The 144,179-nt window shown below is 38.9% G+C and overlaps 1 protein-coding gene and 1 long non-coding RNA gene across 3 annotated transcripts; one reads left to right on the forward strand and one right to left on the reverse strand.

The window, feature by feature from the left end:
• Positions 1–14,650: 14,650 nt before the first annotated feature.
• Positions 14,651–17,099, reverse strand: LOC146761727 (uncharacterized). The gene is made up of 2 exons (XR_014943693.1): positions 16,959–17,099; positions 14,651–16,704 (listed from the first exon to the last, which is right to left on the reverse strand). It is a non-coding gene; the product is annotated as an uncharacterized LOC146761727 (long non-coding RNA).
• A 16,968-nt stretch (positions 17,100–34,067) lies between these two features.
• TRIQK (triple QxxK/R motif containing) lies at positions 34,068–91,524 on the forward strand. Of its 2 annotated transcripts, none has more exons than XM_015855953.3 (4): positions 34,068–34,127; positions 48,136–48,216; positions 78,682–78,767; positions 88,537–91,524. In XM_015855953.3, the coding sequence occupies exons 2-4, from the start codon at positions 48,156–48,158 to the stop codon at positions 88,648–88,650; spliced, it is 261 nt and encodes an 86-aa protein (XP_015711439.1). In that variant the 5' UTR covers positions 34,068–34,127; positions 48,136–48,155; the 3' UTR covers positions 88,651–91,524. The 2 variants fall into 2 exon arrangements, with proteins under 2 accessions (XP_015711439.1, XP_015711440.1); XM_015855954.2 differs by lacking the exon at positions 34,068–34,127 and adding an exon at positions 34,397–34,707.
• The last annotated feature ends 52,655 nt before the right edge of the window (positions 91,525–144,179 follow it).

A 144,179-nucleotide genomic window follows, 5' to 3' on the forward strand; every position in this document is an offset into this window, starting at 1 on the left:
ATATGACACCCAGTGAGTGAATTTATTGTAGCAATAACTTTGAGCATATATCAAGGATTTCATCATGATATTTTGCTGCTTCCAATGCTAGAAAGAGAACAACAGTACGAAATAAAATCCACAGAACTTCACTTCCCATGAAAGAAAAATGGAAGAGCAGAAAACAGGCTGAATTTCTCCAGGGTAATTTTATGTAAAAGAAAGACCAGCAACATCCTTTAAGGCCTGAAATGTCAAGCTTGTAAAAATAGTATTCTTGGGAGTTGCATTTGATCATTTATTAAATACTGTGATATAAAATGTAGAAATCCATGTGTAATGCTTCAAATCCCTAATCTGGTTTAAAAGGTCAGTCGAAGCCTAAAAGGACTTGACATTTTCCCTTTAAAAATCTGACTTTTTGACTCAGAGCTAACAACATTTGAGCCTGAATGACCTGAAGGATAAATACAAAAGCTGATTTCAATTGAACTATTTAGAAAGCAGGGGATCTTCTAATTTGTAAGATAGCATTCAGGGAGGTTTTTCCATTAAGAACTCAATCGACTGAAAAATGATTTCCTTGGGTATTCCACAATCTTTCAATGCTTGTGTAAATTTTACACAGGAGGGGGCAGTGAGTGAGGCTGAAGATGTATAACCCAATGCCAGAAGAGTGGAAAGACCTTTCTGAAACAGAGGTAACTGTTATTTGCCTTTTAAAAGTGCATTCTTTCAACTTCCTCTTTCACCAACTTTGAAGACCTCTCAAAATCTTTAGTGTTCACTTCAATTGAGATTTGGTGGTCAGTGAAAATATCTGCGTAAGCACCATGATAGATTCTTCTAGCCCTGTCCCATGACTCAGGTATCATTTGCCTTGGAGTGTGTACAGCCTGTGAATTCACAGGCGTCATCCTGGAGGTGTGCCCTACTTACTGTCTTGGTAGTACGAGTGTGCTGTACGGGTGGGCTCCCTTGCAGAGTGGGCTCAGACACTCAGCCCATATGGCTGACAGATCTACTCCTGGTTACTTCTCAACATACCATTCATTTTTCCCAAAGCAATGGTGGTGAAACTGGGAAAAGCTCATGGTGGGTGAACCCCATCTCTCCAGCCTCTCACACTCATTGCTCTTGGCCCTAATATGTGCATTTCTGGAAGGGGCCTATGAGCCATAACCACACCTATTAGAACAAGCATTTGTATCTTTTTTCACCAGAATATAAATACCATCATTTTAAAATGGTTGCCCTGAGACTGATGTCTTTGAGTTTTCTTGGTGTATTTTTTTGTTAAATGCCTCAGCTTTAGCTCACATCCACCCTGCAGCTAGGGACTATTATACTGAGACAACCTTCTCTTAGGTAGACATTTCTGCTCTTTGGATGAAAATAAGTAGCATTTCTAGTCCTTATGTAGTTACTTCTTAATTTTAATGAATAGCTGTAGTGATAATTACCAGATTCCTATATTGATAAAAACTGGCACATTCTGTGTGTTAATAATAGCACAAATTTGATATTTATGAACTGCTGTTCTTTTGCAAATATAGACATTTGGTAATCATCATTATGATGATAAAATTCATTAAAATTTGAGAAACAACCTATTATCCCTTCTGCCTATTATCTTTTAATTAAGTAACACAGAGAGATTTTACAAGACCTTCCTAGTCATACTGCAGAGTATTGTTTCTGTAAGTGAGTCTTTATATATGAAAATACTTAAATTTCAGTTTCAATAGACAATGGAAAAGACTGATGTAAGACTGATACTAGATTAATTCTGAGATACTTCAGACTTCAAAATTTTTAGCCAAATTTGATTCAGCAAGCACTTGGTTCTTGTTTAGATGTAGACTGCAATTTGGGTATAGACTGGAAGTTATTGTTAGAGCCTATATTAGGATTTGATAGTTAGAAAGAGAAGAAAGTATGGGGATAGTTTAGACTTAAGCACACTCAAACAGTTCAGGCATTTGAAGAATCATTGAATCATAGAATGACAAGGTTGGAAGGGACCTACAAGATCATCTAGTCCAACCGTCCTCCCATTACCATAGCTACAGAAAAACCTCTAAACTATATCTCGTAGCTCCTCTTCCAGATGCCTCTTGAACACTGCCAGGGACGGCAACTCCATCACTTCCCTGGGCAGCCATTCCAGTGCCTGACCACTCTCTGAGAGAAAAAGAAGTTCAATCTGAGAGCTTTCAGTACTCATCTAATACCAGTCTGCATTGTAATTTTAAAATTTAAGATGTATTTTGGATTACATAAGAAGCTTTATAGTTAGTTTTTAACTTTGCATGTCTTAGATATTCATATTTGGACAGAAAGATTGCTTTAAATAATAGAAGTGCTTTGTTGATATGACTGTAACCTTCAGGACTCTATTCATGATAGGAACAGTTTATTTTATTTTATAATGCCTTAAATTTAAACCTTGTCCACAGACACCTGGTGTTTTTTCATTATTACAATATTTTTTGTTGTGGTTTTTTTTTTACCTGGCTTTGCCAAATATTTTTAATGATTTCCTCCAGTGCTACTTTGTACTCAGTAAAACAATCAAAAATATTTCTGGTAACTACTTTTAAATATTTTTATTTCTTTTATCTCTTATTCCTGATCACTTTGACGCTGGAGAATATTTGCTTGGCAGCACTTAGCACCAGCAAATGTTTCTGGGAAAGATGCAGCCCGTGCATTTCCTTTTCTTTGCCTTTCAGTCTTAACTAAGGTCTGATATACTAACAAATCTGAGCAGATTCTCATGTGTGCTGTGATATATCATCACTGTGTGCAGCCAAGAGTGAAGAAAGCAATTTTGTGAGGTCACAGGATGGTCAATGCTCTTCTATTTGAGTTTTTCCTAGGTTCATCCAGAAAATTTTCATCTCAAAAGGTTGTTCCCCTTCCTTACATAGATAATTCCTTTCTCTATAAATGTGACATAACTCATTTATGAAAAGCTGCCTAGGAGTTTCTTCTTCCAGACACAGTCCAGTGTCAGACATAACAAGGGCTGTGATAACATGATCACGGTAAAACTCATGAAAATAAAGCAGCATGAAACAGGGGAGTAAATTATTTCCTCACAGTTCTGAAACTTGCTCACTTCTTTATTTTGGAATTAGTGCAATGAGCAAATTCCCATGAAAATAACACTACCAAAAACAACAACAACAAAAAACCACAATTAGACATCTTTTAACAAAAAAGCAAAAACTCAGGACCCGAGATAATTTATTTCAAATGTGAAGTTTTACAGTTGAATATGATGGTGGGGTGCATTAAAAAGAGTGTGGCCAGGTCGAGGGAGGTTATGCTTCCCCTGTAACCTGCTCCACAGTTCAAAATAGACAGCGATCTCCTCAGAGTCCAGCAGTGCACATGGATGATAAAGGACCTGAAGCATCTCCTGTATGAGGAAAGGCCAAATGACCTGGATCTTCCTGGAGAAGAGAAGACTGAGAGGAGATCTGATAAATGTTTATAAATATCTAAAGGGAGGTGGGAGGCAAATGGATGAGACCCGGCTCTTCTCAGTGGTGTGTTCCAATAGGACAAGGAGTAATGGTCTAAAATTTGAACACGGGAAGTTCCATACTAACATGCAGAACTTCTTTGTGGTAAGCTTGATGGAGCACTGGAACAGGATGCCCAGAGCGGTTGTGAAGTCTCCTACTATGGGGATATACCCATGGGACCTATTGTAGGGTTCCTGTTTTAGCAGAGGGGCTGTTCCTGCTCTGAAACACTTGCTAAGTTAAGACCAAGCAAATGTGAGCAGTTTTCTCAGTCTTCATTTTAGAATCGTATAGAATCAACAATTTCAGATTAATTCTGTGATTATGAATTCAAGCCTGCTGGGGAGCAGAGAAGGGATAGAAATTATATCCCCTTCTTCCCCCTTTTAATTTTCACATTCTGTACTGATATATTGCCTGGAATTATGCTGAATTTCTTTGCAAATATTTTACAAAGCTACTGATGACTGTACCATTTCTTTGCTTTGAAATGACAGATGAAACAAGCTATTGTAGCACAGACAGTTTGAAGGTCCTCTGCTCAAGTGTCCTCTTTTGGTGAAAACACTAAAAAGAGATGGAAAAATGATTTGTGTCTCCCCAGATTTCCAAGGGACTGCCAAATGTCTCAAAGCACCCCACATTTAGGCAGCCACAACGTGAAAACATTCCCAACATCTTTCCAATGCAGTGTGCAGGAATACTCTTCCTCCAGATGCATTACATTGTTAAGCACTTAATCTCAAGGACCTTTTTGAAGTTCAGATAGTTCTACTTTATTCATCATCTAGTGTTTAGTTTAAAGTAACAAATGATTGAGCGGGAAGTCTTTCAGGAATAAAATTCCTTTTTTCCCCATACATAAACAGAGTTGCAGCCTTTGCATTTTTCGCCATCTGGCTCGCAGTGTGAAATGACATTAGTAGCATGTCAGGTTTATTCCCTTTTCCAAAGGAAAAAAAAAAAAAAAAAAAAGTAAAAAAAAAAATAAAGAAAGAGAGAAAAAGAAAGAAAAGACATAATCCTAATCTATAGTATGAAGAGTATTAAAATGAAACATCTGCCTCGCTGAAATGAGTGGATGAACTCTGAAGTCTACAAGCTGCTGGAGTTTGTCAAGTACATGTTTACATTGCTGACTCTTGTAAATTTGCAGGATGATGACAAGAAGTCTACAAACTGAAATATCTTATTCAAATGTTTTTAAACATCTGTTTCAAACAGAAAAGACCAGAACAATGAAGTGGCGTTGTGATCACAGGCAGAGCGAAGACGCCATAATATTATAACTTTGGTTACATAATAAAATACAGCGGCAATGGGACTTTGAGCTGTGGTTACAGGCTTGTTTTCTAAAGTCATTTGATGACAGTAGTAAGAAGTCTGTGCTTGCTGTGCACCTCTGTAACTCCATCCAGAGTTACAATATCCCCTCAAAACTTTGCTTTTTCTACAACACAGGATGGCGCAGCCACCACTGTGTGGAGTGGATGGGCAGTGGTGGTGGTGGGGAGTGGTGGGTCTGGCATGTGCACAGCAGCATCAGCACTATGAGGCCTGGGCAAAGAGGATGCTTTGATGCAGGATTTGGAGGTGCTGCTTGCTGTCGGAGGGTCCATTGCATTGTCATCAGACCCAAAGGAATTCTCTTACCCTTGAGGATGCTGACTGGTGTTGAATAGAGCTCGGCAGGCATAAACGGGTGAGGCTCCAGCACACTGCAGTGATCTGTGCCTCCTTGGGTTTGCCAGGGAGACAGCAGATATTTTTCAAATATTCCAGTAGCTTTTCAGGATTCTGCAGTTGTTCAGAGATGAAGTTCCAAGCCACTGGGGGTGCCCACTGCTCCAGGCACCTGGCCATACCATTCCACACTCCCTACCACTCAGAACTACCCTGACTCAGGACAGATTTCTGGGTGATGTTCTTAAATAATCATTTAATCTTAAGTGCAACCTGAAACATATTCACAACACATAGCAACAGGAACATGCTGGTTTGAACATCCGGTAGATATTCAAAATTCTCAAGAGCTGTTGTAACTGGCTCTCAAGCTCTAGGGAAAGAAAGAAAAGTGAGAAGGAAGATGAGGAACTGCTGGGAAGTTCCCTCCCCTGTCTCCTCCATAGCTGGGCTCTGAAGACAAAGCAAGGAGTGTAATTACTAATCATACCCACAATATGGCTTTCAAAGCCCAAAAATGACTGCAATACTGAATATACACAAAACATTCGTTTCTTGGTTGCCAAGTTTATCATGATATAAGCCAAGGCCACTCAGTGTAGTAAAATAAAAATCTTAATCCAGCCCCCTGAGATGAAAAACAATGCAGCAGGGAAAATAAACAGCAGGCAAGATTCTATACAATATTGTTTCATGAGAAGATTCTCAAAGAGCTCCATAAACAGAGAAAAAATCAACAAATCAACATAGTGACCGGCGATTATCAAACTACCAGAACACCCTGTGTTAACACCGTCTGGTCAGATCTGCTCTTATCTCAGTACTTTGGGCCCCACGTTGGGCTCTAAAATGACTGCTGAGGTTTAACTCAGCAGGTGGCTCAGCACTACACAGTTGGTGGTTCACCCCCCACTGCCCAGTGGGATGGGAGAGAATCGGGGAAAAAAACAACAAAATAGAACTTGTGGTTTGAGATAAGACTATTTACAGAGACTGAGAAAAGGAAAAGAATAATAGTTATGACTACATCTGTATATAGGTGAATGAATATAACAAGTGATGCTCAAGCAATTGCTCACCGCCCTCTGACCAATGCCCAGCTCACCCTCCAAGCAGTGGAAGAGAGCCTGATGTACTTCCATCTCCTTCAAAACTCCTTTCACATGATGTCATATAACACAGAATATCCCTTTGTCCAGTTTAAGTCAGCTGCTCTCATTCTGTTCCCTCCCAGCTCCTTGGGTCCTTCGCTGAGAATGGCCTTGGCTCTGTACAGCGCTGCTTAGCAGCAACTATAAACATCGGTGTGTTATCAGCATTGTTTTCCTCCTAAACGAAAACACAGCATAATTCCAGACACTCTGAAGAATTGAGTTCCCTCCCAGATGAAAATAAAACAAAAATCAAGTGAACTATCCTTCTGGAGATCAAAGATGGCACATTTCTCATTAGCTCAATAATCACTTGGCCAATAAGACCATATTGTTTTGCAAAAAAGATTTTCTTTGCTGTCAGAGGTTTTATTTGCTTCAAGGGACTTCTGAGTCAAGTCCTAAGACACAGTGCTCTTTTTAATCACAAGCTTCACTTGCCATTTACTGAATAGGAATCTTTATTCTCACCCTCCAAAAAATCCAGAGATGTTTAATAAAAAAGTGGTAGATTTTAAATTGGTTTGCCAAGGGATACCAAGCAGGACTTAGATTGTTCCCAGCAGAATTTATGTAGGACAAGACCATGTTTGTTTTCTTTTTGGGGAATAGGCAAAGATATGAATTAAGTTTAATCATATGGATATGAGATGTGCCAGTTGCTTTGAAAGCTAAAAAACAGTCCTTGACACATTTTCTTTCCTATTATCTATATGATAATTTATTTCAGAAAGCATAATCAAAAGCAACCTAATTTTTCTGTGTATTTGATTAATCTGAGTGATGCAATAATATATTTTTACCACTGCTTCACCATGTATCCTGTGAGAATTTATTCCATAACTTAAATTCATCTCCAGGTACCAGGGGAACCAGTGCTTGCTTGTGTCAGTAAATGAACAATGCTGCTACTTGCTGGATCAGAGTGGTGTAGGATGAACAATTCAGTGGTAAAGGAAACATAAATGCATTAATACAGCCCAAGGTGCCCTGCCAACAACGTTTGCTCTAGATGCTGATGCACTGACATGCACTGAGTTTCTCAGAATGGTCCCATAGCAGCAAACCTAAATTAATGTTGGACCTTTGAGGAGAGAAAGGCAGAGGAAAGCATGAGAGAAAAGAAGGGTGATTTATAAGCTAATGACAAAAGAAGGAACAAGGCCCCCTTAATTACTCACTGAAGAGAGTATGGTTTCCTGTTTTCCAGACATAACCCAAAATAAAGCTTAAACCAGAGAATGAAATTAAGCTGCACAGTTGTGCTCATGTTCATCTTTAAGACTGTTATGAGGTAGGTTTGAGATATCTTTACTCTCATCTCCTTAATATTAGTGTCTGATTTTAGTCTTATTTCCATTTTCCTTCAGCCTCGTTAAACTTGCAGTCAGTATTACTGCTGCTGTTGTTTTTTGTCCTTTACTTTCATGGTGGTTGCCCTAGAATTGCATTCACTGGGAGGGTCTCAGTAGCAAGTTTTTATTATATGTGCCAGTGTTAAAAATATGATTTCCTCAGAGACTTTGCATGGCTCAAGCTACAGGTTGACTATCCCTATGAAATATATCTTCAGTATGATGCATCTTCATAGGCAGATCCAGGACTGTATATTCAGCTTCTGTAGCATTTCAGTTAGTCTTTTAGTGTCCCAACACAAGCCTGACCTGTATCACACAAGAGGCCATATTCAAATAACAGAAAGAATATGAATCCCATCATGGTAGTTTAGACATGGTTTATTTAAAATAATTTATATGGAGAGGTTGTTTATGCAAATAATAATAATTGCATCTGTAAAACGCATTTTGCCCGGGAGGTTCTTCAAGTATTCATAGACATTGTACAATTACATGTTCTGGTAAATATCTTTTATTCTGGGGATGAACAGGGAGATGGTGGTTGTGCATTTTAACAGGGCATTTTGGTGGAAAGAAAGTTAGAATCTGACTGAGAAATTGGGAGAGGTTGTTCATAAAGGCGTCATGGTCCTGAAGAAAGCATTTCCAGCACTGCTGAGAAATGCTGGTTGGTATTTTCTGAAATAAAGGGGTGCCATTTTCAACACTTTCGTTTCAGTGTCTCAGGCTCTGGTCTGTTTCTGTTGTAACGTCTGGTGAGATCATAGCGCAGGGTCCCACGTTAATGTGTAAATAAATTTTCTCCATTGAGTAAAAAAAATTCTCCATCTCTTTTTTATTAATGTTTTTAATTTCGCTTCAGTGTAATATCCTCTTGTATCTAATTGTTCATTTATTAGGAAAAAGATTATTATCGCAAACACACGTACTGGATTTTCCAACTCCTTGGCTGTCAGTGAGTAGTGTTCCTAATTTAGCCTAGGGAACAGTTCAGCTAAAAGCACCATAGCAAAATCTTTCACTCTGAAAATTTAAGAGCTTAAGGGGTATGTGTAGTCCTCATTCACTCAGTAAATCTATTCCTACGGAAACCACAGAGCTTACACAATTACCAAATGTGCAGGCATGCCTGATGATAGAAGCATGTCTCTTAAACTCAGAAACAAATAATCACATTGTAGTCAGTTCTTTAAATTCCCATTTAGATGGGAAAGAGAAGCTAAATGCCCATAGACAAATTTCATTTTCTAATTGCTTCTAGAAGCTAATGCAGACATATAAAGATAAAGCAGCATTTACACATAGAGCACAACTTTCTTAACACATCCTTTGGGTTCTCAAGTCATCAAAGCAAAGTTCATGCAGAAAGACAAAACAATTCAGAAAATATAGAAAATGCACAATCACAGAATCTTTTCATTGTGGCCATAATTCCAGTCCAGTGTGATGTGTCATTCTATAAGAGGATACATATATATGGGTTGCTCCAAAAGTAATGCCTCCTGAACTGTGATGCTGACCCATGACATCAAATGCAGATGGTGGTGGCATGGAAGTAGCAGCTGAACCTTCCCACAAATATTCCACTACCTTTTGTTGCCATGAGACGGCAGCAGAGGAGCAGTCTGAGACAATGGCATCTGACATAGAAATGTGTATGGAGCAAAGGTGTGAAACTGAATTCATGCAGAAAAGATTGCACTCATTGACATTCACTGACACTTGCTGAATGTTTATGGAGACCAAACAGTGGATGTGAGCACAGTGAGGCAGTGGTTGCAGGGTTTCAGTGGTGGTGACAGCAACAGTGGTTCACCTCTGCTAGAACAGGTTTTTAAAAGCATGGCTTGCAGCCTCTTGTTCACTGCTGGGAAAAAGATGCATAGCTAATGGTGGTGGCTGTGTTGAAAAACAGTATTTTGTTGCTGAGGATTTGCTCTATTGATCAGTGTCATTGTGTTCTTTGTATCTGTTGTAGTTTCGATGGAAATAAATAGGAAGCATTACTTTCAGAGAGACCTACATCTATGGGAATATCTCTTATGGAGAGAGTTGAAAATGCTTTGCCTATGGTGAAGAAAAGGTCATTTATTGGATCCCCTGTTCAAAAATATTAAACTCTTGATCTTGATTTCTTTTGTAGACATAAATACTAAATGCAAATATTTCTTTTGCTGCAAGTGAAACAGAGAGAACATTTGTTCCTGGATAAATAGTGGAATAGTAAGAGCACCAAGGTGAATCAAGTGGTGAAATCCTTCTTGCCTATCTGTTGTTTTGGTTTGGAGCTTGGAAGGCTGAGTAAGGTGTCTTTGAAACTCAAATTCTCTACTGCCATTCAGCACCTACACGTTTCATTTCACCTACTGAATCTTGACTGAAGGTACAAAAGCTAATGATAAGGCAGCCTTTGAAAAGCATGAATATTTGCAAAGAATTGGAATAACACAGGGTTACTGGGGCTCTCATAAGTTACAGAGAGTTTTCTGAATGGAAAGAAATTATTTACAGTGGGAGAAAAAAAAAAAGGAAAAAATATATAGTAAAATAATAATAATGGATTTAAAACTAAATATTTTGGCAAATACTTCATTCCATACAAAAGTATGGCAAAAGTTGAATAATACAGTGTACCTCAGAACTGACTGTACTGTTGTTAAGCCAAGTATCTAGTTTCCCAAGCATCCTTTACTAGTCATGGAATCCTTCAGTTTTACTGTAACTTGATTAAACCCTCTGAGTTATCCTACTGAGCACTTAATAATTCCTCAGCGGCTTGCCGACATCTTCCCAGATGTAAAATATTTCATGAAGGTCGAAGCTTTTCTAATCAGGCTGCTTCTGCTTCCCGGTTTATCTAAGAGGCGTTATTGCAAACCTTTTTCTTTTACAAGAATTCTATCTATTGTTTATACAGGTATCGCGGAGAGAGACGTTTGATACAAATTGTTTCAGTTGGAAAGAGTTCTGCCAAAGAAAACAGACAGGCAGCTGTTTGCATTGCATATAAAAATTTTGTTAAATATGGCTGCACCTGTGTAAACACAAATTTATTTCCAAGAAGTACCCCTGCAGCTGCAAAAGCTTTCAGACACTGCCAGACGAGTTATTTTTATTAAACCATGTAACATACTAAATAGCTCTTTCGATGGTTGTCGTGCCTTAAAAAACATGCAATATAAAAAATCACGTCCATTTTTTAGGGGAGATTTTCGAAAGCACACGGAGCAATGGCCTGCTCTGTTTGAGTATTATGTTAGGTTATCTTGAAGATTTAAAGCCGTGCACAGGGGCGTGAACTGTGTGAACGCTGTGTGTGTGCACATGTGTAACTGGATTTTGATAGGTCTCAGTTTGTGCCTGATCTAGAGACTATCAGAGGTGATTGAGAGATTTTACTGCCTGTGGCACGTTATGAATCAGAGCCTGCATGTTAACTTGGAGTTCCTGGATCTGGTGTGGTACTGGGTTTCCTGTGTTTCGCCTCCACAAAGCACAAACAAACAAGGCTATCTAAAGACTGGGAGATGCTGGGAAAAATCTCTGCTTCTCTGCAGAGTGGTGGCTCTTTGTTTCCTCCTGCTGCGCAGACACACAGCTCACAGGGACATGGAGTGGAGGCTGCATGGCCGTCACCTTCCTATGACCAATGGGGACAGAAATGAAAGAAGGTTCAGAGTCCCTCTTTGGGAGAAATGGGGGCTTTCTGTAAGGAGAGCAGAAATTGCTCCCCAGTGCTGGTTGCCCCCAAGGACACAACCACACCTCGGCAATTCTGGCATGAACGGGTCTCTGCGGAGAGCCAAGGGATGCAGGCCGTGTTTATGAGCTTGCCTTCTCCAGCTTTAGCAGTCTCTGGAGGAGGATTAACCTGCATGGTGTGTCTGTGGTCTGGGTTCCCCTATGCAGATGCACATTACGTAATCTGTCCAGTGTATTTGCACTCGCTCTGAGGTCCAATTCTGCAGCTGTGCCAGACTTGGACTGAAAATACATGTATCGTTATTCAAATCTCTATGCGTGCACATTCAGTCTATGTGTAACACATCAAGAGGTCTCCCTCTTCTTAATAAGTTCGCAGATCTCCCACTGACATTTATTTTAGTTATTTATATTAAATCATTTTCAAGGAGAATAGAAGCTCTTTTATACACTGTGGGCTCTATGAATGGCTTCTCTAGAAAGCTGAAATCAATCGTGCTCAGTGATTCAATCAGCGCTAGGTGCAGCACCGTTCCAGGGGTTATATGGTGGCTAATATGGTGCCAATGAGCCTATCTAAGCTTAGCTCTCGTTCCTGTCTCACTGTGAGGATGCCAAGGGCAGGAGGCTAGTGGCACTGCATGAATTACAAGCTTGTGCTTTAATTCAGAAAGCAAGCTATCCATACATAATTCTTTTTAAAGGCGTACTTGTGAGGATGAATGTGTAAATGCAAACATGCACAGACATACATACATAAACATACTTTTTTAAGGCATTGGTTAGCCATGTCTCCCTTGTCCAGTGTCCCTTCTGCCAATTTGTGCACAGGGAAAAGGGTCTTCAGTGCATGCTCCAGTATGTTTTTCTCAGTCTCACTTTTACAAAAAAGCAACCTCAGTCAGTGGTACTATGCCTCATTTTTGCAAGAGGAACAAATTTCTCCCCTGAAACACTGTGAGAAGCAGTCTAGATGTAGCAGGCAAGCAGCCTTGCCAGATCTCACACGCTGCTCCAGCTCCAAGTCAGCTTGAACTCTAAAATTATGGGAAGGGTGGTAAGCCTACCTGGGAAAGGGAAAAAAATGAAGTCTATGTACGTAGAAAAGAGCAGAAAAGCAAAGTGAATGTGACGAAAGAAAAAAAAAGTGATCAGCAGTGTTTGCCTGAATTATAAAGGGCTGCTGTTGTTTTATTGTTCTTCATAGGCAAATTGGAGACTGATTTCTCTGAATGTGTCAGGAGAGAGACGCTTTTAAACTGTTATGCAAGAATAGACAATCGGTGGTACATGGCTAGCACCTAGATGCATTAGAAAAACGTATGCAGAGCTTACCAGAGGCAATGATTTGACCTTCAGTCAAGTTGCAAAGCAACGATTCCTATAAACTTTGTAGTGAGACCTGACTATGAAAGTATTATGTTTCTCAAGAATCTTGCTATTAGATGAAGTCACACAGATGCACACGTGAATAAGAACAAGTGGAATTTGTTGTTCAGCACTGAGGGACTATTTATTGCTGTATCATAATTTTATCAGTTGTTCAAGGAACAGAAACTGTATGAAACAAGTAATGAGACCAATTTGAAAACAAACAAATTGAACTGTGTTTGTGAATTGAGCCGCAAATGAGAAATGAATGTATAAAAATGTCAAATCACAAAAAAACAAAACAACCAACCAACCAACCAAACCAAACCAAACCACATAAAAGTAGGGCAGAGGGAAAAAGAGAAAGAAAACCTTATCCAAAGAAACACCCCCCCATGTTCACATTTCTGCTCATGGGAAAAAAGAAAATGTAAATCTCAGATTATACGTGCAGCTCTCCTAGCATGCAGTAGATGAGTTCATGAAGTAAAAATCCATCCCAGAATCAGAGTTTAAATTTTTAAGGAAACAAACACAAGTCTGAATCACATTGCATCCAGATCCTGAGACCCTGGTAAGTGAAGAATAAATGCTTTCTCTGCCATTTGTGTGTAAGCGCAACTTTGCCCAATGGTCTGGAAGTGGTTTACTCCACATCCATGATGATGGCTGCAATTTGTGATGTATAGACTGTGCTTTAGCGAACAGCCTATTTTTATTAGTTTATATGTGAGCTGGTTCACTTAAAAATAAAAATAACAATAATAAAAAAGGCTAGGTTTGTCTGTCTCCACCATCCTTCAGACATAATACTTTCACATCCACAAAGAGGGAGACTTGTCTCCACTCGATAGCAAAATATTTGCCTTCAGCATTAAGGATGCAGTCCCATGTCAGGAGGCAGCAGTAGGGCACAATGTGGAACACGCAGTTTCCGCAATGGGAGGCATGCTGGCATTTGCAATGGAAAAAACATGGTCATCAGTCTTCCTGCTGAAAGGGTAAGAAAACTGATGACAGCGATCAATTTGCGCTTTTTCTACCCAGACAAGAAGGACCATTTTCCAAACTGTCTGCTGCGTCCAGAATGTACAAGAGTCATCTTGGGTTCACTGTTCCTGGGAGAAAGTGCAGCATGACTGCACAGCCAGCACTGTGCAGAGCAAACATGAAATGCACTGTCCACGTGGTAGTCTATGTTTCATCGAAGAAAGCCCTAAAATATAAATTATTGGTTGATTATGAGTAACCAAATTATGTTTGTTGTCTATAAACAATTATTATAAAATATTAAAAGAGTTTTATAGACCAGCAGAAAAAAAAAAGAAAAAAAACCACATAAAAATATATAGCCACATACTTTTGATTTAGTTGCTTCGATTTCCCTTTTTGTACATTAAAAATGTATAGAGGAGCTGCCATCTCGGTTGCATAGGATATGAAGCCACTTCATTTTTTGAGAAATCAACTTAAGTACAGTTGAGTTGCCAAGTTGCAAAGATTCAGCCCCACTAAGCTGCACATAACTGCCACAATTATGATCCCTCCTTCAATAATACATTTAGAATCCTTATTAGAAAAAAATGATGTTGTCTAGCACTTGGAGATAAAGTATGCTGGAGAAGTCACTCGAAAAAAGATAGAAATAAGTCACTTAATAAAGTCTAAATCATTCCTTAGGTTAGCTAATAGAAGCACCCGTGGTTATAAAATTAATCAGTCTCTGGTATTACAGCAAATTGGTGAAGATTGTATTGACACATCTTCATCTGCATGTCTCATCAGAGGTGTCCGTGCCATTTAGCTACAAAACCCTGGAGGCTTTACTCTGCACAGAATCTTATAATACTTCAATTAAGGGACACCAAGCTGCCAGCCAGACAGCAGAGCATTTATTTCTTGATGACTCCTTAAGTTGTGCCACAGGCCTATCATTAAGAGAATATTTTTCACAGCATGTTGCAAAGATCCTCATGCCATTAAAAGGAATTGAAAAAGCATCAATTTGTTGTTTGCACCTAACACAGATATTTTTCATTGCTGGAACAGCCATTAAAAACAATCTGTTTTATTGCATTCTGAAAAGATCACAGGAAGTACACATTGTGATTTATTTTAAGTATGACATTAGTATTAAAAGCATAGTGAAGCTGAAGTACTTGAAATAAGTATTTAGGAAAACAGAGTATTAAATATACTTTCTTAAAAATTTTCTTGGAAAGTCCTTCACCCCATTTTTAAATGTGACCTTCAAACAGAGATTTTAAATGCTTTTCAGGGTAAATTTGCTTATTGCAAGATTTGCAAGACCCAGAGATTTGGTGGATGTTTCATACACCAGAGACATGTAAGGTCAGGCTGGATTGGGCTCTGAGCTCTTTATCTACCTACAGATCAAAGAACCATTTGAGTTGGAAGGAACCCTTAAAGGTCATCTGGTCCAACTCCCATGCAGGGAACAGGGACACCTACAGCTCCATCAGGTTGCTCAGAGCCCCGTCCAGAAATGAAAAGTTTTGTTGTGAACCAAGAGTTTGTTACCCAAATCTGATTCCTTGAATGACCGTTTCAGTATAAAATGTTTAACTAATATAGATCAAAATGTAATCAGTTACATTAATCACTGGTTCATCTGTCAAGTGATGTGATCCTGGCATCCTAACTTATGCGAGTTATCCCAGTGAGTGATATAAGATTTTTGGTGTGATTAAAAACTGCTTCCTTAAGTAAAAATTTCTAGGGTTAAGCCCTTTATTTGCAGTAAGTTGTTTGGGGATAAGTCATTAATAAAGGACATCTTCATTGTAAATCAGCACTAAACTATCATGTTAATATACTCCAGAGGGAGAGGGAGAGAGATTAAATTATTTGGCCTCCTACCCTTATTCATAAATTCATAAATTCTGAAAATATATTGGAAGGAGCAGCAATTGCAATTTCATCTTCTCTCCAATTAATTTATTTAAAACTAATGTGCACGGTGTCAATTTTGTGGAGAAAAAGTACATTGCAGAATGAGGGCCAGATTCTATAGCTCTAATTCATGTGAGTAGTCTTATTTGTGTGAATAGTCCCATTGGTTTCAGTGGATTATTCATGCTAGTTCAACGAAATTATTCACATACATAATACCCTATGGTATTTGGGATGAAAAGCACTACATAAATGTAAACTATTATAAAAATATTAATAATATGCATTTTTAGTTACAGCAAAATATGCGTTTACCCTGGTATTCATTGTAGCCAATAAGGTAAATCATGCTTGAGCTAAGAAACTCTTACTACAAATCCCAAACATTTATTTAACTGTGCTACTAATAAGTAGGTTTTTTGTAAAAAAATAAATACACATTTACAGGAACAGAAATACGACATGCATTTATGAAAAGCTTTTGAGAGCTTTCAGGTAAATACCAAGTATGTTTCCTTATTCCATGAAGGCAATTTATTTTCTTTTTTCTTTGTAAGAATAAACAAAATACAAGGGTCCAAATTCATCTCTGCAGTAGTTCTATTGACTTCAGTTGGGTTTTACTAAAACTAAGAAGGCAATTTCACACAAAGGGTACCACAAAAAAACTCTACTGCTAAACATTCAAAGAGCCAATTTATGTGTTGTATGCAAGCAGTCCCTGCAAACCAGCATGGAACCCTTCAGCAGCTTCAGAGGAGCTGAATTGCACATTAGGCAATGTTCACATTTCTAATGCCAAAGCCTAGAAATCCATAGTTATCACAGATCCACAGAAATTCATAGATATCATTCATAGATTGCAGTAATAATAATAATTAGAGAAAAATTGACAGACAAGTTACATCTGAAGAACCTTTTCCCAGTAAAATAGCGTATTAAAAAAACTCTGTGGGGGCACATCCACAGCCACTGTGACTCTGCAGTCTTCAATTCAAAGTCAGCCAGCTCCTGAAGAATAAAAAAGAGGGAGGGAGAGAATGTGAGCAATGTACAGTTTTGTGCCTCCCAAACCAATAGCGGCAGAGTGAATTAACAACCCATGGACTAGGAAATCAGTCGCTGTCAGGGAAATGTCTGCTAATTTATTAATTTGTTCTCACCTTATTTCACGATTTTTTTATTTACTTGTTTGTTTATTATTATTCTGAATGTTCTGCTATGCTGGAATAATGCAAATCTCAGCAATGTAATTTTGGACTTACAGGCATGGCTTTTTAGGGGACCAGCACGACAATCCAGTGTAATAAGACTCCACATGAGGCAACTCATCAGCCTTTCTCCCTCCCTCTTTCTGCTTGTTCTTCACTCTGTATAGGAGAAAAAACTGGACTGAGATGATGGGGATGGTGGCTGAATCTGAATCTGCCTTATACTCCTGGCAGAGAGCTGTGTGTTGGTACTTCCATCAGTGACTGCTTGGGCTCAGCCCTTCTATCATCGGTTTGTTTGTTTTTCTGTCCCTCTGTGCTATTTTTTCACAGATATAGAATAATACACACAAAAAGAGAGAACAGAATGTCTATGTTGACATTACCAACTGGTATAGCACAAAGAATGTGGGATTCTTTGGGATTCTTTGGGATTGATTTTCTGGACTTGTGTGACTCTGATACTACATGTCCATTGTGACTTCAGCTGAGGTTTGGTCAAGGTTCTGGTCCCATACACATACCTTCTTTGTGCAGAGAAGCAACTGGTGGAGGATCTTCCAGGTGGAAGGAGAGGAAAATAGAAGCTGAGGTTGTGTTTACTCTAATATTTTTGTTGAGAACTAAACCCTTTCTTCATTCTTGCTGCATGATAATGGCAAGGTAGTTAGGAATGCAGAACTGGAGTGATCTCAAGCAAGTGTCTGGATTAGTTCATGTTGAAGTGCTCATCATTTAGCTGCTGGTTATCCCTTCGTTGAAATGCTGTCCCTTATTTATGGGCCATTTTTACTCCATTGTGAATGAAGAAAACATGAGGTTGCTTAGCCCAGCAGTGGGTGTCCAGTCCCTCAGCAACTCTCTTCCATTGTTCAGTGGGCAAATGCCTTTGTCTCTAGAAAGTTTCAGTTTTGCTTTTCTGTACAATGCCTATTTTTGAGACAAAGGGATATCTGAACTTGGGAAAGGTGCAAAACCAACAGGAATGATCAGGAATGACCTCAAAGGTGATTGTGTAGAAGTTTTTGACACTGAGAAAAAAAAGCTATGAAGACTGGCACCGATCCTGCAGACACTGACATGAGTAACCTAGCTCATTCTTTCTTAAGAAGCTAACATAATTGAGTCATGAAAACTTTTTAATCTCTGCAAAATGTGCTTGTAAGTAGAGTAATGCCGTAAACATGGATGGATACTCATTCATGCTGGACCTTTAGTAATAGACTTGCAAGTCACTGTCAGATGATTTGTTTCCATAAAGTGCTTCATTTTTCTTACATAATTCAGACTTCTCAATGCATGAGCATTATCTTGACCTGAAAGAAAAAACAGCATCTCTATGTATAGAGTTTTGACATACTCCGGCAAAACTCGCCTATGAAAGAACTGATATGCTTCAAACACCCCACTAATGGTACAGTAAATTACATTTTCTCATTTGGAACATTGTAATAGATTTCTCTACAGAGTGATTTATCATGCAACAATTAGGAACCCCAGGGAATTAGATGACCATTTTAAATTTTATCAGCTTGTTTCAATAAACTGTTAATGTGACCCTAATGTTTGGGAAGCACTTTAATATAATCAGATTTCAGTTGTTCAATCTACTGACATTAATGGCTACCACATTAATCATAGGATTCTCACTGAGACCTCAGAGGCTGTGCTAAGTTCAGTGGACCCGTTCTTACAATAATAAAAACAATGGGCAATTTTCAACAGGGAAAATCTCTCACTTTAACTGCAAAACGTTGGTTTTGTCATCCTCCAGGAGTTGACAAGGTCATTTCATAATCCCCCAAAGCTTGGAAAAACAACATTTTTTTTGTGTGTAGTTCAGCTTTATTCTTAAATTGGCCAATTACAAATGATATAGTCAGAAGAATTGCAATCCTTTGCTGTAAACAAAGCAGTAGCAGCCTAAAATATAAAACCTGGGAGGAATACTTTGTAGAAATCTGTTTAGTAATGGGGGCTGTTGTTCAGAATATCTCTCCCATGTATCCAGGGACAGTAACACTTCCTTCCTAAAAGCACTATCATGTTCCCACCTTGATGAGTGCACCACTAATTACTAATAAAGATTATAAATCCACAAATCATTACAAGAACACTGCAGTATCTTCCCTGTTATTGCCAAAAAATTTGTTCCTTTCTTTCAAAATATCTTATTTCCTGAGTAAAGTTTTAGTAGTTCAATGGAAGATGTTATAAGCAATACAGATGGCTTTGTAGCCCATTGGCATTTCTTCTGCCACAAGTCCTTGTAGAGGGTTAGGAGATCAGGTATTAGAATTCACGTCTTAAGGTTTAGGAAAATCTTTACAACCTTATGTCTCTACTGAGTATGTGGTTGGAAATACAGTCTTATTTTAGTGTAAAGGTTTAGGAGGTCTAGGTATGATTTACATGATCCTTTGCTTGGAAAGTCATTGACTGTTTAAATATTTATTTTCTTATGCTTAGAAATCTGGTAAGAAGAAAGACGTGGGCAGGAAATGTGAGGAGATAGATAGATATAAAGACAATTTCTTAGAAATTAAGACAGCAGCAAAAATTACTGGTATCCTAAAAATCTGTGAACCATGGCTCATTCAGCTGAAGACCTGCTTATTGGGCCTTGATGGATAGCAGAATGGTGGAACCTTCAACGGCCTCCGACTGGAAGCACTTTTCCTAATAAAGTATCTTTTGGAAATGAAGGAACAAGTAATTTGTTGATTTAATGCATAGTCTGAGAATGTCAAACAGCACATAGCATTGAAATAGTTTAAGAGTTGAATTTAATAGGTCTTGGTTTCTTTATTGATAATGCAATCTAAGCTAGGTATATATAATTGATAAGTTATTCACCTGACAGTCAATACAGTTAATGTGTACTTAGTTTATTTGATGAGTTAATCTGTCCAAAACAGGAAAATGCTAGCAAGCCAAAGAGGATATGTATGGTATTGACATATTTATTCAATAGTTGCTGGGACTTCAATAAAATCAAGCTTACCAAGTTGAAGAGTGAGGCTTTCAGGACATTAGCAAGGAGCATACATTTTGTTTACTAATGCAGATAACAAAGACCACTAAATTTAAGTCTGTTTTTCTAATGCATGTGGAAATACAAACAAAGTGACTTTGATCTTATCAGACAGATGTGTTCAGACAAAGAAATGCTAACAGTATTTTGGGTAGACTGGAAATGATCAACAAAGCTACGCGGGATTGCTTATGTAGCACTTGAGGAAGGGATGTAGCATTCCCAGACATGTTTTCAAGTCAAGAGAAAAAAAAGCAACAGTAAGTACCCCTGAACCACACTGTCTAAGTCTTGGCAATCACAAGCACCACACCAAGCACACTCCTTCAAATAATTCACAGTGCCTGTCTTAAAAAGGATTTTATTTTATTTTATTTTATTTTATTTTATTTTATTTTATTTTATTTAATTTTATTTGTTTGGTGGGGTTTTTTTTGTTACAAATACTTCCACAAAAAATCTGTTTCAGTCTTTCTGTTCTTGAATGATTAGAAATCATCTAAATAATCAGAAAAAAGAAAAAAAATAAACATAGTGGACATTGGTTATTTTTGTTATTAGATTATTCTTTTGTAAATGTATTACCATACCATTTTGTTATTTGACCAACATTACTATTTTTAACTATTTATATATTTATATTTATTTTATATATACACACACACATATATATATTTATTTTATATATATATACACACATATGCACACACATATTATTGGCATATGTACAGACTGGAAGGAGTAGTCCTTGAGAACAGTCCTGCAGAGAAGGACCTTGGGGTCCTGGTGGATGAAAAACTTAACATGAGACAGTAGTGTGCTCCTGCAGCTCCGAAAGCAAATGGTATGCTAGGTTCCATCAGAATTGGGGTAGCCATCAGGGACTGGACGGTGACTGTCCCTCTCTACTCTGCTCTTGTGAGGCCCCATCTGGAGGTCCAGTTCTGGAGCCCCAGTACAAGAAAGACAGGGAGCTGTTAGAGAGGGTCCAGAGGAGGGCCACAAAGATGATCAGGGGGCTGGAGCACCTCCCCTACAGGAACAGGCTGAGGGAGCTGGGCTTGTTCAGCCTGGAGAAAAGAAGGCTGCTGGGTGACCTCATTGCAGCCTTCCAGTATCTAAAGGGAGCCTATAAACAGCAAGGGAGTCAACTCTTTGAAAGAGCAGATAATAGCAGAACAAGGGGAAATGGATTTAAGTTGAAGGAGGGAAGATTTAGGTTGGGTGTCAAGGGAAAGTTCTTTACTACGAGAGTCGTGAGATGCTGGAACAAGCTGCCCAGAGAGGCTGTAGATGCCCCATCCCTGGAGGTGTTCAAGGCCAGGTTGGATGGGGCCCTGGGCAGCCTGGTCTAGTATTAAATGTGGAGGTTAGTGGCCCTGCCTGGCAGGGGTGTTGAAGATTCACGATCCTTGAGGTCCCTTCTAAGACATTCTGTGATTTCTGTGATTTAGCTTAAATCACAGAGGCATTCTCATTCCCTTGGCGTAAATCCACCAAACTAACTCTAATTCACTTCCATAGGAAATATTTCTCATTCACTGGAGTATCCAAAGCTTTTCAATGTCTGTTTCAGACCATCTAATTCTTCTGGAATGTGGATGATGATCCTCGATCAGTCGGCTCATCAGTAGAGAAATGAATATCTGGGTGCACAGAATTATGACAAAGGCACAGTGGGGTGGTAGAGCTGTCATTAGTATAGAAAAGAGAAATCAGACACTAAAAGGCTGAGAGCTGCTGTTTGAAACTAGGCAGAAGTACAAACACATGGGATATAGGAGAAATTGCATAAAGATGTCAATTAGAGAAAGTAAACTCAAGATGAGCTATTGTATGCCAAGTTCTCAAATGCTTATTTTCTAGTTACTTATAGACTTCTTAGCTATCAGAAAAAAAATCCTATGGAAAAAAAAATATATATATATAATTTTGAAGAGAATATTTGAGGCTGTTAGGATTAGTAAAATAGCAGAGGTATTGTAGTGACAGCTATCACTAGAAGCTAACTTTCAGTCCACAGAAAAGCTTGAAAGGTTCTGTAACAAAGAAACTCTCTATAATGTGCAAGTGCAGGAACAAAAGCAAGGGAAAGAGTTTCATGGAGGTGGTCAAAGTGAGAAAAAAGAACTATCAGAGCATGTAGCACAACTGGAGGCAGCAGAGATCAGAATGAAGATACAGGAAAATGCACAGCACTGCAGGATCTGAGGAGATGAAGACATTTTAATTTTGGCTAAAATCCTTTTAAAAATAGAAATTCAAACCATAATCTGTTAATGATTAAATGTGTGGTCTTGGCTGACAGTCCACTGCAGAAGTTACCTGATATATGGTTTTAGTGTGAAAAGTGACGTTTTTAGTATATGTTATCGGCAGTGATCCATCATGGTGTAATATGCAAGATTATCCACTGGAACTCAGTCTTTTGCTTCAGGTGGTTTTATTTATAGTTTAAGCAGGTGCAGCTGAGGTAGTGAGTATAGGCTAGCATAGGAAGAGCTGGGCAAACAAAGCATCTTCCTTCTGGAAAAGCTATTGTGAGTTTTAAGGAGTCATTCAGCTCCAGGGCATGCATCTGGCTGTTTGCTCTGGTTTTGGAGAGGGGGTTTCAAGGCAGGGTCATACTGTTTGGACTGCACTGACTTTGCTCTTTCTGATTGTTGTAAGGGAAGGGATGGCTTTCAACTCTTAAATATATGCTTTGTTTTTATCAGTCCAGACCCCTCCTGTCCATTCTCACTCCCAATTTTTGTCCTGCAGTCACTGCTTTAATGCTTTCTTCCTTCTCGCTTTCCTTTCATCTTCTGTCTAGACAGTAAACAGTCTGGAGCTGAATCCAGAGAGCAGAAAAGCCTCTGATTCCATCCCCCATCAATCCCAATAAAACTTTAAAGCAGCATTCAGACCATAGCTGCATGGTAGAGGGTCTGTCACTGCAGGACAAAGGGTCTCAGCTGTTAGTCATGAAGCACTGTCCTCAAGCAATCTTCCACACTAAAGAAGGTGCTCTCATGCCAGCAGGAATGATTTTGTACAAAGACATGAGCAATAGGAATGGAAAAAAAAACAAACCTGTGAAGAGGTGGAGCCTGTGTAGTAAGGGTAATGAAGATGCTAAGGATGAAGAACACAGTACCTTGTTGTGTCTTGGTGCACCTGGTATTTATGTCAATAAATTCTCATAAGGTTAATGTGAATAACAGTCACAAATCCCCTGTGGGATGAGTAGAGCCCAGATTCGTTAATGTTTCCATGAGGAATACTTTGAAACCTTCATAAAACATTTATATTTGATGGAAAGGAAAACCTATTTTAATAAAACACGTACAGTTGTCATACAGTACAATTGGTACCATACAATTGGTATTTTATCTATTTGGGTATCATGCATAACATACTTGCATACATGAACTGCTATTATAAGGCCAAGATCACTTTGTTTTTTATTAGTAGTTTGTTTATCTAATATTAACAGTTTATTTTACTATAACTTTGAAATGAAGTGTATTAACTAAATAAGCCAGAATTAACCATGGTTTTACAGAACAGCATCATTTATTTATTTATTTATTTATTTTTCTTCAAGATTCCATTTCTGAACCTGAAAGGAAGATATCTGCCCCAGAAAACTGCAGAATTTGAGGTGTTTGATATTTAGGGCTTATTTTCCTGTATTAGCAGAAGGTTGAAGTGAAATTGGGGTCCACTGTACTGGTAAATGTAGCAGTAGACATGGCAGGCAACCAGAGAGGAGGTCAGCTGATGAAAAAGGGGTGTCAAGAGGCCCCTGCATGCCCTACAGTATCCCACCTGGCTGCTTCAGAATGGCCAAAACACCCTACAGGATACATGTATTGTGCACTGGCATAGGGGGAAGCCTTTAATAGACTACAACATGCAAAACGCTAAAGCAACTTAATTTCATCTTTAAAATGTCTGCTGCTTCCAAACTGCAACCAGGAACATTTTGCTCATTATGACACACCCTTAATGTCCTTTGACTACAGAATACTACAGGATGTCCATAAAACAAGGCACTACTGAAAACACTCAGGGTTGGACATACACAGGTACCACAATAAATATAAACAATTCAGAGGGGAGCAAGAAAAGAAAATTCTGATCCATAGAAGTCCTTATCGGTCCCAGTGCAATTATCTTCATTCAATAAGAATATTTCCCAGGCTGGATGGGATCCTGGGCAGTCTGATCTAGTGGGTGGCAATCCTGCTCATGGCAAGGAGGTTGGAAGTAGGTGATCTTTAAGGTCTTTTCCAATCTAAATGATTCTATGATTCTACAATTCCAAGCCAAGGTAAGGAGTATCTATATCTGATGAACTATTGCTTATCGTAGATTGTGCTTAATTTGTTTTTATACATTTTAGAAAAAATGATAAAATATGTGCAATATTGGGTTCAGCTGGGTAAGTATACATGTGTGATCCCTGGTGTTGTTTTATATATCTTTTATATCTGGCATTTAAAGCTTTGCAAAACTAAGAGTGGTGCACACTTAAAGCTCACATATCCTGAGTAAAATCTGCCACACTTCTTGAGGAAATGTTAAAATGTTCAACATCCGTGTTCTCAACAAGTAAATAACACATTACAGGGCTACATTACGACCAGATTATATCTATTAGTTACTGCTGTGCACCATGTAAATCTCCAGATTCCCCTGGGAAATGAGAAAATCATTTCAGACTTCAATAACTAACAATCAGTTATTGCTCTGGGCAATAATAAAGCTGAATGCAATTACCTAAAGTGAAGTTAGCAGTGTAACAAATGAAATACAGATTTCTTTCTCTCCTAAAATAAATGTAGCATCTCCTCATCACACACTACTGCATAGTATAATAGGGTCTTCTAAGAAGCGTATTGTCTGAACAGCCTATTTGAGATTTGAAATATATGTGATTAAAACTTATAAAAGTTTCTTTTTATGACATCACTTGCATGATTAGTGCTGGAAAAAGACTAACGGCTACAAAACTGCAAAAGTAAAACACTCATTACAGGAAAGCAGATTTCAAAACAAGATTCTCTGTTCCCAGTAGTGCTCCTCTCCATACAGTAAAGACAATTTCCCCAAAACAAGAAATGGAAAATTTCTGTTCAAGAAATGCCCTTGATCAGATTTTTTCACAAAATAAGTTTGGGTAGTAACTGCGGCATTTCAGCCATCGGACTCATTCCGCCTCCTTTAATTTGCCATTTGTTCTGCTAACGTGAAAACTTACAGTCTGTTAAGGAGGTGAATATATTTCATTTTAAGCTGATATTGAAAATGAAGTACTTGAAAACAAGTCTCTAGAAGCTAGAACTTTTCCTAACTTAGAATTGGACTGTAGAAAATCAAGCATGTACATAAATGCTTGTAGAACGAGGATTTTTGCATATAATTCAGGACTAAATATTATCAGGAAGAATGAATAGGCTAGATACTGGATGTTAAAAAAAAAACAAGTACAGAAATATTCATAACCAAGAATAATGTTTTTCAGCTACAATACCTTTTGCCTTGTTATGTAGGATATTAATTCTCCACGCTGAATTATTGCTAATTAATGATTCGCATGTACTTCCTCTTTGTCACTACAGAATTTGATTATCCTGAAACAGATTTCCCAGTAGAAGGTTAATCCCAATTCCTGATGAAACTGTGTTTTTTGTTGTTGTTGTTGTTTTAATGTATGAATACAGGTTGGGCTTGAACAAAGAAAAAAGAAAAAAAAGCAGTTATGAACAGTTTCTCAGGACATGTTTTACACATGACATTGAAGAAATAGATTCTCATAATGTTACTGGGCATTGTTTAAAAACAAATATTATCCTAAACTGATGATGGCATTTTCAATAGCTCCTTGGAAGCTAATGAACCCCTTCTCAAACCGTGACCATTATTTTGTTGTTGCAAAGCAGCTCATTAGTGTTAAAAAACATTTTCAGAAACTTTCAGGCAAAGAGTTGTGTATTTACATAGTGCACAGTTCAACATATCATTAGTAAAAGCAGTATTAGTAATAACACATCTACAGAATGTGGCAAAGCAGTTGTAGTCAGATGTGTGCCCTTCATTTGGGTGTTTTCTCTGAGTAAAGGTAGCAAGTCGGTGAATGTTCTGAACATGAACATGACAACATGGCTCACACTGAACATACTAACCATGGGAATATTCTTTGAGGTGATTTTAGCTTCTATTATGATACAAATTTCATTAAAAAAAACAGAATTTACACAGCCCTTAAAGCAGCGTCAAGAGGAGACAATATGCAGTAGCTGGGATAAAATGCTAACATTTTGGTTCAGTGTTTTCCCAGTTAAATGGATCACTTCTTAGCAATTGTTTGTGAGGTTTGAGGAATTGTTGCCACTCTCCTCTTATTCCCTTCGTGCAAGATGAGTGGGGATGTTCTTCATGAATGTTGCCTGTCATTAAGAGCTTAAGATTTAAGGGCGAGCATCTAAAATCTGGTTGTGATGACATTTAGGTACTGATTTTACTGGGGAGAATGAAACTCACATAGTTTTATCACAGTCAAGGGGAATTAAAGACCTAATTACCTTATGTATTTGGACTTGCTGCTAGCCAGGAAATATATCTGTACTTACTTCAGTAGTCTGAAGTGCCGACAGAGAAAGTGTCCACATTATTGTATTCAGGCTGGGTAAAAATCCAGCCTGTTTTCCCTAGCCAGGATCTTTCCAGGAAGGTTCTTTCTGCCTTGTGTCAACCACCTGCCATTTCTAGAGGATAAAGACACCAGGGAGGCATCCCCAGAGGATTCTGCTGCCCCTCCTGCAGCAACCATGGCCCAAGGATACCTGGGAGAATGCTCCTCCAGCCAGGAGGCAGCCATCTGTTGGGCTGTCCAGCTGAAAGATCTGCTTCCTACCTGCAGATTTGTTACTCAGCTAATGAGGAAGTGCTGGCATTCCCCTTGTGTTTGTGGGAAGAAGCGGTAGAGCACATTGGAGCTTGCATTAGAGATACTAAGAAAATAAGTGGTGAACCAAAAAAGTAGTAGTTATTGAAGACAGATTTCTGCCAAAGTTCTGCAGGGAGGGATAGAAGACTACTCATGAGTTAAAACTTTTGCCAGTGCTCCAGCTGGTATAATAACAGAATAAATTCACTCTGATAAAAAATGAGGAGGTCAAAAAAGTTGGTAGGTAGTAAATAACATTGAGGGTGGAATTAATATACAGACTGACAAGAATCTGTTGCTAATCTGGGGCTACTAAACAATTTTTTTCTTGAAGTCAAACAGACAATTACAAATGATACCTGCAAAAGTGGTCTTATCCTGGAAAACAGTATTTGAAACTATTATGAATGCTAATTTCAAACGATTCAATGTAGTTTGCCAAAACAAAGTCTTGATGAAGCACATAACATAAAATGGTGTAATGGTCAGGGTTAATTACATGCCTGAACTCTGAACTCGCTGAGTTTACTGCTATCATATGCATTTTAGAAAGGACTTTGCAAAATATAAAAATTACTTTCAGAAATGTTGAAAGAAACTCATAGCAGAAGGAGATCTCAGTAAAACCTCCCAAATATCAGCAAATATCATTTATTAAAAAGAGGGTTAGACTGTGCTCTGATAGCAGTGTATAACCACCTTCATAGCAAGAAGATGCTGACAGCTTTACCGGTAGATAAGGACACAGAGAGAGCCAGTGGCTGAAGGAGGAAATTGAACACATTCAAATGTGAAATTAGAATTAGCTGGAGACAAGTCTACAACATGGGTCTATAGATATGCAGAAGACTGGGCTGAACATGGAGGTACCCCATACATCCCTGGCAAGATGTGAGGGATGGGATCTGTATGAAGGCTGCTCAGGACCTGTTACATGCCTATCCTGAGGGTCAGTTCAGGTATTCCTTCAAAAAAATGGTGCTTCCAGTCAGGAACCTTTGGTCTGCTCAGTGGTTCTGCTGAAGCTGAATGGAGGTTTCATGAATGCAAGCACTACCCACGATGCCTGATATAGATCCTAAGAGGCATGCAGATATATGCAAAGTCTCTTGAATTGTGAACTGTGTAGAGTTAGTTATTTGAACATCCTTTCTCTGGAGGGAATTGTTCTAAATTATTGGGAATACAGTGTAAGAATGGGGAAAATATAGAACCATTTTCTCCCCAGCAAAATGCCCTGAGCTTTCATCAGTCTGCACTTGTAATTATATCTATTTCTTAGTAGCCTTTGATAGATACCTCTTTCACGACTGCTGTATGAGTGCAAACCGAAATAATCTTCACAAATGAATCCCACTGTTTAACAGCGTGCTGCTCAGAAGGGAAAGTCCTCCTATTTATTTTAATCTTGCTAACTGATTATTTTATTCAGTGCCCTCTTAATTTTGATGTTTGGGATACAGCAAATAGTTGCTCTTTATTTACACTCTCTCTGCAAGTAATGACCTTGTGTGCTATCTCATCTTTTCTCCTCTCCAGGATGCAGTTTTATTTAACCCATATAACCTTCCCTTGTACAGTAGCCAGATCTTATAATCCCTGTTACCCACCTCCTTGATGTTTCCCAGTTCTACACATCTTCACTGAGACAGGGACATGAGACACATTGCACAAGACACAAGAACTCTGTTCTTACATACAAAATGTCTGCAGAGTGATGACTTTTGTCTTTCTCTCTGTTCCCTTCTAAGCAATTTTGAATAGGCTGTTTTGATGTTTTGACCTCTGCCAAGCACCACGCTGATATTTTCAGAGGACTATCTGCAGTGACTCTAGGATTTCTCCCTTGACTGGTAATAGTTCACAAAGGCCATGCATAGGACAGGACATTGAACTTTGCCAGACAGACAGATCTTGGGCACTTGCATTTCATGTGCTACTAAGTAGCTATAGCTGTTCCCAGCGCAGATTCCTAAAGCACAAATCATCATCTGCCAGGAATGACTACTAAGAGGTAGCCTGAATGTAGCCACACTGTTTGAGAAGGTGGAAGGGAATATGACAATGGGCACACGTCAGGTCACTGGTGTCAAAGACCAGTTCTAGGTACACTAACACACAAGTATTCACACTGTGTTATCACGTATTAGTAATATACATAGGTACTTTTCCCATTGCATATTTGCATCTTATTGCTGTATTTCAACAGCCATTTTAAAATGTAACCCCTGTATATCATGGGATTTGATAACCTTTGAAGACAGTTTTACTTTTGATGACTTTGAATGATTTTGTATCATCAGGAAAATAACTGCTGCTTTACTACTGAGTCATCTGGGACTGTATGGAAAAGCCTGGATCTCAGGCAATTTGTTGTGAATGCCACTCTCCTTCTGGTATGAAACAGAGCTGTTGTTTCTGTTTTTTTCTTCTAGAGGAGTAACAGCCCATTTATCCCACAGTAACTTGTCTCGTTTGGTTTTTCAATTGTAATATTTTGATCAACCACCTTTACCCACATTTTTAGTTGAATCTTTCAAAGAACTAATAGATGCAGGAGACATGATCCTCAACTACAAAATTTATGGCGTATCTTCCTCCATATGGGACTTCCATCCACTTCCATTTGCTACTGTATCTTCAACTATTTCCCTGGTAGAGAATGGTAGAGAATTCAGATGTGCTGGTCTGTAGTTTCCCAGCTCTTTCCAGATGGTCCCTATGCCTCAATTCTCCATCTGTAAAACTGTGATGCTGCTAGTTCACAAACTAATAGGCCTGAAATGAAGACTAATTAATGTATGTGTCTGAATCACTCAAATATGAGTAATATGAATGGCTATAATGCATCTAAACGATTCGGAGAAGGGTTTTGTCTACAAAGCAGTAAATAAAAAGGGAGACCAAACAATGAAGAGCAATAAATAAAATACTGAAGTACTGAATAATTTGTGTGCTAAGCAGGGGTATAAAGTATAAAACTGAAAGGGAAGATTATCACTCCCCAAGTCTGTTCTTTAGCTTCTCCAAAGCCAAGAGACATCCCCATCTCTTCTCAGGAAAATAAAGCAAATCAAACCAAGATCTATTAAGTAAAGGAAAATGAGAATTCAATATAGTGCTTAGAAAAGAAATGAATAATTTCTATTCTCACTTTGTCTAGCTTAAACTTTAATCTATGCACTTTTCCCAATTATAATAATACTGGGAGGGGAGGAGCAAAAGTTAGAAAGTCCAAACAATATTAATAGGAATAGAGAATCTCTACCATATAGAAAATCTCTTAATACTGCAGAATATATACATACATTTAAAAAAGGTTATTTTCATTTTACAGGGTTCCCAAACAAATCACAGCTTAATTCTGCCTTGCAATAGGGCCTGTGCCAAAGATCTTTGAAGTTTCTAAATGACTCAACAGGCTTTGGATCTGGCCCTAAAGTAGTAAAATCTATGCTGAATGTTTATAGATAACAATTTAGTCAGTGCTGGCTTAAGAAAAGAAAAAGGAAATAAATTAAATACATCTTCCAGTGACATAAGCCTCATGAAGAATTAACTAGGATAAGCACTTACTCTAGTTGGTGCACTGTCGATCTGAACAATGCAGACAAAAATAATAATTAAAACATGCTTCATGCTGAGAGGAAACTTTCAAGAGTCTCTACTGTGTTAAGCTTATGATTTTTCTGTTTTTGTATTTGCAAGCATAATTATGTCCCAGAGGCAACAGGAGCTAGTGCTTGTCAGTCCCCATTTCCCCCTCCGATAGGAGATTAATTTCTTTACACAGAAATCCAAAATTTGATGCCAGAGCAATAATAATAATGTAAACAATTCTTTTATTCTTTTAATCTGGAATGCATAATTTAATGGCATAGCCGTATAAATAATGAAAATACCACATCTACTTTAGACAATTAAGGGTAAACCGAAGGTAACATTTAATGTAGTATTGATTGACTGTATCAACAAAATGACGACAGACATCTGCATGGATGCGAGCAGTTAGGAAAATGCTACTAAATATATCAATACAGATTAAGCAGGGAAGGGATGGAGTAGACTTGGCGGCTCAAAGGACTGGTAATGGAATATGGAGCCTTTCTTCTTCAGCATAGTGATTCAAACTGGCCCAGGTCAGTCAGTGACTTAAAGTCATTACCATCAGGTGGCTCTTCAGTGAAGAGTTTGTCCTAATGGCAGGCTGTCTGTGTCACAAAATGCGCCATCTGTCATGACTTGACACTGTGCTGAGATTTCCATCTGGAAGACCGCAATGAGAGAGGATGGGCTCTGTGTTCCCTTCACTTGGGGTGTAGTGGAGGGTAAGGACAGTTTCTGTGGCTTGCTCTGCCATGGGCTGTTCTGCAGAGGTTTTAGGAACATGAGATTTTAGTGACCATGGTGCTAAATACTAACCAAGCAAAGAAGGTACCTATGCTGAAGAGATTGTAATTGAAATGTAAGGAAAGATGAGAACTGGCAGACAGAAATAGTAAAAATGGAATAACTAATCAGTCAGTACCAGTTATCACGACAGAAGTAGGCTCAGCACACCAGCAGCATCAGGTTGCAGTACAAATTCTGCCATACTTGTGTTTTTGGGTGGATTTGTTATACAGGGCACAGCACAATGGAATTTGTTTTAAATAAAATGAATGCAGTGAAATCAAGTATACTGGGTAAATCAGTAGTGAGAAGTAACACGCTAAAGCTAAGTGAGGAACAAGACAAGATGGGAACAAAGGCCTTCAAAATGAAGGCAAAGTGCTTACAGAGTCACTGTACAGATGAGAGACATTGGAGAGATGCAAAGGTGGGAGTGACAGACAAAGGAATGAGATAAGGGGATTATTTCTTTCAGCAGCAGTTCAGCTTGTATAAGAGCAGAGCAAGACTGTATCTGTCAAAGCCACAAAAAATGACATTGTTATGAAGTGACAGGAACATAAAGACAGTTTTAGGTTGGATGGGCAATGCTGCACTTTTTGAGTTCTGGAGCAATATAATACTTGAAAATAGCCTGAATGTTAGCATCAAGTGAATTGCTTATTGGTAACATTTGGACTGAATCCTGAGTGAGAGATGAGACATGCCTTTAATTGATAACGAGGGCAAAATTAATGTACCACAAAGAATTAACCTTCTCTTACATCTTTGAGCTTGACCTAATGGTCAGACAATATACAAGGAGATACCAAGTTAGACAGTAGACAGGTTGCTGCATTTTAGGGAGGTAGTTTTATGTAGTTACTGTTGTCAACTTGGAAGAAAGACATTGAGCATCGTTTTTCAGCCTTTGATCTGCTGAGCTCTGAAGGTTCATGAACTGCTGCAAAAAAAAAGCCTATACAAAACATTATTTTTTTAAAAAAGGAAGCCTATTTTCACTTAATTTTGACTGACTTAACTCACCTTCTACTGAAAAAACATTCATAAATCTTGAAGTTGAAAACCACTGCATAGAATAAAAACAGACTCCTGTCAAACTGTCAGAGTAACCTGAAGATTTTGTGAAGAAGTGAAAGGTGGGAGAAACAGGAAAAGACAGTCAGCAAAAACAGCAGCTTGTGCATTTTCTTTGAAATTTTGTAAGAAAAAACAAAACCATGTTACTAAAAAAAAAAAAAAAAAAAAAAGCATTTAGATTTTAAAATTCATATGCCCAAGAGATATGGCAACAAATTGATGGGTGTGCCAAGATTAATAAATGGGACCAGTTATTCCTCCATGATCGATACACATTTCAGTTGTAGTTACATATTCATTAACTCTATTCCTTGTGTATTTATATCAGTGATAGATTACAAATATCTTAGGATGCATATACTCCATACAGGTCTCTTCTTATACTTCATAATGCACCAAGTCTGTAAGGAGGACAAATTTCTGAGCAGTTATTTGGGTAACACAAAGCCAAGTATCTGAGTACACTTATTCTGATAGGTCTTCGTGCTGTGGTTTTGTTTGTTTTTGTGGTTTCTTTTTGTTTCTTTGGTTGTTGTGATTACCTAGTCCAAAAACATGTGTAATAGCCATGATAGCTCTTCTACACATTACACACAAACATCAATGAGTGTAATAATTGGGTTTAACTGAACTGTATTAAAACAATTAAACAAAACATTTAACTGTATATGGTGTTTGTTAAGAGTATAAACAAATAAATTGTCATTTCAAATTCTGAATAAGCAGAGATTAGAAAAAACAGAGAAAGCCTCCTGTGGGTGTGACACTGTGTCCCACAGGGGCAGGTACCTTGAGAAGCAAACGTGTTCAGTGAGCTGCTTGATTCCAAGGAGTTACACACTGTTCAGTGTGAGGACTTTCCATTAAGCCTGCTACAGAAATGACTAGAGAAATCCCTGTGGCAGAAACTCTGACGAATCAACTTTTCTCTAGGCTCATTCTCCATTCTGTATTCATGTCATCCTTCTAGATGGGAAAGTTCAGCTGGGTAGGGCTTTCACTTCCCGAGTTGCAGAGGTAAACAAATGCAAATATTTCTTGTTGTGTATCTTTACTCCAGAGGAGTGTTACACTTGATTATCAGCTGCCATTTTGCAGGAGGCGAGGCACATCCCTGCCATACTAATCAGCCAGAGTCCGAAGAGCTGAGGGCTGATTGCCTGCACCGAAGTAATGAATTATGTCGCAGAGGATGTGGTGGTGGAAGATTACCTGACGGGGTTAGTAATTCACCATATGTATGGTTTTAGGTCCTTACATGTAAATCCTGACTCAGGTGGGCTTCATTATGAAGCGAGCGTCCAATTGCTTTGAATTTTACTCACTTAGCACATTTCTCACACAGGTAGGCAAGAGCTGTCAGAACCGAGTGGCACTGATGGATGTGGTCAGCGTGAAAGGTGCTGATGGGTTGACGGTTGGACCTCATCTATGACCTCACAGCTATTTTCCAACCTTAGTGATTCTATGTCTCTATGAAGTGGGGCTGCAGGCTCTCTGCCCGGCTGCACCTGTAGCACTCCTGACCCACAGGAGTGGGTCCTGAACTCCGAGGGGTCCCATGGGCATAGTGCAGGCTATTGGTACACCTTCTCCATCCCACCTGCAGTCACAGCTGCAGCGGGGCCGGCCCTACTCCCAGCCCCTCGTAGGCCGCAAGCCACTGCCCGGCGGGGCGGGCGGCAGCGAGAGGCGGGGCGGAGGCGGTAGTCCCGCCGGCACAGAACACCGCCCCACCGCTGGAGGACGGAGGAGGCGGAGCTCTGCCGCTCGGCCCCAGGTACCGCGTCGGGTCCCGGGCTGGGCGAGGGGCGGCGGGTAGCGGAGCGGGCCTTCGCCCTCCACCCCCAGCCACCGGGAGCTGCGGGCGCGCTGCCCCGCCGCTCCTCCGGCGCCGCCATTGGCCTGCGGACAGGCCGGAAGCGCTCGCCACCGCCATTGGATGGAGAGTGCTGCCAATCGGGGCTGCGGCTCAGTGCCGCCTTCGGAACGTGTGCTGAGGGGGCGGGAGGGGCAGCGGCTGCGTGGCCATCTTGGGTGTGGGCGGGCAGAGCGGGCGGCTCCCGAGGGGTGTCAGACGGGGTAGTGTTTGGCCGCGACCCTTCACCTCGCCTTGAGCTCTACGCACTGAACATGCGGGATGTGGAGGGGTCGTGTGTGACCAGCAGGCTGCCCCAGCACTAAGGCTGGGCGAGCCGTGATTTGTGGAGCTCACCGAATTTACCTTTTGGGTGTGAAGTATTCTGGACTCCTTTGTGTTATTTGTGAAGCAAATTGGTCATACTTAAGCTCAGAGAATCCTGTATGGGAGTGTGAGAATCTCGGTGCTTCTGAATGTGAAGTACTGACAGAGTTTTTCTGTAAGTGTAACTTTGAAACTGCTTTGTGCTTCATCAGCCTAAATAATAAGGACTGTGTCTTGTACCAGATAACGCCTTTAGAAGAGCTTGTGTTGTAACTGGGCAGTTGGTATGGCACACACGTTAATGACACTTCATATGGGTGTCAAGTTCTGTGCTGTTAAGGATCAGGCTCTTTCCTGAAGTTAAGAACTGTCTACTGATCAGAATGCAAGGGTATCTGCTAATAAAAAACATCCTTTCAGCCTTTGCTACCAGTTTGGGTATTTATTCTATTCTATTAAACTAATGTATACTACTAATGTTATACTACCCAGTTGTTGAAGTATTTGAGCCAAATTTGCAGCTGAGTGTTGAAGGAGGGCTGTAGTTCAGTGCGCTGTATGGCAGTACCTCCAGCAAACAAGATAACTGGTGTGTTTTGTTTGCTTTCTTTGTTGTGTTTTTTTTTCTTAGTGCAGTGAAGACTTTTTCCTTGGATTTTCCTGTGAAGTTTCTTGGTACTATTAATTTCTCTTAGGGCATATTTAAAACCTTTCAGAAGAAACCAGGAGAATACCATCGAGATTAGTTACAATTCCAATTAATTACAGTTTCCTTGAGATTTTGTTCTCTGACACAATCACTACTGCAGTTTTTTTTCACTTCTTGCAGGTTTACTTCTCATTGAGAAAGAAACGTTAAAGAGAGCTACAGGTTACATACAAGCCAATCATTTTTTAAAATAAAGAATGAGGTGCTTTTCAGTGCAATGGCTATTCTCATTTCACATGAAGTCTGCGATGATTAAATATTAAAGTGATCGATGGTTTAAATTAATATAAAAACTTTTCAGGGGATTATTACAAAGATTAACATTTTTAATGTTTTAATACTTCCATAGTTTATCAATCACGGGCACAGTGAAACTGTTTTTAGCTAGCGAACTGATGAGCTCATATATCATTGATATATTATGCGTAACATAAACATTACAATGTTGTTGGTAGAAGAGATAAAGAAACACAATTTATGTTGTAGCTCTTTAATAATGTTTTGGTCTTGAAGTATTTTTTGACACGGAAGAAGCAGGTAAGATTGTTGTCATTGTTCATTCATGTCTTGTGATTGTTCTTCGCGTTATCCTTTATAGAATCATTGAATCATAGCATGGCTTCGGTTGGAAGGGACCTTAAAGACTACCTAGCTCCAATGCACTGCTGTGTGCAGGGCTGCCACCCACGAGATCAGGCTTCTCCATCCAGCCTGACCTTGAATGCCAGGAATGGGGTGTCCACAGCTTCTCTAGGCAGCCCATGCCAGTTCCTCACCACTCCAGTTAAATAAATTTTTTCTCTTTTAGTTTAAAGTAATTCCTTCTTGTATAAATAATGGTAGGACTATGTAAAAAGTTGGTTCTCTTCCTGCTTATGTGCTCTCTTCAAGTACTGGAAGGCTGCAGTGAGATCTCTACAGAGCCTTCTCTTTTCTAAGCTAAACAAGCTCAACTCCTCAACTTCATAGGAGGTGCTCCACCTTTCTGGTCATCTTAGTGGCCCTCCTCTGGACCCACTCCAACAGGTCCATGCCTTTCTTGTACTGGGGCCTAAGTGTGTTTACCATCAATACCAGGATATGCTGTGTTGAATTAGTGGGTGTAAGCCCAATAGCAGGAGTCAAGAGCGAAAATGGATAACAGGAAAGGAAGGCTACAATAGAAATCCGGAAATAGCTGTTGAGCTGGTGAAATGAATATGTGGAGAAAAACCTGTTCTGACAGTAGAAGCTTAAAGTGGAGAAGTTGCTTTTACAGAAATGACGGTATGAGGGAGTGGAAGAGCAAAGGTGAGCACAAGGTCAATGCTGAGAGTAGTATTGGGGAGTTAAATTCCAGAGGGCAAATTGAAGCACATAATCGTGTCTACAGGGCCAGTTTGTTGTCAGCTACATGCTGTTATTTCTATTCGTAAGTAGGACCACGAGCTTTTGGTTGCCTTTTGCCAGAAAGCCACGTTGTTCCTCATGTTTCTCCCACTGAAAATAACAAAATGAAACTAAGTACCTTTTATGTTGTGAACTCTGTTCTGTGGAGTAGGAAACAAATTGGGTTGGAAGTGTAGTAGATCTTAAAGTTTTATTTATTTATTTTTTCTGCTTGTACTGTGTGATGTAAATGAAGAAAAGGTTAAGTTTACCCATGGTAATTCCCTTTCACGTTTACATTATCAGTCAGCCTTTGTAGCTTTCTGTACTTTCATGTATTGTGTTTTCATTGTAATCTGTACATATGAAGTACTCAGTTCCACAAACTCATATGCTAGAATTTATTCATTACTGGCTCTGACAGATGTGCTCTGGAAGCCTTTGTTACTGTGTTTAAGATGCTACCAGCTGGTCGCCTTCTTCCCAACTCCAGCTGCAGTCTGTTGGGAAGAGCCCACGATCCCTCTATCTCAACCACAAGAGTTTGCTTCCTTTCTCCTTAACCAAATCTACTTTTCAGTAAATGGAGCAGATGCATAGACTGTGAATGGGGCTCCTGGGGCAGATTGCGCCTCATCTTTCTTCCTTGCCTTCAAGACTATGGGCAGCAGCACTGTAAAGCCTCTGAGGTACACCCAGTTTGCTGATGAGACTCCCCTGTAGATACACGTGAACTTGTTGTTTTCTTTGTGTTTTTGATAACCTGTATTTTCCATCTTTTACTCTACTGAATCAGCATGGAGGACATTTCACTGCTTTGCTTTACCATATTGCCATCTTCTTCTGGTTTTGACTGCTCTTAGAAGAGATCATGGCTAAAAGCTCGTAAATCCTTCTGTCATGTAGCGAGTATGCCATAGAAATTGTCCAGTAGGCTGTTCTAGTGTTGAACTCATTGTGTGTGGAGCTGATTAAGCTGCCTGCAATTAAGATTACATCACTTTATTGCAAGACTAGTTTTGTATTACTAATGTCCTTGCCAAAAGGAAACGGTTAACCTGGAGCAATGGATTGTTTGTTTTGTTTCGTATCTTGGCTGTCAAACTGAAAGTACACTATTTGTATAGCTAACAGTGAAATTTGATTAGGTTGTTGATTGACTTGCTATTAGACTAAAATTAATTTAAAAATGAGTAATAATAAAATAGATAAAGAGCTGGGTAGCTGCCAATGCTCAGAAGCAGTGGCTGGAGGTCACTGCCAGAGGGTGAGCGCTCATGGGGACTTATACCAGAATTACCTTTGAGTGCGCTCCTAAAGCCAGGGATAGTTCTGTTAGAGAGCGGTGACAAAAGGGGCTGATATACATCAGGGTGGAGGTGAGAAAGCAAACAAAATCCCTTTGGTAGTAGCAGTGCTGGGATGCTGTATCTACTTCTAATTTCTCAAAAAAATAACAATCCTGAAAAAATTTTTGAAGACACAGACTTACTGCTGCTAATGGTAGTGGTGCTTGAAAGTGGATTCAAGCATGATGTAATGCTTCTGAGTAAATGTCTACCTTGCCATGCAGGGCTTCACAGAATCACAGAATGACCCAGGTTGGAAGGGACCTCAAGGGTCATGTAGTTCCAACCCCCCTGCCTGGCAGGGCCACCAAACATACACATTTACTAGATCAGGTTGCCCAGGGCCCCGTCCAACCTGGCCATGAACACGTCCAAGGACGGGGCTTCAGCAAGGTCAGATGGCTGTCCTGCAAGCTGTGGCAGAGGCCCTGCTGTGTATGTGGTGTGGGAGTGCTCAGCAAGCCTGTGCTTCACCCCTGTGATTTTGTTATTTCTTTTTACTATGTGAAGTGTGGAATGTATTGTTTCCTTTTTGTTGTATGAATGCCTCATGAAAAGCTTCATATAATTTTTTTTCAGCCTTAGACTGAGGTGTGATTAAATTTAAGTATGATTTTAGTGGACGCACAAAAAATTTCAGCAGCTGATAATTTGAGTTTTTTCATTCTGCATTCATAAAATGGTCAAAGCAAGAACGGATGTTGCTTTCTTTGGATTTTTTTGGTGTATACTATTAAATGTGTGAATAAATCTTTCTGATTTGGAGTAAAAATGTTAAGGAGCATTCTTAGTTTAATATTAACCTCCTTACTCTGGAAGATAGGATCATTTGGAAGTCTGAGTTAATTCAGTATCTTTCAGTGTATACAGAGCAGCAGACTAACAGGCAAAGCAGGAAGAGGGTATTCTGGAAAAAATGATTATTGCAGAGACAGAACCTATTTTTTAAAAAAAAGCTTCAAAGTATTTTCATTTTAAGTACACCAGTGGGGTTAAATAATATTTGTAACTTCTGTTAAAGTAACACATCATAATAATTTAAAACAAAAGGTCCCAGTGCACTTGCTAATATCCTTTATGGCTTCAGTAAAATACGTCTGAAATGATTTACAAAGCAAAGCTTCTGAATACATTCTTCCAGTTCTACATGAGAAGAGAGTCTGTTTATCTTCATGTATGTTTATATATACCCATGGAAATTATGATCTAAATGTGGGTACAGTACTAAAACATAGCCATATAAGAAGAGTGAAGAATCCAAAGCACTTGCATTCTGTCATTTATTGCACACAAGTCAAGTATATTGTATAGGCTCTGTTCAATTCTGTATCCTGACCATAGAAGGAGTCTATAGAATCTGTGCTGTATCTTGAGGAGGCTGACAAGGGGAGGGAATGGAACTTGTAAGAAAAAGTTCAGAGCAGCTGCTTTCTGACCAATCTCGTCTGGTTTTGAGCATCCTGATCTGAATGCTGTCAGTACTGGAAAGAACCAAGAGCTGGAATGATGTTTGTGATGTACAATATCAGTATAGACTTGTATTAACTCATCTTATTAAAATCAGTATGGAAACAACGGGGATGACAATCAAGCTTAGTGCAAATAATGAAAATATTTTGGAATTTTAAAGGAGAAACATCTGAACCAGACTCCTTCTCAGCACTGATCCAGCTCTCCTTCTCAAGTCTGGCTGTGATTATGTGCAGTGTGTGGTAGGCGCAGTGGTACAGCTGTACAGTGGAAGTAGAACTGATTAGTTGTTCCAGAAAGAGAACTAACCTGCAGTTTCTTATGCTGATTGGTGCTGAATCTGTTTGTCTTCATGAAAGCCAGCCTGACGTTGTCTTACTGCATGCTCCAGCAGTTTTTGTTGGTTGTATGCAGTCTACCAGGCTCTATGTCAGGCAGCATATGCCTCTCTTTTTAACACTGTATTACAATAATATGTTTACAATAAATACAACTTCATGCAACCATGAGACTTCAGCCATTTAAATGACTGCATTTTCTTTGCACATTCATCTCTGTTGGTGCCACTTTAGCTTTTTCCTGGACAATGAGCAAAATTTCTTCTTTGCTTTTGTGACACACGCACTGAAGGGGTTTGTGTCTCCATCTGTTCCCAGTGTTCCCAGTCTTCTCTCATCATGTGGTCTTACAGGGAAAGCCATGGAAAGGACCCAGGCATCTATGCATAAATGGTTACACCAGGGATCATCCTGTGTTCTCGTAATTCACTGTTATTCCAGCTGATGTTATTCTACTGTATGATGATCTTTTCTTTTTGCTGCCCTTTCTTCCCAGCTTGTTATTCTCCATGCATGTTCTCTCTCTGCCTTAAAATGCGGCAATGAAAGTTTACCACACTTTCTGATGTCTGTGAGATTTTCCTTATACGAAGGTTCTTCAAATGATGATGTCCTGTACAATATTTATGATAAAAATCATTGCCTTTAGTGGACTCAAGTTAAAGTTTCAGAAGAGCCAAGACTTGAGCAATGTAGTTGTAATATGTAGAGTGTGTGCTTGGGCTATTGTTTCGAACTACTTTGAAAGCTACTGAACTGATGTTACTTAAATCATATTTAACTCTTCACCCAGTTGTGGCCTAACCCTTCAAAACCAGTAGAGTAGGACTTGTTTTTGTAAACACTCCCTCTAACATCTGCGAGTCTGTTCGCTAAGGCTGACTATTAAGCTCATTAGAAAGTGCTGAAGGGCTGAATTTTACATTTGCTGTGTTTGTGCTAAATACTGCAGTTTCTGCTTTGCTTCTACCTCTGAAGTTTTAAAGAAAAATACAAAAATGATGTATTGCAGTAAGCTAAGGAAATGCAGGTCAGCTTCATCTTCTGGTCTTTGTAGGGAAGGTGAACAGGTTATTCTGTCTTTAATCAGTTACTGAAAAGTATTAGAAACGTAGATGCTAAAACCACCAAATTAGAACTCTGCACTTAACATTTCTGTCACCCGATGACAAGAATGAATTATTTTTTTAAGCTGAGTTGCTTTCCTGAATATCTATTCCAGCATGTGAGACAACAAAAGGGACATCAAACTATTTTTCCTCATTCATAGATCAGTCTATTTAATACTTAATGAGCTGCAGTAGTTTCAGAAAGGGGGGAAAAATCATTCTGAACAGTGGATGGCAAGATGACCTCTTAAGTCCTTTCAAATACCAGTTTTTTTAATAGAGCTACTAATTCAGTTTGGCTGAAGTGTTACAATTAGATCTACGTGGGCTGAAATTTTATTTGCTGCTGCTATGTGTTGCCTGCTTCCAACTTTCATATGCTTGCTCCAGGTAAGACATGAGACAGTTATTAGACTGCAAGAATGGTGATCAGTTTTAACAATTATCATGGTATGAAGTCATGTGTGATGAGACATTGTATTACTCTGCAGTGAAATATGTACCAGAAGAACATAAAAAGGTATGACATAAGGCAAAAAAAAAAAAAAAAAAGTACTAATATGGATTATTTTATTTCTGTACATACAGCTTCAAGAAGTTACTTCTTCTCACTGAGTATCATATCTGTTTACAGAGCGATTGTGAATAAGACATTGATTTGGGTGGTTGTGGCATCAAATGTAAGGTGAATATGCTGAAGTATAATTTCTCAGTAAATGTTTCTTCTAATTTAAGGAAGAAATAAGAGTTTTACTTCCATCAAAGATGAGCCTAAGCTTAAAATCCTCAAATGAGGAATTAGCAAGTGTCTATTATTAAAGCACTAAGACTTAGCAAGTGGTGAGTTTTGGCAAATCGATACCATCTGGAAAAATATATTTGTGTCACTTCCCAGAAGCATTGAAATAGGGAATAGAGGATTATTTTCTGGTTTAAAGAAGGGAAAGAAGAAACTGCACTTCCTCTTCTCTACCATCCAGAAGTGCAAATCAGAATTTCTGAGGTCTGTAGGAATATGGGCTCAGTGACGCTACATGGTGCTCTACGAAATGCAAGAATTTTAACTTCATAACATATTAAAAGTGCTTAGACAGACTTAGCTGATTTTTAAATTTAAGGTCTTTGACCTCTCGCTTTCTACCTGTTCTTTAAATTATTTCCTACTTCATCAAAGGAAACGAATGCTGAAGGTGCGCGTGCTGCCGATCAAAGGAGGAATCAAGCTGCCTGTATTTAGCAGTACCTCCAAACCTTTACTGCTGCTGCCTCACTTACTGAGACAGAACAAATAATTGCTTCCTGTGGTTGCTCGTGACTCAGTGAAGTCTTAGCTGTGTTGGCAGAGTTAAGGGTGGGCTGAGTGCCCGCATGGGTTTCTTCCCACCCTTTTACCTCAGAGTTCTGTAACTCCCCCCAGAAAGTTGAAACCGGCTGTGGTATTTTGAAGAATGTTGGTTCTGAAAAGCTGCATACGGTGTAATTTATCGTATAGTTTTCCCTTTAGCAGGGATTACTCTTTCCTTTTGGAAATACTGCATTTTCAACTGTCTGGCAAGGCAGAAGTGAATGACATGGATGCTTTTTTCCTTCTTGAACTTTTTCAAGGGAATTCCTTGATGCACCAGTGCTGCCATATATTCTTATCAAGAAGAAAAAAAAGCTTTCAGCTTTGAAAGCTTGCAGTTTTAAATTTGTTCAGATGAAGAATCTGAACAAGATCTGTCTTCGTATTAAAATATGCATAGTGTTTCACAGATGGTATGGCTCATTCAGCTCTGAAATGAGTAGAGATTTTGGTTCTGAAGAGAAAGAACAAGTCCTAATATTGAAAAGTAAGTGTAAGGTATATAGCATCTCTCCTAATAAAGACTAACTTCGGCACATACCGTGCTTTGTATGAGAAGTACAGTAAAACCAATTCCTACGCAAATATCTTCTGCTTAAGTAATGTTTTTAAAAGCGAGTTTTGGCCAAGTACTCTTTGGTTCTTCGTGCAGAAGCTGTGGCAAACTCTTCTGGGTGACAAATGACAACTTTAAGTCTTTGCTGGAAAAAACTTTCATTGGTGTGAAGTCTTTAAAAAAAAATCTGAGTTCTGTGATCCTGAGCATTTTCACTATTTTTCCTTGCTATCTTGAACACGTTTGATGACAATCTTTTCAGCTCTTTGGGTAATCAAAAACATTTTACACCTTGCAAAAGTAAGTAGGCTTTCCTCTAAATGAGCAAATGCAAAAATTTGGGCTTAATTGAAGCTACCAAATGCTAGGTACTTAGGGGAGGTTTTGGTCCTGCTTTTACATGAAGCAAACATCCTGACATATGGCAGAAAAAATGTTGTAATTCCCAGTTGGATGTAATCCTGGGATGTGTAAGAGTGTTTGTTGTCCTCATCTACAATGTTAGGATTATTTGAGCAACATTTTTTTCCACCTGAATTTATACAATCTTGTTTAGGTTTATTTGTTGTTCAGTTTTTCCAAAATGAGCTGAACTTAAAGTGACCTCCTCTCCTTCCAAGCTTGCACTAAAAATATGTTAAATTCTTATTAACAAAGTAATCTAGCAAGGCTAGATTCTACAAGGAGCACTGGGGCAAGGACTGTTTCCTTTGAAATTCTCTCAGCCTTGGAGAGGAACTTCCCAGAGGAATAGTAAGGTCTACTATAAGACTTATGAATAAGATATGTTTAGATCAGCCAGTGAATGATTTTAAGTACTAGTAGAGCTTATAAAATTCATATTCCTGGACACAGTGTGATTAAAGTATTCAGCTGTATTATTCCTGCAATTTGCTATGCTGGTTACTTTCATTAAATTTCTTCTATTGAGTTTCACAGACCTCAGTTGCTGTGCTTAGGTAGTACACAACAAGCCAATTAAAATAACCAATGACAGTAACATCTAAAACATATATTTGCAGACAGCTTCTCACTGTAGATGCAATGGTAGCCACTCCTTGAAATAACTTGATACTCCCTAAGAAATGAAGGTTTTCATTAGATTTATTTTTTTTTATCTGAGGAGGATAAAATTCTAATTTTAGTCTCTCGTAACTTGTAAGGGACATAGAATTTATTAAACTATGATCTGTGGAAGTAACTAATGGAAACCAGTTCTTTCACTGACAGTGAACCATAGTCAAAAATGGTCTGAGTTGCGATTGAAGTTGTTAACCTGCCTTGCTTCCAGTAAGGAAAAAAATGCCTTTTTAACTCTGATATCCATTTTTAATTACAGATAACATGTTTCTTAATGTATGTGGATACTATAGTATGTTCACCTACATTTTCAATTACAACTTGCTGTGGTGCTTTTTACATTTTGTAGTCGTTCTTTTTTTTAATCAGTGTTTCTCTCAACTGACTATATTTCAGTTACAAAAATAGTCATTCCATTGATTGTTTTTATTGCTTTAAGGTGCCCTTTTTTAATATAGAGGCAGCTTGTTGCTGAAGAATACAGACATAGTGGGCTTTCAAATATTACTGCTAAGACAGTTTGTATGTATACACATATATAGGTGTGTTCATTGGTAGAAATTTTAAGCTTTATTAACCATTTATTTTCCACCATGAAATCATAGAATGGTTTGGGTTGGAAGGTACCTTTAAGATCATTGGTCTCCACCTCCTGCTGTAGGCAGGGACACATCCCACTACACCAGGCTGCTCACAGCCCCGTCCAGCCTGGCCTTGGATGCTTCCAAGGAGGGGTCAGCTACAGCGTCACTGGGCAACCTGTTCCAGTTGCCACCACCTTTACAGTAAAGAATTTCTTCCTGGAATCTAGTCTAAATCTATATTCTTCCTGTTTAAAATCCTTTCCCCTTGTCCTGTCACTGCCTGCTCTTATAAAAAGTCCCTCCCCAGCTTTCCTGTAGTCCCCTTCAGGTACTGGAAGGCCACTGTAAGGTCCCCCTGGGCCTTCTGTTCTCCAGGCTGAAGAGCCCCAGCTCTCTCAGCCTGTCCTTGTAGGGGAGGTGTGCCAGCCCTATGATCATTGTGGCCCTCCTCTGGGCCCACTACATCCACTCCATGTCCTTCTTGTGTTGAGGGCCCCAGGACTGGGTGTAGTACTCCAAGGAGGGATCTCATGTGAGTATTTTAGGTGGTCAGAAAAGCAGAGTAGGGGGGCAACAATGAATACCATGAATGCATAAAGTGAAGTTTTTATAATTTTTTTAAAAGTTAAATTTAATGTAACTTATGGTGTATATATATCTATTTCAGTAACGTAATGGCTTTACTTTGTTGTTAATGATGATACAGGCTATGTTTCCTTCGAGAATTGTGCACTGAGATTTAAATGCTCTTGTGGTCAGACCTTGGATGGACATTCAGAACTGTTTTTTAACTCAGAAAATGCTATCAAAACATGGAGGTGATAATAGGCAATTTATTTTCTGTATTCATTATTATTAGTTAGTGCTAATGAATAGAACAGGAGGAACAGAATCTTCTGAGAGTGTAAGCCTTCAAAAGTGAAATACTAAACAGGAGGGAAGGATGGTGAAAAAAACAATTAAGGAAACCACAACAAAGAGATCCTTTGGCCTTGTAATATCTGTGAAATAGCAATAAATAAGAAAACGTTCCAGTGAACCTCGCTTCATTTTCTTAGAATCCTCTTTTGAAGAACCTCGAGAGCTGGTGATGACTTCAAATGATCTGAAATCAGTCCAACCATTTCCTTCAGCCAAGTGAAGGTGGCTGATAACTGCGGATGACTGCTGCTCCTTTAAAGAGGGGAATGGAGCTTTTCAGATCGCTTTGTGAATTGTAAAGGTTCCAGGCTTTTCCTGTACAGAAATCTGATCAGAAAGTTGCATTCAAAGCTGTTCCTGCAGTAAGATTTGTACATAATCTCTTATTAATCCGTATTTCATTTTAATTCTGGCCTGTAGCAAGTTACTTCCTCAGGGAACACAGGATTCTTCATAGGAGAACATGAGTACCTGAGGAATCACATTGTGAAAACAAGCTTGACTTCATACACACTAATGTAGATCTGTTATTCCCCTTCCACATCTATCACAGCACATTTTAAATGGTGGCTGATCTTTTATGCAAATTGCTGTCTTATTAGATGTTGGGGCTGTATGTGCTAATGTCTCCATGGTTTTCTCGGCAGTTTGCTACCCAGTCATCAAAATGGTGCCAGTGGGGGATCATAGAATGGCCTGGGTTGAAAAGGACCATAATGATTAACTGTTTCAACCCCCCCCACTATATGCAGGGTCACCAATCACCAGGCCAAGCTGCCCAGAGCCATATCCAGCGTGGCCTTGAATGCCTCCAGGGATGGGGCATCCACGATCTCCTTGGGCAGTCTGTTCCAGTGTGCTACCATCCTTTTCATGAAAAACTTCCTCCTAATATATCTAACTTAAACCTCCCTGTCTTAGTTTAAAACCATTCCCCCTTGTCCTATCTCTATCCACCCTTGTAAACAGCCATCCCTTTCCTGTTTATATGTTCCCTTCAAGTACTGGAAGGCCATAATGAGGTCTCCCCAGTGTCTTCTCCAAGCTAAACAATCCCGGTTCCCTCAACCTATCCTCACAGGAGAGGAGCTCCAGCCCTCTGATCATCTTAGTGACCTTCCTCTGGACCCACTCCAAGAGCTCCACATCCTTCCTGTACTGGGGGCCCCAGGCCTGGATGCAGTACTGCAGATGGGGCCTCACAAGTGACAAGCAGAGGGGGACAATCACCTCCCTCTCCCTGCTGGCCGCCCCTATTTTAATGCAGCCCAAAACACAGCTGACCTTCTGGGCTGCAAGCACACACTGCCGACTCATATCCAGCTTTTTGTCCACCAGGACCCCCAGGTCCCTCTCTGCATGGCTTCTCTTAGTTTGTATAAATACCTGGGGATGCCCTGACCCAAGTGTAGTACCCTGCACTTGGCCTTGTTGAACCTCATTAGGTTTACATGGGCCCACTTCTCCAGCCTGTCCAGGTCCCTCTGGATGGCTTTTCTTCCTTCCAGTGTATTGATGGCACCACTCAGCTTGGTATCATCTTACCTTGGGATGCTGGCTGAATGGCTTTGAAAAACAAAGGTGAGCTGCAGTGTTTTGCAAGTTCTGGGTGCTGGGGTCCACAGCACTGAGGCTCTACAAAGTAGGCCTGTCGTGTTCCAAATAATGGGAATTAGTGCTTTTTGTCTGCAGTTTCTTCTTGTGCTTTGTTGGCATTGCAAAGACTGCAAACATCTTTCACAGCTGACATTTTGTTACAGAACATTGTTAAGCTATTGAAATTATAAGAGGAAAGTCAAAACCAGTTTCTTGCAGTGGCATAAAATAAGCCAAGAGTTAGTTTTGCTGTGTAAAACCCATTTGTTATCACCTCAACTAGCTGCAAGTTGGAATGTTGCCTTGATTTTCCACTCATGCTATTATGGTGGGAACTTTATGTGGGATAATACCGGAAAAGAAAGTAGCTGGGAAACATAATAGAGGGGGTAAAATACCTATTGGTTACAGCTGACTGCTTATGCATTTTAGATAAAATGGGGATATTCTCTGAATCAAACTACAGTGATGCGTGGAAATGTTAGAAGGCTGTAATTGAGATTTGGTTCTGATTAAAAAAATAATAGTATTCTTTTGTAACATTTTATTATCCCTGCATGCCTTTTGAAATGATTACTGATGGTCCTGTGTCTCACCATGATCCAATCTCCTTTGTTACGGTTTTGTCATTTGTCATTATATATTAATAAATAGGTTAAAATAAATAGGTGCGTTCTAATAAAGTAGGTAAATACAAAAAAGCAGTGTTGTGGTTTTAAAAGCACACGTCACTCGTGTTGTCCTCTACTTTGATCCTCATTTTCAAGTATGAATGGGATACCTGGGGCTGCTGGAGGCTGTGACACCTTGTAGCCCATTCAGCAATAATATATTTATTTATTTATTTATTTGTGCATTTTTTAATTTATTTATTTTAAATTCAAAGTAACAGGCATTCTGTAATGCTAATAGCCCATGCAGTGAGGAAAAAAGATGTGTTTAGAATTTATCTAATAGCTTTTACAATGGTTCTGATTAAATCCAGAATCTTGTTGTGGTCTGGGTTGGCTTGTCTTTGCATGCAGCTTGGGAAATATTTTTTGTTGCAGTTTTCTTTTTCTGATGTTAGAAGTCATTGATTTCCTTAACAAGTCACTTAGGAATAATGTCTTTTTTCTTTTTTCTTTCTTCTTTTTTTTTTTTTTTTTTCTTTTTTTCTATTTTTCTGGTACTGGCAGTAATTTCCATATAGAAAACAATGGGTAGGAAAGATGCCTCTACAGCAAGAACTCCCGTTGACCAATACAGGAAACAAATAGGTAAGATATCTGAAGAAAAGTTTGTGTGCTTGAAAAATATCTGTTTTGTGCTGCTAGACTAAGGTGGTGTAACAAAATGTATTATTTCTTCTCAAAAGCTTTGTTGTTGGAAGTGATACAAGGTAATGCATACTGCAGGAAAACAATTCATGTATGCTGTTGACTAATCCATTCAGCAAAACCTTTCATGCAGATGTTGTTTGGTGTATTTCTTTATTTATTTTTAAGTCCTCAGTCTGTGTTTAGAACTGGTAGTGAGAGGCTGCAGTTGGGTAGTGGTGCGATATCTCTTAACTATTGGAACTTTCAGTATTTTTCAGTTTGTCTCCAGTTTTAAATACGGATGTTTCTCAAAAGGAATATTGTTGAGTCTCATAACCATTTTTGATATGCTGAATGCAGACAGAGATTTTACATTTACATTCACATTATTAATTTGTTTCAATATTTTTGAAGTTTCATTTCCTTTTTTTTTTTTTTTTTTTTTTCTTGCTATTAACCCATTGTAAAAGTAGGTATGGTGTAGGTCATGGTTTAAACACACAAGTAAATGACTTATTTTTGGAATCCATATATACCTGTCACTCCAGGTGTAAAATAATATTATAAAGAACATACAGTATTTTAAAAGTATATAAAATGAATACCTTAACCTCTACTCAAATATTTAAGTAAATGATTTTGTTTTACAGTTGCTAAGCAGCCACATCTGTGTTTAAATATGCAGAGAAACTGTAATTGTCTGGGAAGAAAAGGCTGTTTATAACATACATTCTCATGGTGAAGGAGCTAAGGTTATGTGAACAGTCATAATTTTATTGTGCCTTAGTTTTTTCAGTGCTACCTTACTATTTTTGATATAATTGTTTTAATGGACTTGTGTGGGCAATTAGTGTGTCAGACTTTCTCAGTGGTTGAGTCTCTGAGATAGTTGAAAGTGTGGTTGAAAATCTCCAATTAGCTTTACAGGTGGACAGCAAATATACTGGAAAATGTTTGTACAATTTAGGCTTGGTGTAGAAAATCTCATGTGGAGGAGATAGAACCACAGATATTTCTCCAGAATGGGCTAGGCAAGTGGGAGCTCCTTCATGTGAAGACACTGCTTCACATGAAATTGGGAGTTCAGAGGGAGGCTTAGTGTCAACTTTCCGACATCTTTTCAGCTTCTCATTGTGGCCTGTGCTTTTCTGGCTGCCTCCTTTAGAGCTGCTTTTCTTCCCTTTGCAAACACTTCCAAGTTAATTCTGTCGGAGTCGTGTTTTTTGAAGTCTTCTGCAGGGCAGAAGAGACCAGTGATTTTGAGAGGCTGTTCAGCAGGGTCGGATTGTGGTGTGTGAAGTTTCTCTCATTTTAGCAGTAAATTCTTCTGCTTGGACCCCTGGGACCACTGAAGGACCTAAGGGAAGGTAAAGCTTCCACACTATATGAGACTCACAAAATGACCTCACATTTCAGAGCTTGAGCTATTTCTTGCATATTAACACCACTTGGCACTGTGGTTACACGTCTCACACCTGTGTGCCAGGACAGATCTGTGGTGTCTTAAGCAGGGGAGATGACATTGCTGTAGCAAGGAGGCAAGAGGGTATAAATCAGGGCCCAATGCTCAGAGGGATGCTGTTCTGTAGCTGTCCTGTTTCAGACTAGGCTTGTACAGCATGTTGTCTGAACAATTTGGCACCTTCCCTTGTTATATGATGCAGCACCATGATCTATTGGATACTTCAAAGTGCAATGTCCAAGGGGTCTCATAACAAGCTCATTTTCCTTGGAGGTGACGCATTGCTTTTAGCTTGGCAAAAGCAAGTGTTAAAAATTATTATAGGGAAGAATCTCACACTGGCAGGCAAATAAACTATATAACCTACGAGGTGTTTTTCTGTCTCCAGTTTCTGCAATTGTATTATTCCTTAGAGGACGGAGAGCAAGAGCTAAAATAGACTATCCATTGCCTCTTGCTCTGACAATTGTTGTTTCAGCTCCTATTCTGGTTGTTCACTGATACACTATAGAGTTTGCCAATGGAAATTAGTTCTCTGCTCTCTCTGCTGAATTTAATGAATGTAGCAGGGGGGAGCTGAGAATTTATAGGTATGTTTTTATACTTTAGTGTTGCAAAGGTGTTTCAGTTTTGCATATAAGTAGTTTGGGTAAGCTTTACACCTGGAAACCAAGTTTAGTGGAGCTATTTCTCTATTCTCCCTATGCTCCCAGGTATTTTACTAAAGTAAATACAAACATAATCCAATAAATAGCTTTTCTCGTTATAGTGAATATGGAAGAGTTCTTTCTTTTCCTTTTTTTTACCATTACTTCTTGATTTATTTATTTTTTTCTTTTTGTTTAGTCCTTTGCAAGTGATGATAATTAATCTGTTTGTCACAGACTCACAGAATAATAGGTGAGTAGGGGCCCCAGGACTGTGTCCAGGTGGCTTCTGAACATCCACAGCAATCTGGGACTCCATAATCTCTTTGAACAACCTCTTTCTATGTTTGATTACTTTCAAGAGTTTTTTCCTGTACTTAAATGGAATTTTCTGTGCTTCTTATCTTGGCACTGGGAACCTCTGAGCAGAGCATGTCTCCATGTTCTCCGCACTCCCCCTGAAGTATTTACTGATATTTATGACATTACCCCAGAGCCTCCTCTTCTCCAGGCTGAAAAGTCCCAACTCTGCCTTTCCTCGTAGGAGAGGTGCTCCAGTCTCTTAATTTTAATTCCTCTTGATCTAACTCTTCATTATCTGATTTCATTGACATACTTAATATAAATCATACAAGAGGAATTTCAATTTTCTTTTAAAATCCAGTCTTCAAATACATTCTGAGCTGTGAAATCTAGATCCCTTTACAAGGATGCGTTACTGCGAGGCTGCTCAGTGGAAGACTCTCCAGTGTACATAATACTGTCGCTCTCCAGGATTGTGTAGTTTCTGGGAGGGTCACTCTTTTTCACAAGAGAAGAAACAGAAGTATTATGTGTTTTGGAGAAGAGTATTTGCTTGCCCTTTCCTGCATAGATTACAATCTAGAAATGGTGTTGTGGTTTAACTTGGCAAGCAGCTCCGCACCATACAGCTGTTTGCTCATTCCTGAGTGGGATAAAGGAGAGAACTGGAAACAAAATAGAACTCTTGGTTTGAGGTAAAAACTATTTACTAAGAGAGAAGAGGAAAATGGAGACAAAAAATGTGATTATAACATATATCCCCAATGCAATTACTTGCTGACTGACACCCAGCTAACGATGTAACCACCTGCTGACTGATGCACTGCTACCAACACAACATCTCACCACCCACCAACTGATGCCCACCAACCCTTGAGCATAGCCTTGCCTCTGGCCAGCTCCCCACTGTGTTGTAGCCTTTTGCATTATGACACATGTATGGAACAACCCATCGGCCAATCCAGGCCTGCTGTCCTGGCAACCCAACACATTCTGCTGTGTCATAAAGGCAGTGACTCCTCCATTCCCAGTGGCCCAGCTTGATTTCAGGTACACTCCCATCACTCAGCAAAAACCAAAACTTTCGTGTGCTATCAGCATTGTCTCAGCCAAAAACAGAAGGTAAATGGGGAAAGGCTGTTTGCATGGTGCCTGTCTTTAGAATCTTGATTTATCAAGCCTATTTATAGTTCTAAACCTATGTATTAGTCTTGATTGCCATCCTCCCTTTCCAGATGTTCAGTGTGTATGGATTCTTGAAAGTACTGTGATAGCTGCTGGCCAAATGACTAGTTTTTATTGACCAATGTTGTCATGTTAATTTTAGCTTATAATTTACTGTTTCCTAACCTTGCTGAATGGATGGTAGCCAGATTGAAACATTCTTAATACCTTCTTTTTGGATTGAAAATGCAGTCTTGAAGGAAGAACATGTCAAAAAGTCATGTCAACTTCAACACAATTTTCAATTAGGTTTTTAGTAAAGTAATTTGAACTAAAACCAGATCTTTTATTTCATTTTATTCCAAGCTTTCTTTTTTGTTCTGTGTTTCCATTCAGCATGCCGCATGTTTGCCCTATGCCATGGTTTAAGTTCATGTTGATCTCCTCAGTTACGCCTTTCTTCTTCATGAGTACAAGGTCGCCTGTGTTTTCTTTGCTGATGAGCCTTTAGAAGTTGCTTTTTGCTTTCTGAGGATTTCCCCAGAATAAAGACTGATGTAGTCTCCATCAACTGGCTTCCAGCCACCTCACCCTCCACCAGCCAAAATTTGTCTGTAGCTCCTCTTGTTTAGCAAGTGCCCCTGTGGCCAACAGTGCAGGGAGCAGAGGGAGGTTTTTCCTATCAGAACAAACTGGTGCTGGCTGCTTGAAGACTGTCCCTAAGTGGGGCGGAGGATGGCAGCATCCTTTTCCAACTGATTTGGACCGTGCCTAGAGAAAATAGGGAGGAAAAAAAAATACCATGGAAGTGACTGTGTGCTCAGTCTCCTTTGGCAGCCCAGGCTCTAGGAGAATCATGAGGAAAAATCATTTTAATGCTCTTTTTTCATCTGTCTCTGCCATGCACAAACACATACCTGAGCATGCACAGTATACACCCCTGTGATGCAGCAGCAAATGGTGCACAACATTTATTTATCCCTGCTGCTGTTTGTGCTGCTGTGCTTAACTTGATGGGATTGAAGGAGAGGTGTGAAGAAGCATGCATCCTTCGGCATCTATGTAGCTTTGCTTCACAAATGCTGTGAAAATAGCAACAGGTTTTGCACCATATTTGCTTTGTTTACTGTTATGTGTGCTTTAAGTTCCCAGAACAATTCCACATGTATATTTTCCATCCTTCTTCATCTGGTGTGTCACTTGCTCGGCAGAGGAACCGCAGGATTTGTGGGTAGTGCTCATGACTCGTGTGATTGTGGGATCCTAAGCAGGCATACTGAGAGGATTATAGTATAACTAAAACCTGGTCTACAAATCAGGAATAGACATACTTTTGGCTCACAGTACTATTGTGTTGCTGTAACATAATTTTTCATAAGGCGAGGTTGTTTGCCAATCATTCAACATCCAATTTGTAGACTGTGAGGTCTGTTTATTGTCTGTTCTGTATCCATGGACTTGCTGTCTTGATCCTGCATGCCTGTAACACATGTAGGCAAGGAGCTCTGGGGTAAGCCAGGCCCTGCATGGCCCCTGGGAGGGAGTGAAATTTATGAATGAAAATAAGTTAACTTATCTTGGAAAGCACAAGGTGCTAGACTAAGCACTGTGGCTTGGTTGTGCTGGTGTTCTGGGGCGTAACGCACACAGAATCATACAGTGATGAAGGGAAAAGGGTGGGAGACCAGGAAACTCTGGTGTGGAGAGAGGTTATCAACCTCTGCGACCACAGCTTAGTGGGTGAAGTGGTCCCTTTTCTAAAATCCTGAGTATGGGGAACTGGAGACATGTCCTAAAGAAAGGCACCTTCTCTTGGTGTTAAGGGTTATATTCTTGATAGGATGGAGAAGAGCTTTTGTGACCAGGTGAACACCTGAGGTAATACCAGGCTCCTGCACAGAATACCTCAGTGGTATGACTGCATAGAGGATGGTCCCACCCTCCCTGGCATCCTCAGGAATTATTTGTGGTAACATGGTTGTACTGATGATATGAAAGGAGTTGGGTATAGAGAAATGGATGAGCAAAATGGGAGTAGCAGCAGCATCTGAGGTTCCCAACTCAAGGCATCAGCTCAGGTCAAATCACGGACCTGTTGCCTCCCTGTCTCCAGAGAGAAGTCCGTCTCAGGTTGCCATATCCAGCTGCCCTACTGTTAAAAGGAAACCTCTCCCTTTACTGTCTGCCACATCACCTTTGTTGTTCTCCATTATTGTTCATTTTTGGTGTTTTTTAATAGCGTTAGTGTTCCTCTGCCTTCCTTACCATGAATAATGCCATGCGTACTCAAATCTAATTGCCTTCCTTTTCAACTCAAGAAGAAAAAAACATGTATGTTTTGATATTTTCTTTTGAAATACATTGCATATTTTGAAGTGCAATTTTTTTGTTTGTTTGTTTTGGATCAGGAGATGTTTGTTACCAGCATCAAAGTTTTAGGTTTCACTTTTGAAACAACAGCAACAGCGGAAATAAATAAATAGATAGATAAATAAATAAAAGTTTGGACTGAATTTGTGCTGAAAGTTTTAAAATTGCACTGTTTGTCACAAAACAGCAATTCCTGTCTCTTTTGTCTGCTCGGAGAAGGCACAGGACTAGAAGGCAGCATTTGGATAATTGAGAATGCTCTTGCTTATGACAGGCAGATATGCAGCAGGACTGATGTCAGTGGCATGAAAATTACACAATGTGCATTTTTAAATAGTCTTTTTTCTTTCCATGTTTGTTTTCAGTCAGCTGATTACTGGGGGAAAGATAGAGAAATAATTACATGCTATTTTGACTGATTTTAAGGAGGAATAACACTTCTAGAGTTTATTTAAGATGGAAAAACCACCTAAGAAATAGATAGTTTCCATCTGTTTTTTTCTCTTGAATATGGAATGTTACATTTATAGTCTTTTTTTTTTTTTTCTGATAAAGGCATACTATTAAACGCAGAATAAAGAGAAGTAGGAAAAAACCCTCTCTTTTTACTAAATGTAGGAACATGGAAAGTTTTGGATTCTTTTCCTATGCTGAGTTTGGTACCTTATGGTGATATGCCCTGGATACCATGTGTAGTCTTTGGTTTGGGAAGGGGTGCTGCAGAAAATGAATTTCTATGTCGCAAAAACTAAGCTATATCTTTTAGTCACTGATGGCATCTTTCACTTCAGTTTTCACTTCTCAGAAACTAAAGAGCAGCTCAAGGAAACACTGCTATGAAGTGAAACTTGGTCTGGCTGTGCTAATGTAATCTGCATTTTGTGTTGATTGGGATGTTTTTAACATGATCTGTGAAGGTTGACGATGGATTTTATGCACATATGGTATGCAATCACTTATTTTTTAAAGTCCAAAGCAGTAAAGCTGTATTTTATTGCTTTGGCTGAGAGCATAGAAGGTGACTGTAAATGTGGATATGTAGTTGTGTTTGTGTGGATATTACTGTGCAGGGACTGGAGGGGAGGTGGCAACCCAATATGTGCTGTGGAGTCTGCTGTGAGGGTCAAAGACAGGGAAACAAAGAATCATAGAATGGTTTGGATTGGAAGGGACCGTAAAGAAAATCTAGTTCCAGCCCCTTTCTGCCATGCTGTGATACCACTCTCAAGACCATTTTGCTTTGAGCTTCATCCAGCCTGGCCTTGGGGGATGCCTCTGGGGATGGGGCATCAGCAACTTCTCTAGGCAGCCTGTGCCAATGCCTCATCACTTTCTGAGTAAAATATTTCTTCCTTATATTCAATAGAAACCTTCCCTCTTTTATTTTACAACTATTTTCTCATTTCCCTTTCGCTTTAGATACTGAAAGACCATCATGAGGTCTCCCCAGGGCAATTTCTTCTTCAGTCTGAACAACTCCCAACTCTCTCAACCTGTCTTCACAGGAGAATCTAACTCACTTGGCTCCTATCCGATCTCCACAGTAAATCCCTGTTATTTCTTTGAACTTGTTTGATTATACTACTTCTACTATACATTTGTACTACAGTTGTTTCATTGTATAAGATGAAAACCCCTAGTCTGCTCTTATTTTGAGCTCACCAGCCATATCACCATTTCACTCAGTGGAGTCGCTACGATTTTATTTTTTGTAGGTGCAAATGAGAGTGAAATTTGACATGCTGTTTCCAACTGATGAGATGCATTTCAGTACAGTGTTATTTCAAGCACTTGCAGTTCCTGTAAGGTATCCAGTGTCTACAGGAATCTTGCAGTGATGCATATTTGTGTTTGTACTTACTCTGAGCTGCTTCATCCATTCTTCAGTGAATTCATTTTTGCAGTCAAAAACCATCCTAGAACAACCGCTTTGCATCCTCTTGAAAATACATAAAAATTTCTGCAGACACATAAGTACATCTATATTACATTCAAAAGCAGAGTAGTTTAACAGTTTTAGAAATTCTTGTTCCAGTCTTGGAAAATCTTAGCTCATATTCATGAAGGTTAGACTTCAAAGTACTCATATGCGAATGTGAATCTGTAAATCTAACTGAGACATGCGTTTAAAAAAAGGTTTCAGACATCATTTTTCGATGTGTACAACATTTATGTATGCATTCTCTACATCTGGTGCATGTGCTTAAATTTCCAAGTAATAATATGTCAATATAATGCAAGGAGAGTTGAGCAATGAACTGCAAACCTGATTTGCTCTTATTCCGTCTTTAGGCAGCAGTGCAGAAGGTGTAAGAATGAAATGGTCAGTGCATGCTCTTGCACAGATGCTCTTGCTAGATGTTTAAGGTGAACGTAATGCATAGTAGTTGTAACTGCATGTCTTCAGTTACAGCGCCACAAGTTGTGCTCTTTTTATTTAGCGCAGATAGATTTTGCCCCGCCATTGTCCCACAATGGAGGGCTTGTTAAATCTCTGTTGTATTGTCTGAACTAGCAGAAGTGAAGGCAGCAAGAGGGCTGGTGAGCTTTACAGGGGGCATTGGAGGGAGGAGATATGCATAAAATCCACTTGATTCAATTATTTTCCTTTCAAGAAGTTCGTCAGGAGTGGCTGTTATTCTTCAGCATGTGCTCTCTGCAATTCAGTTGGTACTACACCTATTTATGACCATTAAAAAGTGTGGTAGATGTCTGTGTTCTGAGTAAGCATGACCACAGAACAGTTGTCTGGCTTCTACGGAATGAATTTGTAATGATTTTTTACATACTGGTGATGTTTGTCAAGTGGTCCATTAATTGTATGTTAACAGGGATTTGTGTAGCTTATGTGTATTAAAATATTATTATTATAGTGGGAGCTTTTGCTTCTATGTCATCCCTTGCATTGAAAGAAAGAAGTTAGGAACTAGCTTTATTTCACTTTTTAAGATCTTGAATTATTTATGGGCTTGCTAAGTTCTACGTATAGCTTGCAAGCTTTGAGTGTTGGATGGGAAATGAAATAACAAGGCAGCAGGAGAATCATCTAAGTGATCTCAAACTGCTTGAATGAAAATATAAAAAGGCAGTTGCTTGATTTGAGTTAGAGATACAGAAATTGCAACTATCTTTTACTTGATGATAAAGGCTGGTCAAAAATAAGCACTATTGAAAATATTCACACATTCAAAGTTATTTTGAGATGTTTCAGTCATATAGTAATTGGATCAGTACAGCAAAGCACCATGAAGTGAACAGTTATACAATGAGAAGTGGAATGGAGGAAATCAAATACTCTGCTCTGAGTGCTCTTGTTGCATTTTATAAATTTACAGATAATATATAAGGCAAGTCACTAATCTGTTGTTTAACCTCTGTAATAATCTCTGAAATATTTTGCTTGAAATCTTATAATCAATTTTCCCAGCTATATAGATAACCTATTGACCGTAAGACCAACTGAATATATTTTGCTCTGCAAAGCTATTGATACTCTTCTAAAATATCTCACATATCAAATAATATTTTCAAAAGTATTGATTATTTGTTCAGAGAATCAAAGAATCATAGAACCAGTTGAGTTGGAAGGGACCATTAAAAGTCATCTAGTCCAACTCTCCTGCAATGAGCAGGGACACCTATAGATAGAGCAGGTTGCTCAGAGCCACATCTAGCCTGACTTTGAATGTCTGCTGCTGCATCTCTGGGCAGCCTGTTCCAATGCCTTACAGCCCTAATTGTGAAAAAAAACTTATTCGTAGCATCCAATATAATCTTGTTAAATAGTGAAAGTTTTAAAAAGTCTGCCTTTTCCTTAGCTTATATTCTGTAGATGTCTTTATCGCAATGCCTGCAGTGGTGCTAAAAGTTCTGTAGCAGCGCTTATACCCGTGACTTTTGATTTTCCATTAAAAAGTAACAGTGAATTTAGAATGCTTTGTTTGTTAGAATTAATTTTCCATATGATATTTTAAACAAATGCCCGTGGGCCGTCATGTTTGTCAGAATTGGGGTTTGGATGATTTAGCGGGTAATAGGTAACAGGATGTGACACAGCTCCTCACTAAATCTCTTGTTTAGGTTCAGCCTAGGTGATAGTCATGGGAAGATGGTAACTGCCTGGCAGATGTTGGGTGGCATTTATGATGTGATGTTTGTGCATTCAGTTCCTAGCGGAGGAGTGTTGAAAAACATCATTATTTGTTGGCAGTCAAAACAGTGAGGAGCTGGATAATGAACTAGCATATGGAAGCAAGCAGTGTATCTCAGCATTAGGCATGGTCCCTTCAGCTCAAGGTTATGGCATAGTGATGAGAGAGCGACCCAGATTCACTGTAGCTCTTGCAAGTATTTAATTAAATTATTAAATCTGTATTAAATCTCTCAGCTTTGGACCCATTGAACATTTTGCATGTTCTGGCCTGCATCTTGGCAGTACCAATTGTGCAGAGAAGAGCAATGAAGCTGGCAAAAGGACTAGCAAACAAGTGCTGAGTGGAGCAGCCTGAGGAACTGGTGCTGTTCAGTCTGGAAAAGTGGAGGCTAAGGTGACGTCTGTACAATTACCTGAAAGGAGATTGCAACGAGGAGAGTGTTGGTCTCTTTTCTCAGTCGATAAGAGATAGGACAAGAGGAGATAGTCTCAAGATGCATCAGGAGAGGTTTAAATTGGTTGTCAGGAAGAATTTCTTCACTGAAAAAATTGTTAGGCATTGGAACAGGCTGTTTGTAGTGGAGTCTTCATCACTGAAGGTATCTAAGAGACATGAACCTGGCACTGAGGGACACGGTTTAGTGGTGGGACTCAGCAGATCAGGTTGGTGATTGGACTTTGTGATCTTGAAGGTGTCTTCCAACCTGAATGATCGTATGATTCTGTGATTCTGATTAACTGGACCATGATGCTCTGAATTGTGGCAGTGCATCACCTTGTTTGAGGTTGGCTTGTACCGAGCCAGTTCCGAAAATAGACAGAATGTGTTGACCTTGCCTAAGGAACCTTGAGTTGATATCACTGTAGATAGAGATGGAGGAAGTTTTAAGTTAAGGTAGAATACAAATGTGTTCTTCAAGGAGTTTTTGAGTTGTCGACTGAAGAATTATAATAATCTCTGTGGGTTTTTATTTTAACAGGTGAAAAGCCTAAGTATGGGCTAGTCATTAGTGTCTGCAGTTACAAGTTAAACAAACCTGGGACTGCTATATGCCACAGATGCCAACTGGCATCAAACACCCCTGACCATACTGTTAAACTGTTTTATCCATAAAATGGAATGGTAGTTTGTAGGCTGCTTCCTGGGAGTTGCTTCAAGCCTATCTTGACTCTTGAACCATTTACAAGAATTGCTTGGGAGCTATTTCCTTGGGCTCAAACTGCACCACGGGCTGTCCTAGCAATTTGATAGTGCCAACAATTGAATTCCAGCTCCTACTGGTATTATATAATATATCAGTACACCTGCAAACAGATAGCCAGAGTGTACAGTTTAACACTACAAAGTGACCTTTAGCAGCACCTACCTAAGGTGCTAGTTGTTCCTGTTCCCATGTCACGCTGTATACTCTGACATCATTTGTGATGGTGCAGCTGTTTGAGTGCTGTTTTGACCCAGCTCAAAGAAAAAGATGTGCTGGACAGTTTTTCAGTCAAATGAATTCCCTGATCAGCTTTGTCATTTGGCTGAATGCAACTGAATTGAATAGCAGGATGGCATACTGCAGGGACTGAGCCACATGCCAGAACTCTGGCCAACAAATACTATAAACCAACATTGCTGTTGAACATACTGTAAAGCCAAACCACAGCTCAAGTTAGTCTAGCAAAAGCTTTTATTCCATTTAATATGCACATTGAGCAGATCAGGAAATAGTGTAAGAAAAATTAGCTTTCCATGTGGGCTTTCCTCTGTTTTCTTGGAATCATTTTTTATTTCAGTCTGAGGATGTCTATAGGTTAGATCTTGATGAATTATATTATGAATAATAAATACTATAATTTCAGTCCATCTGTTATTTTGAGGTATTGTACACTGAACGTAGTGATACTGTCTTTCATAGATGCAAAAGGCACACCACCAGACCTAAATGTGGTTCTTTTTTTGGCACAGCCTTTTTCATAATGTTCACATAAAGTACATATGAAAAAGAAACAGAATGAAATTATTATTAGTGAGAATCTGTCTGAAGAAATACTTTTCCAGAAAAGCTAAACTGCAGTCATATGTGTCTTTTCTGGAATAGATGGGAACAGAGCAGACTAGAATGAAGTGTACAGGGAGAAACATTGAATAAATTGCAGATCAAATAGAACTGAAGTTACAGTCCTTAACATACTTCATAGTGTGAAGTGTCTCAGAAATTCAACCTGTTAAGTACAATACCAGATGGAAATAATTGGTAGAAGTACAAGAAAATCAGACTCCTGTCTGCAGCAGAGGAGGCTCTGTGTATCTTGATAGGGAGCTTGGAAAGCCACAGACCACGTAGCATATATTATGCGGAAGATTTCTTGCCCAAATAGCTTAATGGAAAAAGCAAATTTGACCTGCTGTGTTTCTTTAGAGGAAGCTATCAAATTCTAATGAGTAATCATCATGAAAGGGTCAAAAAGGGAAGTGATTTTATGTTCCCTTTAGAGAGGGAGAATAAAATGTTCAACTGTGGATAAAGAAAGAAAGAAAAACTGTTCGTGAAGAATCGTCTTCGCCTTTTGCTTTATCCAAATACTTTTAAAGCAGTTTTTTAGATGAAAGAGAAACACTTCCAACAGTCAAGACACCATGGTTAGAAGGCTGCATTTTACCGTGGTGGAAGTTTGGGATAGAAATTGAACTACTGAACTAAGCAAAGTTATTTCAGTTGTTCTTCCTTGTAAGGGAGAGGAAAATCTGGTCCATGAGGGTGAAGAAAGTCTTGTTATGTTGCTTGATGATTTTCTTATCATCTGTTGTCACTATAGTGTCAAAGAACTGTGCTTGTTGATAGCTTAGTAATAATTTTTGGAAGTTTTGTGATAAAGGAAGCCGGACACTGGTAGAGGTTGCCCAGACAAGTTGTGGAATTTCCAGCTTTGGAGATTTTTCAGCACATGTAAAAGCCTTATCCACAAGAACTAACTGAAATTAGCCTGACTTTGAACAGTTGGCTACAGCAGAGGTCCCTTCTAACCTGAATTATTCTGACATTCTCTGTGATTATTCTTGTTTGCTTCTAAAACACAGGGACTATTTACTTAGAATGGTGCTGGCATAAAGTCATAGCACAGAAAACATTCTCAGAGCTGCCTGCTACCATCCTTTGCTTGAGCTGATAAAGAAACAGAAACCTCGTGATATGGCGTGTGTCAGACTTTGCTTTTTGGGAGTGACAGGATGGACTGTATCATTATTTTAAGGCATGGCCTTGCTTTGATGATCAGCTTATTACCAATGCTGTGAACTCATCAGCCAGAAATCTTAGAGGAAAGGTCTCTTTGTTTCCAATGATCATTCAAAGTATAATCTTGAAACACATGTGTTTTATCGCGTTTATTTAAAGTAGAGAAAAGAAATATTGAAGCTATTGGATAGGGCACTGGTGGTGGAAGTATTGAATACTGCTTTGCTCATCCATGTTGAATTGAAAGATGAATTGAAAGAAAGAGAGGTAAAGAAAGACCTACCAGGGTGACCAAGAAAATAAAACCATTTTTTAAGTCAACGTGCTTAGCCTAGCCAAACACAAGCTGAAATAAATACGGCTGCTTGCAGTGAATGCTTTGGGAGTAACACGAAGAAAAGTCTATATGCACCCAGTCTATAAATGAATATAAATTTTCCATAAAGAAATACAGCTAGAAATCAGAAGGAAATTTCTTACCAACAGAAGACTGAAGTTCTTGGTTGATGTCCTACTTGTAGTGCTAAGGACAAAAAAACAAGCAAACAAAAGCTCTAGATTTTTTTCTGATTGTTTCCTGTGATCAGTTTGGAACAAGACTGAATGATATGAGTACTTTCAGTAACAGAGTACTGGATTTCAGTAGTTCACAAAGTCCTTTCTAGTCATATGTTCCATATGGACAAAGTTTTACTGTGAAGTAGAGCAGCTTTCTGAGATATTTATAGCTCGAAAATGCATTTGGAAGGATTACCATAACTTTCTGCATGTAGTTTTACTTGCGGAAAAATTAATACTGGTTATTTCAACCAAAATCAAAATTTCTGCAAAGATAATTTTGAATTTCACAAGATTTTTTTCTTCTTGTTGAAGTGAATATGAAATTTATGCTGAAAATCTGGGATGGAAAAGAGAAATGGAGGAAAAAGATACATTTCTGTGGTACCATTACCTTTTATATTTAGTACTTGTACTCTCAACGTTATGTCGTGAAACTATTAAAGCATCTCCACAGCATTATCTTTACTGATTGTTGTTTGTTTTTTAATAGCTACGGGGTGCATTTGCTGTTGCTGCTTTTTCTGTACTTTATTTTGTAGAAGGACAGTGCTGAGAGAGAAACTATTAGTCATTACAGTATGCAGTTTCTTCAGAGGTCCCAAGATACATCTTTGACTAGACTTTCCTATGTTACCCCTTGGCCCTAGCTGTTGTGTCATGTCCCACTGCAGGAATAGGATGTGATTCGGGCATTCTTGTCATCACAGAATGTCAGTGGGAGAGAAAAAAATGGTTTATACCAAATATATATAGCAAATAGCTCATCTCCAAGGGGACAGAAGAGAGAGTCACATTGTATTTGTAGGTTGTTAAGGAAGTTGAGAATTTATTTCTTTCAGTAATTAAATAGGATGAGTTTGGAAAGAGTCTGAAGGTTGTAGAATAAGGGCATGGTAATACAAAGGCATTCATATATTCATTGCATACATTAATTGACTGAAGTCCTTTTTTATATAGAGTTTTCCTTCAGAATTAAAAATCATCAATTTACTTATTGAATAGCATGTGCAAAATCAGTCATTTACCAAGAATAATTTTAACCTAGTTAATCACATTTTAAATGAAATTCATGTGGGTGTGCAGCACTAAACATTTCTGGAATCTTCAGCGTAATATTACTCTGATCATGGAACTACACACCAGTAATATGTGGCACTGCAAACCTTCACTTCTAATGTCTAGAGTAGGTGGAAATTATTGACTGACGGGTTATAGTTGGGTAAAATCCCTGGTGTAGGAAGAGATTCAGGTGCATATATTTGCTTGAATTGTTGGTCACTAATGAATCAGATAGGGCTGCTGTTTGATGGAGGAAGGTGATGTTGGCCTCAGGGTCTTCAGGAAAGGTTGTTGTTTTTACTCTATATGTTGATTTTACTCTGCATGTTGATTTTACTCTGTAAAATCTCTGCACTTCTACTGACAAAGAAGAAGGAAGACTAATCTGGTATGTAAATATCTTGTCCAAGGTGATACACAAAACATGTGGCTGAGAGAGGAAGAGATGTTCTGGTCCTCATCTATTATCGTAACCATAAAGACATCTGTCATCTTCCATTGGTCCCTTGCCTCATTTACTGCACATCACATGACTTGATCAATGAGTTTTATCATTCATATTTATTTAGCTACTGAGAGAGGAAGGGGCTTCTGAACAGCATACATTATCGTAAAATGGAATTCTGTGTTCTGGTTTATGTTAGGAGCAGGCAACTTTATGTTTATTCTTGGACTTTTCAGTGCCTTCTTTTGCACTTGTTAGTATCTATCTATATTAAAAATACAGCTAGATGGGTGGCTAAGGATTTTTTTTTCTGTTATTTCTATGGGGAAAACAAAACAATAGAGAATAAAGCATGCCACAGAGTGAATCGTCAGTGAATCCTTTTTCCATGTTCTGTAGCTTTGTTACAGTGGTTAGAACATGAGCATAAAATTAGCACTGTATTTCTGACAAACCTTTGGATTTTGCACCAAGCGGACTAGGAGTTAATTATATGAAAATCTCCGTTTCGTGTACATTTGAGTCAAATTTTAGTTGCAGTAATTTTAATAATTTAGTAACCTCAGTTTGGCATATGCAGAATCCCTTTGCTAAATTCTTAGAGCCTGGCATAATCAGATCCACTGTCTTTTCCCTCAGCCTAGGAAAAGCATGGCTGTCATAAGGATTGCATTGTTACTGGAACTGAAGTTGTGTCTCTTTTCTTCTGAGGAACTGAACTGTTCAAAAACAGGCCATGGGGAGGGTGTGTGGCTTTGTTTTCTTCTGTGTATCTGTATCCATCTATCTATGAAACAACACATTCACAAAAACAACCCACTCTGAGTGTGAGACAAACCTCTAAACTGGGAGGATCTAAAAAATGACTATGAAAAAAAAAATGCATTGACTGTTTTTCACTCTGCGTGCTATGTATAATAAATGTGTCCCTACTGGTATGCTTAAAGAATCAATCAGAGGGAGGAATGTTAATAGAGAACTGTTCTGGTGCTTTACAAATAACCTCTTTCATCGGTCTTGAGCAATGCCTTGTCCTCTCTGTTGGGAGCACCCTGTTATGGGAAGTGGAGGAGTCTCTGCTGGTGCTGCATGTCAGGCCTAACCCTGAAAAGACAAATGAATAGAATTGCTGCGTGGTAGGTAACGGTGCTGTGGTGAAATTCTGCATCCTGTGTCACCCACTAGACAGGATGACTCTACATGAAGGGACTTAATGAGCAAAGAAAAAGAGAGGGAGCGGTGGTTATGTAGGACATTTGTGTTGAGACCACTGTCAATACTAAGAGTCCAAGAGGAAGCAAGCATAGCTAAAAGTTAATTTTCTCTTCAATTTAGAGTATTTTTGTATGCTTTTAATTCCAGAAACTGAAATTGCTTTGTGTATGGGTTTATAAATATTTATCACACATTCTTAATGAATAAGAAATTGACTTCAAGGGTCAGTAGAAGATTTGGTTACTTCTTCAGGTACATTTTAATTGTTTCTCATTATATTTGTAAATGCAATTTTAAAATATTTTAAAATAAATTAATATAGGCCATCAGAGAATCATCTCTAATAGATAACACTCCTAAGTGCTTTTCACTCCTATTACACAAATACATCAGAATCTCAGCGATTCTGATGAGTACCAAAGTCTTACAAGGCAAAGAGATTTCCCAGGGTTATACAATAATTTTACAGAACATCCAGGAGTAGAAAGCAGCTCCATGCTTTATCTGCTTTAACACAATACTTTTCCAGACAGTACGCTGTTTTCCTCAGCTCTTATTCCAGCTTTTATGTTTCCTACAAAGGGCAACATAGAAAAGATCTTCCTATGGAATCAAGTTTTTGACAAATATGATGATTTGCTTCTTTAAATAAACTGGCCTAATACATGCCTTTCGTTATTTAAATTGCTCATGATGTAGTGAGGTTCAGAATAAAACTATTGTTGAAATAGACTTGATTCATTAATCAAAAGAAGACTGATTCTGGTAATAATGATGAAATGAAATCGAAAGGTTTGAAATAAACTCATTACCGTCATTCTGATGGTGGAATGATTGGAAAGATTACAGCATTTCAGTTAATTGACAAATTTTTATGCTTGAAGAGAAGGTGTGAGGTAAAATCTATCTGTTTCATATATCAAGGAGTACAGTGTTTGTGAACAGATAGAAGATATTCTCCTATAAGGCAGGAATAAGATGCCATTGTTTTACATGTTTTCATACACTGCACACTCACCTACAGTTCCTCATCCACAAGCCTTCATGAAGGGAAATGAAAAGGTTGGAATGGTGAGTCTGGAAAAATAAAGAGAAATGTAAAAGTCAGCTGGGCTTCTCTGCTGTTTCTTCTGTATTAGCAGACTTCAGCATCTTAACACAGAGATGGATCTCACTACTGTCTATAGCCTGGATTGGCTTTGGAAGGTCAAATTGTGCCTTCTAATATGCCTTTAAGGTGTTATTACACCTTGAGTTCTGAAGTCCATAAACCATTACTCTGGGTGCTCATAAATATGCATTTCCTTTACACTTACAAGTAAGCTGCTATTGCTGTCATTCACTTTTAGTTAAGACCTGTCAGGTGATATTTCTGTTGAAGGAAAGACTTTTAAATTATGGGTGAACTGAAGATATGTGGTTCTTACGAGTGCTAAAATTATGAGTGAGTTGGAGAGATTATTCCTCACAAGTAATTTTAGGATCCCAGGGGATAATGGTGATGCATACAAGAGATGTTCCCTTTTCCACTAATTCCATTAAAAGCCTCTGATTTCTGCATTGCTGGAGTGAGACTCCAAAAACCTGCTTTTCCATCTTACATAATCACTTTCACGGTATCCTGTAACATCCACCTCTGCTAAGACTGTCAGTGTGTTGACTTCTGGAGTGACAGTGATATATAGGTCTGACAAAGCATCCTTTGCTGTATGCTTCACTGAAGTGAGAACTGCAAATGCCGACAGTATTACTGGAAACCTTTTACTTAGGCAGAATTAATAAATTGCAACTTGTATTTTGGGATGGTCTTGTAATATGCAGCTGGTCCAGAATGATATGACTTACTAGTAAGGAATTACTGCATCTTGGCAGACAGCATCCAATTTATTTTCAATTCTGAGTAAAGCATTATCCACTGGATAAGACAGTGGATCAAGAGTTAAGACATTCTTCTGGTGCTTGATCTCTTGCAAGTCTCTTCACTCACATGCCTTTAGTTCCTTTCTCCACTCTACCCCTTTATAGACTGGGTCTCTGTCCCTGGTGTGTGATCTGGCTGTGAGTGTTCATAGAATGTCTCCTTCTGACCTTGCAGCTTCTCCTTTCTTACATAAAATCCATGAATCTCAAACTCAATCTCTAATTTTAATCCATTACCCACAAGTTCTGCCTCCAAATCCAGGTATTGTTTGGTTCAGAAATGGGAAGCTTTTCTTTATCAGGTTGTGACAAGTGATGAGTTAACAGTGAGTCGTTCTGAAGCAAAGAACGCTTTTAATCTTGGCAACCATGGCACAGGCTAAGTTTAAAAGAGATTTTCACCGAGCAGGGATTAGAGAGAAGTGTCTCCTTAGCTGTACATTCTCTGAGTCTCTGTTCCTGGGCCATAGTGTGATTTGATTTACAAAGTTTGTTGTTTTTTCACAAGGCTTTTTTGTTTTTTGTAAAATCAGAAATATGGTTCAATGATTGAATTTGATCCTCAGATATTGTGTGTGATAAACAAAAATTAAAATTAAATTAGGCAAGGATGCAACTGTGATATCTTCAATAGATTCCTGTACTCTTTATCAGATGACCTGGTTCGTTCCCCAGGTTACTAGGTTTTCTGTGCTTCTCCAAGCCATTTCTCTTCCATCTGGGGAAAAGGAAGCTGTGGTTGACAGATTATGTCCTTCCTATTGTCGATAGCCACCCCCATCCCTCCTGCAAGCAAAGTCCCACAGCAGTATGTCTGGTCTGGCATGGCTAGGGAGGTATGTGGCTCCTATGAGAGTGCTTGTGAAAGAGGCAAGGGCATGGGGTAAAGGGGTGACTCCAGGTACATGTGGTGCCCCAGCCTCACTGTGATGTCCCTCAGGGGTAGGCCACAATCGACTGGTAAGGTTGAACATGTCAGGTAGTGAGGAGTTAACTGTAGCAGGAGAGAAAAACACTGCTGACCTTTTGAAGCACCACTGACCCTTTGGGTGAATGGTTTAATATTACAGTTTATGGTGATGTTGCAGTGCTTATTCAGCAGCCACTCTATTAAGTAATTCACTGATGTTGTCTGGCACTAGCGTGATATACACCAGAATAACTTGGAGTAAATTTCAAATTACCAGTACTGAAAACAGTTTTTAGGCAGTGATTTCTTTGATCCTGTTCACATGTTCTAAGATTAAACTTATTGCCAGAGTTGTGATTTGGATGTTTCTTTCTGGTTCAGTGTTGAATAGGTTTTCTTCAGCGGGGAAAGAAAAAATGGGTTATTGCTTTCCTTTGAATTGGGATCTCAGAATCATTTACATGCATGTTGGTATTGTTTTTTTGGGGGGTGGGGGAATTTCCCAATAGGGAGTCTTTAACTTCTACTGTGACCTCAATCACTCTTGTTTTATGTAAGGTTCAAAATAATGTAACTTTATGTAAAGACAGTGGGGGAAATGTCTGGCTATGTAGTCATGGGAGTGAAGAGAACAGAGATGTTTTGTGGAGGATCAGTGACATGGATATGTTTTGCTGTGGGCAGCTGAATTGATTGACTTGGTCATCAGTATCTATATTTTCCTTTATTATCTTTAAGTGCTCTCAGTGGGTAACTATTAGCAGTAGTTTTCCACCCTCCTGCCTGTAGATGGGCTAGCTTTTACTGGAGCTAACCTCTAGTAATTATACAGCCAACATCACAATAACAGTCAAACAGATGGGACATATAATCTTCATAAATTATTGAATGAAGTTGCCTCATCTTTCACACCCTTCAGGACAGGGACATGTAGTGTCTTATAAGCACAGTGAGGGGGAAAGTAACATCCAGTGTGGTTTGTCAATCCAGTCTGATTTTCTTCTGTGACACAGAAGCAAATCTTATGGAAGGTGCTATACACTTCGACTCTTTCAAGTCTTTTCGACCATTTATTCTGATAAATAGAGATGTGTGAATATAGAATCATAGAAGGGACCTCTGAAGGCCATCTAGTCCAACTCCCCTGCAGTGAACAGGAGCACCACAGCTAGATCAGGTTGCCCATGGCCTTATCCAACTTCATCTTGAAAGTCTTAAGGGACAGAGCATCAAACACAACACTCGGTAACCTGTTCAAGTGCCTCTCTCACTGTATAAGATTTTTTCCTTATACCTAACCTAAATCTACCCTCCTTGAGCTTGAAGCCATTACCCCTTGTTCTGTCACCATAGACCCTGCTAAAGAGTCTGTCCCCTTCTTTCCTGTAGCTCCTGTTTAGATATTGAAAGGCCACTATTAAATCACCTTGCAGCCTTCTCTTCTCCAGGCTGAACAGCCCCAGCTCTTAGCCTGTTATCACAGGAGAGGTGTTCCATTCCATGAATTGTTTTTGTGGCCCTCTGGATGCACTCTAACAGTTTTATGTTCCTCCTGTACTGAGGACCACATCTGGGTGCAGTGCTCTAGGAGAGGCCTCACCAGTGCAGAGTAGAGGGACAAGATCCCCTCTCTTGACCTGCCGGTAATTCATTTTTTGATGCAGCTCAGGATGCCGTTGGCTTTCTGGGCTATGAGGGCACAGTGCTGGCCTGCGTCTAGCTTGCAATCCACCATTATGTCCCCACAGCTTGGTGTCATCTGCAAACTTGCTGGTTGGCCCTTCTGACTGCTGACTCATGTTCAACAAGCAGGACCCTCAGTCCCTTTCACTAGCCTCTTGTCCCACAGTCTGTACATTTATGTACAGACTGTATGGTCCCATCCTAGGTAGAGAATATAGCAATTTTGCACAAAGATGAGATGAAAAATCCAGAGAGTAACAGGGACACAGAGTGGACTGAGGAACTGATGTTTTTCAATCTTTAGAACAGAAGACTTGAGAAATACAATGACAGTCATTAAATCTACAAAAGCCTTATGCAACAAAGCAAGTGATAAAATCAACTGGCTTCTGAGTTTGTGGTGGATATGACAAAAAGTAATGCTTTAACAATTCATTATGGGACATTTAAATTAGTCATTGGTCCTGAAGAAAGCTTTAATGATAAAGCTTGTAAAGCACTAAGGGGAAGCTAGAGTACAATCTTGGTTTTTTAGTACTGTTAAGAACTACATAGACAAAAATCCAGCAAGAATTATGTAGGTAAAATTCATCCTCTCTTAGGGCAGGGACTAATGAAGTAGCTTTTCAGGGTCCCTTCTAGACCATTCTTTTGTGATTCTGTAGTTACTGTGTCTGTCAGTCATGAATTTTAGGTGGTCTTCCAGGTATTGTCAGTACCTGTGATGATAATGACACTCTTTCACCTTTGCTATGCATCTCCTACCTGTAGATCTTCCTCTGTTTAGATTTTTACCTATTAAGTGAACTGTGAGTGTACCTTTGGACAGCATATATTAAAGCCTGAAACTGCAAGAGGTTGAGATTCCAAAGAGCAGAAGAACAGACACGGACCTTGTGCGGTTCTGGAATGACCATGCTGCTTGCTCTGTCTGCCTGCCTAGAAAGCTTAGACCAAAAGTCCAAGTGTCTGTTTCCACTTAGTTCAATGTATATCACATTTTCCTCTGCTTGCAGCCAGCAAAGTTAATAAAATCAGCACAAGCCAAGTTGGAGCTCGGTTCAGCCTGTCTCAAAAAGGCAGAAAGGCTCTTTGTGAGCTGTACAGCCCTTGTGCCATGCACTGAGCTGCCTTTTTCACACCTTTTTTTTTCATCCAAGAAAGGCTATGATAGATTCCATTGTCCGAAAAAAAATCAAATACTTTCCAAGTGTAATCAAATTTTTGATAAAAGAGTGGCTTGTACTTACATTAATGTGGTATTTCACTCCTATGCAGTCAAATTTGTTTTTTATTTCCTCTACTTCAGAACTGATACTAAAGCATGATTGTTTATATGAAAGTGCAAGTGTTGGAAGTTGCTCCATAGCAAAGTAACAAAAAATTGCTCAAAACTACATGTGCATATTCATGCATATATATATTATGTAAGTGGAGAAGGAAGTGGAACACTCACCCAGTGATCTGTTTCAAATTGTGTTAATTTCTTTTTAAGAAAGGTATTTAATGTTTCTTGCAGTTGTCTGTTTGTGTATGAAACATTAAAGAGATTCTTGGAAAGGTTAATTGAAGACTGTCATTTAAGATGCTCCTTGTTAGGTGGAGCTATTACTTTTTCACATCTGGTGGCATGCTTATGTTGGACTTCAACAAAGTTTTTTAATGATCATTTAGTTTTGAAATATATGAAGAAAAATGCTCACCAAACAGTGTCTAGTAAGCATGAATTTTTTTACTGCTGTACTTCGTATTTTTGGTGATGATCTTGCAATTAATTGTGTTCCACAGTTGTTGAAAATAATGAAATTTCGTGACTGCATTAACTGATTTAAAATACGCTTTTTTCCCCCCATTATTGACAATCTATTTTCTGAAATGCTTTTCTATATTGTTTATATGGCAACTATAGAATCATAGAAAATATATACAATCATAGAAAATTCTGGGGGATTTTCTGAAGGATTTTGCTTCCTGACAGAATGTTATATATAACAAATATTACCAGACTTGAGTTCTGGAATTGAGGAAAGGTAGCAATAATTAAATGGTTACATTTTGGTGTGCTTATGGATGTTTTATATTTTGACTATTATTATTTTTTTTTAATCTTGCAGGCAGTGTAGAAGAAACTTATTCATTTTAATGCATCCTTCTAGTTGGCTTAGAGCTGAAATATAGTTGCTTGAAAATTAATTTACCCCTCATGAATGACTGGTTGGATTATCTTTGTAGCATTAAATGTCAACCCTGAGCTCAGAGCACATTGTGTCTACAGTAAAAAGTTGTCCCTGAGCACTTAATGTTGTGTTAAATGATGATGTGTCCTTTACAAATGTGTTATTAGTGTCAAGCTGTTCTGTCTCTCAAGATTGAAAAATGGTCAGTGATTTGAGCTGCCATTAAACCTGAATAAAAAAGAGAGCGACTGTGGGGGGTTTTCATGCTTTTTATGATTACAGACATGTTCTTGAGTATGCTTAAAACATAACAAAGTGTTCCTGTTAACCTAAGACTCCAAAACCTCCATTTGTAATCACAGCAATTAAAAACAAGAAAGCCTGTCTTCTGCTTCTCTGGAAAAGAATGGCCCTTGAATATGTCCATGTGATATTAAGAGCACAAAAAACAATAGTAAATTCTTGAGGGCTTAGTCTTTTGTTTTCATGCTTGTGAACTGTAGTTCCTGCACCAACTCTCAAGGGTAGATTACCCTCATCATTACTGCTGATGTTTGATGTGCTCTCTGATTTTAACTGAGGGTAGGCCAGAATTTTTTTTTTTTTCAGATTTCACTTTCTGAGGTTCCTTTAACATCATAAGCCAATAGTTATTTCCAATTGCCAGGTCATAATGTTATAGATGATGCATGCATATTTAAAATGTAGGTGTCAGGTATGATTAGAGTTTCAATGAATTCAGATTCTGTTACTCAATGAATGTGCAGTCACTGGTTTAAGGTCTCTCAAAGAGATATAAGCATACACTTTGGTATGCATATCTTAGGATATGGGTGCAATTGGTTGCTCTATGGAGCTGTGTGATGTTACAAAGTGCTTAAGAAAACACTTCTTTCTGCATGCCAGGCACCTACCTTCCTGACATTAGTAAAGGCACATAAAGAAAAATTCTGTAATAGTGTATGAGACAGTCTGGTTTTCAGGAGTTCCGCAGTGTTTTGGAAAAAAAAATACATTTGATTTCCTCCCATTAAAAAGTAAACTATTGCAACGTTATAGAACTGTTGAAAGTGCAAACTGTTTTTACATCCCATTGAATTGCCTTAGTTTCTGTTTCATAGAATTCCGTAGTGGCTGAAGCTGGCTGGGCTCTCACCTGTGCCTGGCCCAATCCTTACTCCGGAAGGGACACCCAGAGCAGGAGGCCCAGGCTGATCTGCAGCCAGGTTCTGAAGATCTCCAAGGAGGAGATTCCACAGTCTCTCTGGGAAACCTGTGCCAGTTCTCTAGCATCTGCACAGCACAGCAGTACTGCCTGGAGCTATGTAGGAATCCTCTGTGTTCCAGATTGTGCCCATTGTCACCTGTCCTGGCACTGGGCACCACTGTAAAGAGTCTGGCTGTCCTCTCTGCAGCCTTCCCTCAGATATTTATGGATGAGATTCCCTTGAGTGTACCATTCTCCAGGCTGAGCAGGCTTAACTCTCAGCCTTTCCACTTTGGAGAGATGCTCCAGGCCCTTAAACATCTTCATAGCTCTCTGTTGGACTGTCTTCTGTATGTTCAAGTCTCTCTTGTAGTAGAGAGCCAGCACTCCAGATGTGGCCTCACCAGTTCCAAATAGCGAGATAGCATCATCTCCATTGACCTACAGCCCAAATTACTGTTTGCCTTCTTAGCAGCAAAGGTACATTGCTGGCATTTGTTCATATAGAGTGAAGCCTAACTTTTCTCAAAAGTGCAAGATGCAGCACACTCAAGGTAGAACAAGGTTTAACTTGAGTTAAGCAGCTACCAGTAACTAAAATTTACCCTGGAGTTGTGCTTTTATTGTGCTTCAAACAATACTTTTAACATATGAAAAGGATTGCTACTATGTGGAAAAACATCTTACTAATGTTTTGGCTATAACACTTAACAGAGAAAGATTTGAGACAGTAGTTTGTTGGTTGCTACGAATTATGATGAAAGTGTTGAAAAGAATTTTAAATCTGTAATGTTGATTAGCAAATTTTATTATCTGTCGGGTTTTTTGGCATGCTGTAAATAACTCATCTTCAAATAATTTGTGTAATTAAATTGAGATTGCACATTTCTCATTTCAAATATTTTGACTCTTATCTATTTGTTTTTCCATTGTGGCTTAATTAGTGTGGTCTATATAAACGGACAATAAATTTATATACCTTTGTTATAAAGATCAGTCAGTGAATAGAACTTGGTATTCATCCCAGACAGAATTATGATTGAATGTATTTGCAAGATTAAAGCACTGAATTTACTTTTTTTCTAATTAAAGGCAATTAAAGATTTGCAGACACAAATAAAAGACAATGAATTGAGGAATAAGTGTAGGAGCAAGTCCATTTGCAGGTGAAAAGAAGTGCCTTTGAAGCAGAACCAGCTGTATTTTCATTGAAAGAATAACAGTTTAGGAAGCTTTTCTGCATGTGCTCGCTTGATAGCATAATGTACTCATAAGCAGCTTACACAGTACAGTATTCAGAAAATAGCAGTGCATTAATTTTTAAAGCAGAAAATGCAGGCGAAGAGCAGTGCTGCCGCATGATGATAATGAAGGTGGATATTGTAAAGTCTACTGAGAGAAAAGAAGGCAGTGAGCACCCGAAATGTGAACATTTATAAAACAATAACCAGATATTCATATGATAATAAGCTTGGACAACAGTATCAACAAAGGCCAAAGATGCAGTCCTGTTTCTGCTTAAGCCTGATGAATTGAAAAACAGAGAGGCAGTCTTTAGTCAGTTATTCAAATCCAATAACGAGCTATTGTTAGATTGACAGAATAGACATCTAGAAAGGTCAGGAATCTAAAGTTTTTTTAAGAAGTTACGATATAGGTTCAGATTGTATGGTAAATGGCATCTTTAAACAAAATCTTAGCTGTCATCAGTTTTCTTAAAATACAGTGTTCAGCACGTTGCATTGTTGGTTACTTGTGTTGCAGAGCTTGTTTATGTATGCAAAGCATGGTCTCCTGCATACTACCTGGTAATGTCACCATGTTTCTGCAGAGTAAATAGAAAAGGTCACTCAGAACTTGATGAACTTGTCTAGCTCATAGTTGCTATTTAGTTTAAGTTTTGCATTAATTGTGATATCATTTGAGACTGAGTTAAAAAGAATAAGAACTTCCCAGATCAGATAATCTCTAGTCTGTTATTAATATTACTGAATAGAGGATATGTAGAATTTCTTTCTCCAATATGAATAGAAGTAAATTCTTAGGAAATGCATACCTTTTTAATCCTAATATCTTGAAAAGAAACAACTTTATGCTGCATGCTGTATGAATCCCTAACACTTGCTCTGTGGGAGGCACCAACATTTTTCACAACGCAGAAGTTTAGGAGTTGAAAAAGTCCATATCTTTCACTCTTCATGCTTTACTAATTCTACTGCTAATGGAAGAGTTTTTGTTTCCACTCCTGGGAAGTTTTCAAAACAGGATTGTAAATAGGAGCAGCTCTGTTCAGCTGGCACTGAGATCCCATTGCAACCGAAACAATAGAAAAAAACCTGGGCAAACAAGGATAGGACGAAGGGATGGGATGAAAGATGAGTTCTGGAGAACTTCTGAAGGGCTAAGGCAGTCTCAAGTACTGAAATGAAAAGATGAGTGGTCTTTGCAGCTGGTCTTTGGAGGAACCGGCCAGAGGCAAGACAGTCAAGGGAGAACACAGCTATAGATAATAAGAATAGTTTCCTTATTATGAACCAGTTCATGGAAAGAAAATGATGGAATTTTGAGAAGTTGTAAGGAAAGAAGTGCTGAGTTTGCAAAACATAAATAAATAAATAACAGTGAGGTAGTTAGAAAAAGAAGAAAGGAAAGCTGGTACGCGGGTTTGACGGATGAAATGGAGAATTGATGATAATGGCAATGAGAAAATTTTTAAAAAGGAAAGGATTTTGCTTAGGTAATACACAAAGTAGGATTTGGTCTGGAAAATTTCCAGTTATGTGATTTTGGCTTCTTTTCTTGACTTCCCATGTTCCCCCAGGAAAGCTCAGTGACTGTCTTGAATAGACATTGGGTAGAGCAGACAAATGGAGCTTTGTTTGCTGAGTCCATCTTAACTGGTTTTCACAATCGCTTCCCAGGAAGAAGAAACAGCTTTAGCTGAGGACTCTGGCAGATAAATGTACAAAGCTTGCGGGATAAGTGAGATAAAACTGTAATAAATTGGAAGTGTGAATATACATACTCCAACTGGTTGAATTTGAAGGCTGAGAGAGAACATAGGGAGCCAGTATTAGTTATTTCTGCTTGTGTTCCAGGTGGTAATGATCAGTGTTCACGTGGTCAGGACTCTGCATTTCAGAGTTCTTTATAGTCCTGTACTGCAGATGTCTTTCCCAAGGCCTCAGAAAGTTCATATGTTTTAAGAGTCCTTTAGTGCAATTGCTAAATCTGGTTTTCATTAGGAACGACTCCACAGATGCCCCTTTTAAACTTTTGCACTTGGTAGACTCAGACTGTTTCACTCCCATCTTTTTTTTTTTTTCCTCTGGCTTTTGCATTTGGAAAGAAGAATGGTAGATTAATGACAGGTAAATTGATTTGGAGAAATATCAGCTCTGGAGTAATTATTTAAATAGCCTATTTGTTATAATGGTTGGGGCAGTTGTTCATATCAGATTTAATATAAGTCTGGAAGTATTCTTCGGATAAGTACAATCTAGTCTTAACTATAACTGGAATAGACAGTACCAGAGTGCTTGAAGCACCAGTCAGCTTACACTTTGCTAGAAATAGGCTTAGTACTCCTGATTAATTTCTTTGGGAGACTGTCTCCTGTACAGTGTTTACCTCTGCTCTAGTAACCTTTACTGTTAGTACTTGGAGAAGAGCAGGGAGAATGGGCAATGAGAGGAAAGGTAGATGGGGGACAGCATGTAACTATTTTTACTCATCCCTAATGGGCCATGCAGTGCTTTCTAGTTTTCATTACCTAATGCCATTGCATCACTGGAAGGGAAACCTCTGACTGTCCTGCTTTATTTACCCCAGGTGGGAGAACAGGAAATGTGAATTATGAGAACTGAAATTGAACCCAGTCCTCGTCAGCTTTATACTTCTAATCGAAGGTATTTGTCGTACTTAAAACATCTCAAATGGATAAATTTCTATAGTTTGTAAGAACAGCTGTATCATTTTATTGAAAGTTGGCTCCAAACAAACAAAACAGAGAAACAACAAAAAAAATCAAGGCTGGGGTATACCCAAGGCCAAATTTCACCCTGGAGTGAATTTTTATGACTTATAAACTCCTGCCATTTATAAACGAAATTCTGACAGCTCTTTAACTATTTCATTGCAAAAGTACGTCTGCAGTACTTTGCGACAGGGGGCACATCTCTTTCAGTCTGACTTCATCTCGTGACTTAGCTGGTTTTGTTGTTACTGCAATTCTGTCCGTAACTGTTAGGAGTATTACAGTACTCAACACTCTGATGCGTCCTATTATCAGATACTCTTCTGAAGAATAATGCTGCAGTCATCTCCTCCTGTAAATGAGATATGTTGACTGGATGAATATATTGGAAAATCAGACATAAATAGTCATTTTATCATCTTTTCTTCACTCCATTATCTAAGAAGGCTTCTTGGATGTATGCTTTTTTTTCAAATGGTTTCTGTTATTTTTCCTTTTGTCAGTGCGTATTTTCTAAGTTATTTCAGGTCTTTCATGAATAATATCTGACCAAAGGATAATACAGAGACCATTGCAATATATAATCCCTAGGGTTGAGGAGAGATTAGACCATGAGAGCAAACAGCATATGCTACACAGAGAGGAGCTCTGCATTGGATAAGAGCAGAGGGATGGAACAGAAAGTGTGGACAAAGATACAAGTGAATCTAAGGTATCACTGGAAAAGGTCTTTATTTTCCAACAGATGTTGGAGAATTCCACCACTGCACTGTAATGTCTCAGTCTGAAGATTGCTCTGTTGTTTATAAATTCAAGATCCCCATCTAGTTGATTAAATGGGAGTGTTATATGCACAGAAATGCTGGGCATCTAGATGAAAGGTTAAATGATTTGAATGTGACAGTAGTGAAATCTAGATGTAAAACTAGTGGTGAAAGAAAATATCGCTGGGTTTCTTCTTTAAGCAATGTAGATTAGGTTCGAAAATAGAAAGTACGAAATTCAGTCATGCACTGGGAGAAAAAAGAGGTAAGAGTTATGCTAGGGTTCTACCCCTCTGAGCAGTTTCTTTACAGATTTCTCTTTTTATTTTCCTCCTTTTCTAACTGTATCAGTACCTTGACTTCAGGTGGCTTAGGGAGGCTATTGCTAATAGAGTGCAGTACAGTGGTAGCATTAAATAGCAAAAATATCCCTGAGAGGTATTGAGTATTTTATTCTTTATTATTAAATTGAGATAAATGATTTATACCATTTCTAAGTACTCTCATGTCCTCCTCTGAACTCACTTCATATGGACTCAGTCCTGAAGCACTTGGCTGCACAATGTAGTGGCTGCAAGAGGTGGTTCTCATAATTTTTTAAAAGCACATCTAAGACACTTCTAGAAGTTTCCATGTAACATGTTTCTATAAACAGATGGTGTGAAACAATGCTTTTATTAATGCTTACTTGGATTGACCTGCATGTCTCTGAGTTCTGCTGCTCACAAATAATGCTCCAGTTCACAATGATGAAACATTTACACTTACCATAATGTCAAGTATTACACATTTATAAATGCATTAGAGGTGGCTAACCAACAAAAATTACAGTGAAAATTTTGCTTTGATTTAAAAGTGAGGGGTAAAACATCAACCTCCTTAATCTACTTACTGTCTGATGCTTACTGAACAATTTAATAAGCATTGTACTAGTGGATGGCTGTCAGTATGTGTATTTGGATGCTACACTGATTTATCAGCTCTTGCTTGTTGCTATCATCATCTGAGTTTAGGAACACTGTTCTTCTGATTGGGCCCCTTGTCCTATAAAACAGCTTCTGTTTAAAGTGCTGAACTGCGGGATGTTTTCAAAATGTTAGAGCTGACTTTCAAACTGAGATAATTGCTGACATTCTTTATCTTTTTTGGCATCATTTTCAATAAATGTGTTTTTCTGCTCTAGGAAAGCAAGATTATAAGAAAACCAGACCTATGTTAAGAGCAACAAGATTAAAAGCAGAGGCCAAGAAAACTGCACTAGGCGTGAAGGTACAATTCTCTTTGATAGCTTATTCCACCTTTGTGTATTTGTTGTTTCTTTTCCCCATAGATGTGCTGCATGAATATTGATTTTTGAGAGATATTGTTTATGACACTTCGAAATCTAAGTGGAATGCCAGATTCTAAAATATTTATGATGGATTGCTTTTACTTAACCCTGAAATAACTAGAATAGTTGAAACACTAAAAGGTAGTCCATGTTATTGTTATGGTGCATATTTACTTCAACGTCAAGATATTGTTTGCTTAGAAAACTGATCTTCTTGGGGTGCTACTGCACAACCAAAACAAATGTTTTGACTAGTTCATATTGTCATAAAAGCAACAGTAAACTTCTTTCTTCCTCTTCCTGCCCTATAACCAGGAGTAATTTAAAGGCAGGGTTTGATAAGCATTGTAAATTCACAGCATTAGTATTTTAGTCTACATGCACATGTACTGCCTCTGATTTAGTAACAGTATGTTTAAGTGAGAATAAAACACCTGGAGAGATACTGAGCTTTGTTTTGGAGATGTCTCTTTTTCAGGAAGTTATGACGTATAATAATGGCCAATCGATCATGACTGTGAATGTGAACAAGGAGGACAATTAGGAATACTCCATGCTATCTACTATCCTCTGTTATCAAATTTGAATTTTGCTGAGCATATATTGTTTAATATAGGTTGCATTTGATACTTTTCCATCCAATTTTTTTTTAATTTTTTTTTTTAATCACAGCGTTGTCCAGTTAACGTAGCAGCAAAGATTAAAAAAAAAAAAAAGTGTAAAATAATTATTAAAAAAGATTAGATACCAGGGTATTGTAGTGAAAGAAACTTCAGAAATGTTAAAAGGAGGACATTTTCTTGTATCTGGCAGATGAGAAATCATTTTTTTTCAAGTTATAGCTTATAGCAAATGCCAAGGTATTACTACCAAGCTGTAACAGCTGTTGAGCTGCCAGATGATGTATTTGGTTGTCTTCCAGAATTTGCTATTATAATCACGAAACAGTGCTTTCTTTTTGCTCCTGATTGCTGATCTCGATCAAGCATTACCATGCGATGCAGTATGTTTTCACAACATAATCTCCTCAGTTAGTGCTGTGTGTCAGGTTTTAATGAGAAAAAGTAGATTGCCTTTTTTGTTTAAAGGATAGATTATTAACCTTTTGTGTTTGATGTTTTTTCCTTCCCTTATTAAATTCTGCTTTTTCTTTTCATTTTACATTCAATGCATTGACCTTTTAAAAGTGATGTTCTACTTGGAGACTTTAACTGTACAGCTTAGTTCTTTAGAAATGTACAAGTTTTATGAATATGTTGTACGAGTGAGAAAAATAGGAGCCTTAGTCCCTCAAAACATGTTTATTTCCTTTGTTCTTAATTCTTACTTGAAAGCAGATTGAGGGAGAATTGAAAAGCATACGTGTAATCGTAAGTATAGTGAAACTCGAACATTAGTGAATAATAAGAATTGTTTATTCAGTACAAATGTGTTCCTGCATGTTTTAGTAGAAAATCAGCTTTGTTGCAATTAAGAATGACCTTTTCCATCAACATGTTGTGAACGTGCTTTCCAGGATGCGGGGCGTTGTGTTCTTGGGGTTATCCTAGTTGAAATGTCTGAGATTTGCAATTCTACCTCTGTGAAAGGAAGGAAGGATAGAAAAGAAAGAGAGAAAGAAAGATACAAAGAGAGAAAGGGAAAAAGAATGGAAGAGAGGAAGAAAAAAGATTATTTAAGATGATGTCTTCTGACAGTAACGTCTCTTGCACACCTGGGCCTTAAAATATGACTCTGATTATCTTCAAACAGATCACAGTCATTTGCCTTGCTTAGTAATTGCTGAGAAAAGCTGACAGAGCTTAAGCAAAAGAGAAGGGAAGGTGGCCACCTTTCCCTCCAGGGATGTGCTTACAGGGAAGGAAGGCAAGGCCTTTCTGTGCATCCTTCTCACTGAGCCTGCTTAATGCAAACAGCCTTAGACTTACTAAATGTTAGAGTACTTTCACCAGGATAATGACAGTCCCTGTAGAATAAAATTCTGCCCTTCCACTGACATAACCTACGGTGCTCAGAACAGCAATGAGGTAAACTCACACCTCTTTCCATTTCTTAGTGACAACTCTTCAGCTTGCTTTATCCCTCCAACTGGCAGAGGCTGCTTGTTGATGTGGCTTCTGTGTTCCTGTGGAGCTCCCTCCAAAGCTGACCCTCTCTCTCAGACAGGGATTTCTTTGCTCCATCCATCCTTGAGTTCCTCTCTCTGCCCAAGAGCAACCTTATGGCAGATATTTTCATCCCCCACACCAATCCAAAATACTGTATTGTCATCTGGATAAATTTGGAAATGTGAATTTCTTGAAACCCTCTTGGTGTTAAACCGTTCTTTTTGCCTGTGACAAACAGAAGAAGCAGATGATTTGAGACCTCATTATGGTTCTATGCATTTGTGGAACTATTTTGAGGCTAAATTTGCGTTACTATGTTTCCTAATATTCCAAGCTTTGAGTGTGCGTGAGCTCATCATTTGGGAAGATGCTGTCACAGCTGTCGCTTCACGTTAGCAAAGTTTTCTGATGTTGATAAACAGCATGGTTCACCTTCCTAAGGGTGAAAATCTTGTATTTGTATGTGATGCAGACTCTGATTCTGTGACAGCTGATTAACTTCAGTGTGTGTTGAGGAAAGAAAAGTGATATAATTACAGTGCAATGTAATAAGTAGGTGGCACTTTAAATAGAAATGTCCAAGGTTCTTGTTAAAAGTTTGAAAGAACACATACATTTGAGTATACACCTTCTATTGTTTTTCTGTGTTTGGTACACGATGCAGTATGCGGCACTACAAAATATATTAAAACTTTCATAGAAAAAGCTAAGCTGCTTTTTAAGTTACTGTAGAAGAAATATATCTTTGCCATACGATATGTAGAAGCTCTCTAGGAAAGAGGGATATTTTTACTAATCTTTGAAAATTCCACTTATAACATTTACAGCATTGATATCTCTTGCACTGTTTTGCACTAGGTTTTAGTATACGGAGGGAACAACCGCTAGTTGTAAGCAGAGGTGTTTGGGGAAAAAGAGAAAAGGACTGGAAATCAGAGAATGGATGTAGTCCTCAATATTTATCAAGATAATAAAATTCAGATGTTGTGTATTTCACCACAAGAGCTGACAACATTTGCTTTAAAAAGTCCCGATAAATGACATAAAACTTTCGAGAACCAATCCCCTGGAGATCCTTCACATTTCATCGCTGGCATACTAATTAGCTTGTCTTGTCAAACTTTGATTGCCTTGTCATCTTAATGCAGGGTTTAAAGTAGCAAAGTTTCTTTCAGTCGTTGCCATTTACTACTTTTTAATTTCCCCAATGAGAGATTTTATACATGTTGATAATGTCAGAGAAGGAGCTAAGCACTAGTAACTATCAAAAGTTAGTTCGAGCAAGGTGACCACCCTAGCGTTCAGTGTATGATATTTGCTCTTTAAACATGTTTAAAAATTGGATATTGTAACAGAGCGATTGTGAAGGCTCTGTTTGTATGTATGACAGTAACTGCAGATGGTTCCAGATATATGGTGTCTCTTGGAAAAACAAGACCCCTGTCTCAAGAAACAACTTGTAGGGAAAGCAGCAAGGACTCTACGATGTCAATGTTAACTCTGCTTTCTGTGAGCGAAGGAAGAGGTGCCAGCACGAGGGTGGTGAGGAGAAAATGGTTTGAGGAATGTGCAAGTTCAGCCCTGAATAGCTGGGGTTTTGTAGGCAGAGGCCACTAGTAATGAGAATTCTTGAGGGGAGATTGTTTTCACAGGCTGCAAGAATGAATCAGTGGTCCATGGGATAAATGATGAAGTTTTCTCTCTTGGTGAAAGGCAGACACAAATGTGAACAGTAGTGTTTTACACCCACTTGCAAAGACATAATCAACTGCAGAATAGCACTCCATAGAGAATTATTAGCTATACAGTACACTGATTGAGCTCAGGAAAGAATGCTTCCTAGCAAAGTGTGAGCTTACTGTCTGTCATTCTTCTGCATATCTGCTTAATCTATTGTTTGTCTAGCTAGCTCACTATTAAGAGTTTATCTCATCTGGAACAAGTTATGTATGAACAGATAACAAAACATTCCTAGTGTATTTTGGCAAAGGGTGTTCTCTGATTTCACGCTGTTCATAATCTGCTAAGTTAGTGGACAGCATTTGCCAAGATACATTGGGAATACAGTTTTGTAGCTTTGCAGAAATTAAGGGCACAAGGGACTATTAGATCATTTGATCTGTCTTCTATGTGCTACAGATCATAAAATTTCATCCAGAAAACCTTCAGGAAAATCCAAACGCTTTTGTATGGCCAAAATACTGTGTCTCCAAACCGGTTTACGTGCCTCACTTAAAGAACAGGGCAGCTTAATGTGCCACCAGTAAACAAAGCGTGATATTCCCAGTGATCCCAGCAATCCCAGCAGTCAGACTTTGATCCCTGACCTTGAAATGGAAGAGACAGAGAGAAGAAGTGCACAAAGTGAAAAACAAAATCAGATTTCTCCCATTTGACCCTGGCCTGACCTGTACACTTAAGCACAGTAATCATGGTGGCTTTCAGCATGTGAACAAGATGCACCAGGCAGAAGCTTAGGAGGATTTTCTGTACTGTCTCGGAGCAGTGGTCTATCTTTCTCAGGCTTTGGCCTCAGTTATGGTCAATCTTTAACACTTCAAAGGATAACTGAAAGGAAAACCAGCAAAACTTCATCCCTCAGGAATGAAATCAGTACAATTAAAGGGAAATCATAGAATCACAGAATGACTTGGATTGGAAGGGACCCCAAGGATCAAATTCCAACCTCCCTGTCATGCAGGGCCACCAACCTCTAATCTGGTACTAGACCAGGCTACCCAGGGCCCCATTCAATTCATATCCACAGCCAGTCTGGGCAGCCTGCTCCAGCACCTCACCCCCTGACTTCCAATCTAAACCTTCCCCCCTTGAGCTTAAAACCATTCCCTCTTATCCTATCACTGTCTACCCTTGTAAGAAAGTTGATTCCCCTCCTTTTTATGATCCCCTTTTAAATACTGAGGTGCTTCAGCCCTCTGATCATTCTCATGGCCCTCCTCTGGACCCTCTCCAACAGCTCCAAATTTCTCCAAAGAAAAGGAAACTGCTTGATCCTGTATAGAAAAGTATAAAGCACAGAAGCATGAACTATGATTATTTGGAACAGTCTTGTATTCCAGAAGCTGCAAATACAGCACTGATCGTGTCAGCAGTCCCAGTCTTCCCATGACCCTGAAGGAGGAAAGCAGTCAGCTCCCAAAACTAGCAGCAAGGATTTCTTCTTGCTCTAGTCAAAGTTGAAGTATTCTTCCCAATAGCTAATATTTCATGCTATTTTATTCTGTTGTGAAATATTATGAAAGATGTACAGCCATGGAAGTCCAGTATTCTCCCAAAGAGGCAACTCAGATGTTCAGTCATTCCTGTTCCTAGGAAACAGCATCTTATTTCAAGACTGAGCTTATCTGACCTTAGCTGGACCTTGTGAGGTTCTTATAAACAAGGTAGAAGGGCCTCACACTGTGAAGCATCTTACTTAAATACAGGTATACAGAGTATATAGTTATATGTTGTAACCGAGCTACCTCCCATTCTTCTCTATAATAAAATAAATACCAGTCATCTCCCTACTGGAAATCCACCTTTCCACATCTAGAGATCACACTGAAGGAGAGGTTATGCATTAAGTCAAAACAGAGTTACAGGTTTTCAAAGTAGAATTGTTCACTTTATATGTGCTGTCTACATCTTCAATAACTTTATATATTGCCTTCTGTTTAGCTATCTATTAAAATGAATTCTGTTGCTTTGTGATCATATAACCAGATATTTTAGGTGACTTTGTAACAGATCCTTACCATCATTGTTTGAGGCTATAATAATCTTTGTGCCATCTGAAAATTTTGATAATCAAAATTACTGATAACAGTTATTACATTTTTGTTACCTTGTATTAGCTATAGAATGTCCTGCATTAAGGATGTAGGTCCTGGGTTTTCTGGGCAGCCTGGTCTGGTGGTTGGCATTTCTGCACATAGTGTGGGGGTTGAAACTAGATGATCATTGTGGTCCATTTCAACCCAAGCCCTTCTTCAATTCTGAAGCTATCATGTCATCAATGTCAACAATCATTTTTAATTATTACTTTTAACCTTGTAAAAGTTACAGTGGATACCCAGATAAATTCTTGTACTTAGAAATAACATGTGGTAATCTTTCACCTGATTTTAAGATGGTGTCAGTTAAAAAAGGTGCACTTCTCTTTGGAGGACAATAATATGTAAGTTAAGATGTAAAAAATCCAAAATGTCCTGAGTGTGGTACTACCCTTTTCTTGTGGTATATGATACTGTCATACACAGTGTCCAGATTTGCATTGCCGTAGCCAACATTTTTTCCTCATCTGGTCCTCCACTTTTTCATACCCTGTTTAATCTCATGTAGATCCCAGTTCTGCAACCTATTCCATCAGAGTGAATCTGAGGAAATTATCTGAGCATTTTGGCATGAGGGACATAAAACTGACAAAAAATGATAGGAGAATTAAATCCATGGTATCCCATAAAGGCACATATTTCCTTTATGGAAAAAGTTTCTGACAAAGTTAACTAAGCTGAAATCAGTAGAGTTTTACAGAAATTATTCAAAGTTTTAGAGGATATAGTAGAAAATTGTGCTCCTTTTACAGGCTTCTTTCACCATATTTTGGAGTTTGAGAGCAGGGATGTTATTTCCTACCATTCTTATGAAAGAAAGAAAGAAAGAAAGAAAAAAAAAAGAGGGAGAAAAAGCCCTGTGATCATTTTTAGTTTATTTCTATTGGACTTTTTCTGTATTGGTTAATTATTCATGTTGAAATCCTCTGAGTAAATGGATTTTGCAGAGCGGTGATAGGGATGATCCATAACGTGCAAGAGAAAGGGAACTGTGCTGAGCGGGGAGTATTTTAACATTTCATTTCTATGCATGGCTTAAAATACAAATAGCAAAGCCTGATAAGTATAAAACAAATTAGAATGACAATACATACTGTTGTTGCAAATACAGTACAGTGGTACAGCATCTCATTTGCTACTTACATTGCAAAATGTGTGTTTCTAAAAGTTTATAAACTGGATACAAATCTTAAGAGACTGCACGTCCCTATCTGAGGGACAGGCATCCTTTGTTGGACTGTTTATTTTGGATTATTGTTTCTCAGCCTTCTTCAGTAACTCAGAATTAAGGTGCTTGCATAGTTCTCAGACTAGGAATTTCAATAAGGCCTGTCATTCCCAGGGTTAATAAATACTGATCCAGGCACCTACTTCCTAATGCCTTTGTGAGGAAAGTAATGTTCTCTCGGCAGAGAGGAATTAAAGAACTGCTCTCATCAATACAGATACTGAGAATAAAATCAAAATTGTCCCTGTTCCACTTCCCAGAAAACAAACCTTTAGTGTCAGTGTTCCCAGAATTTTGCTGCTGAATTTCATAGTGGAAAAGAGGACAGAAGGGAGAGGGGCAGAAGGCTTACTGTAAAGCAGACAGCACGGCAAGTGTGGCATCCAAACAAGGGAAAAACTTTTTAATACTGGAATGAATTTGCTCTCTGTGTCAAGTGTGAACAGTGCCTGCATCGCATGGTTTTGTTGTCCACTCTGCTGAGCAGATGGAGCTTGCAGTTGTATGTCACTTGTTTATTACATCCTCTTAAGATTAGTAGCTGTGTGGCCAGATGGGTCTGGGAACACAGCTGTGGATACAAGGAAATAAATGAAACCTGTCTGATGCTGCCGTGCCCTTTTGTGAGATACTGACGTGTTGCAACTGCAACAAAGCAAAATCACTTTCTTTAATATTTTAGTGAATTAGATGCTTTTTTTTTTTTTTAATCAAATCACATAAAAACAAGAGAGTAAGGCTCAGAGGATGGAATAAGTAAGAGGAAAATGTAGTTGAAAACCTCAGCAAACAGCTTCAGCCAATTTACAGAAACAATTTTAGTGTAAAATAAATTTGAAGTGCACATCAATTAATCATCCACATAAAATGTAAAGCAAAGGTTTCTATAGAACAAAGACTCCTATAGAGCATACTCCAAGGCAGTAGTATTTCAAAGTTTATTAGATGGCATATGTTGAATTATTGATCCAACATTCTGATAAACTATATAATGCATTTATGTAAATGCAAATGAAATGCTGTTTTCTAGAAGAATGTCAGATAGTGGGCCAGACTTTAGAAAGTGAAACTAACCTGCTTTTAACTCCTTCATGGCAGTAGACAAAGCAACTGCAAACTGGGAGATCCTGGAGGGGTCCATCCTGACCTGACCTGTGTATAGACCCATCATATGTACTCCACTCATTGTCTAAGGCATTTTTAGAGAGTATTTTTGTGGCTTCTTTTTGACATCTTGTTTAGGACATGAGGAATCTTACTCCGAATGGGGTCAGATGCTATTCTGTGACTGAAAAGGTTTTCTGATAGTCTAGGTGAACTACAGCCATCTCTTTTCAGTCCCACTAGCAGAGTAAGGTTGACACACTGTTTTCTGTACCCAATTCAGGTAACTTGCTGTAAATGTACTGAACTGTTTTACTCCTCTCCTTCTAAGTATATGGGTGTGTTGTTCTGATGAGGACTATTTGTAGATTAGCTTGAAGCTGAGATTTTGAGGGAAGATTATTACTTCTTTTTGAAGAAGGAGGGTAGTTTGTGGAGGTGGGAAAACTCACACAAAGAAACATGAGGATTTTTCCAAAATTTATATTTCTGCTTTTAATGTCTAACAAAATGACAGCCAACAGTATAAAGGAGTGTGTGGTGCTTTACTGGAAAATAAAAAATTAAAAATGTGAAGCACTGTGATGTTGGAAATAGTGTTATAAAGAGGATGTTCACACTCTGATTTGATGTATCTGAGATATAAAGTTGAAGTTTTAACTGAGTCCAGCCTTAAGTTAGAATATGGTGATAGGCATTCACATAATGAGAATGATGTTTAGTACAAAAACATTTTTCTGATTCTGAAAGCTGCTATAAATCATGTATCCTTTGGAAGACGTTTTTATGTTAATTAAGGAAGATGCAGTGAATTGTAATATTTTATGGGAAGAGAGGCAAATGCGAGTGCAAATTGTGTGTGCTTTTTGCCTTATTGCAGGGAGGAAGGAAGAAAAGTTTCATCCAATTCTGAAGGATTTTGTATATCCATATTGTGATGCATGCCAGGAGGTTGGGAGGTAGAGGTAGCAATTTTCATTGACTTCCAACATACTGTGTTTGCTTCATTAAAAAATTACAAATTTGTTGGCAAAAAGCAGCAACATATTGCTAGAAAACATCAAAATTCACAGTGTAAATTCATAACTTAAATTTGTGTTCAAAACTGTGGTTCATGAATTCTGTGTTTTCTTTCAAAAAGGAAGGGATGGAATAATAAAAGGACATAAAGCTCCCATTCCTAGGTCAGAGCAAAGATCTTTAAGCCAAATATCTTATTTTTGGCGGTGTATCAAACTCACAGAAATGTTTACTAAGTAAAATGGATTTTATAACACTCTGAAATGGTAATCAAGAAGAAATCATTATACAAAACCTGACGTTATTTTGCTGTGCAGTGTAGAAGGAAAATAACATTTACATTTGGTTTATCTTAAATTATGATATTGTTTCTAACAGTTTCTGTGTTAATTTTCTTCTCTTGCTTCTACAGGAAGTTGCCCTTGTCCTTGCAGCTATATTGGTACTTTTGTTGGCTTTCTATGCTTTCTTTTATCTTAACATTTCCAATGAAGTTGACCTTGATCTGGATCCAGATGAAAACTAGCAGATGCAATGGATCTATCATCAAGATTTCTTCAGCTTGAACAAGACTACGTGGGAGCACACGGTTCCTTCACTGTGAGACAGCAAACAATGCCATTTCTTGTAGTCCAAATTCATAAGTTTTGCAATACATCACTTCCACATTCCAGATCTCCAAAAGAAAGGAAGAACACTCGTGCCCTGCAAACATATTTGGTTAATGCCAAAGCCAGGAGCTGCAGTTCAATACAGGAAGTTTATTGTTTACATTCTATTTTCTCAGGCAGAGAACTTTGATGTCAAAAGACAGGTGCTATTATTATCTTGGGTATTGATGCTGACTTCACAGGAGAAGAATCTGCCTTGACTAAATTTAGGAATCAAAGCATCCTAATAGCTGAATTAGGTTCTTTTTCTTTCCCCCAAAGAAAGTGGAAATACCATACAAAAAAAATAAAAAAATCTTTTGTTGATTTGTATTTAAAGTATAACAACCCCCCCTCTTTCTTTCTCTCCCTTTTTATCTTTCTTTTAAACGTTTATGCACAAATGCACTCACAAAGATGGAAGAAATTGTAGGAAAAAAATTATTTTTTTAGGAGCAGTCTGTCACCTCCTATATGGACTTAATTTTATGTCATCCCAGATTCTGTGTGCCCATATATCTACAGTAATCTTTTTCATTCTTTTGCCAACTGTTCAGCGCACATGTGTTCTGTCAGAAATGGCACCTGGATGACAGAAGCTCTAACATTCGCATATGCCTCTGAAACACAGTTCTTTGCCTCCTGTGCTGTCTGAACTAGTGTAAATAGAAAGTTCAAACGATGTTGGGTTTAATTAGTGTATTGCTCTACTATTAATATGAAGTCAAAGTTGTATTTTAATTATACTCTTCCTGCTGGTTGTGATATCAACTTGTTCTACCTGTTAAGAGGGTATTGTAAAAAATATATATAGATTTCCAGTTATAAAATCATTTTTATCATCAAACTAATGTATGAAGTTGTGAGTATTAAGAATCCTTTCATGTATACTTCTTGTAAGTGGGAAAATCTTGGCTCCATGTCATCCTCTAATTCTTGCAAAGTACCTTTCGGAATATGCGATGTGGATAACATTTCTGATGCCTTTGATAACCACAAGCAACTTGAAGAAGTCGGTACGTCAAAGCAGCTGCAGGGAGCTGTACAATTCTGGCTCTACCCTGTTCTGCTTCAGCTTTGGCGTATTACTGAGCTTATGGTTGTAAAGGATTTCTTTTGATCCTTCAAAAATGTGGTCAGTCTTTCTCTAGTGAGATTTATTTTTGAAACCAAGAAGAGCATGGACCCACTGCTGCCAAATGTGTAAGGGAACTAGGCAGTTTGACTTCCAGAAGTCCGTTTCACTCTTAGTTGTAACTGTGGCATTTACTGGCTCGTTCTGGAAATGCTTCACAGAGATTCCATACAGTGATTCTGAAGACAAGGGCATACCAAACTCTAGTAGCTATTATAATGGAAAATATATATTTTTTAAATTGACACAGTCCCATTATCAACACTTAAGGAACTTAGATCAATACAGTTAGTTTTTTTAAACCATACAGTAACTATGACCATATATGCTATGAGTCTCTAAGGATACATTTCGCTGTCGTACTCCTCATTCACATTATGCAGTGCAAAACAGCTCCTCTAGAAATATAGAGTACACCATCTTCCAAGGAGAATATGAAAGAGAAATACATACGTGCAAATATTTCTCATTTTCTAATTATGACTGTTACAGACATAAAATATTGATATTAAATATATACATGTGACTGATAGTCTGCTAATGCTCCTAGAGAGGACCAAACGCTTACCGACATGTTGCATTTATGGCAAAGCGTTTTCTGACACATGGCCCGCTTTTCAGTGGAGAGAAAAGCTCATCACAAACTGTCTTCTTGGATGTGACATGCTGTTCATTTCACCAGTGGCACACCACATGTCACGGAAGCTACAGACCTCTCCTTTTACAAAGCATGAGCAATTTTCCTGCTCCATAAAATACTGGAAAGATTGTTATGTTAATACTTGTGTGTAGCTCCCTGGGTGATATGTGGCCTGGGAATGATGCGTGGTTATCACCATCACACAGGTTGTCTTGTAACTTGCTTTCTGAATAGTCAAATTAAAAAGCACGCAATTCTTACCATCAAATTTATGTACTCGATATTCTTAGAAGATCTAATTTCCCATAATTATGAGTCATACACAAAATCCAGTGTGTGTATGTGTGTGACTGAAGCAGCTTTCCCAATCCGTGGCGTATGGATCCACATTGCCTACAAGTGCCATAGTTTGCAGCTTGTCTATTGGCTTCATTTCAGTTAGACCTTTTCATTTACATGAAAGATACATTTAATGAGAAATTTTTCTGTTGCTTAGATGAACTGAACAAACTTCTGTTCATCGTACACAGAAATACCTGGTAAATATTGCAGCAAATACAATGATTATCTTATCAGTGCAATAATTTCTAATGGGACCGTGTCAATATTTTTTTAAAGCTAAAAGCCTCTACCTCTCATCAAATTTTTCATCCTTGGTGTTCTAAAAAGGCACAGACACAACAATATTAGCATTGAGGTTAGATTGTGAGCTTTCTTATTCATGAGTATCCTGAGTTCACTGAAATTACATCTGATTTACTCCAAGGGGATCATAATCCAGCCTGAAGTTATTTCTGATTTCTAGAGCACTGTGGTGTCCATACCTGTAGGTATGTCTTGCAAATATGTGGTTTATTTTACCTTACTTATATCTCAGATTGAAATATGCCTCCTCATTTTTGTGGGGCCATCTATCTTTGTATGAGTTGCTTAGTGCTTGTTTTAATAATAAATGGATTTTTACTCTGTTGTCAATGTTGGATGTGTCACACTGAATTATATATAAATTATAAAAGACATTAAGGCAATCTAGATAGTACAGTGTTCAAATCTGAGCAGCGACACTCACCAGCTTTAGAATATTTGGATTATTCTAAGCATTTCTAACCCCAAAGCTCATATGAAAACTAAGTGTAGCCTATGAATACTTAAAGACAGTAGAAGAGAGCTTTCCTTGGCATCCTATCCAATACCAATACAGCAGATCTTTTTCTGGAGACAAAGTTGTTCTGTGTACCTACCAACAACTTCAGATGGATTGGTTTTATTATAAAAATGATGCTTTTGTACTGTTGTTTCAAGGAAAGATTGCTTTTCTTTTCACTTATACAGAAGCTATGGCTTGACTGGGTAGTTTTTTCAAGGAAATTCACCTCTGGGGACAGAGCAGAATTCAGGCTCCTTGTGGAGTACATAGCATTTCTTTGATGTAGAGGCTATGGAGGAGATGCCTGTGCAGGCCTCTCCTGCACTGAGCAGAAGTGGATGTCCCATCTGGAACTGGCCCTGGCTAGGAAGGCACTACAGCATTCCAGCAGTGATTTTGCTCAGTAAATATTTCCTCAGCAGTTTTGCTTTTCCCTTTCATCCGACAGAATCAGAACCAGCACGCTGACCATCTCAGGACAGAAGCCACTGGTGAACATTGCCAAGGAAAGGCTTTAATTCTATTTCCTAGAGTCCATAAATACATTTTACTGGAAGTTTAGGAGGCATGTTAAGCATTTCCTTAATGGACCCTAGAGATATATTTAAACTATTGTTGAAGAGCACTATTTAAAGTTCACTGTTGCGTATCATACAGATGTCATGTGATTTGGGATGTGTCGTAGCTCCTTCCGTTCATCAGACCAGCTGCAGCAGGGACAACATGTACATACGTAACTGCAGAGATAGATACACAATGCGGACGAACTCAGATGTTCATTTAGGTGTAGTCTAAAAGAGTTGACCTAACAAGCTGTCTTTGAAAACAGCTTTTAAATCTAATGAATGCACAGTGAAAGTCCTACAAAACTACCCATCCCATTTCCATGAAAACTGCTACATTGAAAAAGGCTTATCTGCTGACTTAAGGCCAAGTTGTGAATGCTGCCCATTCAGGGATGAAAACATTGCTAGCAGCTCCCAGTAGACTGATGATTCATTTTGCTTTGGTATGGGATTGTGCCTATAAAAGGCACGACTGAGCCAACTGGTTGATGGTCAAATGCATTCAGGACAACTCTGTAAAGTACCGAACTTGAAATGCAGACTATGCAAATTAGGGTGCCAAAAAACAGGTAATTACAGGTCTTGATCACATTTCAAGTAGCATAATAATTAGTGATGTCTGTGAGTAAGAAAATAACACTATGGCACATGAATAAGGCAGCAGAAATGTGATGTTGGAACTGCTTCTTAAAAGATTTTATAGTGGATTATGCCCATGCTTTGGGAAATGAATCCATGAGATGAATAAACTGGCAAAGATGCTCTATGATGATATGCTTACAGTATTTTTCCCTGAAAGGGCCTACACCGATATTTTGCATCACTTTTCCTAGTCGTCTTCATTGTTTGCTGTGTTGCAAACTCTTGTAGATGTTTTCCTACACTTTTCCAGGAACAGAGAGGGGGGGTTTGTAGCTTATCAATGCATTTCAGTTACAGAATCTTCTGCTTTTCTTTGCCCCTCCCTTAATCACAACCAAATTGGTGAGGAGACAGCCAAAATGTTAGGTAGCAGTGTCTCTCAAGCAGATGTCACACCGCTATTTTTTAGCTCGTTTAAATGAATAAACATGTAAAACTGTGAAGTATTACATTTTAGATTTTTTTTCATTAAAAAAAAAAAAAGGACAATCTGTTTACTGTCCTTAATTGAGACAACAATCCTGTTGGCTGCCAGTTTCATCAGTTTTAACGCTGAACTATAAATATTGGGACAAATCAACTAACCGGTGATTGTGAAGAAAAGTTCAAGCAAGAACCTCATTTTGCATGGCTACTTTTTGCAGTGCTATATTTTTTCTAACTTTGGTAATTGTTACACCAGTTTTGAGTGTTAAAGCCACGAATAAATAGGTGACCAATCAAACAGTAGTTGATTCCTTTGTCATTGAAAAGCAGATAAAAGCTGGCAGCCCTGCAGCACAGTTCATGTTTTGCCCAAAATCATAGAATGACAGAATCCTTAGAGTTGGAAGGGACCTCTGAAAGACATCTAGTCCAACTCCCCTGCAATGAACGGGGACACCACTACTAGATCATGTTGCCCAGGGTCTTATCCAGCCTTGCCTTGATGGGGCATCGACCACGTCACTGGGCAACCTGTTCTAGTGCCTCACCACCTTCACTGTAAAAGACTTTTTCCTTATATCTAACCTAAATCTACCCTCCTTGAGCCTGAAGCTATCGCCCCTTGCTCTATCACTGCTAAACAGTCTGTCTTTTTCTTTCCTGTATATCCCCTTTAGATACTGAAAGGCCACTGTCAGGTCTTACAGCCTTCTCTTCTCCAGGCTGAGGTGCCTCAGTTGTCTCAAATCTCAGTCTCCCAAAAAGGTGCTTGTAAAAGGTCAGTAACAGAAGTGAATATGAAGAGTTTCATTTTGCTGAACTGTGGAATAACTGAGCAGCATATAGATCTTTGAGTGCTTGCCATGTAACAGAGAAACTGTAAGAACTTACAAAGCAGTGCCACAGGAGATGAGTATGGAATATGGTGACCAGCTGATTACATTCCCCCTGGTAACGATAGTGGAAGGAACAGAATTAGAATGGCCAGTATTTAAAGCAGACATCTGCCTTGCAACTCATCATGTTGCTGGAGAAGAGCGTGGAAGAAAGCTGAATTCTGATGTCAAATCAGAGCTCCCTCAATGTTTTTAGTTTTCATGTGGCAAATCAAGGAACTGTAGGAGATAAAGATGTCTGGAAGAAAAAGAAAAAGAAAAAAAAAAAAAAAAAAAAGAAAAAAAAAGAAAGGAAAAAAGAAAGCTTCTCTGTAAGTGGTTCATTTATGTAATTAAGGAATAAACTGGGTTTGGGGTAGTTTTACAAAGCATAGGTCTGGCTAATGGTTGCTACTTTCAAGTAAAAAAACAAAGTCACATTATACCAAGCTAGAATAGCTTTGTGTGTGTGTTGTTGAGTTAAATGTAAATGTACTTACGGATATTGGCAATATCTTCGTTTCTCTGGAGACACTTTCTCCTGTGACACGAACGGCAGAGAGGACAGATGGGGAGGGAAGTGGCAGGGGAGCCCTTTTGCTGATTCTGCAGTCCTAAGGCATCACCCTCACTCAGAGGGGAGCTGCTGGTGTTTAGAGTAAGACTGCTCTCCTGCATTGCCTTGGACAGGCTACAAAAGAGAGCAGAGCAGAGCTTAACCTACAGGGTGAGTCTCCTACCATCACTGGTGCCTGCTTTCTTACCACAAATAAATAGAAGCTGAGATGTTGAGGCTTTTTAATTTTATTTATTATCTTCTCAGGGAGGTGCCAGAATAATTGTTTTTTGTTGTCCTTTTGAAAGTTGTTTCTACATAGTTGTTCCCATTGCTTGGTGTCTGTAGGGCTGCCTACTGCTTTTGGTAGGAAGCTGCAGGCATTATCCTTTTGCAAGAGGGAATGACCTTCCATCTGCCCTGCTCTTGCAGGGCTGAAGCTGAAGTTATCTCATGTAACTATTACTCTATGATATAGAAAGACCTACTCTGCTTTGGGAAGGACAGCAAAATCTGAAGTCAGGGAGGTTTTATTTAGCCTTTCTTACCTCAGGGAGCCTTCACACTGGCCCACATGGTGAGAGTTTTTATGTCCTTATGTGCTTTCTTGTCTTTTGATGGCTTCCTTCAGCTTCTCATTTTAAAAGACAGGCTAAGGTGCTATGGTTTTCTACTTAAAGAAAGGCTGTTTTAACAACTGTATCATGGGTTCTTGCTGCCCTAATGAGCTCGTGACTGTTCCTTCTTAAAAGGTAGATGATCATATCTGTGTTTTTCTGTTCATTAATTGTAGCTATTCTCAATCTGCTCTTCTCAGGCACTACTTACCTCTGTGCCACTGTTTCTCTGCCCTTTGAATAATAACACAATGTACTGAAAAGATAAAACAGAAGAGAGGCTCCTTCAGATCATTACCAAAGCTGCAAATTCATTTAAAGTTGGGCAATATATGTCAGGAAAAATTTCCAAGAGCGCTATGCAGATTTTGAGTATGAAGAACAGCACTTTAAAACCTACTGTATTCCCATAAATGCCATTTGACAGTCTTTGCCCTTATACATGAAGATATGTTGCACTGAAATGAGTTAAAAGCATGAGTTAATCATGACAATGCTTCATATTTTTCTTCTTTAACAGAAAAGATGCTTTGTTTGTAGGTGATACAGTTTGATTAAATGTAGCATCTCATCTGAAATGGATGATAATTTACCCTTTTTTGATTGCATCAGAGCAGAAATTACTTGTTGTATATATGAATTTCTTCAAAGACTGATGCTGAGTTTGTAGAAACCTCAGGTCTATGACTAATAAGAGCAGAGGTTTGGCCATTTTTCCTTGTCAGCTAGTTTTACTTTCCATATTTGGAAATTTTCTAGTTGATACCATGATGAAGTGGGTAATTCCTGAAGGACAACTGAAAAGAAAGAAAATAAGTGCTTAAGAGACTCTTCTCCTCTTGTATTCACACTGCAGTGATTGGGCTTTATTGATGTTACAGAGTGATGGAGAGGCAACACAACTGAAACAATCTGCAATGTTTATGACTGCTGTACCCTGAACTCTGAGTAGCAAGTCTTTCTGCTATGCTGTTATGCTTAGAGACGCAGAAATGTCACCAAGTGAATAGCTGTGTACAGCAGAAGATAGCTTCTGTTTTATATAACTGCATGAAAATATGCCCCTGGTTTTGGTCTCTGCATTGCACTTTTCTTGGATCAAGGCTCTCCATCAGGTCCCTTCCAAAGAGCCTGGAGCCATGTGAAAAGACACCGTGTACTCTTACATCAGGTTAACATGGAGATAACAAAAGATGAAGATGCTGAAAAAGTGACTTGGCGTCCCTTGGAGCGAGAAGTATTTGCTGAGGTTGTTTGGCAGTGAGGTACCAGATATGTCAAGCTCCATATGAAGGGAGGAGAGAGCCCAGGCAGATGGATCCCAGGACATCATCAGGGACTGGATGCAGATGCGCTGCCAGATGCTGCTTCTTATGCACTCCCTCCTGCAATGGCATAGACCCAAGAAAACTTACAAGAGGACTTTTGTGAAATCTGGCTCTCCAGGAGTCAGAGTTGAGACCACGAGAAGCATCTCTCGTGCTAAGTATGATGAAAAGTTGGTCAATTCATTAACAGCTTAATATTATAGGATCTGCAAGTGCTAAAATAAACCTTCCTTGACCTAACAGCAGGGGTTCATTTGTGAATGAATCTTTGCAAAAGTCTGGGCACTTTACAGATAACCAATTTATAATACTTGTATTGGGGAATGTATGCAACTTAACAAGAGAGAAAAAACATTTCAAGGAGAAATGCAATAATTCTGTTCCAGAGAAGCTACAGAAGCCTGTCTCTGATGGAAGCTGAAGTGGAGTCATGCACACTAATGATGACTGCCTTCTTTCATCATCTGCAAGTAACAGTATTACACACCTCTCCATCCAGCCAGCACGAATACTTTAATTAACAGGATTACAAGGCACCAGGTTACCTAACTGTCCCATTTCAGAGAGCTGCAGAAATAAAGCTTCATTATAAATATAAAAACTATAAATAAAGTTCATTAAGTTATAGCTTACATAGATACCGCACTATTATAGTCCTTGCAGATGAATATCAAAAACAGATCTAGCAGCAACATTTTCATGTGCTGTCAAGAACCTCTGTGTCTCAAAAGTCTTACAGAATACAGAGACTAGCATGTGTGTGAGAATTTCTGTCTTACCTTGTTCCTCTCACAAGGTGTTCCCTGACCTTAGCACAGGCTGTGAGCAGAAGCTGGCAGGTTAATCAGGAAGAAAAGGAGGATATTCTGTAAAACCTCTGTTATATGTTAGTCTTAATCATTTAGAGGCAGATATCACAGATGTCCTTGGAGGCGAAACTGGGATACAGTCCTCCAGGAAAGACACTGTTGTGCCTCTTTGGAATCCACAATGGAGCCTTGTATGTCCCAGCAGACAAATAATCAGTGATGTGGAAGGCTGAATGTAAGGTCCTAAAATGAGGGTAGCAAACAGCAAAAAGCAAAAAGCACAGTCCCTTCTTCCAGAACCTCAAATCCACAGCCGAAAGGAGCTGGCTCAATGGAGAGGCTCTGCCCCTTCATCCAAAGCCCAAGCCTTTGGCCAGTTCACCCTAAGTGGGAGCTTAGAAAACCAAACTTTGTGTGGCCACTCTACAGCAGTTAGACACAATGTCACTCCAGGAATGAAAACTTGCTCACATGGGATAAAAGAACTTGAAAGCCTCTGTGTAATGCTACCACCCACCAACAACTACTATTTAAGAATTATTTTGCTGGCTTTCATCCCTCTGATTAACAAAGTTGATTTGACTAATATTTTTATGACCCGAATTACTAATTTTTTTGGATGCATGTCCAACAAGGCAGTTCATGCTGGAGAAGGCCCCAGTCTGCTCTCAGTTACACCCTCATGGGACACTTCTCCCCACAGAATTGCCTGCTCTGGGAGTCCTGAGTCCCTGAAGGGCCAAGGTGGCTGATAGGGCTTCTTGCTGCTGCATCAGCCATCTGAGCTGATTAAACATTGACATGGCTTATCCGGGAAGCAGTACTGAGCAAGAAATATCCTGAAGGCAAAACCAGGGCAGGAATGCAGGTGGGAGGATGAGCAGAAGCCTCAGGGGACACAGAGCCTATATGTCAGGTTGTCAGGAGGATAGTGTCTGAATCCAGATCTAGTCATAAATGAAGGGAATTTAGATTGGGCTGACTTGCAGTTGTTTTTTGGCTGATCCAAATGTATAGTAAAGAACTGTTCACACCAGGAGTTACCAGTGAGCAGAAAGCAGTTTGGAGTTGCAGATGTGTGACCATGCCTTTGGAGGGTGCTGCCTTACTGTCTTTTCTGTCCTGTCCACAATGGGACCTTGTAGGTGACTTCTGCAACAACCTGATGACAGGCGGACACATTTCATGTCATGCTAGTACTAAATTTGTGTGTGCTCAGGTTTGTGGGACCATGATAAGTAGGACCATGTTCTCAGCTTTGTCTAGGGTGGAGCCATAGAGTCATAGAATTGCTTGAGTTGGAAGGGACCTTAAAGTTACTCTGGTTCCAGTTGCCATTGGTAGGATTGCTGGCCTCCAGACCAGGCTGCCCAGGGCCCATGCAGCCTGGCCTTGGACACCTCCAGGGATGGGGCATCCACAGTTTCTGGAGGTAACCTGCCCCAGTGCCTCACCGCCCTCTGATTAACGAATTTCATCCTAATCTCTAATCAAAATCTACCCTCTATTTTACAACTGTTCACCCTTTTCCTATCACTTTTTGCCTGTTTAAAAAGTCAGTCTGCCTCCTGTATATCAATCCCTTTTATGTACTGGAAGGACACAATGAGGTCTCCTTTGAGCCTTCTCCTCTCCAAGCTGAACAAGTCCAACTCCCTCAACTCATCTTCATAGGAGCAGTTTTGTGGCCTTCTCTGGACCCACTCCAACAACTCCACATTCTTCTCATTTTGGGGAACCCAGAGCACTCCAGATGAGGCTTCAAAAGGGTCACAAAAGTTACCCAATGTTTGTTGTATATGAAGGGTTAGGAAAGCATCATAGCAGAGCTGCAACTTCCCAATACAATTCTGAAATGAAAATGTAGAGGGGAGGTAAAAACTCTAGACTATCATTCCCAAAACATAATTGAGTAGTTGTATACATTCTTCAGTCACAGCCTAAAATACTTATTTCTAATAATTAAGTCATTAATAATTAAAATACTCTAAAATGTTTTAATAATTAAAATACTTCAAAATATTTTAATTAAATCCCTGATTCGGAATACTACTAAATTCATTAAAATAAACGTGACATGTTGGGATGAAATAGGCATCTTAAGCAGCAGTTCACTTCTCTGATGGTGTGATGCCAGCACACTGCAGCCCGAGACTTGCTCAGACCCTATTACACAGCAACCAGGAAGCTGCAGCACTGGGACCATCACAGGCAAGGTTCTCCTTCCCCAGTTCCCCCTCAGGTTACATATGAGAATATCTGTACTGTACAAAACCTACTAAGGTTTTGCTTTTAGGGTGAGGCAAATCTCAAAAACCCAATTATTACTAAACACCCTGTAGAAATTTTCAACAAAGCTAGTTGGCTTTTTTTAGATGTTGCTTTCCTACAAACGGCAACTCAATTAATTTTTCTTTTATTGTTACTTAGTTACAGTTTTCCCCTTCTCCTGATCCTAATCTATCACCTGGTGTTGATATTATCTTGGTTTAAGCAGATGCTATGATGCGTTCCAGAGGTGACTGCATTTCTATAACTGGGTAAAATGGTCCCACAGCATCATTTTGCAAATTCTGCAGAATTATATGTGAAGAAATACTCAAATGTGAATTACTCTGCTATTACCATCATCATCATCATCATCACCATCTAATACTATGAGTGGATAATGAGGATTTACTTACCCATATTTGGAATAGAAGCCCACAGAAGAACACAGGAAAGTTATTTGTCTGCCTAATGCTTAATGTGAATGGACACATCATTTATTATCAGCATTCTATTTTTTGTCTTGGCTCTGCTAGCACTAAAAGTAATGAAAACGGTTTGGAGGTATTTGTCTGAATTCAATAAACAAATGGTTTTAAACACTTTTGAACATGAATTTCACATTATGGCTTCATTGTCCTGGCAGGCTTTTTCATTCAGTTTTTGGATGATCTTATTTTGTGTGAAGCACTCGGAGAAATGGTTTACAAGTGCATCACACGTGTTGCTCATCATGACGAGATTCATAGAGTTAAATAAAATCCTGCAAAATGCTCTGCATGGAAATCTGTTGCCTAACTGTGATATATACCATTTATTCCTAATAAAATTCAGAGCAGTCCTTATCAACATAACCTGCTCCCCAACAATAGGGGGAAATGTGTCCTTTGTACCTTTGAACCATATTGGCTGATGGCAGAAAAACATCTGGAAGCTCCCAAATACAAAACCCAGATTTGAAGATGAAGGTTTTATCTACCGCCGCAATCTGGCATTGCAGCTATGCAGTTTCCCGATTCCCTCATCTTTGGTTGGGTGCCCACACAGGGAATGTCAGGTGCATGAGCGCAGTGCATGGAGCTCCACATCAGTCAAGCACATGGAGATGTGGAAGCCAAGAGACTGTCTGAAATCAAATTTCCTCCCCTTCCCCACCATGGCATTTGAATTTCTATGCCATTGTGTCTTTTTCCCCACTGTCTGAATTTTAAGAGATCTCAAAACAGCCCTGGGGGGAGATAAGCAGAGGAACACATATTTTGGATCCCAAATAAGTTGGTGCATGAACTGAATGTTGGGCAACTTAACCATTTTAAGGCTGAGGAGCTCTTAGATATCAGCAGGATTCAAGATGTCTGGAGATCTTTGATCTGATGGCAGCTGAAGTGGTGGAGGTGCAGAAACCTTGTTGATTAGATAGCAGAATCTTTGGGATAGACATAGGCACATGAATTCCATCTCTTACCAGAATTTGAGTGCCTAAGTCCTTTTCTGGGTGTGAGGAAGTGACAGCTATATGGCCTCTCTTTAGTCTGAATCCAAGTGGCTTTTTCCTCCTTATTGCACAACACAGGAAACATACACATTCATTTATTCTCAAGGTATACTGAATAGCAACTTTATCCTGAGTTTTCCTCCACCATTTCTTGCTACAGTGAGGTGATTCTCCCCCTCAATTCTGCCCTGATAAGGCCATATTTAGAAAACTGTGTCAAGTTCTGGACTACCCAGTTCAAAAAACACAGGAAATTCCTAGGAGTCCTGCAAAGGGCCACAAAGATGATAAAGAGCCTGGAGCATCTCCCATATGAGAAAGGGCTGAGAGACATGGAACTGTTCAGCCTGGGGAAAAGAAGACTGGGAGGAGATCTGAAAAATGTTTATTACTATCTAAGGGTGGTGGGAGACAAATAGATGAGGCCAGGCTCTTCTCAGTGATGTGTAGCAATAGGACAAGGAGAAGTGGTCTAAAACTTGAACATAGAAAGTTCTGTATAAACATGCAGAAGAACTTCTTAATGGTAAGGGTGACGGAGCACTGGAACAAACTTGCCCAGAGAGGCTGAGGAGTCTCCTTCTCTGGAAATAGTTAAGACCATTTGGACGCCTACCTGTGCAACCTATTGAAGTGTATGTGCTTTAGCAGGGGGATTGGACTCAGTGATCTCTTGAGGTCCCCTCCAACCCCTGCAATTCTGTGATTCTGTGATAAACCGACAGGCAATGGGCATGAAAACATGTGAGGGATTTCTATAACAGCACTGTGAAATAATAAATCCTACAAAGGAACTCCAAATCTCCACATAATGTAAATGTTTTTTACATTTAATTGCTATCCACATTTCTTACTGGTTTCAGAATAATGCAGCTGTGTAAGTAATTAAATAATATAGGAATTAAGTTTAATAATAGCACAAACTTTTTTGTGCTCTCCCGCTGGTTATGGACACTAGCTAGCACACAGATAACAGGTTGTTGCCATTGTTGTCACCTCATTAGAAAATTAGCATTTAATTAACTTAGGAAGATACGGAACAATTTCGATATGGAAAATATTTGTATACATTATCTATTGCAATTAAAAACGCCCATCCAGCAAAAAGCACAGCAGCCTCTACAGCTGGCGGGTGTTGGCCCACAGAAACTAAACAGGCGGCTGGCCTGTGCAGCTGCAGTCACTGCCTTTGATTTGGAGGGTAAAGGAAAACTGAGACGTATTGGAGACATCGGATGAAAGAAGAGATCCAGCAGTGGCGCCAGTGCCCTGCTCACAGGCGGTGCAGCAGCAAGCGTTCTTCCCCGAAGTCTTTAAGCATAGCTCTGTACTGTGAGCTGTCAAGGGAAAGTTTGGAAGGGAAGACAGCTCTGCTTCAACCAGAGTCTCCCACTGAAGTGGGAGTGTTACCACTGACATCAGTGGGGTTTGGATGTCCCTCATGAGTTGTCCTGCTGACAGCCCCAGCACTGCCAGGAGCAGCTGTGAGGAGCTGCCCAGATGTCAGTGTGGCTGGGGACTGGAAGCAGCAGGAGGTGGGGGGAGTTTGGGGGGGGGGGATGCTGGAAGGCAGCATTGTTGAAAAAATGCCTTGTGTCTTCTGCTAGCAAACGCAAAATAGAAAAGAAAATCCCTGATTCTTAGGCTGAATTGTTATTCTGCCTGGATGCTCTCATTTAGGTTGCTGCAGGACCAGAACAACAGTCAGATGGCATTCAAGCTGGCTCCTGCAGGGTGAGGAATTCACACCTGCGTGTGCCAGTACGGCCACGTGCGCACACAGGGGACTGCCCTGGGCAGGGGTGAGCGGTTGCATCACCTCTGTCATCCCTTGGGCTCAAAGCAGATACTGAAGCCCTCTGCACATGTTCAGCATCACACATGCATGGCCGTGGAGCTGTGCCAGCATCCCACAAGTTCTCCCACTGACATCTCTGCAGCTGTGGCTGAATATCTCCTAACCCCAGGCTGAACTGCCTCTCGGCAGCAGCTAGTGCTCTTCTGGACTCTCCAGGTACTTCTGAGAGATGTGTCACTGCCCTTGCCAACAAAAACAGGGCTTCCAGCACTTTGCCTGCCCTTCCCCAGTCCATAGAGCATGCTGCCACCTGCGAGGAGCGGTGCAGCAACTTATTATAGCCTCACTGCAGGAAATGGGTGGTCTGTACTGTGTCAGTCTGTCTCCTGGGAGCAGCTCACCCTCACCAGTGTGATGAGGTGACAGGTAGGGTCTGCCAGCCCCCATCAGTCACACCTGAGCAGCCTGCACCACTGCCATTCTCTTTGCAGGGAATGACAGGCTGTGCGATGTCAGCAGGGGAAGGCCCAAGGTGACAGAGCTCCTCCTGAGGGCATCTCCCACGGCTGTTCTTGTTTAACAACTGCCCCCTGTTCTTCCTCGTGGTGTGAGGTGAACCAGTGTCAGGGGTGGTAGGGTGAAGGGTCATTGTGTTGCAGTCAACATGGATGCCTTTTTGCGCATGCACTGAAGTGCATGACACTGCTGTTTGCTGTGTGCTGGGGAGGTGAGTTAAGTGGTATTCCTTCAGACTGGAGCTGAATGGGAGGCCAAGCCCAGCACCAGGGGGCAAGGTGTGCATGTCTGCGTTACATGTTTTTAATTGGTGGCAGCAATTAATGGCTGTTTATTGTGTGAAACTACTGATGTACACTTGTAGATAAACATAAGCACTGAAGCTTTGCTGCTGCTTGAGAGGGAAATGATCTCATGCAGGGGAACTGCAGCAAGGCTTTATTACTCAGGAAAGCCTTTTGAAGTAAGATCAGCTCTGAAGGTCAAAGGTGGAAATTATGTATCTCAAAGTCACATCGGCACCCTGTAGCATTAGTTAAGTGCCTGAATAGAGAGGCTAAAAGAAGCAAACAAACAAAGGCTCTGATTAAAATCTCACTCATTGTGTTGGTCTGGTACTTTCCTGCAACCAGTTCAGGAATGGGTGCTTCCAGGTCCTAAATGATCCCACAGACCCGCTGTAATGAGCGTATTTGAGGCACACATTAACAAATAACACTCTTGTTGTGTTTCTGGTTCCAAAGGTAGATGGAAGGACAGACATCTGTCTGTTGGTGCCTGATAAGTGTGTGACAGACTGACTTACACCTAAGCCTAAAGAAGAAAATACCATACAGTGCTACAGTTTTGCATGAGCCTTTATATATTCCTCTGTCTATTCTTACCTCTCACAGCCAATAATTTATCTTCGGTGAGATTCAGACCACCTATTTTGGTGCTGAACTCCAAGAATATGATTTAGAACCCTACAATCAATCACTGCTTAATCCTAGGGGCTCTTTTAATCATGTTAGAGGCCAGAAACCCCCTGGAGCAAACAGCTCCTGCTCAGAAACATTCGTGCAACTAGAGGAGCAAGAATCAGAGTACACAAAACATCATCTTGTGTTTGGGCACAGCGGCCAAGAGGCAGGTGAAGCATGAGTAACCACGAGCCTGTCTGGGCTCCCTGCAGGTTATCCTTTCTGAAGGGGATGCAAGGGCCACACCTGTACTCATTACTCACAGCAGGCTAGAGCAGGATAGTCTGTCTGAACTGATTCCTTGGCAGTTCGCAACCCAGAAAGGTTTGGGCCTACGCCCACCAGTTATGGCCAGACGGGTCTGGCTGTGACGTCGGAAGAGAACAAGTGGGACCTTCAGTCCAGCAGATGCTGCAGGCAAGGCAGCATTTCAGGAGGGAAGAGGGTTAAGTTGTACTGTACACCATCTGCAATGTGGTGCTTACCCTCAGGACAGAGAACAATCCCTGTCTTGATTTATTTAAGTAATCACACTTATGCCTTTTTGTTTTGTTTTGTTTTTGTTGGTTTTTGTTTGGTTGGTTTTTAGATACAGAAACATCATATATAACTGCTGGATTACCTTTAAAGCAGTGAATTCATAGAGGTGCCTGAAATACAGCCTGTTGTAAAGCTTCAGAGAAGGCTGAAAGTGTGAAGACGATCCTTCAATCTGCACTCCTGACAGCACAGGTGCATCCTTCTCCTGCCCAGTGTCTGCTTTAGTGCTGCTCTCTGCTCTCTGTGGTTGGTCCCATGACGGCTGGCCCTGGCCAGCAGCCAAGCGCTCACCCAGCTGCTCGCTTCTCCTGCTTCCCTTGTGGGTTTAGGAGAGAAAATTATGGCAAGAGTGAAAGAACTCCTGGGCCAAAATAAAGACAAGGAAGTTACCAATTATTGCTATGGGAAAACCGATGTGACTTGGGGAATTTAATTTACTTTAAATATTCAATTACTGATTCAGATATCGTGGAACAACAACAACAAAAATTTAAATACTTAGGGAAAACAGCTTTTCCCTTTCCTTCCCTTTCCTTCCCTTTCCTTCCCTTCCCTTCCCTTCCCTTCCCTTTCCTTCCCTTTCCTTCCCTTTCCTTCCCTTTCCTTCCCTTCCCTTCCCTTCCCTTCCCTTCCCTTCCCTTCCCTTCCCTTCCCTTCCCTTCCCTTCCCTTCCCTTCCCTTCCCTTCCCTTCCCTTCCCTTCCCTTCCCTTCCCTTCCCTTCCCTTCCCTTCCCTTCCCTTCCCTTCCCTTCCCTTCCCTTCCCTTCCCTTCCCTTCCCTTCCCTTCCCTTCCCTTCCCTTTTCCTTCCCTTTTCCTTCTCTTTTCCTTCTTTTCCCTTCCCTTTCCTCACCTTCACCTCCAACAGCTTTCATCTCCCTGTCCTACTCACCTCTCCCACTGATACCACTTCAGGTTTCACTCAGTCACTCCAGTGATGCAATAGGTGATATAGGAAGGAACGAGGGCATAGAAATTTATTTCATAGTCATAGAATGGCATAAATTGAAGGAGACTTTAAAGATAATCAAGTTCCAACCCTCTGCTGTGGGCAGAGTTGCCACCAGCAGCCCAGGCTCCTCAGGGCCCCATCAAACCTGTCTTTGAATCCCTCCAGGGATGGGGCACCCGCAGTCTCTCTGGGCATCCTGTGCCAGGGTCTCATCGTTCTCTGGGTAAATAATATCTTCCTAACATCTAACCTAAATCTAACCAAATCAAATAAAGTAAAACAGTACTCAAACCAACTCTCTTGCTGCTGAGCCTGATTGACAAGTTGAGGGTAGTAAGGAGAGGGCTTCTTTTTAGATGCTATAACACCTAAATCAAAGTTGTCCAAAGTTGAACTGGACGTTTGGTCACTCTGAACCTCTTCTGCTTTTCTCATACGTAGCATCCACTTCTACCATCAGGATTTGTACAGACATAAAGTAATTGAATACTTACACTGGATGATCTCATCCAGTTTCTATTCTCAGAAGATGTGAGGAGGCTTACACTACTGAATGCTGATGAAATTTCAGGTAGCACTAGGTGTCGTGTCCACCCCCAACCCACACACACACTACCTACATTCTGGCATTTCACTGATTTGAATTGCTCATCTACTTAGAATGTAAATTGCTGATCTATTTAAAAGGTACAGCAGGAGCACAGTTTACATGGAGATCCAGCTGGGATGGAGGGTCAACATTCAAGTTCAGTGTTTTCTTTCTAAATAACTTGGCTGCTCAAACAACACCTCAAGGATTTGAATTTAGTAGATCAAATTTTCTTCTCAGTACATCCCCACTGACACCACTTAGGTCAATGGACCAGCTTGTGATCTCAGTTAAATCAGCATGTATTGGAAGTAACATTACAGACTAGTGGAACTCTTCCAGATTTATATTGGTGCTAATGAGGCCAAAATCTTGTCCAATACGTTTGCAGAGATAGAACAGAGAGCAAAGCCTTCATTTCATTTCTCAAGTACAGTATATCACCCTGCAGCTTTTTAAAAAAATCTTTGAACTTTGTATAACAAGAAGAATAAACAGAAGTCATATCAAAGGAATTACAGACTAAAATTTATCCTGTAACCGATAGTAAATCCTGGGAATGTTCCTGGGCAGATGCAAAAAAACTGCTGAATATTTCTGATAAACTACATGAATGTTCAGGTTATGAGTTAACAATTATTTTTAAATGTTTAGATTCATACAATATTTTAAGATGAGAAGGATAATGCAAAATCCAAGCCTTGCAAAAACTGGAATACATTAATTTTGTTAGTAGTAGTGACAATCTCATTTACATTATTCATGTTTTTGGTCACCTATATGTCTATTTGTCTTTCCTAATACCTGCCAATTTCTTTCACTTTACTGTCTCCATCATAACTTCTTTGTGATTGGGCTTTGTGACTTGGCCAGAGGAATACCAGACATCTATACAGACTGGAAGGAGAAGTCCTTGAGAGCAGCCCTGCAGAGAAGGACCTGGGGGTTCTGGTAGATGAGAAACTTAACAGGAGCCAGCAGTGTGCTCTTGCAGCTCCGAAAGCAAGTGGTATCCTGGGCTCCATCAGGAGAGGGATGGCCAGCAGGGGCAGGGAGACATTTGTCCCTCTCTACTCTGCTTTTGTGATGCCCCATCTGGAGGTCCAGTTCTGGAGCCCCCCAATACAAGAAAGCCAGGGAGGCTGGTAGAGAGGGTCCAGAGGAGGGCCACAAAGATGATCAGGGGGCTGGAGCACCTCCCCTACAGGAACAGGCTGCAGGAGCTGGGCTTGTTCAGTTCGGAGAAAAAAAGGCTGCTGGGTGACCTCATTGCAGCCTTCCAGTACCTGAAGGGAGCCTATAAACAGGAGGGGAGTCAACTCTTTGAAAAGATGGATAACATCAGGACAAAGGGAAATGGTTTTAACTTGAAGGAGGGAAGATTCAGGTTGGATGTCAACGAAAAGTTCTTTACTATGAGAGTGGTGAGGTGTTGGAACAGGCTGCCAGAGAGGCTGTGGATGCCCCATCCCTGGAGGTGTTCAAGGCCAGGTTGGATAGGGCCATCGGCAGCCTGGTCTAGTAAATGTGGAGGTTGGTGTCCCTGCCTGGCAAGGGGGTTGGAGATTCGTGATCCTTGAGGTTCCTTCCAACCCAGACCATTCTGTTATTCTGTGATTTATTGTACTTTTCTAATGAAAATATTTCAGAAAGGAAAGATTTTTTTTTTTCATTATATCCATGAAAAGCATTAAGAAAAAAATATAGCTGATTTGAGAATGATTAAAAAAATCAGAAAATATTGGTCTGAGTCCATTTCGAATGCTTCTTATAACTGAGGAGATCCTTCACCTTCCTATTCATTAGAAACATCTGAATTCTTCCTGTTGGATGATGAAAAGTGGTAATTAACACTGATAGCCAAGCTCACAGTGTAAGTTAATATAAGTGCAATGCAGCTGTATGGAATGAATGGACCATCAAAAATTGAAGCATGAACTAGAGAACAGCAAGAGCTCCAGCTCCTTCAGCACTGGCAAAATGGGACAGTCTGTAGCTCATAAAACCCTGCCTTCTGGGCCAAGCGAACAGAAACCTCCAAAAATGGCCTTCCACCAAGTTGGCTCCTTTTTTCCAGGTGCACAGAACGCTGTGGGTATGGGATTAAAACAGCAGGAAAGATTTCTCATAAAATGAATAGCAGGAGATATCTACATTGTCCTGTCCCTTTTGTTTCAAATTAGATGAGAACAGGGAAAGGAAGGAAGAAAGAGAGAGAAAAAAAGGAAAGAGAGTGTAGGACCAGGCAACAGGGGAAAGTGGAAGGAAGGTTTTAAACTGTCAGCATCCCTCTTGAGGGGGCTGTTTCCAGTCTCCCTTCTCTGGAAGTCCCATTTTTGGAGTGTTGCATTATTTTTCTTCTTTTTGATTTCTTTTCTGTTTTTTACAGTTCTATCAGTGTAAACTGCTACAGTGTTATGTGAATCAGTAGAGGTGTGCTGGTTTGCATGACAAGAAGATCACACCTTCCTACCTGGCACTGAGACTAAAATAACAATGAACAAGAGGCATAATTTTGCATAGGTTTTTTTATTCCTGTTGTAGCCAAAGCCTGATATGGACAAAGGGAAAACAAAACAAAACAAAAAAATGAACATGCAGAGATCTTTATTGTCATCTCTAATGAGAATCCGAGCCCCAAACTTCATAGTATGTGACTGTGCATAAAATTAACTGGATGTGTCTGTTAACAGATCGGGCTGAAATGGTGTGTGATTATATCCCATGTGCATATTTGTTTTCAGTCATATTTACAGGGGTGCCTCTATCCTGATGCTTCAGTTAACTGTTACTTCAAGGAAATAAACAGAGGTGAGGGTCCAGTCACCTTCAGCTGTTGGAAGCTAATAAGGTGTTAATGAAACATTGGCAAATAGCAGCAGTTTAGCACTCGGTTGACACTTGATTTTTAAAAGAGACAGAGTGTAAATAAGCTGTGTTTGCAGTGAAAATTAAAAAAGTGGGAGGTGGGGGAACAAATAACACTCTTTCAGCTTATTGGTTTTAAGCAGGAAGCACTTGATAGACCACATCAGGGAGAATAATTCACAAGCACAGTCGCTGACTGTCAAAAAAATGTAGGATGGCAAAGGGATCTGTTTTCACACACTGTTTTTTAGGCACTTCTTTTATTGTGAGAGCAGCTGATGCCTGGTGTAAAAGGGCACTTGGCATCCTCCTCCAGCCCCTGACAGTGCTCTGGTGAGCATCTGGTTTCCCTGAAAACACAGGACCTATGGGCTCTTGGGTGTTGTTCATGAGGGATGTGCAGTCCCTGTCTGCAGGGCACCTAAAGCTGTCAGGGAGCATGAGCTCCGACATTCCTGCTGCCTTACAGGCAACAAACTGCACCTTGAGAAATGGTAGGACTCAGAAGATTTATTAACCTGCGTCCTGTAGTGAAGCTATAGAGGTGATCTATGGGATGCAGGGAGCAAGTAACTTAGGTTTAATACTTGTCAGTCAGCTCTACATAAGGTAGTGCAGTATCACAGAACCAGAGTGAATCTTTTCCTTTTTCACCACTCAGTACAGAAGTGAGTCCTGAAGATGGTACAACAAAGCTGTACCTGGCTCCCCTGCTTTTGGCTCTGAAGGAAGAAGAGGACTTTCCTTAGTGAGGGAGAGGAATTAAACAAAGGCAGCATGTCAGGACACCACGTCAGATGGATCTGGGAAGACCATTAGCAGCTTTGTTTCAGAGTAGCTCCTTTACGGACACCTAGAATAGCTTTAGGCTCTGTAGTAAGGAGCACATTTGTGACCGATGCACTGAGGATTTTCTGTTACTCAGTATATCCTCAGAGATTCCTAGATAAGACATCCTACAACAGAAGAGCTCATGTCAAGGCAAGGGGAGAATATTCTGCAGACATGACTTTTCCTGCACAGTTACAAAGGCAATGTTTGTTTTGCAGGTGAGCAGCATGTGAGTGAGGTTTCCTTGCTGGGCTGCAGAGCTTAGAGGGTTCCAGCAGATTATCAGCCACATCTGAAATTACTTCAGCAGTGCAGAGTTGTTAGAGTCAGTAACCTCAGCTACTGGATTTATTTTTTTCCCTGTTCTCATGTGTCACATTCATTCATAGCAGCCCTTACTGTAGTGCACCTTACCAGCATAAGGCAGCTCCTTTGGCACACATACTGTATAATAATCTCTTACTGCACATTACAATTGCAAATTAGAGCTAGCTTTAATTTAAAATGTAAAAAATTTCATTTTCTTGAGGTAAGGATTGTCAGAGGAATAAACCTGTGGGTGTAATATACCCATGGGTATTGGCAGTTCTGAAGAGCTGAATAAATGAAAGCCACAAAGCCTATATTTTTGTGTAGGGTAAATAATGTCACACATAAATATTGAAGTATTGAACATAAAACACTCTATGCAAAAATAGAGACTTTGTTTGTTTGATTCTCCCCAACGTGTTAGAAAAGCTTTAACCCAAGGGGACTGTAAGTGCACTCTTTAAAACGAATTGAAGTGCTGTATATTGTCTATAAATTTCTCTATTGAATTACTGTCTTATTTTCTGTTTGCAGCAATGTATTGTTTTGTTTATGAAGACTATAGCACAGCTGGTATCTTTTGGTGTACTGTAAGACAAACATCGTGCAGTATGTTTGCTAAGAATCTGTAAATTTGTGCTTCCCAAATGAGACAGAATCTCACATTCCTGAACGCACTTCCCAGCAGCGCTGGCATTTGGCCACAGGCAGGGCTGGGATGTTGGGCTGGGCACAGGAGATAACGGCTGCTCACTCAGGACTTGGGGTCAGGGTTTCCCTTGGTCAGGCTGGCAAAAAAACATTGAGAGCCCTTTTTCTGCCTTTGTAGTATATGGTCCATTTCCTAAGATAATCCATTTCATCACTAGCTGCTATTATGAGGACATAAGACACCAGGAGGTGCACTTTGACCTCTCCTGCTCTCTTCTGTCATACACAGAGTATTTGAAGCTTTTGGCCTTTTGTGCTAAAGGTCCAGTTTTGTTGTAGGATGTCAAGGCTCCTTTTGTAAGCGGCACAGAGCATAATTCCTATGATGCTTTTGTCACAACAGTGTATTTGTTTTAATGACAACTAAGCCACCTTTAGCAAAAGCAATTGACCCTTGGTGATGGACTGACTTTCTTGCCATCGGAGCACGGAACATTTGTTTTGACATTAATGTGATAATACTAGTACTGGTATTTTCTCATAGTATTGTGCTCCGACTCCCACCCCTATGTAGCCAAAAGCTGTGAATGCAAAAAAAGGCATGTTCAGTAGTTAGAATTCAGAATCTGAATGAGGAATATTTTGCATATCGAATTTGGATCTTTTTTTTCCCCTCCTTGCTTAGCATTTAAAATGAAGAATATAAAGTCTGTTTCCTTCACATCCAGGGCACCGTAGCAGGAGGTTTTGTAACCACTTATAAAACCAGCTATTTGAGGCTATGAATCTAGAAGAGAAGATAAAGGAAAATGATATCATTTTCAATGAAGCAGAAAGTGAAGGGGGGGGGGGGGGATAAAAACATAGAACTAATGAAGGAAAGAGCATTAATATTGTCAGAAATCAATTATTTCTTCTGGGATAGTTTAAAGGAAAACAAAAAACTATTAGGTGTTTGACACTTGAGGAAGATCTCGGCTATTACTGCATTCACTTCTGCTCGATTGCAGTTCTTCCTGGTGTGTCTTATTCTCAGCCAGAGAGGACAGTATTTTCCTGGGCTGCACAGGAAGTTCAGGGCAGGAGTCAGTTTGAGATAAGACTTGCACATTTGAATGCCTGAATACAAATGTCTTAATCTAAAACAAATCTAAAAAGCTCTGTCATTCCACGGCTATTCCAAACTGATGTTTAATTTCAGTTATGCTCATTGAACAGGAACAATCATCTCCAGAGGAACTGCCATCATGACCCTGCTGAATCACTACTGATTGGTTTGAAGTATGCAATGGAGAATGGTGGTTTTACCACTCTGAAGGCAGGATTCTTTAGGCACAGTAACCAGCAGATTCAGAGTATTTTGCTGCCCATCTACACTGCCCACAGAATTAGCTTTTGAGCGCTCTTACCAGTGGGTTGTTAGTGCATCAGGGTTCCTTTCAGCTGCGGCATGTGAACTGCAAATACCACTTGCACATATTACCAAGCACCAAGGACTGACTCTAGGCTTCTTCCCTCTTTGGATAGCTCGCTTTAGGCTTATAAATGTCTTGCAAAGGTTTAGCATGCCCATGATTAATTCCTAACCACAAATGAAGAGAGGAGGGAAGACATATCTGAACAAATAGGACAAGTTTCTAAGCTGGTAATGAATCAGATGATGTTGAGATCTTTCCACAATGACTCAGAGTACCTTGTGCTTTTTCTCACTGAGGTCAGCTTGAAGTTTATAGAGGTGAAGCCATGGATGGATAATTGCTAGGGCTCTCCTGATCTCCAGCAGCTGAAACACTGAAGTTAGAAGCTCTGTTTAACTCTGCATTCTCTATGTTCGGATCAATAGTAGTTCTGTTAGGAGGCAAGCAGCATGACCATGAACAAAGGGTTGTGTACTTTTTAATTAGGGCTTCCCATGATGATTATTTTCCTGGCATACAAAAAAAAAAGGAAAATTAACCTATGCGTACCTTGCTTCCAGTCCCTCTTCAGGGGTTTCATTCAATGTGTCAGTGATCGAGAAAGAGAAGTAATTTCTTAGTAGATATTTATCTGAAGGGAAGAAGGTGGTAAATAGTTACCCAGGCTTGTGAAGTGCAGGTGTTCACTAAGTGTACCCTGACATAAATATCTTCCTTTTTTATTTGGTTTCCTCTGTTTCTTTGCTCTCTCCTGTTTTATTCAGGAGCAGCTGAGTGTTACCCAGCAGGGATATCCACCTGTGGTCACTGGGTAGCTATGCCATAAATGTTTCTGGAAGCTCATTAAAATAAATCCAAATTCCAAGTGATTTTCTTTGCTTGTGAGCATTCTCTTAAAAATGCTGCAGCCAACACTCTATTACATGAAAATATGGGTGTTTTTTTTTTTTTCATAGACTTGTCTTTTATATTACTTTAAAAAGCAGTTGTTTTAGAATGTAGTGTATTATTACAGCAAGCCCATTCTTCCTCAATAAGCTGCAACTTGAGTCTTAAAGAAATGGTTCACAGTGCTGGAAATTTTGCTTTATGGTCTTCATTACCAACATACAGTTTGTTTGAAACACTGGCTGTATAAAGAAACCATTTTTTAACTTCCCCTTTTTTTCTTAGTCAGTCTTACTGTCCAGTTCTGTTTTCCTGGGTCAGATCTTCTATGTAGATATTTCTTAAATCATTTTAAAATGTCTGGCTTGAGTCAGAAAGTCCTTGAATACAGAGCCATGCTCAAAAACATTTGTTTGTCACATTTTTCTAGTTGTTTCCACAGATTCCCCCTCTCCACTTCAGACATTTCACCTTCACATTTCACAAACCTTCATTATAGCAACATCCCTTTACAGTGAATTTTAATGCATGAAAGCACAGTTACATTGGTGATTTCTGGTTGGAAAGAAATTATTAATATGTAAATGACTTATTTGTTCTCTTCTTTGAGGGATCAAATCAAGGCATTGACTTCATGCAGTGAAACTGGGAACCCTCAGCAGATTTACAGATGATGCCAAACTGTGTGGTGTGATCAACATGCCTCAGGACAGGATATAACCCAGAGAGACCTAGACAGGTTCAAGAGGTGGGCTTGGATGAACCTCATAAAGTTCAACAAATCCAAGTGCAAAGTCTTTCACCTGAGCTGTGGCAACGCCTGTTATCAGTACAAGCTGGAGGATGAAAGGATGGAGTACAGCCCTGCTGAAAATCACTTTGGAGTAGTGGTAGATGGGAAGCTGGACGTGAGCCAGCAATGTGCCCTCACAGCCCAGAAAGCCAACCATATCCTGGACTGCATCAGAAGTGTGGTCAGTAGGGTGAGGGAGGTGATCCTACCTCTGTGCTGGTGAGGCCTCACCTGGAGTACCGTGTCCAGGTGGGGAGACCTCAGTAGACATTCAAGGTCAGTCTGGAGGAGCTCTGAGCAACCTGACTGAGTTGTAGATATTCCTGTTCATTGCAGGGAAGCATGTTTCTATGTAAGTATGGAGCACAGATAGCCTCCCCAGCATTTTTATTGTCTTTCTATTTAAGCAGTAATTCCTGCATTTTATATGCAACTCAAAGTATGTTCAGATTTGTGGTAGATGCATGATGATTTATCACTGAGGATTTAATTTGTTAAAAATTGATAATATTATGTAATAAAAATCTATTTTATTATATGTTGTTGTGTGCAACATAGTAACAAAACCCTGGCAATTAAAACTTCAGGCTCAAAATTTTTCTTTGCCGCTTGCAAGTCTGCAGAAACATGATATACAGAGTCTGAATGCTATTAAATGTACAGCTTTTTGAAGTTTCTTCAAAAGAGAATAATGATGATGTCAGTTAAATGTAGAAAGTAGTGTCTTAATTATTATTTCCTGGGGGAAAAAATAAAATGGGAAAAAACAAACAGAAGGATAAAAGTAGTGGGCATTAAAATTCAGGATGTGGTGTGGTCAATGCTGAGATAAATGTTTCAAGGTGCGTCTCAAAGGTGAGCAAAGAAGAACACAGAGACTTGGAGGGTGTGACAGTTAAGAACTGGGCATGGCAGACTTTATCAAGCAGGTCTTGGAGAAAGGATCCTGCATGGATGGGTCTTGAATATGGTTCAGTGCCATATTCACATGCCCTTCCAGCTGGAGAACCCTGGGCAATAATCTCAAGTGGAAATCAGCTACCATTGAACACATGTGGTCAGAAGGATTTTTGTACCTGAGAAATGACGTGCTTCATATAAACTAGCTTTTTGGGGTTTTTTTTTTGTTTTTTTTTTTGTTTTTTTTGTCTGTGTTATGTCATTACTGTTTTCTTTCTGTAATAAGCAGCTTTCTTATTCATGCTTATTTCATAATGGAAACTTTGGTCAGCAAGCAGATATTGGAAAAGAATATTTGTCATTTAGATATTCAAATAATTAATTTTCAGCATATGTTATATTCCAGTGGGGAATAACAGGCTGTTGTGTTTGGGGATGAATACATAAACCATTCAGAAACTGTTTGAAAATAATTAAGGAAATAAGATGCCTACTGTATATAAAGTGGGCTTTTAATTATAATAGAAAATAAATTCTTCAGAAATCATTTGTAAGATAACTTACTTTTCAAGTGTATTTTGGCAAGATTTCAAATAATTTATCAACTAGTGATCATGTAGTTTGTGACAGGATTGTAAATAACCCAACACACTATATCACTATATCAGCCCAGCTACAGCAGCTCTGCTCCCATCCAGAATCAAGGGAGGGCAGGGGACATACAGTAAGAGCTGCTTCTGCATTCGGGTACTTTCATTTCCAATGTATTCTAATATTGCAGTAGAAGAGGAGAAGTGCTCTGTCGTGCTGAACCAAAAAACCTGACCAAAGGGTGCTGATAGGATGGTGGCAGCTGGGAATGTAAAGAAGTGAGTACTCTGCACTGTGATGGTGGCTGTATGGTAGGTGAACCAATCTGTTACTGAAACCAGGTTTAATCTGGATCCAAAATGGGTATGTAAACATTTCTACTAAATTAGCCAAAGCATGCAACACAGTGTTTAGACTTAATGCTTCATGCTAGTTTCATGATTCCTCTTGCAAAGAGTATGACATCAATGTTTGTCAGAAAGTTTTGTCTGAACTTTTGCATTCCCTGAGTTCCAAACCACACTACATTGTGTATTCTGGTGTTTTGTGTGAGATTACGATTGTATAAAACAGTAATGTTTCTGTGCTTGTATTAGTGTTCTCTTACTTGTCAATATTTTCAGTGAGTATAGGAAGAATTCAGAAGATGGCACCTTAGATTATAAACTGCTTATTACGGTATATTTTCAGAAAGATGAAAATAAAAAGGAAGATACTCTGGGTTTAATATGTAAACTACCACTCACATCATGGTTCTATATCATCACTGGTTGTATATCATAACCACCCAACCCTACTTATTACAGAAACACAGAACAGCCAGGCTTGGAAGGTGTCCTGGAAATCATCTTGTCCACCTTGCCCCCAGCTCCAATTTAGGGAATATTTTTACTGAACAAGGAGTATTTCACTTGAAAATAAAACATTTATGCTTCTGAAACCTTTAAATTTGAATTACTCTTGACAGAGTGACCTTTGCAAATAATAAATTGAAAGTAATTATACTAAATTTTTCCTTCTCAAATGTATGTGATTATTTTAAAATCTTTGTCTAGCTTAGAAACTTCTATAATATTTGAGGTTTCTGTAAACTGTCCTTTGCAAACATCACCTTTTCTTCAGCTGTGAATCCCAAGCTGTATACAAAGCCAAGACTATAGCCCACAGTTTGCATTAAGTAGCATTTGATTAGGTGGTAATAACATTAATTGACACCCAGAATCAGCTGGCTGTAGGTGATCTGAAGCGATAATGCACTGGAGCTAACCATTCTGTTTTAAGTCAAAATGCTCCCTCAGCCTAGGGAAAGATGCAGGTGTTTGGGATAAAAGAGTGATTTGTAAATGAAGAACTTGAACACTGAGATTCCACTTCATTACTCTTCTGCTGTTCCTTAATGTAAAATGATTACTCTATTGCCACTTTTCTTCTATGTTTTATAAGTATTAGAAAATTAAGCAGTAAATGCTTAAGAAAAAAATATGACCCAAATATTAAAAAAAATAAAAGCAAAGAAGAAAAAAGGTACTGAATGTTTGTGAAATAATTTAGAAATATTTCTTATTCAAAACAGTGCATCTATTATTAAAAACTCTTGCTATAAATGGTTACTCCTTTATTTCTTGCTTGGCTTTGTGACGACAAAACCCTCAAAATATTGGCCTTCCTGGAAAGATTGTTTCTACTTGCTTTGTGTATTAGGGTCTTCACAGAGGTAGAATATATGTATGCAGCTGGCAAAGCAAATGTGTTAGTGAATGATAATTGTTCCCCAATTCCCACAAATCCTTTCATAAAATACAGACCTCATTGTGTTTTTTAGGGACCTTTCTTGCATTTAATTAACAACTGAACTGTTGTTGAATTGTTTTTGATACAATCAGGAATAAGGCTTTTCAGTGATTCTATTTGGCAATGCTAACTGAGGGAGTCAGTGCTCTGGTAATTTTGTGTTGCTGGGAAAAGCAAAAACAACAAATGCATATAAAATTAATATAAGCATATATATGTATGTATATATGTAGGCATGTCGTTTTAAATATAATTTGTCTTTGTTGTCAAACTACAGGTGTACATTTCGTGTTATATTGTATTCTTTTATAAGGATTCCCCTGTCCTGTAATTTTCTGACCCCAAGACCACAAGGTAATGGAAAATGACACAGTTATCTGTGTGTGTGTGTGTGTAGTAACAGAGCCAGAGCAACCCTGGCACGATCCTAGAGGTCTTCTGCTACTGGAGACCACAACATTTTTTCCCTGCTCCCAGAGCCTGGCTTCTGGCTTTGGGCAGAGAACAATATAGGATGGTCAGGCAATAAACCAAGGGGCATGCCTGTAGTGCCTCTGACCAGCTTGTGCATAAATGAAGAGTTTACAGCTTGTTTTGCTGTGAAGGATGATGCTCCCAGTATGGAGTAGAGATAAGTTTTATGTTATGTGAATAAGCACAGTCCTCCTTTTTTAAACTCATACCCTGTATTTATCTATTTTCTAAATGATTAATTCTTGTGGATAATTCAGAACAAGCCTTTGGCATCCTTAGTTGTGTCCAAGAACAACAAAAGAAAAATTTTATATTTAAATAACAGGAAGGAACAAACACATAATTACTGAAAACATATATAGTGAGTAGAGTTGAGTGCTGAAGAAAACAGCATCTAGACATGTAGATCAGTATTTCAGATGCCATGCTATTGGAATGTCCTTGCCATTTCTATGAGTAAATCATTTGTATAAAATGTGCAAGAGAAATGTGTAACATAAACACAACAAAGATCCGATTCTTTTCTTAAAGACTATTATACAGCTTACATAGCTTGTGATTCCCAAACAAAGAGGTTTTGTCAGATAGGGAACAATATGCATTGCTGCAGGCATGAGAAAGGAGAGCTGTATTTGGAAAGTATTACAATTATAATGGGAGTAGATTACGAAGCAGATAATTACGGTATGATACAGGATCTTCCCTTCCCACTGGGATTCATTCTCACTCTGTTGGTGTAACTTATAGCCCCAAGGAACAGCCTTTTTAGTTTCAAGCCTCTCCTTTCTAATCTCTTGGTCTTTTAGCGTTTTATTGCATTAGTCACAAAGGTTCAAGGAGGTCACTCCAGAAGATATTCTCTCCAAGGGATTAAATTGACTCAGAGGAACAAAGTAATTTGGAAGACTTTTTGCAGGAGCTTTCTTCCACCTTCAACCTGCAATAAGTGTCCTCTTCCACTCCTGCAAGGCCATTTCTGAGGTGCTTCACTCTTCTGATTTGTATCATTCTGCCTTCAGGAAGATAAAAAAAAGTATGTAAACCTAAATAGACTTCATAGTCAAACTAAATCTGAACAACTGAAGTAGTATAAACTGCATGTATAAATGTATGTACTTGGAAGATTATTCTGAACACTGAAATTAGTTAATTGTATTTTTATTGATTATTATAACATTTCTACTCATTGAATATTTATCTTCTGAAGTACCTTTTGATATTAAAAAGAAAAGGAAAGAAAGAAAGAAAGAAAAAAAAAAGATTTTGAATAGGGGAGAAAACTTACTGATGCCTTTTTAAAGTCATCCCAGAAGAATGACATAAATTAGAGGTTTGGTGTGAGTTTTATTTCTGAAGCACTCTGACGGGTTTCAAACATAATTACTCAATAAGATGTAAGAAAGGAATATGAGCGTTCCAAGCAGGGAAATTAATCCTAAATTTCCAATCACTAGGCTGAATGGTCAACTGTAGAAACAATGAACAAGAAACAAGTGTTAGTATGCTCTTTATCTGATACAAAATGTTGTTAACTGAGTTTCTGATCTGTAAATAGAAACCCACCGATTTGTATGCTAAGCACATGTATAAGGACAAGAGAGGACTTGTAAGTGGAATGCAGAATCACCTTGAAGTGCTTCAAAGTTATCCAGTGTCATCAAAACAGTAACTGAAAGTACCATCAAAGCGATAAGCAGCATAGCCTCCATATAGCAATATGTAAATAATTAGAGGAGAGCCATCTGTAATGCATTATGAACAAGTGTGTTCTGGATATTGATCTATTAACGCATACATATATAAATGTATTAAATGTGCTGAGATATGCAATGATGTGCTTTCTGCCTAAGTAAAGCAAAAATAATTTTTAAATCATTTTTAGTTATGTTATTTTCAGTGTGTATTTGAGCATTCCTGTATTTTGTCCTGATTACTTATACTAAATTTAGCCTTCATTGATTATATTTATGTGAAATGTCTTCCATTAGAGCACTTGATATAGATTAAAAAACACTTTTATCTGGTCATTCAACCCATTCTAGTCCAATATACATGCATATTATGCATCCAATTAATGTATTTCAATATAGAGTAAAAATATTGGGAAAAGTTTTATAATTGCTGAGGTTGCTGGAAGAAAGAATGTATATATTCATGAAGTGAACCCTGTAGTTTGATGTTTTGCATAATATAAGCCCTAGAACATCACCAAAAGGCAGCTCCTCTTGGAGAAAAATGCTGACTTCATTGTTTAATAGAAAAATAGAAAATATTATTGATTTCATAGTAAAGTTATATATGCAGACTTATTTGAGATGGAATCATGTTTAATGCATGTCTGTTTCTATTTATTTTGCAGAAAGTTTTGTGCAGTTTAATATTACTGAAAAAATGGTACTACAGAGTTGGGTTTACAGCTTGTGTTGTGGTAAGGATGAACAACTTTTAAATGCATACTCGATAGCTTCATATGCGTACCACTTGTGTTTGATGATTAACAGCTGCACTTAGCAGTTAACTTTTTTTGAATCCTCAGATAGTATTTTTCTTCAGCAATACTAGTTCATTTTCTTAAGCACTATTGTAAAAGTTGTTTGTGTACTTGATATCTTTGATCCATGTCTCACTTTTCCTTATGAAAATGAAATTAAAACAATTTTTATAATATTAGATCTAGAAAAGCTCCAGTAGGTTAGAAACTAGGAGAGGGCAGCCTTTGTTCCAGTGCTCCCGGTGATCGTGATGAGGAAGGAGGACAGGAAGAGAAACAAGTATTAGTAGTGTGATGTCATATGTGGGAAAAATGGTATGCAAGAGAAATTAGGCAGTAACAAAGTTATTTGTGGGGACTTCAGCATCATCATGGAGCAAATCATGTGCTGGGTCCCAACTCGTATTACAGGACTTCAAACACAAGGCTAATCTGTTCCAAATTAATAATAGCATTCTGAAATTATAATTTCTCTTGGCTTCATTTCCCGTTGTGCTGGCTGATGGCTTTCAGTATATCTGGTATGTTACCTCCTATTTTTTATTAATTGGTTGGCATTTGATTAACCACCAGTCTGCTGAACAACAGGGAATTTTGTATTTGAGCAAGCTGAGGTGAAAATTGAGTCCAATACAAGTCATTTGAGTGCAGCTGAGCTGGATATTCAAGGTGTTAAGTACTTTCTGAAGACTGTTCTTATGGATTAGGCCAATATAGGCATATACAACTGTGTAGTATGAATTAATGCACTTATACATAATCTATAATTTTATTATAGCTGGACAAAGGAGGTGCAGTAAGAAACTAAATAACTTAGTGATCTCCTATCTCCCCCACTGGCAGTGGGATAAAAATATCTATATTTGAGTTACAGTGTAGTCAGACTTGTTTATTTTGTCATTTTTGTTTTTGTTTTTCTTTGCACATTCCTCTATGCTGAATATGAAAACAAAAAACTGAGCTAACATGGGGCATTTGGTTTGTTGCTATTCTTTTTTTCTCTTCAGCAGCTGCTAGAATCATAGGATCATAGAATCACATAGTTTGGAAAAGACCTCCAAGATCATCTAGTCCCTGCCTGTCCAACCTTTTGGCTTGCCTGAGCCAGACTGAGTGAACAGGAATTGACATAGGTCACATATAAAATATATAATAAAGTTAATGTACAGGCTGGATGTGGCTCTGAGCAGCCTGGTCTAGTGGATGGCAACCCTGTCCCTGGCAGGGGGCTTGAAACTAGATGATCTTTGAGGTCCTTTTCAACCCAGACCATTCTATGATTCTATGTATATAAGTAACAAAACTTATTTTGAATGTATTTTTATTAAAATATAGAAGGCAGGAAGCATCAAAAACATAAAACTAGTACAACGTTTGCCCTTGTTTTTATGAAACTAATGCATCAAGTGATTGCCATTCCTAGCGAGTTCTCAAGGTGTTTGTCAGAGATTTTTGATGAAATATTGCTTTTCCTGTGCTTCATCCTTGACAATAATTGTTCACAAATGTATGTACTGTCAAAAAGTGATGACATGAGTAAGGCGTGACTGTGAAGTAAGGGACATTTTTCACTGGTAAGATAGGGCTTATGAAAGACATTGCCAGATTTTTCTTTGTTGAATGTTTGATTGCAACTCCATATATACCATGTGAAATTTGCAAGTTTTGTATTTGCATCAACAGAAAATAGATTCATAAATAAACAAAAAATGGTGATTTTTTTTCTTGATATCTTGAAACCTATTCTCAGATTTCCTTATCAAAATGGAAAGCACAGCTTTCTTTCACAGTTCCCATGACTGTGTTTAGTCAGCGCACTGAAGTTCCTGAAATTATCAAGTTATTTGCCATAACTTGAGACTGCCATAATTTAAGTTTCATTTGAAATACTGCTACTGTCTGAAACACAGCACAGATAAGGTGATTTGCACCTTAAAGACGTGTGTTTAACACATTTAAATGAGTGGTCAAATCTACCCATTTTAATCTTTAGGTTCTGGCAAAAATTTTCCTTTTGATTCCATAAAGGACTTGATTTCATTTTGGAAAGTCATTTTAACATTTTGTCCCAGATTAGCCACCTTCCTCAGAAAAGTAAATGATGACCCCATAATCAGCATCCATGCTTTTAATACTGATGGTGATTCGGTCCCTTTGACTTTATGAAATTCATGGCTTTGACGATGATTTTCATAACATAATCCATTTTTAAAGCTTTTGCACATAAATTTTCTTGATGTCTGATGCAGTGATATTTCATTAAACATGAGTTACTGGTGGTAATTGCATAATTTTCTACTAATTTTTTAAGTCCCTCTTTCTTACCAGCCATCACTGGGACACAGTCAGATTTGCTGTCATGTAACTAGCTTTTGTAATGGAGTACATTTGAGTTTTAGCTTCTTAAAAAATATTTTGTTGAGGTGACAACCATGTTTTCAGTTCCACTATTTTCCCTTTACGAAGCATTCCTTGATATGCATTGAAGTTGGCAGTGTGTTTCTGCATATGACGTCCTTTCAAATTGTAATCATTGAAAAGCAACGTGATTTCCTTGCAAATGAGACATAGAACCATACTATTTGGCAGCACTGCACTTCACCCTCCCCACATCCTAGGGCTGGGTTGGGGCAAAGCTGCTGCCTTGATGATGTGGAGCTGAGCTGGGCCACATGCAGCCTGTAGGCCGCGGGTTGGATGTGCGTGATCTAGTCCAACTGCACACCTATCACAAATATTTCTCAACTAAGCCATGTCCCTTAGTGCAACATCTAAATGTATTGTACTGCTGCTCTCCTCTTTTCAGCAGCCAAAAGGGTAAGGATAAGGGTATCTTGCTAGAAAAGAAATCTACAAATGCCTGTCCTGTTCTCTAAGAAAATGTTTTTGGAAGGATTTGGTTTTTTGCATATAGTAGAGCAAAGTGCTCTAGTTCAGTTCTGGCTAGTGTTGAAAAGAGCTTCTTATGGTCTGTCTCCTGTGTTTTTTACCCTCTAAAGTGCCCTTTTAACACATGAAAATTTACTGCATAGCAGAGGAACACAGATTCTGCAACTGTAAAATGCAGATTTTACAATGTTATGGAATCAAAATACTTAAGCACAAAAGCTTCTTGTTTTTCTGACATTATAGGAGTGAGAAGGGTCCATAAATTTGTAAAACGAGTCATTAGTTTAAATGTTGTATATGCTGTACTTGTCATGCAATCTAAATCCTGATTTACAGGCTTAAAATGTTATCAGTTGAGCTAGAGTATTATGTAATACCTGAAGTAACTGTTCATTCTACATTATTTAGAAGCATTGTTCTTAAATAAAAACAAAGTGTGCTCAAGTTTTTTTGTGTTAAATTTGCAAAAAGGAGCAAACTGACAACTAATCATCTGCAGTTTGCAAAAATGATTTGTGACTATAAATGGGAATGGAGGAAAAAGATTATAGAGGGTGAGAGGTTAACATTGCACTGAGCAGATTGGTTGTGCTTTATTCTGGAGCAAATTTGTCCAAATAAATTATAAATGTAGTAGCTCAATAATAAATGGGGAGCAGAAGGGTGCAAGCAATAAAATTAGGTGAATGCACCGAGTGCTCAGTTTTTTAGTTAAGTGGGTGGTGTAATGCAGTAATAGAAATCTGTTACCTACATACCCTGTTTAACGAGCAGTGCTTCATTATATTGCTGTAGTGAATGTTTCTCATTTTCAAGAAGAGCGTATTGTTGTGTATGTTTCTATAGGAAAAAAACATATACTCTTTAAACTGCAACATTGTCAATGTGCCATTCTTGATATATACATACACACACACGCACAAAAGCATATACACTGTATATATGTATATAAAGCATAAAATGATTAAAATATTCCTGAACCAATGTATAGGATTCCATTTTTGCAATATTCATTTTGTCCTGTTGCAGAGAAATGCTGCTTAATTTGAATGAGATTGTGAATTTTGCAAAATGAGGATGTAATGGCATTTTACTTATGGCATCTCTGTTCACATTGTGTGGTTCAGGAAGAGTTTCTTCATAATTAAAGTGTCAAAAAACACATTTGTATCAAGAATGATGAAATTCATTTTGGGCGATTTGCCAGAGAATAATAACTTCAAACCTCCCTTTAAACAGAAACGTTTAGGGCTTGTTCATCAGTTGTCCAGGGCCCTTTTATTTCCTTCTCATGCTACTCATGGAAATTAACCTTTCTTTTCCAGTATTTCCTTTATTTTCTTGTGCTTTGGTATATACATTTTATGGATCATTTATTTGAGACTGTTTTACTGGTGTTTTATTTGAGTACTGGTCAATATTTTTTAAATTTTGTTTCGCTGCATCAGTAAGAAATTGTTGTGCTTCCAGTTCAGAGTGCGTAATTTGTGGAAGTCCAGATTTTTGCAGTAACTTTGAGACTTTTGAGAATCTAAGCTCCAAAGTCTGAATTTGCCCACAAGTAGAGCCTGACCGCGTAATACTCAGCTTATTAGTTCACTGTTGAACACAGCATGGTACCTCTGACCTTGATTCAGCAGTCTTTAATACATGAGTAAGTGGCCTAATTCTTCTAGTTCTGAAGAATTAGGGCCAGACAAGTGCAATGCCTGCAGAGGGCAAGGTGAGCAAAAGAAAATGCTGCTCACCCACTCAGGTTTGATTTTTTCTTCTTAATAGAGGTACAAATCTGAAATAAATTAGGAGAGTGATTTGCATGCGGAAACGATGTCAAGAAAGAAAATGAACTAAAAAGTCTTATCTAAAGTAATCTTAAGTTATACATTTAGAACAATAGTGCTTGTTCTATCAGATGGAACAGATTAACTCTATCTTGTCTGTTTTAATTGTTTATTTGTCAATTGATTGATTACTCACTGGGGTTGTTTATAATAAGGGCGGGATTTGCTGCATCTTAATGGCTATCTGAAAACTGTCTGGAATGAGCTTCCTTAAGTGGATGGAGACAGGCTCTCTCTGGGACCTGATTTATCCCATCCTGGGGTAGATGTGTTGAATTACCCCCAGAAGTGCTGCTGTGTAGAAGGAGTATTGTCTCATCAGAGAGAGGTTAAGAGAAATGAAAATGATGCTACCTGACTAAGTACAATAAGCACTTATTACACAGGTGTCAGTCTTGCCCAGCAGAATTAAGACATGAAATGAGGGGAAGAAATGAAATTTAGAGTTTACCCTTGTGTCTGCATGAAGCAGGTGTCTGAATGCTAGCCAAGTAGCCAGTCCTTAGATGCAGTTCAATTTCTGGAGAATATCTGCTGTAGGAAAAGCTCTCTCTGTTCCTCACGGAGACCTAATTTTCAGTTATCTAATGACTTTGTGTTAATGTGACCCAACATTTCTTTCCTCTTTGCTTCCTGCTCTATTCAGGTTTTTTCCTTTCTTGTTTACCACTGTCATCAATACTCACCGGGCACCTAATCCTGCAAAGTGTCAAGTCCTCTCTAGGAGGTATGGGCTGTTCTCTTCATCCAGTTATCAGGAGTCAGGCCGTCCTGTTTCTCACAAGATTTGACTGGATAAGAGACAGGTAACCATAAACAGCATTGTAGCTAGTTTTAGGATTGTATCCCAGCAAAGGTCAAGGGAAAAAAAGCATTTTGAGTCATTTCTTCCTTTAAAAAGGTTTGTACCATGCATGCAGCTGAAAAGCCATAATGCTTTCATTAAAAGTCACATCTGTGGTGAATTAAAACAGGAGCCTTTTCCAGCCAAAGAGTATTTGTCAGGTTGAAAGTTTTTCTCTTAGCTCCTGAAGCTTTTTTCCAAAATCCAGGGGCTAAGACAGAGAGCAGACCTTGTCACGAGCTGGTACTGAGGTTTAAGTACATTCCTGCTATGTTATTCACCATCTGGCTCCAATTTGGAGGTACATCTCCCTTGTGCTCACTTTATTAACCTACATATGACTGGCTCTTTTGTTTAATGTGGAAACGAAAAAATAGATGGTGGGCCCAAGAAAAGTAGTCTAAAAATGTCTTTTTCCAGATTTTCTACTCCTTGTGGCAAAATAACCACTTTCATGGAAAATGTGGTGGGTAAAAAAAAATGTATCTTTAAAAAGTTATATTTTCAGGGTTGGCATTTTTAACTTTATGTAAAAAGGCTGAAGCAAGTGTGAAATCTTAGTCCTTCCCCCGTTCCCCCCCATTATTTTTTGAGACCAACTAAACAATTTCTAACCAAAACTGACTTCAAAGATGGAAATGTACCACATCCATGACGGTCACCTACGATGGCCAAAATTGATACTTCCCCTGAGAATGTGCCTTGAACATGAGCCCAGCCAGCAGCTGTGTACTATGTAGCTGACCAGCTGAGTAACAGATGTGTATTTGTCAGATAGCTCCTGAATGTACATTTCAGTGAAAAGCCATCACATAAGCTACTTTTGGTTCATGCATATAATAGGTATGGGACCTGGTAAGAAGTGACTCAAATTACTTGAATTCCTTGTCCAAGTCACTGTGTAAAGGTCTGTGGGAAATGAATGTAAGCGTCAGTTGTTGGATGTGTATGTTTAGGATAAAAGACTGCCTTTTCTGCTGCTCACAGGCCAGTTTACTTAGAGAAATTTTTACTTCAGGAGTGGAAAACTTCGAATATCTTCAATTTCATTACTACAGTTAGAAAAGGGGAACAAGCAACTGTCAGTATGGTAGCCAGAAGCAGAGAGCCCAATGGAGCTGAGCTTCCATACTACTCCTGTCTTCATGAATTCCCTTTTTCTTTTTTCTTTTTCTTTTTTTTTTTTTTTTTTTAATTCAAATATAAGAGCAAAGAAGTATTGAGAAGTTACTAGGAAGAAGAAAAGTGTGGACACAAGTGACAGGAAAAATTGCAGCTGGACAATAAGAGTAAGCTGTTGTTTATACCACTGGTGCCCAGATGTCTCTGGTATTATTCAAGACTCCTTGCACTAAACTTTGTATGACTGGAGAAGAAAGTCTTTGCCCTCAAGGATCTTAGCCTATTTTTGGGAGTTAAAATAAATAATCTTCCACAATTATTAAGGCTTTTAATGCCTACCATACATAATGTATCTGTATAAAATACATCTCTATCTGTGCACATATACACATACACAAAAAAATATCTGAGTGCTTCTGTAGCTATTTTAAAAAGACGGATAAGGAAAGAGACCAGTTTTTATTTTAGCAACACTGGCATTTTTCACCCTAACATTGCACATCACTGATGTCAAGGTCTTTCCCACTCAAGAAAGATGCTCTCACATTTTTCCAATAAGGACTGTTATCTCAGGGGGAAAGTTGTGCCAGGGTTTACTCCTGTTTTTTGGCTGAGATGCTTCACAAGGGAAATGTTTTCTTTTAAGAAGATATTTGGATGTATTACAAACAGTGTAAACAGCTTCCTTCCACAGTGGATAAGGGCCGGGCGGGAACATCTCAACTCTTTATACGATAAGTGGCAGATTTTCTGGATGTTTAGCAGTGTTTTGCTGGATCTTATATTCCAGGGAAAAATTCTGGCTCTGCAGAAGCCCACAGCAAAGCTTCTGCCAGCTCCCACAAAGCTGAGCAGATGCAGGACTCCTCAGTGCTCCTGCTCAGTGCTCTGGTGTAAGGTTTGTAGGGGGTTTCCCTCAGATCATGCATTACGCCAGGTCTCTGAGCTCATATGGCCCCTTTCCCTACTACAACTTATTCCCTTATATATTTTTATAAACATAAATTTAAGGAAAATATCCCTGATAGTAAACTTTGATTTTGGTGTTCCCTCTGAGTTGATTGCTTAACCTTATCCTTGCAATTATTTAAAAGGAGAGGAAGATGGAGATAAATGTGAGAGAGAGTGTTATTTTCCTAAGCAAAACCAAACAAATTGGAAAAAAATGTCAAAAGAGAATTTCTGACACAGTCCAAACTGTCTCTGCAATTCTGTTTTCCCCTATCCTGTCTGGTTTCACTCTCCCTTATGGATGAGGATCAGGGGAGGAGACTTTGTCTGTGTTTTTCCCAATAGATACTCTTGGAGTAGTGGGAGCAACTGGTACTGAACAACACTTTGACATTTCCGGGTTTCAGCTATTTAAAGTTTCTGAATTTCACTGTCAGATGCAAACAGTAAAGATACTGAATGGATTTCATTATTGCCATGCTATAATATTCAGAGCACACTGTCCCTGGAGGATGCCTCTGGGCTCATTCATGGTTCCTCCTAAATTACAGAAAAAAAGGCTGCAGTGATATTTCCCCATACCTGAATTTCACAAGCTGGAAAACGAAAGAGAGGTAACATGAGTTAAATACTCTGACTCCTCTTAACTATTGGAAGAGGAAATTTGTATGCTGAAAAGCTGTTAATTCAATGTTCATCTTATGCTAGTCTTTACCAGTTAATTTTTGTTCGCAATAGATTAACATTTTGAGCATCTTGGCTCAGGAAGAAGTCATCATTCCTTCAACAAGTAAATTATTCTGGCTATGCAAATCTTCAACCAGAGGTGATGGATATGCCCTGCTATGGCCTCCCCAGGGCAGGAGCTGACATCCCTGGGGCTGACATGGGGTCCTGGGCCCTGGGCAAGACAAGGGTTACCTAGAGGGTGGGCAGGATCAGGTAGGGCTGGAGCAGCCCCAGAGCGTTGACAGTGCCATGTAGAAAGTGGAATCTGTGTGCTTGAACCCTAACTTCCCTCCAGACGGAGATGTTGGTTTGAGTTTCTTTCCTTCATCAAGTCACCAGCTTTGAGGTGGACCTTCAGATATTTGAGACAATTGGTTGTTGGTTAAAACTGTTTGCAATCAGTTGGATTAAAACTTATTTGGAAGCAAAGGTGTGTAGGTGCTTCTGGGATGGAAGTTAGTTGCCTCCTGATGCTGACAGTTCTTGAACAGGGTTTGAGACTTGAGGCTTGAATATGACTGCAAAGGCACTTGGTTTTCAAAACAATATGTGTTTTCTTTGAATCTCCCCCACAATCAGGCCTATGTTTCCAGACAGCATTCAGGATGCAGTGATGTTCCCTCTATGTTTCCGTATCCGTGGGTTGTATTTTACCACTGGCTTTCTCATAAGAATGTTTTGACCTCCATTTGGTTTTTGCTATGATGAATTTTATCTCAGCTTACCGCATAAGTAAGAATTTCCAGTAGCATGGCTAGAAAAAAAAAAGAAAAAATAAGTGCCATCAAAATAGCAATAATGATAAAATAACTCGTTCTTACAAGGTTGTAATCTCAAACCAATCCACTTTGACCATAGCCATGGCAAATTGCTGTCTGAAAATGACTGCCCTATTCATCTGTTAATATTGTTAGAAAGAGAGCTACAACTGTACCTATCAGTGTAACTAAATTAGAGCAGGTTCACATAAGGCAGGCACACATAAAAATGTACTTATGAAACAGATGTATCCCTCAACAGGAAAATGACAGCAATTCTGATAAAATGCTTTTATTATTTACTTTCAACAAGTATCTATGGCTGCAGCTTGACTATTGTTGAATCATTTCAATAATCTTGTTAGAGGCCTGGCAATAAAAGGAAAAGCACTTCAGTGGAGTGAAATGGCGCAGCTCCTGACATGTTCAGTGGCATGTCAGTGATACGGTGGTATTTTTTTAAGCTGTTGAAACACACAGCAGCATTGTTTGTGTAAGTGGGGAATTGCTTTGAAGCAGAACACATCTATTCTGTGGAAGGTGGCAGCTGGTTAAGCCCTGCCAGTAGGCACTGCAGGTCGCATGGTGCTGGTGGCACACAAGATGGATGGCCCCTATGCCAGGCAAGCCCAGGTCTGCTGGGGGCAGGGGTTGCACTCATGTCTTACTGGGATAAACATGATAGTGCAAAGGATTACCCTTGGAAATTAAAAAAGGAGTTTTGTCCTTAATCTGAGCAAGCATGGCTATTTCCAGACCTCTGCATATTAAGTTCAATAATGCTTTCAGTCCGTTTTCAAGTTCCTCACCAAAGTTAGTGCCCAGAGAGTCATTTATGTCAGACCTAAAGTTTTTTATCATAGAATCATAGAAAGTCCCAGATTCGAAGGAACCCACAAGAATCAATGAGTCCAACTCCCATCAGACCTAAAATTTTGGTTGGTAATTGAGGGCAGTCTGAGAATGGATTCACAAGGAAATTTGTGAATTTAACATTTATGTTAAATTAAGATTAATGTTAAATTTAATTTAACATTAATGTTAAATTTAAAATTTAACATTTCTGTATATAGTGTCTTCTCAGGTTTTCTTAGATTTTGGAAGAACCGTGAGATGATAACTAACAATATGCACAAAACATTGCAGTTGGCAAGTACAAGGGTATATTTTGCAATCTACAGAAATGTGGAAATATGGAGACTTGAATATGGCCACAGAGGATGCTTGTGGCAAGCATATATTTAGAGTATTTAATTTTAATCTGCTACAATGTATCACTGCTTCTACTTCAGAATGTGGAGCACTTTATTTTCATTTGTCCTCAAACTTCCAGGGATATCCATATCTGAGCAGAGATTGAAGTGCTGAGTGTTTCAGAACAGGGGCTGAAATTGTTTATGACATTAAATTGTGGACAGTCCATATGAAATGTGTTATGTCCTACAAAAGCTAATATGACACAACTGTACTGATTCTTCTGGTAATTGCTCCGGGTGAATGTAAAAATTTATTCTTTAGCTGAAGATGTTAAACTACAAACTCTTGTAATGCAAAGCATTAAGATTTCTGTAGCAACAGAACTACAGAAGTATTATTGTATATGGTATATAGAGAATATATGTATGTAGGTCGCTCTGAAAGTAATGCCACTTATTTATTTCCATCTAAACTACAGCAGATGCAAAAAGCACAATGACACTATTTTGTGGAGCAAATTCTCAGCTACAAAACATTATTTTTAACACAGTCATTACCATTAACTTAGCATTTTTTCCAGTCATGAGCATCTGCGTGCTGCGCACATAAAATCTATGCCAGCAGAGGTGAAACAGTCACCACTGTTGAAACATGCCACCCACTGCCTCTCTGTGCTCATGTCCACTGTTGGGTGTCCATAAACATTCAGTACATGTTGATGAATAACAATGGGTGCCATTTTTTTTCTTCATGGAGGAGTTCAACAACATGTCTTTGCTTCATCCACACTTCCATGTCAGACACCATTTTGTCAGACTGCCATCTGTCACAAGGCAACAACACATAATGGAATATCAGGGGGGTTGGAACTACATGATCCTTGAGGTCCCTTCCAACCCGGGTAATTCTGTGATTCTGTGATTCTGTGATCTGTGATCAGTAGGAAGGTTCAAACTCTACTACCATCCCACCAACATCTGCCTCTGTGGGCCAACATCATAAAATACTATGCATTACCTTCAGAGCAGTATATGTTTCCATATTGTAAAAAATCTGTTCGAATGTTTTTAAAGGTTCAGTGTGAGAAAATTAAATCCGTGCCCAAACTCCTGAACTTTTTAATCTTTACCACATTTTTGGCATCTTTTGGTGTAACTGGCCACTTAACATTTACTTTTAATAATTGATTTACATTTATAATATTTTCTATTTTATGTTTGTATTTTTTTTTACATATATTTCTTATTTCTTACAGTTTGTTTTTTGTTGTTGTCTTTTTTTTTTTTTTTTTTTTTGGCCCTTAGAGGCCCTCGAGTTCAACTCCTGTGCAATGAATTGGGGCACCTACAACTCGATTAGGTTGATCAGAGCCCGATCCAGTCTTACCTTGGTTGTCTACAGGGATGGTGATCCACCATCGCTCTGGGCAACCTGTTTCACTGCCTAGTCACTCTTAGTGTAAAAAATGTCTTCCTTACATCCAATCTAAATCTCCCCTCTTGTAGTTTGTAATCATTTCTCCTTGCTCTATCACAAAAACCCTACAGACCTTACTAAACATTCTGAACCCTTCTGTCTCGTAGCCCTCCTTTAGGTACTGAAAGGCTGTTATTTCAGTTTAGAATTCACAAGTTTCTGAATTTTTCTCCCATGCTGTAATTACATTCTGCCTGAAGGAGAATAATTATTCTGAACATTAGAAAAAAAAATCCATTCCTTCTTTTCTTTCTACTTTATTTTGATTTGACACACTGGGGAGTTAAAAAGAATCTCATATGTTAACAATGTAGAATTTTAACCAACACAATTCCAAGAAACAAGATAAAAAGGTTGAATTTTGAACTCTTGTTTTCAGTGAAGACCACATACTTGGATAGCTTGGGAAGAAGTTAACAATCACAAACATCTTAGGCAGTTGACTAATCTCTTCCCAAGGATTCCTGGTGAGTTTCTGCCAAAATATTTCAGGCAGCAAATGAAATTGCTTCAGTTTTGGAACTCCCATTGCCTGGTTGCCCTACTCAGCCAGAGTGCCCTTAAGGGGTTGTTTGAGTTGGGAGATTATAAATAGTCTCTGCAGAACAGACATAACACCTACAGTGAAAAGATAGGGTTAGGAGGAAGGTGGGAGACAGAAATTGAGGATTTTGTAGGAAAAGTTGTATGTAATTTCCTTTAGCAGGTGCCTCTGTTTCCAAATCACATACAAAGTTCATCTTCAGTTTTACCTGATTGATAGTTCCAAATACTTTGAATGCTATAAAGATGCTTTCTTAGAGTGACATGAAAATTGATTTCTGGTCAAGCCAGATACTCAGGAATGCCTATCCAAAGGCCCTAAGTGGAAAAGCCGATATTGTATCAGTGAAGGCTGGCAAGCGTGGGGAAAAAGGTTTATTCATTCTGCCTGCAAGAGCTATGTAAACAAAAACAAAACATTCTTTCAGGAGAAGACATGAAGAACTGGCAAGAAAACAAAAGTGTAATGGAGAAGATTTCTAGGCCACCCAGCTGCCTAATTACTGGCAGCATCTCTGTATTTTTATGGCATGCCTCTCTAACAGTCTTTTGGAAAACAAAATGCCATATTATTGCAAAATAGTTATAATTGTAAAGTATTTTGTACCCCGTAGAATTCAGTTTTTACCTGCAGTGGGATTTTTAAAAGATTTGTACTGTAGATAGAAGTAAATAGAGCAACTTAACTGCTTTTTGTAGCGTATCAAAATTTAATTTGCCAAGATGAGGGAATTGAATGTCTAGTTTCATTTTCCAGCTTGATCTGGAGGACAGTGTTGGCATTATTCACAGTCTCCTTGGGACAGTAAGGAAACTGCTGGGATTCATACAGCCTTACACTTACAGTGTCCAGACTGTTCTGTTGTGGAAGCATTCCCTTGAGTATTCTAAGTGATGTTTTATATCTGATTCTTTAATGGCATTATTAAGACTCGATGGGCTAGAACTTAGGCTGTTGTTGAACTTTGTTAACACACTCTTTCAAGACGAAATTCCAGCATTTAAAAAAAATAAAAATAAGACCTGTGGAGAAAACAAATAGGTCTTATTCCACTTCCCAAAACAGGTCTTGCTTGCTTGCAGATAGAAGAGACCTTTGCTTGTTCTAATAATGCATTCCTAATCACAAACAGCTGTATAAAATAATGCAGATGTATGTAATTATAAAAGCATCTAAGTTTTCTGGTATTGAATCTTTGCAGTCTTTCTGGGTTTAGAAAACAATGTTATAAAAATATATCTTTGATTTCCAGATCTGCACAAAAAACAAACAAACAAACAAACAAACAAAATAAACCTGGTCATTTTATTTTTCTTCAAGTTGCTGCTTTCCCATGATGCATTGTTGATGCTGTTAATACTTTTTCTATGTATTAAACCTTGTTATCACAGTATTACTGAGGGAGTAATTGCAATCCATTTAGCAGGAGCAAAAAAAAAAAAAAAGAAAAAAAAAAGAAAAAAAAGAGGTGAGTTACTTACTGCTGTTACTGCTGTCTCTAGTGACTAGCATTAATTAACTCTGGTTTCATCTGCACTATAAAAATGAGCAGTTTTTAAATGGTTGTGAAGTAATCTCATGGCTCTACTACATTTGTAAAATGTATTTCCATTTTTAATCCATGCCACCATCCGGTAGTTTGGACATCTTGCAGATCACTCCAGATAATACAGAAGTCATCTCAGGTATGTTACATGTAATTCTGTTTACCGGAAAGTTTCAATATCTAATGCTTCAAAAGCAGGAGGATCAAATGACTCCAGAGTGGTGTGGTTTAATTTGTCTTCTCTTATTATTTGCATTTTTAAGCCTGTCTCCAGCAGCACTGCCTGCCCTAGAGGAGTTTTTCCTCAAAGCCCACTCTGTCTCTAAACAAAGCTTTCTCAAGTTTTTTTTTCTCTGTCTCATTGTAATCCATCCCTACACAAAGGGATAAGTAAAGCCTTGGAATCCATGAAAATTAGATTACTGAGGGGATCTGCATATTTCTATGTTTTTGGACTCCACACCTCCTTCAAGGTGTTCAAGGCCAGGTTGGATGAAGTCCTGGGCAACCTGGTCTAGTTCCAGATCTGGAGGTTAGTGATCCTTCCTGTGACAGGGGGGTTGGAACTTGATGATCCTTTGGGTCCCTTCCAACCCAAGCCATTCTATGATTCTATGACTCCTTCGGTCATTACCTGTTATTCCTAATTATGCTTCTTGCCTTCTCCCAAAAATCTGAACATCAGGTCAGTAGTTACATATATCACCCTTAGCAATGCTTAACCCAAACTTCGTATTGGTTTTTCTGATCATTGACAGGTAAGATCACATTTATTATTGCTTACAAAGCAGTATTTAAATCTTTTTATGTGCATAGCAACTGTAAATGAAGTTTTGAAAAATCGTTGTCAGCTGATCCCCTTCCAGTGCAACACAGATAGCTCAACACAGGAAAAAACTCATAAAGAAGGAAAAAAAGAATGTAGTCATATTGATGCAAAGTGTCCTCGCACTGAGTACATCCTTCTACTGTGAACTCTCTCTTTGAAAACAATTTTTAGACACAAGTAACAAAAACAAACCACTAGCAATATGCACTCTGATGAGTGTACTAACAAACTCACAAGTTGAGCTCTGTCATTGGCAAGTTCCACTGTTCCCAGAGGATAAGAGAGATTTCAGGACACAATTTCAGCAAGAAAGTTTGATGTGTTGGCTGGTGATACTCTGTTGTGTTTGTTGTTGCTGTTTTTGCCTGATTGCTTAAATCAGGCAAAGGTAGTCAGCAAGGTATAAGCAAGGCAGTGGCAGGACAGTCGCAACATATTTCAGAGAAGATGTCCTGAACTCATTGCCTTGGGTGACTAAAAATGCCATTTTGCTCTGCATGCAGGTATTGATTTGTTATTCTCACCAACTCTAGTTACAAATGGAACCTCTGTGGTGGACACTAGATAACATATCATAAGGTGGACACTAGATAACATATCCTTAGCATTTAGCCTATTAATCTAAGTCCTCACCCAGCTCAGTTGTGATGGATGCATCTTTGTTGCCCAGACTTCCCATACATATTTTTTATTAGATCAAATGTGAGTAAGTGTATGGTGACACACATACACCAAACCTGTGCGCTGCACTGTGAAATTGGTTGCTCGTACATTTGCAGTGCTATAATTGTAGCCTTTAGTTATTTTAAACCTTCGGTATGTAATAGAGAAAAATGCTTGCTGGGCAATAAATAATATTCATTTGTTAATTGCTACTCATGTTAAATCTTCACTATACATGGATTGCTTACAAAGAGTGGGTAGCTGTATTCTTTCTCATTTAAAAACAAAAACCAGAAAATATTACATTGTTGCCTAACAGCACTTGTATTATCTCGGGTTGTTATGACATTTCCACACATAATACAACATAATGGCAAGAGAAAGTGAAAAAGTATTCTTGCCCGTGAGAATGTTGATGTAAATAGATAATGAAGCTTTCCATTGTGTACCATGATAATAGCCTTGGAATAGAAACAGATCTTTATATGATAGCAGTTTTGATTTATATATTTTCTTGGATTTATGTAGACATTCATCATGATTCTGTACTCTGGCACAAATAATTACACATAAATTCCTCATGCCAAGATATCAAAGCCATTATCTGCAGCAAGATCTTTTTCAATTGTCTAACCAGTTTAGCCACTGAATAGGATAAAACTTCTTTCACCCTAAACCTCCTCACTATCCCAGACCCAAAATGCTGAATTTTGGACTTCTTTTAAAACAAGTGAGGGGTTGTCTTCATTCAGGTTCACTGAATCATAAGTGCTCAGTCTTTTCAAGCATGAACAACTGAGGATTGGCTTTGTGGCAGTCTTGCTACAGCAGTATGACGCTCTCTTGCTAGAAGAGAGATACTTTCAATTGGGACTGTAGTTGGAGTCAACTTATTTACATTTTTATCCCACATAAGCCAACTACCAACAGTGTGTCTGTCAGCATGAGGTATGGTTGTAGCATTAGTCTTGTAGTGGAGATTCCATGGCTTACACAATTACAGTGAGAGACAAAAACACTTTTTTTTCCTGTAAGATATCAAGAACTAACATGATCCTCTGGTCTCAGACATACAAGAGCAGTACTGCAAGTATCTCTGACTTCTAGCATCTCTGCATCTATGCTATGCTCCTTCTCTGCTATCTGCAAGTGAATGACATACAGACTGACTCCTAGAAGCTTCCTGTGGTGCAAAATAACCTGAGATATACATCAAGGTTACCTCTGAGAGTTCAAAACTGCAATGTAGACAAATCTGCTGAGGGCTATAGGGCATGATATAGGTGGAGTTTTGTGTTAAGGGAGCTGTAATGTTAAATTGATATGTTGGAAGAGAAACAAAGTCTGCTATCAGTTGAAGTCAGGGGGTCTTGACAACAAGTTAAGTCTCCACAGGGAATAAAAGGATGAAAATAATTTGAACTGGGAAACCTCCCCATCCCTAAAGAGTTACAAACTGAAATAGTTTAAGACTTAATAGACCAATAGCAATGTTTTGCACATGCCTCCAAAATAAACTGCAAGCTGGTACAACCTGAGAAACTCTGCTCTAAGTGTATTCCCTGGTGGTGACAGTAAGTGGGCATGTGGGTATTTTGCTCACAGAACGGGAGTTTCAAATTCAATAAGAGTTACCACCATTCCACAAAAAGAAACTGTGTGTGATGTAGACAAGAAGAAATAAAATGCTTTTCCCCCAACCATTCTAAAATTATTATTTATTTTTTTTTTTTTTCTCAAGCATCCCCTTCTGCTGTGCTCACCTTGACCACTGGACTGAAAATCCATTATTTGATAAATTCTGATTAGCGGCCAAGAGAAAGACATTATAACAACTCTCAGGTACCTCATACTTTAGAGGATCTGTGTTACTGGGAAACTGCTTATTTCTCTTTGGACAAATGCGTAGCTGGACATCGCATTTCCTTAAATATTTTATACATTAGGCTGAGAAGAAAAAGACAAGAAAAAAATAATTGGTGCTTTAAGATATCTTCTTAAGTCACTTGACACAGGACATCCAAAAAAATAAGGTGATTCAGGAAAATTGTATGAAAAAGGGAGGGAAAGGAGGTGATGGCTTGTGCTAAAGATACTCAGGAGCCAAAGCTCTTGGTAATGTCCATCAGGAGCTTGACAGTGCCAAGATCTTTCATGTGCTCTGAACTTACTGGGCACCTCTAATCTCCTGTACCACAAAGAAAAAAGCAAATAGTTTCACTGTGAACTGCAAGGTCAGTTTTACTGCACAGTTCTTTGAGATTCTTTAATTGCATAACCTAATAAAAATGCAGAAAATAAAAGAAATTAGGAAGAGCAAACTCTTATAAGCTCAAAGGTGGTAGTAAATGTATTCTCAGCCCTCACAAGCAGTCCTTATATTATGCATGTTAATACGTATCTTTGAGTGATATTAAAAATAGCATTCTGATCATATGACAAACCAGTTGCTATGGTAACTACTTTTTTTTTTTTTTTTCTGTAGAACAGCAAAGTAATAATGTGTAAAATGTGTAAATTATCAGTGTGTAAGAGCAACTGGTGCATCTTTACTCTGCTATTCTGCTTTAAAGTGGATCTTTCTATGAATATACATATCTCATTCATGCATTCTTATGATGCTCCTGTTGCTGGCTCCATCTCTTCCACTGGCCACCCTTGTCATGCTTAAGTGAGATGTGACATTTCAGCCAAAAGAAAAAGGAGCAGAAGCAGCAGAGATAATGGCCTCAATCCAAAGCAGAAAGGCTTATACTGATTTCAGTGGACTTTACCTCAGGCCTTCTGCAAACAACTGTGATTTATGAAGGATAGCATAAAAAAGGCTGAGCTCACTCATTTTTGCATGCCTGTTACCATGTTCTCTTGCTGAAATCTGGAGAGATGTTGCACTTGACATTGCAGAGAAAGGTAGGATCAAGCAGTAACTTGTTGGAGATTACAACAGCAGCCTGAGAATCTGTGAATGTGGAACCAATTTCCCAGATCTCATTTCCCATCACCCCAAATTCCAGGCTTCTGTGTTTGTGTGTGTGTGTGTGTGTGTGTTTTGTTTTGCTATTGAAATTTCTTATGGTAGATAAGTGTGACTAAAATTTAAGAGTGGATGAAATACATGGAATGAAGTCCTGGACTATCTGAAATCAACAGCAAAAATGACAGTATTTCACTCTTTCTGTTTAGTATCACACTGAAGAGGGCAGTGACCTGCTGGCCTGCAGGAGGTTTTAACCCCTCAAAAAGCAACAGAGATAGTTAGTGTAGGCTCCAGATGGAGCAACAATGTTCATAGCAGTGCTGGCTGCAGATCAGACCTATTTCCGTCTAGGGGGAATTAGACAGATAACCAGCAAATCATCTGACTCCTTCTCTGTAATTATATTAGGTGACCATGATATTTTATTTTACTAGGCTTTATTGTTTTGCTGCAGTCCTCATTTTCATACAAGTTAGTTGAGTCTGAAGTCATTCCTAATTTTAACTTTCCTAGGTATTGTGTTTTCCTAGTTGCAACTGCAGTGTAGATGTAATTATATTCTGCCTTGTAACAGCACCTGCCTAAGTGGAACAGTTATTTAGTAAAACTCCAGGAGGGGCTCCAGATTGGAGGAGACAGCTGGGTCTCTAAACTCATTGGTAGCTGAGTACTAAAACTTCAGTTCAGATTTACTTTATATGTACTTCATGATACAGCCCACCCCCCATTCCTCACAATACAAAGGTTTTTTGCTCAAATAAGCCAACCCTCCCCCCCCCCCTCCCCCCCCAAAAAAAACCCATTACTGCAGCAAATACAAATTCCAGAATTTATTTGTTGTTATCAAGAGCTTCTGCCTTTCCTTGGAATGTTTGAAAAGCAAAATCACTGTTGCCTTAAATTCACCTGTAAACATGTATTACGCGATTCTGTGATATCAGTCCAGTCTGTAACCTCTTGGATCAAAGGTTTTTATACTCATTTTCTGAAATCTACATATGGAAACCAGAAGCCTTAGTATCAAACTTGGTATGTACACAACAGTTTTGTCACCAGTTCTGTGTGACACCAAGCTAACAAACATTTTTCCTGTTACCGGTGGGATTTCTGTGGAACCAGTTCTGTCATTGAATGCTGGATTTTAGACTTTACATCATGAAATTGTGACATAAGAATTCTGTTGGAGATTCCCTTTCTTTCTGGTAGTAAATGTCAACTTTTGGCATATAGCAGAAATTGGTTGGTTGGAAATGATGTATTGGTACCTTCTGCTCTCTTTTTGTGCTCTTCACTCAGCAGTCTCATCGACTGTAGTGATGCATTGTAGAGGCAGCAAACACTATTGAGGTGGCCCAGACTGCAGAAAATGTTAGTTCTCCAAAATGCTGGGTGCCAAACAGCTTTATTCACACACCCATTAATCTCAAACATGTATTCCTGCCCTAAGATACATGCCTGTATTTTTATACATATTGTAATTAAGGCAATTGCAGTGGTAGAGATGCCAGCTCAAACAAGAGAGGAAGCATGAGGTGTCCAACTTACAGTTCTTGTAATGTTCTACAGAGGCATTTCCGAAGAGTACACCAGTAGTTTCAGTTTTAAGAAAAAGCCTTGAGATGAAGAGATTGTGTCCACCTGCATTGCCTTCCCTTTGACACCCAAGATCTCTAGGTGGAAATCCAGGGTTTTCAAACAAAGCAATAACGAGAATAACCTCAAAATAGACAAAATACCTACAGGAAGTATTTTATGAGAAGTAATACAGGCAAAATAATGATGAATAATCATAAAAATAAATATTTTATAAATGATTTGTGGTAGGAAATTCTTAGAAAACTCTGCAAAATAGTGACTAGGTTTATTGTTCAAGTTCCCACATATTCTTCATTTTCTCAGATAATTATTTTTATCTGTCAAGAAAGAGTTAATCAATACATTTCTTTGACCCTTTTTAAGACCAATAGTAAAGTATATTCTGTTTTATGTCTTCCTACACTTACTTGATATTGAAGTTATATCCCTCGTTAGCAAGTCACCTTAAACTTCATGAGTCATCTTGTGGAGTCAGAATTGAGTTATTTAAAACACTTTCTAGCAATATTATCTTTGCTGATGGTTATGAAATAAGGCTGATAATTAGGAGCTAGTCAGTATTTTCTGATGATGTAATTTTACCAGAAACCAATTAATTGACTTTGAAGTTACGAAGGTATGAAACAGTTTCTTGGGTTCAGTCTGGGATTCCTGAACCAAACAAAGACACTGTTGGTTACTCTTAAGTCATCTCCTTCCCTCTTGCAGTTGTGTCCATTTTTTAAAATCAGGGATTGCAGCTCAGTCGTGAAGGATTTCCCACTCCACTGGAAGTACACCAGGATTTTTCTTTTCTTTCCCTTTGCAGTTTCTTCTTCAAGGTCACTAATTTTCAGCCATCATGGATTCATACCAGTACAGAGCGGATCTTTTTTAATGGAGAAAATCTTTCTGAGTTTGGATTATTTCTGCAAGCCTGGCTGTGATCTGACGATATAACCATCTATATCAGCATATTCAGATACAAGACATTTTACTTTCAGACAGTTCCCAGATGCACCCATTTGGTTATGAAACCCAACACCTTTGCTACATGTAGCTTACATGTGGTAGCTTAAATTATGTGAAGGCCTGGAACTATAGAGGAATACTCAGGGAATACTGTACAAATCAATGTAGGAAAAGACAGCAAAATCTAGCTTTCAATTTACCAAACATTCTGGACAGAAGCCAGAGGTCCATTTACATATAAATATATAATTTATAATGTGGAAATGCTTCAAGGCCTTGCATGCAAATGCTTTGGATTTTCAGAAAAAGAAAGTTTCTCTTTATCCCCTTGTCTTTTGTTTCAATTAAATCATGTTTCACTGTTGCATGCATTACAATAAATTAAGAGGGCAACCTTTTCTTTCTTTGCATAAAACTGCCATATAAATGAAACTTCCTGCGTGACATAAAAACTCAGATAATTGTTGTACTATTTACTATGTACTATTTACTGAAATTAATTTCAAACAGAAGAAAAAAAAAATAAAGTATGTTTTTGTTATAAATGTATCCAGATCATTCAGAGAATAGACAGAATTTGTTTTCTAACTAACTCCACTCTCTTCAAAACACCATTCTTCCTAAATGGACTAGGTGTTGGGTTTTTGGGTGTTGGTTTTTTTTTGGCTACTAATGTTTTTCTCATTACTGTTTTTGAATGTTAATATATTCCTGGATGCTGGCTGGGTTAAAAGAGGTAAAGATAAAAATAGCAAATTTGAGAAAATATTTCTGAAAATATTTTCAATATTTTAGTTTATTAACTAAAACTTTATTTCATGCTTATGTTCAGTTGCTGTCGTAGTGAATTTATTTTGTTTGCCATTAGTAGCACCAGCAACTTTGAGGAAAAGAAACTTTACCTTTGTAGCAGGAGCCTCTGATCACAGAAATTATTATTATTTGCTTTTTTTAGGCTATGAACTTGAATATCAATTATGGACAGATTTTTAAATAAATTGCTCTGCAGTCATTTATTCAGAATCAAAAGTCATTCATCAAATATCTGATGAATGGATACATGAAAAAATAGCTTTGCTGATGAATTGATCCCTGCAGGGGGAAACAAACAAACAAACAAAAAAAAAACTACCAAATTCCTGGCATTTCTGCAAATTCCAAAAGAAAAGCCCTTCCCATGGGGATAAAGGTCTCTTAAATGTACAGATAAAGGAACACCAGAATTTAGAAGGATAGACACTGAAAAGGAGAATTAATGTTGATGAAGAAGCTGGGGGAAAAAAAACAGTCCTGTCTATTTGACTGGGAAAACTGATGAGAAAGAAGTATTTGACAATAAATTCAGGGATCTGGGTAGAAATGTTGAAAAATACATTTCCCTGACATAGATTGTGTAAGCAGACATAACAAGGATAAAAGAAAACTGGTCAAAGACAGCTTGGACTTACAGTGTAATAATCCATGGAGATGAGGGGGAAATTGCTCAGGGAAAATTAAATAAGAAAATAAAGATGAAAGTAGTACAGGGCTTTGGATGCTAATAATATCTTAAACTGTTAGAAAAGAATAGAGTGCAGAAAATAACATGTTGGAATGAAAACGTTTTTCAGAGGCTTAATAAACACATTGTTTTCCATGTGGTAGTAATAGTAGAGTTGGTAACCAACACGATTAGATTCAGACTGGCCAAACATTTACTGAGCAGAGAAAGCATTGCCAGGAACTGTAACACTGTGCTGCTAAAGGAGATCCCAGCAGTGGCCTAAAAAGCACCATTTTCTGGTACAGTTCTGTCTGGGCATTGTGGCTTCCTGGTTCCACATGACCACTAGACCAACAAGTCCACAAAATAGTGTTATGAATAGACAAACTCTGAAAATCTTCTTACTTGGCCAGGAGTTGCTTCATTCTAAATTAAACAGAAAGCTAAATAAAAGCAAGTGTTTAAGTAAGGTTTCCTTACTGTTTAAGACATTAAGGAAACTAGTTAGAGAAGTGAGCTGGATTGAAAAGTTCACTGTCTTGAATATAGATGAGTTCTGAATATTTTAAAGCCAAAACAATAAAATCTCTCTAAAATTTTGAAGGGAAGAAATGTCTGGTCCAAATACACTAAAAGTAGAAGTACTTGTAAAGGACAAAAAGAATGACCAGAGAGCCCACAGGGAATGAACAAAAAACCCACAAGGAATGGAAAAAGTTATTGATCAACAAAGAAAAGTGAAAAGCTGTTGGGTAGGTAAGAGAGAACTACTAAGTCAGGCTGAATTAAGCATTGCAGAGGGAATTAAACAGCAGAAGGTTTAATGGTAGTAAATCTAAGAAAAGAGCAATGAAGAAAGCTGTTTTCCTATGCAAGGGTTTGGGTTAAGGTTTAAGATGTACCTACAATAAGATTCCTATTTATTTATTTATTTATTTTGCCTGTCTTGAATATTTTGAGCAATTATTTGTCCTGCTAAATAGATCAAAATATCTAATGAAAAAAAAAATGTTGAATCTGAAATCATGGACTCACATACTTACTTACATTGTTTCTTAAGAAAGAAATCTCCACGTTTGAGATAGAATAAAAATCCATGAAGTTTAATATCATCAAGCATAGAGGGAAAACATGCACGTAATAAT

This window comes from Coturnix japonica, chromosome 2, assembly GCF_054131305.1.
Source record: "Coturnix japonica strain WE chromosome 2, WE-NBRP24, whole genome shotgun sequence".
Taxonomy (NCBI): Eukaryota; Metazoa; Chordata; class Aves; order Galliformes; family Phasianidae; genus Coturnix; species Coturnix japonica.

Bases quoted from the DNA above. Each gene is read 5' to 3' on its own strand.
- TRIQK (XM_015855953.3), top strand. From the start codon at position 48,156: ATGGGTAGGAAAGATGCCTCTACAGCAAGAACTCCCGTTGACCAATAC. The intron at 48,217-78,681 runs GTAAGATATCTG...TTTCTGCTCTAG, and splicing joins CCAATACAGGAAACAAATAG to GAAAGCAAGATTATAAGAAA. The intron at 78,768-88,536 runs GTACAATTCTCT...TTGCTTCTACAG, and splicing joins AAACTGCACTAGGCGTGAAG to GAAGTTGCCCTTGTCCTTGC.